This window comes from Ceratotherium simum, chromosome 12 (assembly GCF_057802395.1).
Source record: "Ceratotherium simum simum isolate JZ-2026a chromosome 12, ASM5780239v1, whole genome shotgun sequence".
Taxonomy (NCBI): Eukaryota; Metazoa; Chordata; class Mammalia; order Perissodactyla; family Rhinocerotidae; genus Ceratotherium; species Ceratotherium simum.
In genome coordinates, this window is record NC_141911.1 from 8,570,579 (window position 1) to 8,679,383 (window position 108,805).

The 108,805-nt window shown below is 44.7% G+C and overlaps 2 protein-coding genes across 4 annotated transcripts; one reads left to right on the forward strand and one right to left on the reverse strand.

Annotated features, from left to right (window-relative positions):
• Positions 1–48,009: 48,009 nt before the first annotated feature.
• Positions 48,010–61,487, forward strand: PNOC (prepronociceptin). Its single transcript, XM_087437226.1, has 3 exons — positions 48,010–48,153; positions 57,966–58,356; positions 61,402–61,487. Exons 1-3 carry the CDS (start codon positions 48,028–48,030, stop codon positions 61,485–61,487), a joined length of 603 nt encoding a protein of 200 aa, XP_087293352.1. The 5' UTR covers positions 48,010–48,027.
• Positions 61,488–63,484: 1,997 nt separating this feature from the next.
• ZNF395 (zinc finger protein 395) lies at positions 63,485–104,084 on the reverse strand. 3 transcript variants are annotated; one of them, XM_014789912.2, is made up of 10 exons: positions 104,043–104,084; positions 77,852–78,098; positions 76,148–76,380; positions 74,183–74,292; positions 71,377–71,612; positions 70,776–70,876; positions 69,721–70,003; positions 68,293–68,385; positions 67,310–67,413; positions 63,485–67,023 (listed from the first exon to the last, which is right to left on the reverse strand). In XM_014789912.2, exons 2-10 carry the CDS (start codon positions 78,083–78,085, stop codon positions 66,912–66,914), a joined length of 1,506 nt encoding a protein of 501 aa, XP_014645398.1. In that variant the 5' UTR covers positions 78,086–78,098; positions 104,043–104,084; the 3' UTR covers positions 63,485–66,911. The 3 variants fall into 3 exon arrangements, with proteins under 3 accessions (XP_014645398.1, XP_014645399.1, XP_087293500.1); XM_014789913.2 differs by lacking the exon at positions 104,043–104,084 and adding an exon at positions 103,767–103,832; XM_087437374.1 differs by lacking the exon at positions 104,043–104,084 and adding an exon at positions 103,604–103,708.
• Between the last annotated feature and the right edge of the window lie 4,721 nt (positions 104,085–108,805).

The following is a 108,805-nucleotide window of genomic DNA, read 5'->3' on the forward strand; positions in this document are numbered from 1 at the left end:
AGTATCATATGCATATATTTCAAATGTTATGCATAGGAAGGTTCATAGCAGTGCTCTGTAGTAGCCTATAACTGGAAACAATACTGATGTACACTGCAGTGGAAGAGATAAATAAATGGTGGAATACTTTATATGGAATACTATACAGCAGTGAACATCAACAGATAATTGCTATATGAATCAATGTGGATGAATGAATCCCCCAAACAAAATATTGAGCAAAAGAGGCCAAATACAAAATAATACATACTGTATAATTCTGTTTATATAAAGTTTAAAACATGCACAACTAATTCAAAGTATTAAAAGTCAGTTTAGTGGTTACCCTCGAGGGGTGTTATGCCTGGAAGGGAGTATGAGGGGACTTCTGAGATGCTGATAATGTTCCATTTGTTGATCTGTGAATTGGTTACGTGGAAATGTTTACTTTCTGAAAATTCATAGAACTATTCATTTGTTTGCATATGTGGTAGGTAGAGTTATGGTTTACTCAAAGATGTCCACATCCTAATCCCTGGAACCCGTGAATATATTACCTTACATGCAAAGACACTTTGCAGTTATGATTAAGTTAAGGATCCTGAAGTGGCAGACTGTCCTTGATTATCTGGGCGGCACACATGTAATTGTAGGATGTTTGTAGGAGAGGTAGTAGAGGTAGAGTCAGAGAAGGAGATGTGACAATGGAAGAAGAGTAAAGAGATTTGAAAATGCTATGCTGCTGGCTTTGAAGATAGAGGAAGGGGCCACGAGCCAAGGAATGCAGGAGGCTCTAGAAGCTGGAAAACGCAAGGATTGGATTCTCCCCTAGAGCCTCTAGAAGGAACCAGCCCTGCCAACACCTTTATTTTAGCGCCAAAAACCCCATTTCAGCCTTCGGATCTCCAGAACTGTAAGACAGTAAATTTGTGTATGGTAATTTGATACTCTAGCAATAGGAAACTAATACAGTGTACTCTCTGTGCATGTTATATTTCAACAGAAAGTTGAGAGAGAGAGAGAGGGTCTTTTCTGTTCTGCAGATTGTTGTCTGCATATGATGCATATGGAATCTAAAAAAACAAATTTATAGATACAGAAAACAGATTGGTGGTTGCCAGAGACGGGGCGGGGCGGGATGAAATGGGTGAAGGGGGGTCAAAGGTACAAACTTCCAGTTATAACATAAATAAGTCTTGGGGATGTAATGTACAGCACGGTGACTATAGTTAATAATACTGTATTGTATATTTGAAAGTTGCGAAGAGTAAACTTAGACCTAGAACTTAAAAGTTCTCATCTCAAGAAAAAAATTTGTAACTATATATGGTGACGGATGTTAACTAAGCCTATTGTGGTGATTATTTTATAATATAAACAAATCCTGAATCATTATGTCATACACTTGAAACTAATGTATTGTTATATGTCAATTATATCTCCACAAAAAAATAAAAATAAATTAATCAAACACTTTTAGTTATTTCCAGAAACAGAGTTAGAATAATCTAACTCACCTTAATTTGAAAATAGAAGTCCTTCCCCCAGAAACCCACATAACTCATCCCTTCATCTCCTTCAAGTCTCCGCTCAAATTTCACTTTACCAAGGAATCCTTCCGTGACTACCCTACTAAAAATAGCAAATGCTACCTCACATAGTTACTCTAACCTGCTTTGTTTTTCTCCCTGGCACTTATCACCACCTAATACCCTATATATAGTTTGTTGGCTTTTGTCTTCCTTCCCACCTCCTCCAACCAGAATTTTTCATGAGGGCAGGAAATTTTGCTCACTGCTGAATCCTCAGCACCTAGATCAGTACCTAGTATACAGCTGGCACTCAATAAACATTTTTCAAACGAGTGAATGAATGAATATCATCTTCTTTTAAGCTATTTAATTGGGTTTTCTATTACTTGCAGACGAAAGCATCCTAACAAATATACATGCACAGTGGTTCAAGTTAATGGAGGGCCAGAGCCACCCTACACAGGCAGGGCCAAGACCTCAGGATCTCAAGAACAGAGATTCGAGTCATCCTATTGAGCAACAAACCCAATCAACAGAGGTGCTGGCTGACGACAAAGAGAACAAGGAATGGGTGGTGCTGTAGAATGGAAGTCCTAATTATCAACCATGGCTTTGTGAGTAGTTTAGAGACAAGAACATCTCACCATATCTTCTTTCGTGATGTGTCGAACAACCGTTTATGTATTTTAACTAATTTTACCCCTGGTGTCCCTCTCCCTTTCCCTCATCACTCTATATAGGATGTATCAATAGGTGGTCTGCGAGAATGGGCTCTTATTCCAAGATCCTATAATGGAACTAGCTGTGGTAATTGACGGGCCTTTAGGGGAGGGATGGATACATTTTCTTTCGTGCTATGCCGCACAATGTGAGCGTGGAGCTCTTAAATTTACATTTAGAAATGTAGATACGGGAAGAAGGGTGTATGTATGTGACACTGGACAACCAAACTGGTGGACTCTGATGGACATTTATCCATCTCTTTGGCCAAGCATCATTTGAACTCCCCACCTTTACAGCTAACATTTATTGAGTACTTATCCTGCATCAGGCACTGTTTCAAACACTTTACCTAAATTAACTGATAGATAGAGTAACTCACAGCAACTCTACGAGATAGGTACTATAACTCTCCTCCTTTTACATATGAGGAAACTGAGTCACAGGGATGTTATATAATTTAACCAGTCATACAGTTGGTAAGCGACAGACTTTGAATTTGTATCCAGAGAGTTTGGCCCTGAAGTCCACACTCTTAACTACTACCCTATATTGTCCTCACTAGATTGACTATATTCAGAAAATTCCCCATCTTGTGATTTCTGGTGGAAGGCAAAACCCAACCGCCATTTTAGAAGCATTTAGAAAATTCCCAAAATTCACCTCCTCAGGCTCCCCTGCAGGTCAGTCATGGGCACAGAATCTAGACTCCTCCAATCTGAAGCACCTGCCCCAGACTTTGAGCCAGTGGGTAGTTATACAAAGAAGTAAAAACCACAGAGAATTGTCTGGAGGCAGTGGCGTTGCACTGAGATTGAGTTCCTGAGCCACATGGCAGTAGTGCTATTGCTCTGTCTAGTGTCAAAAAGTCAGTGGTGCTACCTACAGACGCAGTGTTTGATAGTAGAGTCAGCAATGATAGTCACAGAGAGATAGAACCAGGTCTACAGCAGTAATTTTGATCATGACTCCTGGCTGTGTACCCTCCGAGCCTAGTTTTCCAAGCCCTTCCTCCCCTGTGCTTCTGTGAGCTAACCAATATCATCTTTTTTTTCTTAAGAATGATTATCTTATTATTGAGTTTATTATTTTCTTTTCTTTTTTTATGGAGATATAATTGACATATAACATTGTATTAGTTTTAGGTGTACAACATAATGATTTGATATATGTATATATTGCAAAATGATCACCATAAGTTTAGTAAACATCCATCTCCTCACATAGCTGCAATTTTTTTTCTTGTGATGAGAACTTTTAAGATTTACTCCCTTAGCAATTTTCAGATACACAAAACAGTATTATTAGCTATAGTCACCATGCAGTACATTACGTCTCCAGGACTTATTTATCTTACAACTGGAAGTTTGTACCTTTTGACCCCCTTCACCCATATCATCCGCCCCTGACCCCCTGCATCTGGCAACCACCAATCTGTTCTCTGTATCTATGAGTTTAGAGTTTTGAGGGTTTTTTTTTCAGATTTCACATACAAGTGAGATCATACAGTATTTGTCTTGCTCTACCTGACTTATTTCACTTGGTGTAATGTCCTCGAGGTCCATCCACGTTGTCACAAATGGCAAGACTTCATTCTTTTTTATGGCTGAATAATATTGCATTATATATATAATATATATATTATATATATATTCCACATCTTCTTTATCCATTCATCTGTCAATGAATATTTAGGTTGTTTCAATGCCTTGACTATCATAAATAATGCTGCACTGAACATGGGAGTGCAGATATATTTTTGAGATAGTGACTTTGTTTTCTTCAGATAAATACCCAGAAATGGAATTGCTGGACCATATGGTAGTTCTATTTTTAATTTTTTGAGTAACTTCCATACTGTTTTCCATAGTGGCTGCACCAATTTACATTCCCACCAGTAGTGTACAAGGGTTCCCTTCCGAATATCCTTTTAATAAATGACTTTGCTACTAACATCAATCGGAGTCAATTACTGTTGTTTGCAATTAAGGACCTTGATATGAGTCCTTTTCTGAGGATGAGAGGTCCAGAAATATCTAGGGTCTAGGCACAACTGGGAGGTTGATGGCACAGTCATGCCAGAAGCCTATCAGTACTAGAATCACATAGGCTGTTGCGCCTCTTGGAAAGAGAACTTAAGCTCTATTCTCTGCTAGATTTCATCCGTACCTTGTATGGCATACTAATGGAATGGTCTCACTTAATCTTACGTTCATAAGGACTGAGGATCCTGTGATGGTTAATTTCATGAGTCAACTTCACTGGGTCACAGGGTGCACAGATATTTGTCTAAACACTATTCTGGGTGTGTCTGTGAGGGTGTTTGTGGACAAGATTAGCACCTGACTCAGTAGACTGAATAAAGCAGATTGCACTCCCCAGTGTAGGTAGGTCTCACACAATCACTGAGGGCCTGAATAGAACAAAAGGCTGAACAAGACAAACTTTGCTCTTTTTCCACCTGATGGTCTTTGAGCTGGGTCATCAATCTTCTCCTGACTTGAGACTTGGCCTGGAACTTACACCATTGGCTCTCCTGGTTCTCAAGCCTTCGGACTGCAGATCTTGGGACATAGCCTCCTAATCATGTGAGCCAATTCCTTATAATAAATTATATATATATATTTATATTTTTATATAGTTTGTATTATATATATATCCTATTTGTTCTGTTTCTCTGGAGAACACTAATACAGACCTTTTTGAGAGACAAATGATCCTAAAGGAATAAGGAAACGTATTTGACCCAGTAGGGAAAGGAAAGGCAATTCTTTAAGAAGAGCTGTTACATTAAACCAGGATTTCTCTGACTTTGGGCATCCACAGACTACTTAATGGGTCAACTTTTAGGTCATTTCTAACGAGAGTCATCATAATTTTAATACTAAAAATAAAAACATTTAAAATCTATACAGCTCATTTCAGTTCTATTGAAAGGAATGACAGTTTGAAATCTTTTCATTCTCTGGTTTGATGACATAGTTGTGTCACCAGATTCCACATCTAACTGGCTTCATCTGTTTCTAACTAATTATAGAATTCTAAGGCTCAATTATAAGTTATTGAGAGTTGGGCTCTGTCAGATAGTGCTAGATATTTGGGTTGAACAGGGACACGGAAATCATGGAGAGATGACTCACCGAAGACTTCTTTCAGCTCTCCATCAGATGCTAAGTCAATAAGCGTATCAGACTCAAAAGCTGGAGGAATGACTCCCAGCTTGGGAATTGGTACTGAATGGATTCCTAATCTACTCTTTGGAAAGTAGCTTTTCATGCTCCATTACAGCCCTTGAAGGTAATTTTAAAATATGCCCAATAATACATCATTGATTTCTTTCTCCCTGAGAAGAAAATCAGCAAGTGCTGGAGAAAAGACAAACTTTCTGCAACTGAGCTATTTGCACCATAGAGAAATTCTGGTCTCTTATCCTCAGTATTAAAATTCACGATCATTCAGCCCTGAGGCAGTAGGCTCAGGCTCTAAAGACAATAAACACATTGCTGAGATACACAGTTGAGCAAAACACTTGAAGTCTTGAAAATGGAGTTTATGACATTATCAGTGTCATGAAGAAATGTTTTCATTTCATTCCTGATTTCAAAACCCTTGAGAGCTGCTTTCTCTCTGACAGCTAGGGTCCTTCTGTGTGAAAAAAGTCCTGTACTAGGTGCCCATTTCTTGACATCGCACACTAAAAAGAAATGCCCCCCGTGGGTATAATTCAATTGGATTCACAGTTTTCACTATTTCTATTAACCTTGAATCAAGATCAGGATGTATTTGAAAATGTAGGCTGTATTAGTATTCAGGTACGGTGAGGCCAACAGATCAGGAGAAGATTTCCATTGAAAAGATAGACTGTTAGACAGATCCCAAGAGGTGAGGGCACACCACGCCATGGGGGAGGCCACATGAGGAAGCACCGGGGTTGGTCATGAGGCAGAGGGAGAACGTGAGAAACAAGGGCAGGAGCCTTTATTGTTGTTTCCATGGGAAGGAACAGGTGAGGCAAGGTAAAGTGGCTTAGCATTGGCTAGTTTGAATAATTTCAGCAGGCTCTGGGGCGTAGGGGCTGCCCCTAGTTGTCTGGTACCTGGTCCTGGAGTTGTTAGCACAGATGGAAAGTGGCCTGGAGTCTGATAGCCTGATAAAGAAGGTGGTTGGGAGTGTGGGCTCTGGATTGGTTGGTTTGCATAAGAAAGGCAATTCAGGTGATTTCCCTCTACTCTCGGATTTAGCTAACCCTGGGAGGGGCAGTCCCTCCAGGGTCAGCAAGGCCCCGGATGTCAAAGCATCAGAATATAGACAATAAAAGACATGATTAACACAGGATGCGTGGTGTTGGCCTCCAGTTGTTCTCAGTGAGTAGAGCAGTGTGTGGATTAACATCACAGAGCAACCTCTTTTCATTGCAGAGCAATGAATGCCCCTCCTTGCTTTATACACAGCTAGGTAGATTCAGAGAAGATCCTAACACCTGTTTTCCAGTCTACACCATCACTCATGAACTAATTAGCAATGAAATGAAAAATCTCTTCTGCAGCATATGCTTATTTAGTGATAAACAAGACAAAAAGTCTCTAAGCTCTTCTCCCTCATGTATGTATCACACGTATACCAAGAGCTATTTCATACTCTATGTCAGCAGTCTCCCTCAACCATACACAGTGGTTACTGCTCTTGCATATTGCCTGTGATATCCGACAGCATCGCTTTTTTAATAGCATCATTTTTTAAATGAACATTTCAATAACTTGTTATGCTTTCTCTCCAAACATATTTACAATCAGCTTTTGGCTGGTTTCACAAGCTTCTCTTCAGTAATGTAACTAATAACCTCCTTTTGCTATGAGGACTGCAATTCTGAATGATGCCTCTAGTTTTGGTCTCTTCTGCCTTTAACAACAAAATTAGTCAGTTGAAGGTTCGCTAATGAGGTCTCTGTGCTCCATTTACAAGAACTTTGATGGCTCTGTATCACTATTCAACAAAGTTTCATAGCAGACAACGTATTAGGGACTGGGGGAAAATGGATTACCTGTCCAACAAAATCCAATTTCTAATTTATTACCATACTTCTTATTTGCACTCCTCTTTCGACAAATTGTACAGTTTTACTGGTTACAGCACATAGAGTCACAATCTACATTTGAGTTGTAGCATTTACTTTATTGTTTTCACCTCTATTTTTATGCTTCAATGAACCATTTCCAAGCCGTCTATCCTTCTTTGTAAACTAGGGAAATATTACAACACATTTTAAGCTATAAATATTCCCTTAAATGTTGCTTTCACTGTTTCCAATAGGCTTTGATATAAAATGTTCTCCTGTTCTCCACTTCACTGGTTTTCTAGACATTACAATACAAAAGTAACTATAATGAATGCGAAATCCAACAAATGTAAATAACATGTAAATACATCAGCCTAGAAGAACTGAATTCTGTTCACTGAAATGTTACAGGAGATGGCATTGCAAAAATGCAATACATGCACGACCTTTGGGAAAATAAACAATAATGTAGCAAGATTTCAGTTGAAATTGTAATTGGGCTGATAAATCTGTAGCGTGCATGTGAATAATGTGACTCCATTGTTTTTTCTTTTGAAAATACCTGTGAATCACTTGATAGCTTAGCAGGGATCACAATCATCTATAGATCTGGGGCCCCTTTGATCTTCCAGATTACTAAATCAATCACGTTTGTTCCATTTTTTTCAGGTATTCTGTTCACCTTTTTAAATTTAGAAATAATTTTGTATTTCCAGAAACTTCTGTTTTGCTCTTTGACAACTTCTTTGCAATGTAGTCTAATATCTCTGTAAGATTTGTATAATTTTTTTAAAATCTCTCGTTTCTTCCTACATCTAAATCAGAACTCCCTAGTCTGGTTTTGTTTGCCTTCAAGCTACTGAGCCCCTTAATGACTTAGGGGCTTTCTTCGCCTACTTGCATCACTTAAAGCAAGTCAGGATGTTGGGCTTTTGCAGGTAGAGGGGAACTGGCTGCTTGGGAAGGAACTGCTTCTTCTGTAGGTCAGAGCCGAATGGCCTGGCACCTCTTGACTGAAGCACCTGGGGAGGCACCCAAGTTCTCGGGAACTACAAGAGGAATGGTCCTCTCTCAACCACACAGAAAGAGAACAGTTCAACACAGCGAGGACGTTCCCCTTGAGGAAGACCAGGACCGATGGAGCCAGCAGTCCACACCCTTTGGATCAGTGGGCTCTGCCTTAGACTTAGCCAGAAAGTTTGTCTTCCTCCCAGGTCCTAGGGTTTTGCCTTGGTATTGCAAATAATGGTGCACCAATGCAACCTGCTACCGGCCCATACCCACATTTGTCTCACACTCAAAGCTCCAGACGTGTTTCGGATTCCCCTCCAGGTTCCAGCACTTACTTACTGGTTGATGATCCCAGCAGAGAGAAAGGGGCAGGGGGTCATAAAAGTGCACTACAGCCAACGCCTTTCCAGAGTCCCCAGTATCCAGTCTATCTTCCATTGAATTCATCCTTCAAATGGTCTCCAGAGAGATTTATCTAAAACATGAAAACATCATACCCTGATGAGAACACTTCATGGTTCTCCAGTGGCCGAAGACAAAGTGCAAGATCCATGGTGCTGTTTACTAGTTTTATTCTACCACTCACAGATGCACATTTTACACCTCAATAGGATAGAACTGCTTGTAGTTCCAAAACTGTGGTTGCATACCTGTGCACTCTTGTGATGCTGCTACCTTCCACTTCCAAATTCTTTTTTATCTCAAGATTGGCTCAGGTGTCATTTCCTCCAAGAAGCTGTCCCTAAACCCACAGGTTGGGTTGAATATTCCTTATCAATACTCCCATAGCACTTTGTGAATGCCTCTCTCATAATGTTTACCACATATTATATTGAACTTCTGTTGTGTTGTCTCCCTCTAAGCTGTTAGCTCCTCAAGGTGAAAATAAATGTCTTATTTGTTTATGTATCCCCAGTGCCTGGCATCATACCAGCCACATGGCAAGTCCACAAAAATGGAAAATATGCCGTAGTTTCCAACTAAGCTAAAATTTCTACTCTTTTTACAATCCACCCACAAATATTCCATGATTACTACTATAGATTGAATGTTTGTATCCCCCCAAAAATTCATATATTTGAAACCTGATCCCCAGTGTGATGATATTAGGAGGTAGGTCCTTCGGGAGACAACTAGGTCATGAGGGTGGAGCCCTCGTGAGTCGAATTAGTGCCCTTATAAAAGAGACCCCACAGAACTCCCTTGCCCTTTCTGCCATCTGAAGATGCAGTGAGAAGATTGTCATCTACAAATCGGGTAGCCAGCTCTCACCAGACACCAAATCTGCTGGCTCCTTGATCTTGGACTTCCAGCCTCCAGAACAATGAGAAATAAATTTCTGTTGTGTATAAGCCACCCAGTCTATGGTGCTCTGTTATAGCAGCCCCAAAGGACTAAGAAAATTACTTAATGAATTAAATCAACGTATTTAATGTGCAATTCACATGATAAAGAATTTTCCATTATTTTACATGTAATATTGAATTTCAAGAGCCATTTGAGATTAGATTGTTACTCAGGTTTCTGTATATGGATATCTTTGGTAAAACAATACCACACTGCTTATCTGATACTTGAAACTCTTGTTCATCTAGACCAGAAGAATTCCTTCTTATTGCCAAGGTCACAAAACTCTATAACAACCATGTGAAGTAGGCTAATGTGTACCATCAGCAGTGAATGATCCTCATGCTGGCAGAAGACCCGGCTGCTTTGCCAGAAGGATTCTTTCAACTAGATCAGTGTCAGTTTCTCTCTGCATATTCCACTTTTTCCGGTCCATTACCGTGCATTCTTCTGGCAATCCCTTTTTATCTGGCCTGATTAACAACCACCACAACTGCCACATCACCACCATATGATTTCCTATAGGGTACTACACTGGCATCAGTTCTCATTCACTCACACTCAGGTGAAAACAGCTGGAAAAAAACTTTTGAAGAGAAGATCCATTCTTAAGTTTGAAGGAAAGGAGAGGAAAGAAGGGAGAGAGGGAAGGAGGAAGAAAGACAGAGGAGGGAAGGAAGGAAGGAAGAAAGGAAGGAAGGAAGGAAGGAAGGGAGGGAGGGAGGGAGGGAGGGAGGGAGGGAGAAAAGCCACATAGAGCAAATTTTAAAACTTAACCAAGAAGATAGATTTTATACCAGCACGACAAAGAGCCACATATGATCACCTAGTTTCCTAAAAGATGAGAGTTTGTCCTTAATCAGCAATATAGATACCACCACTGCAGGTCATTGTCAGAGAATATAACCTTGAACCACCTACTCTGGCTCTTTAGAAAGCCTTGCTAAGAAAAGTGATGTTTAAGAAGGGCCTAGGGTCATCCACTTCTAACTGCAATCCTACCTATTGTTCAGGTTAAACCACCAAAGGCTTCATACTTGACCCCCGTTAGCCTGAGCTACAGAATCATCTTCACTGAAGTGCACTTAGATGTTTTAACATCAACCTTTATTGAGCATCACTACAAGAGATGGTACATGAAATGTGATTCTGCTTTTGTTAAAAATCTTGTTATTAAGGAAATTATGCAGCTTTCCTGATAACAAGGACAACAACAATAACAACCCTGTGTAGAGGAAAGCCTGAGAAACTCACAAACCAGAAGAAACAAGGGAGACCAGACTACCAAATTCAATGTGGTACCCAGGACTGAATCTTGGAGCAGAAAAAGGATATTAGTGGGAAAACTGGTGAAATCCAAATAAAGTCTGGAGTTTAATTAATAGTTATGTACCAATGTTAATTCCTTAGTTTTGGTAAATGTACCATGGTTGTGTAGGATGTTAACATTAGGGGAAATTGAGTGAGGAGTCTGCAGGAACACTGTGCTACTTTGCAATTTTTTGTAAATCTAAAATTCTTCCAAAATAAAAAATTTATTTAGAAAAAAAGGCTTGCATGAGAAGCTTAGAGACAAGAAAAAACAAGAGTCTTGTATGCGTTCCTCTCTTTTAACAATAAATACCCATAACTTATTATCCTTTTCTTTTCACTTTTGCTGTTCAGATGCTCAGAGCCAAATTATACGCTGGATTACATCAACTTCATTAACTCTTAGACTTATCATATTTCTTTCTTCATTTTTCCTGATCCTAATTTCCCTTTTCTATTAGGAATAAAGCAAACCTTGCTGCATTTTTGCTGCTGTTGTCATAAACCACATCTAATCCTTTTAGGAAGGAGGCTCTGCATTAATTATAGACCTGAAAATTGTCCAATGGCAGGGAAGCAAGATTGTGAAAGCTCAGGAAGTCACGGGTCACAATGAACAGCTGAAGGAATTGGGCTCCTTTAAGCAGAAAGATGACTCAGGGGAGAAACGATGGTTGTCTTGAAATAACTGAAATATTGCCCTTGAGAAAGCAGGAAAGGCATTCTTTGTGTTGCACCAAAAGGCCAAATCCCAACCAAGGGGTGCATGTCGCTAGCGGAAGACTTCGACTCAGCATAAGGAAGAGCCAACAAAGCCAACCAACGGGGGAGTAATTAGCACCCCTGCCCCAGGGATACTTAAGGGGTATCTAGATTAGTTTAACAGGATCTCCTATTTTTAAAAATCCTATTAAAATGCAATAGGTCTGATTCAGTGGGTAGCAAGACTCTAGTCTCGACCACCTGTCAGGAATTGCTCAATGAAAAGGATAAACTAGAAGATCTTGAAAGTTTCTTCCAGCTGCATATTCTGAGATTATACACAAGTAGTTCATATGGCAGTTCTGGGACGTGGCATGAATAAACATATCAGTGGGTGATATTACTCTGTGTCGGGAGCTGTGGAGTGCATTTTGCAGCTATTATCTCTTTTAACCTCCTCAACAACTCTTTAAGCAGCCCCAACAGGCGAGTTTGTGCCCTCCCGGCCGTGCCTTTCCACAGTGTTCTTGTCCATGGTGGCAGTGTTCGTGAGCTGGCTGCAGTGCGAGCAGAGTCTAAGATAGTTACTTGTGTCATTTTGGAAAGAAGTATGGGTAACTGATCTAGTCAATAGCCCAGGTGGTCCAGTCAGTAAATGGCCATGGCCCTGGCAGTCAACTTCACAATGTGTTGAGAAGATGTCAAGTCTATCTGTTCAGGAAGGAAATCCCCTTGCCCTCAGCATCCCTAGCTTCAAGCAGAACTTCCTCTTCTCTCTATATTTTGGTGAAAGCTATATCATATATACTATGTGGCACCCACTAGCTGTGTGACCTTGGACCAGTCACTTAACTTCTGTCCACCCCTCACACTCTCCAGGGGGGGTCAGACAAATATTCCTGAGGACCCTTAGTTCTAATATTATAGAAGATAAATGGAGGTGAACTGATATTTTCAACAACATCCAAAAAGCAAATCACAAGCAAAGGATCATCTGAATGTTTTATCTTGAGGTTTAAACTTGTCTTTACAAAGTGCTTGTTTGCCAGTGATTTTATTTTTATCCTTAATGCCCCTTGAGAAGCAGTTATTGAGCTCCATTTTTAACATCTGCAAAATGGGGATACCCAATGATTCAGCCCTTCTGACCTGGTGAGTTACCGTGCTGAGTCTCAGCACAGTGAAAATGAAGCTCCTGTGAGAGCATGGGCTCCTGCTGCAGGAAAGGCACTGATGATATTAACTGTTATTACACCAAACAGAGGAACACATGGAAGGAGAATAGCATTGGCCCTACAGAGAATCAAAATCCCCTTTGGGGAAGGGATCCTGGTGCCCAAGAGTAGTAGCATGTAGGAAGAGAATAAATGATGCCCAAGGTTCAAGGCAGAGAGTAGTTACGGTTATAACAATTTGTCTCTGAGTGCTGAGGTACCGTGTGGCGTGTACCGATCAATCAGACACCATCCCTGCCCTCAATTACCAGCGGTTCACAGGGAAGACAGAAAAAGAACCAATAAACAAAGGAAACTAGATTACATGCAATAATAGTGCTACGGCAGCAGAGAAGAGAAAAAGATGGATTCTGCTCAGAGAAGTCTTGGTAAGCTTTTTGAACAAAGTGGCATCAGAACTAGGCCTTAGGGATGGTAATAGATCTACAGATAAGGTTATGGGGGGAAGGAGGAAAAAGGAGGGAGTTCTAACCAGAAGACAAGTTATAAATAAAGAGACAGAAGCAGCAAAATTAAAATTATGACTTTCTATAACATCAGGGGGAGAGAGGATACAGGACATAGAATAAAAAAGCAAGCTGAAGGGCTTAGAGCGTGCTAAGGAAATTGGCCACTCTTGGAGGGGTTCGGGGGATTTGGAGAGTTTTTCACCCAGAGGAGATTTTCATAGCTGTGTGCTAGTAAGACTGCTCCGGAAGCAGTGAAGGGGTCGTAGTCAGAAGGAGAAGAGTTGAGGCAGGAAGCCCCGGTAGGAAGCTCTTATAATATAGTTCAAGTTCACATTATTAAAGGGCTCAGTGAGGAGCAGGGCAGTGAAACTGGGCGTGGTGCACTGTGGAGCTCTCTGAGAGACTACCGGGGTGTGAGGTCCAGCTTTCTGGAAGGTATTTATGACATTAAGCAAGGGGGCATGTTTGGGTAGCACTTTAGAGTTTCCACACCACTTTCCCTTCCCTTCTCTCATATCTGGGCTACACCAGTCTCCCTCGGGGTGCCGCCCCCTACCATCCAGTCTCTTCCACACTGCGATCCCTTCCCAAGAGGCTACCAGAACCATGCTCCAAATGCATTTTCCCATTGGCTCAAGAACCTGAACTGGTTCCCAGTTCAATCTCTCAGATTCCAGGCAGAAAATGGAGAGGAAGGACTTCTCATGACTGACAGACATCCTATTTCATCTGCATCCTTTCCCTACTTGGGCCCTGCTGCCAACCAAGTTCCATTTTCTGGCTGAGTCCTGCCGCAGGTGTTTTCTTAGGTCATTTGCCCTACTCCCCTCCATCCATCTACATTCCTCACATTCTTCAAAATCCAGCCTGGAACTCACCTCTAAGGAACCTGGGATTAGCACACAGATGACCGTCATCAACTGGACACGTCCCCAGCTTGGGTCCACTATCCTCCTCTCGCCTTGGAAGACTGACAGCACTAGAAGTGGCCCCTCTGCCCAGAGGGACCCCTTCTCCTCTCCCCACCTGGCAGGAATCACAGCTCCCTGCACCTCTCCTCCACAGAATTCTGCATGCTGCAGAGGCTTCCACCTCCCCAAGTCCCGAATTTCCCCTTTATCTTCCACTGGTTCTCAGGGGCATCAGGGCGCTGAATGTTCTCAGAGGCCAACTAGGGCTCTCACCTCAACCTCACTTAAACCTGACTGCCTGGAGGACTCACAGGTCTCGGGATGACCTGCCCTCCTTCCTACCAGCAATCTGCCAGAACCAGGGAAGGTGTCAAGATTTCTTCAACTAGAGAAAAGAGGATGGATATTCAGCAACACAGAGAGAGATAAATACTGTAGATAACTGGATGAAGCGCTTGAAATCTCTCAGTGGTGCAGCCATCTTTTAATTACCTTGGGAACAGGAGATAAGAATAATGGAAAGCTACAGATAATCCATTAGTTGCAAAAAACCTTCCACATCAAATGTGCAATTTTAGGTTGATGCTTACAAGACACAAAAGAGGTCAGTGAAGGGTTTTCAGGAAGAAAGTAAAATCCAAAGAACAAGAAAGACACAAAAACATTCTCCATAGATGCTCAGTATGGCACAAGGCAGTTATTAACCACAACTCTACACACTCTTTCTCATTAGTGGAAAGGCTAAATCTTTCCCAAGTGTGACAAGTGGCATCCGATCACTCCCTAGGGATTCTCTGTTCTTTAGCCACTTAACAGTCACAATAAATTCTTCTGTAGTTCCATTTAAAACGCTATTCTCCGGGGGGTATTCTAGTTTACTTTGAACAGCCTGTGACAAACACCCCCAACCAAGAGCAAGAATGCTTCATTCAACCCACTCTCAGAGGAGAAAAGTCTGCCCAGCCCAGCTAACTTTGTGAGCCAGGAAGTGCCTTGGAGGCTGGCTTCAACTCTAACTCCACTCTCTCTTTTACAGGAGAGAGTGGTGAGTCCCAGGGAGAGGAAAAGACATGCCCAGGGTCACACAAGTGATTAGTAGCAGAATCTGCACCAGGTCTGGGTGCCTTAAATCTGAGACCACACCTAATTTAAAATAGAAATTTTCTACCAATTTTCTGTTCCGCCTGTAACAGCCTGGGGTGGAGATGCACCATGCAGACCCCCTTTAAGGAAGGACTGTGGCCCAGCTGTGGGAAGCATAGTCAGCACACAGCCACCAGCTCTCGGCTCCTTCAGGGTCTGCCTCAACCGTTAGAGTCTGTGCCACTTAAGGTCACACCCTTCCCTGGGCAGCCTGCATCCACTGACCGAGTGAGGCAGGTATAAAGGCCCAGCCATTTCCGTCCAACAGGGGCAACACTGATGGGCAATATTCACCCCAGAACTCCCCCCTGGGCTGGCCAGGGTTTTATTGGGCCTGCATCACACTGTGACTTCTTCCTCTATCCAATCTTGATTCCTTCCCCTTCCTTTCACAGATACTGATCCCTAACAAACGTCTTGCACCCCAGGCTCCTTCTCAGCATCTCCTTCTGGAGAACTCAATCTGCAAGCAGCCCCACCCCAGCCTATGCCATACCCACACTCAATTGGCAACCACCCTGCCCTTGATTTTGTTCATCTCTGACTTATCCACCCTAATTCTAGGCTTGAGCTATAGGTCACCAATTCACAGCAGTCTTTCTTTCCTCATCCTCTACCCAGCCTACGCCTTGTACCCTCAACTCTATTCTCTAGAATGTAGTCTTCCTGCCTCCACAACTGGTGATACAGCACAGCAGAAGAGATGTTAGGACAGCTGATATCTCCTCACAGGCCTCTGCCCTTCAACCCAAACCCGTCCTGGGGCCTCAGTTCACATGATATGAGCCAAGTTCCGGGAGCTGGTTGAGCAATTGCATGTAAGTGCGTAGATGCCCTCCTGCCTTATTCTGGGACATTTTGGATCCTTCCTATACTAATGGCTCTCTTTGCATTTACTTGTTTTGCTTAAAGAGATGGGAAGTTTAAAAATTAAGGCATGATTTGGTGGAAAAACATAAGACACTTGGGTGCCAATGAAGTTTGACCGTTGGTGAGTAGGGTGACCATATGTCCAGTTTACAGGTACAGTTCTGATTTATACCTATGATAACAGTATAATTAGTAGCACCACCCTTACAGCCCACGTGACTTTAGAGCAAGTCTGTCTGGCTGTCTATCCGTCTCCCCTGTCTTGGACCTGTTGAAAGAGAGAGACTCTCTGGGTGGTGAATGGAAAGAACACGGTCCCGGTTCAGACTCAGGTTTGAATGACTTCTGGGCCAGGCCCCAGCTCAGGGACTTTGGATGAGTTCCTTAGTCTCTTATTAATTTATCTGAAAAATGGAAGTAATGAAACACACTCAGCCTATTGTACATGGTTGTTGAGAATATCAAGTAAAATAATGGATATGAAGGTGTTTTAAAGCTATAAAGCCCTATTCAGGTGTCAAGTATGGACATAACGCCCAACACAATAAATATTTGCTGAATGAATGATTGATTGATTGGCAAGGGAGAGATCTTAGGTATAATTATTAACGATGTATGGCAGTGATAACCAGCATTATTTTTTAAACATCACTGGGCCTCTCATTAAGAGGTAGAATCTAATTCCCCTACCCTTGAATTGGGCTGGACATAGGGACTAAATACTAATAAAGAGAACACAGCAGAAGGGACACTGTGTAGCTCCCAAGTTTAGGTCATACAAGGTGCTTTAGCCTGGCTCTCTCTCTCGGGATGCTTAGTCTTCCATTCCAGCCGCCATGATGTGACGAAGCCCAGGCAACAATGGAGAGGCCAAGTGTAGGGTTTTCAGTCCTCAGCCCGAATTGAGATCCTAACAAACAAACAGCATCAACAGACAGTCTTTGAGGTGACTCCAGCTCCAGTCACTATCTGATCACAACCTCATGACAGGCCCCAACGAGAGCCTCCTCCTCAGCCCAGTCAACAATAAATGATTGTTTCGTTAAAAAAAAATAGTCTGTGAGGATGTGTTCTGAAAACAAGATGCTCCTCTCGGTGCATCCTGAGGATATAAGGAGGGCCACACTAGGTGTGACTCTGCCTAAGCAGCTGGAAATGCATGGCCCTGACAGCAGCCTGTAGGGGAGGGCTGCTCAATGCACTCAGTCTTCCTTAATAACCAATTATGACTGTCATCTCCACATTTATCTTAATCTTTGATATTACTTGTTCAGACACCAGCACTTCTTGGGATAATGGTTCCATAAGCTGCTTCCCTATGAAACTCTTCCAGAATTTGAAAAAAAATGTGTGTTCAATTTATCTACTTCACTCACCATTTCAGAACTGACAATCACATTCACTCTTAAACTTCACCTTTCCGGACTGAGAAGTCTAGTATTTTTCATCACATCCCCTAGTGCAAACCAGCGTGGTACCTAAAATATTCAAGGCTTGTGGAGGCGTGCAAATTCTCAATGAAATGGGGTTTAACTAAGTAGTTCATTTGTTAATATGTGTACGGTTTTAACTGGCTTTGAAGACAGCATGTGGGTTTTTAATTTGTGTAAAAGAATGTCATCCTTATTGAAGTACTTGAAAATAAATGCATAATGCTCTGAATTGAATGTTAAGATTCTTATGTATGATTTTTATTACACATTAAAAGCTAAATTTTTTCCTTGGGAATAAAGCTTCACAATCATAGTAGAAAAGAACCCGAAAAATGATTGCATACATCATGGCACCCCTGCTCAAAACCTTTCAGAGTTACTGTGCCTTGCCTTACAAAAGAGAGTCCACATTGCTCGCACAGATGGCGGCCATCATCAGACCTCCAACCTGATGCCCCTACCTCCCGACGAGATGTCAGCTGTGACAAATCTAATCTACACACTGACTCCCATATGCACAATGTGGTGTTGCCTCTCCCCGCTGGATCTGTCTGCCAACCCTGCCCCACACAGCTAGGGTGTCTGTCTGTCCTTATCCACTTGTCCAAATCCTTTTTTTTTTTTGAGTTCTAACTATTTATAAGGGTCAATATTTTGTGACTTTCTTCTTTCTTAGAGGTCTTCCAAAAACCAAAAAGAGAATTTACATATTTTTTAATTCAATAAATATCTAAAGGCAATGTGTCTAAAATACAATGCAGGATCTTAATGATCTTATTTTTCCTATGTCTTGAAATATGATACTGTTCCATTACCTGAAAATTGTTGTTACTCTTCGCTCCTCATCATTACTCATCGATTGTTCCCAACTATGCTAAAAAAAGACAAAAATAATTTTAAAATGGAATAATGATGACGTTGTCTAGAAAGAGGATGCAATAGTGAAGCAACCATCATCCTTCATTTTTCTTATTGCCAAAAGAAATACATCATTTTTCAAGAAGGTATAAAAGAAGGCAGTAGACACTATCTTTGCAGTCTGCTTTTAGCCTTCATTGAACACAAATGACAATTCAGAATTTTTCATTTTCTACCCTTAAAGGCAAAGAAAAGAAAATAGACAAAGGAAGACATTTCAAATTATTAGACAAACTAGAAGATGAAAAGAAAAGAGACAGACAACAGCACTCTAGACTCTAATAATGATGGTAAAATTTATTCTATAAGTGAAATCTCAGACTGCAAGTCCTCAGATGACAGTCTCCTAATGATTTTTCTCAAATTTAAGAATCAATGTGTGAACAACGTATTTTTAAGGACAAAAAGGGAGCATGGTATTTTCATCCAGTTAGTCAGTCATAGGAAGGACTTCTTCATGCAATAATTTGTGACAAAAACCGAGCCCACCCCATTTTGCTAAAAGGACACGTGGTAGCATTGTTTCATGTTTGATGATGTTTGTCCCTCAAAATTTACTTGATACAAAGAGGTTTGCTATGTTTGAATTCTTATTAAAATTTCTAATATAGTTGTTTTTCACTATCCCTTTATATTCACTTCTGTAAAGTATTCAAAGAATGACTTAAAATACAAAAGATGGGGGGCCACCCCAGTGGTGTAGTGGTTAAGTTCATGTGCTCTGCTTTGGCAGCCCAGAGTTAGTGGGTTCGGATCCCAGGTGCAGACCTACATACTGCTCATCAACCCATGCTGTGGCGGCGTCTCACATACAAAATAGAGGAGGATGGGCACAGATGTTAGCTCAGGGCCAATCTTCCTCACCAAAAAAAATAAAATACAAATAAGTAAGCCACTGGACCCTGATGGTGACTATTTTTCCTGGTGTCTTGAGAGTTCAGGTCCAGCTGGAGTTCCATCTACCTCCTGGAAACTTCCCTTCTGTTCCAGTCCACCCTGAACATTCCCTTCCCAGAATTACTGTTCCAAAAACCTCCACCATAACAATGGTTTGATATGGGTTATATATTTGCTTGGGTTCTTATCTAAATCAAATCATAAAGCTCTTTAGGGCAAAGATATTCAGTCAACAAACACTTGAGTGCTGTGACTGGTGCTGTAGTAGGCCACAGGGACACAATAGTAGGCAAATTAGACATGATTCTTGCCTTTGTGGCACTTCAGCTGTGGCAGTGCCAGAACGCAACCAAAGGAGAGTGCAGTGAAAAAAGCAATAGCCTCAGCGTGAGACAGACTAGATTTGACTTCTGGTGTCACCACTTTCTGTCTCCAGGAACTTGGGAAAGTTTCTTTGCCTCTCTGAACCTTGTTCTCTTTATCTGAAAAGTGGAGATCCTATTTCCTTCCTTGAACAGATGTGTATTAGTTTGCTCAGGCTGCCATAACAAAATACCACAGACTGGGTGGCTTAAACAACAGAAACTCATTTTCTCACAGTTCTGGAGCCTAAAAGTCCAAGATCAAGGTGCTTCAAGGCTGGTTTCTCCTGAGGCCTCTCTCCTTGGCTTGTAGATGGCCGCCTTCTCACTGTGTCTTCACGTGGCCTTTCCTCTGTGTGCGCATCCCTGGTGTCTCTTCCTCTTCTCATAGGGACACCAGTCCTGTTGGATTAGAGCCCCACCCTTATGACCTCTTTTAACCTTAATTACCTCCTTAAAGGCCCTATCTCCAAATACAGTCACATTGGGGGTCAGGGTTTCAACATATGAATTTTGGGAAGACAAAACTCAGTCCATAACAGGGTATTATGAGGGTTAGAGCATATACCATATGTAACATACATGATACACAGGGGACACTCAATTTAAAAGCATCTAATTATTATTAAATTCTTTTGATTCCCAGGTCAATACTTTTTTCAGGAAGTTTTTCAAATGAGTTAAAATAACACATCACTACTGTTATAGAATCTACTCCTTAGGTACGTTTATGACACTTTTTTCACATTCTTCATGCTAATCTGCACTTGTTTCTTTGTATGAGTCTTTCCCCTCATTCCTAAGTGAGAATATAAAGTCCTCAACAGTGGGAATTACGTCTTCCATTCATTTGCTACATTAGGGAATTTAATACTCTGCACAGTCAGCGCTTAATAAACGATGTGTCCTTGAACATGCCTGATACAATGGTACTCAGGACACACTTGGCGATTGACTGTATCAGGGTCATCAGGTTGTTTTCATGTACAGGATTATATGAAACAGGAGAGAAAGTGCCACATGTAGTGTCGGAAGAACTAGTTCAAATCTGGACCCTGCCACTTATGAGCATGTGACCTTGAGCATATTACTTAACCTGACACTCCTTTGAGCATTTGTAAAATGAGAATAATAGTATCCATTTTGCATGGTTGTTTTAAAGTCTAAATGAGATGATGTCTATGAAATCAGCTATCCTGGCACATAGTGGGAGCTCAGGAAATATAAGCTGAATTTATCAGAGTTTGTCTGAATATGGATATTTAGGGATGTGAGGACACCAAAAAATAAAACTTGTTCCCGCCAGCATTTTCATACAGGTAACACTGAGTTCAAATGAACATCAGAGGTAAATTTGAAGTGGAAAGATGGGATGGAGATGTCCCAAAATGGTAACATGAGGAAGTACTAGGCTCTTGCTCCAAGTCTTGGTGTCCTGGAGTATTAAACCTTCCAGATTTTTCCAGCACCCAAATGCATCCTCCTCCCCACCACCACAAACACACAGACACAGGCAGGAAGGTTTGTTCTATGGGGCCCTTACCCCACATTCCACCTCCCTCCATAGCCACTGGGGTCAAGGGCAAGGGGTAACAGATTCATGTTAAGCCGTTCACATTCTCTCTTTTGGTTGATTCCAGATCTGAGGCAAGGAAGTTGACTCTTGCACACACTGTGCCAGAAAACACAAAGTGTTCAGAGACGAATGGGGTCAGTTCAAGACACAGGAGCCAGCTTGAAGGACTCCTACTGGCCAAATTTGGGACAATTTGAGTATCAAAAAACAATAATCATAGTAAGTGTTTAGGATACATTGAGGTTGGTTGTTTTTTTTTTTTTTTTTAAGATATAAGTTCTATTGTGCTCCTAAAGAGAACAGGGGGAAATGAGAAGGAAAATGGGGGAAAGCTCTTCTTCGCAAGAATGCCATTAATAAAAGAGGAAGGACTGATAGAAAATCATCACTTTGCACGTCCCAACATAATAATTGATTCGGACAAAGATCATCAAAAAATATTGGATACAAAGTTATAGGGAAACAGAATATTCACAGAGTCTCAAAACTATCACCCCACAGATTTCATATTGATTTGAAAGGCAAAATATATCATTACAACAGAAAGATATGGTGGTTACTATATTAACCACCATTAAGTAATCAACCAGAAGTTGCCTCCTGTTGTGATGAAATAAGAAGTACACAATATCACCTAGGTGACTGTTTTACCAAAAAATATGTTTAATCTGAATCTAACCATGAAAAACACCAGACAAATTCAAAATGAAGCACGTTCTATAAGACAACTGGCCAGAATGCTTCAAAACAGTTCACATCAAGAAACATGGGGCCAGCCCGAGGCTTAGCGGTTAAGTGCTCGCGCTCTGCTACTGGCAGCGTGGGTTCAGATCCAGACGCGCACCGCTGCACCGCTTCTCCGGCCATGCTGAGGCCGCGTCCCACATACAGCAACTGGAAGGATGTGCAACTATGACATACAACTATCTACTGGGGTTTTGGGGGGAAAAAAAGGAGGATTGGCAATAGATGTTAGCTCAGAGCTGGTCTTCTTCAGCAAAAAGAGGAGGATTAGCATGGATGTTAGCTCAGGGCTGATCTTCCTCAGAAAAAAAAAAAAAAGGAAACATGAAAGAAGGCAGGGTGACTGTTCTAGATTTTAAAAGGACCAAAAAGATGCAATATAAAAACCTTGATGGTGGGCTGGCCTGGTGGTGCAAGTGGTTAAGTGCTCGCGCTCGCTGCGGCAGCCCTGGGGTCGCAGGTTCAGATCCCGGGCATGCACAGGCACACCGCTTGGCAAGCCATGCTGGGGAGGCGTCACATATAAAGTGGAGGAAGATGGGCACGGATGTTAGCCCAGGGCCAGTCTTCCTCAGCAAAAAGAGGAGGATTGGCAGATGTTAGCTCAGGGCTGATCTTCCTCACAAAAAAAACAACAAAACCTTGATAGGAGGCGTGATTTAAAAAATTATAAAGGAAAATTTGGGACACTTGGGAATTTTGAATATATACTGGATATTAGATAATATTATTGAATTGTGGTTAGTTTTCTTAGGTGTGATAAGGGTATAGCGGTTTGGAAGAAGAAGGTCTTTACCTTAGGAGATCATGCTGAAGAATTCAGAGAAGTGTCATGATATCTACTAACTTACTTTCAAATGATTCAGTCAAAAAACTGTGTGTGGGGGGGGAGAGAAAACACATAAACGTGGCAAAATGTTAACAACCGATGAGTCTGTTGAAAGGTTTATTGTTTTATTATTCCAACTTTTTTATGAGCTTGAAATTTTTCAGGATAAACTTAGGAGCAAATAATCTCTCTCCTGAGAATTTGCCGTTGGGGTTTAGAAATGTTAAGCCATTCTGGGTTGGTCACTCAAATCTAACAATTGAGGGGTTTTTTAAGAAAAAAACTTTTAAAAGGACAAGTAAACCCAGAAGTTGAGGGCAGCCATCTTCTACCACATGCTTGGAAGAGCAGAGAAAGCCAACCCAGACTGAGAGATGGAAGAAACAGACGCCCAGAAGGATGGAGAAAAGAAAGACCATGCAACCCCAACAGCAGACAAGACACAGAGACTGAGAAAGCGGCTCTTGTTTCTGAAGCTTTTGGTTCGTGGTCCCAGTTCCCCAAAAGCTAGCTGCATGCCTGCCGTTAGGAGATGTTTCTGTATCTAAAGTCGTCTTTATTGCTTAAACTAACCTGAGTGAGTCTTTTTTGCTACTTGCAACCAAGACATACGTGTGTGTGCGGTGGGAAGGAGGTGGTAGAATTCTATTTTAACTGAACATTTTTTTATTGTGGTAAAACATACATAACATAAATTTGACCATTTCAACCATTTTTAAGTGTATAATTCCGTGGCATTAAGTATCACTTTCAAAAGTTGAAAGAATTGAACAATAAGCCTTCCCTCAGATTCACCTTGTTGTGCAACTTCACCACCATCCATCTCCAGAACTTTTTCATCTTGCCAAACTGAAACTCCGTACCAATTACACAACTCTCCATTCTCCCCTCCTCCAGCTCCTGGCAACCACCATTCTACTTTCTACTGCTATGAGTTTGAACCCTCTAGGTACTTCATATAAGTGGAATCCTATAGTATTTGTCCTTTTGTGACTGGATTATTTCACTTAGCATAATGTCCTCAAGGTTCATCCATGTTGTAGCATGTTTCAGAATTTCCTTCCTTTTGAGGCTGAAGAATATTCCATTGTATGGATATATCACATTCTATTTATCCATTTATTGTTGATGGATTTAAGTTGTTTCCACCTTTTGGTGATTGGGAATAATGCTAGTATGAACGTGGTGGTAAAGTTTTAAAGATATATGCATAAAGAAAAGTTTGGTAGTCTATATAACCAAATATTAGTAGGAGTTATCTCTGAGAAATAGAATTAGAAATGAAAATTTTTTAGAGATTAATTTTTAGAGCAGTTTTAGGTTCACAGCAAAATTGAGAGGAAGGTACCGAGATTTCCTATAAAACCCTTGCCCCTACACATGCCTAGCCTCCCCCATTATCAACATCCCCCACCAGAGTAGTACATTTGTTGCAATTGATGAACCCACATTGACACATCATAATCACCCAAAGTCCATAGTTCACATTAAAGTTCACTCTTCGTGTTGTACGTTCTATGAGTTTGGACAAATGTATAATGACATGTATTCATCATTATAGTATCATACAGAGTATCTTCACTGCCCTATAAATCCTCTGTGCTCTGCATATTCATCCCTCCTCCTCCCCAACCCCTGGCAACCACTGGTCTTTTTACTGTCTGCATGGTTTTGCCTTTTCCAGAATGTCATATAGTTGGAATCATACAGTAAGTAGCCTTCCAGATTGGCTTCTTTCACTTAGTAATAGGCATTTAAGCTTCCTTCATGTCCTGTCATAGTTTGATAGCTCACTTTCTTTAGTGCTAAATAATCTGTATATCTTCTTGTGAGGTGTCTGTTACAGTCTTTGGCCCTTTTATTTATTTATTTATTTATTTATTTATTTATTTATTTATTTATTTATTTTGAGGAAGACTGGCCCTGCACTAACATCTAGTGCCAATCTTCCTCTTTTTTTCTTTTTTTCTCCCCAAAGCCCCAGTACATAGTTGTATATCATAGTTGTAGAGTTGTAGCTCTTTTATGTGGGAAGCCATCTCAGCACGGCTCAATGAGCGGTGAGTAGGTCCGTGCCCAGGATCCCCACCAGCAAACCCCAGGCCCCCGAAACAGAACACATGAACTTAACTGCTATGCCACTGGGCCGGCCCCTGGCCCATTTTTTAATCAGGATGTTTGTTTTCCTTTTTTTGTGTGTGTGAGGAAGATCAGCCCTGAGCTAACATCCATGCCAAGCCTCCTCTTTTTTTTTGCTGAGGAAGACTGGCCCTGAGCTAACATCCATCGCCAATCCTCCTCTTTTTTTTCCCTTTTTCTCCCCAAAGCCCCAGTAGATAGTTGTACATCGTAGTTGCACATCCTGCTAGTTGCTGTATGTGGGACACTGCCTCAGCATGGCTGGACAAACAGTGCCTCAGTGCGCGCCCAGGATCCCAACCCGGGCTGCCAGTAGCGTAGCGCACGCACTTAACCACTAAGCCATGGGGCCGGCCCCTGGGATGTTTGTTTTCTTATTGTTGAGTTTTAATAGTTCTTTGTATATCTTGGATAATAGTCCTTTATCAGATGTGTCTTTTGTAAATATTTTCTCCCTGTCTGTGGCTTGTCTTCTCATTCTCCTGACATTGTCTTTCGTAGAAAAGAAAATTTTAATGAAGTCCAGCTTATCAATTTTTTCTTTCATGGATTGTTCCTTTGGTGCCATATCTAAAAAGTCATTGCCACACTCAAGGTCATCTAAGTTTTCTCCTATGTTATCTTCTAGGAGTTTTATAGTTTTGCATTTTACATTTAGGTCTATGATGCATTTTTTTAATTGAGGTATAATTGACATAACATTATATTAGTTTCAGGTGTTCAACATAATGATTCGATATTTGTATATATTGCAAAATGATCACCACAATAAGTCCAGTTAACATCTGTCACCACACACAGTTACAAACTTTTTTTCTTGTGATGAGAACTTTCAAGATCCATTCGCCTACTACTTTCACATATGTCACCACGATGTACATTACATCCCATGACTGACTTATTTATAACTGGAAATTTGTACCTTGGACACCCTTCACTCCTCAGAAAACCAACAATCCATTCTCTATATCCATGAGCTCAGTTTTTTGTTTGTTTATTTTTTGTTTTTTAGATTCCACATATAAATGAGATCATATGGTATTTATATTTTTTCTGTCTGTTATTTCACTTAGCATAATGCCTTCAAGGTCCATCTATGTTGTCACAAATAGCAAGATTTCATTCTTTTTTATGGCTGAATAATATTTCGTTGTATATATACACCACATTTTCTTTATCCAGTCATCAACCAATGGACATTTAGGTTGTTTCCATGTCTTAGCTATTGTAAATAATACTGCAACGAACGTGGGGGTTCTATAACGGTTTTGAGTTAATTTCTGTGAAGAGTGTAAGGTCTATGTCTAGATTCTTTTTTGCATTTGGATGTCAAGTTGTCCCAGCACCGCTTTTTTAAAAGACTACCATTGCTCCACTGTGTTGCAGTTGACTATATCTATGTGCATATATGTATGCACCTACATCTATCTCCAGATGAATTTTTACTTTCATTTTTATGCTTTTTTGGTATAATCTAAATTTTTTTATTACAATGAGCATGCACTACTTGTATAATCAGAAGAAAAAGACTATTTTCATTTTGGGGGAAAATACCATTTTCTGTTCCATAAGTGGTCTTTCCATCTCTGGAAATTACTGGGATAATTGTTTGCATGATGAAACATTTATTCATTTAGCAAAAATTTCACTATGAGAGAATATTGTATTGCTTGCAAAGACTCTGGATATAACTTGAAGGTCCTCTCACTAACCTCTCCCCATTTTACTATATAAATATTACTGTAACAACATGAAATAACATTTTGAAAAGAAGGAAAAATTACCACATCAATAATTTCTTTCTTTCTTGTTTCCCACCAATGTGTCCATATCATTTTACCCAGTTGTGATCATCTGGCCTTCCTTTTACTTCTCTCTTCTGAATCTATTGTTCATTAATTTAAAACGCTCTGGAATCTATTCATATTTGGGGCATGTACTGCTTGGTGTTAATCCTAAATGCATTTTTCAAGCTTCAGGGCTACGGTGTGCTGAAGACAGGATCCTGTCTCATTCTTGTCTGTGTACCCAGCCCCCCAACACAGTGCCTGGCACTGAGGAGGCCCTCAGTCTGTGTTTGTCGAATGAATGAATGAACAAGAATATGTAGTTATGTTGGTGGGGGTGGGGGGGTGCTCTGTGTGTGTTTAGACTGTGCACACACACAAAGCTACAGAATGAAAATAAGAGTGTTTCCACCCCAACCCTGAGCCCTGACTCAGAGCCCTCTGGTGTCTTTTGTCTCCAAGCAGCAGGGAATCCAAGCAGAAAATTCACTATTAACGGTTCAATAAAACATTCAGGTCCTGGATGCAGCCCCATGGCAGCCCGGTGGCAGCCTGGAATACAGATGTGCTGCCTCAGGAGGGAGTCCCATTCTCATTTAATCTTATCTGTCATTAGGATAGGAGCCTGAACTCCTGGGGCCAGGCTTGGGTGCCTCTTTCACATTGGTGGGCAAAGCGACAGAAAAAGGCAGAGCAAAGTTTTGGCAAGTACCAGTTAGTCTCTGAAAAAGTTCCTCCCCTGGAAGACTGCACTCAGTTTTGTTATATATGACACAAGAGGTTAACCACCTACCTTTCCCAGGAAAACACAATTCCACTATCTTAACAGACCGTGTGGCTTCAGATTTTTTTAGGCGCTGTGCTAGTGTGATTCAGTGAGATACATTTTGCAAGTAATTCTAAAGGCACCAGCTCACATGGGTGCTGGGTAAAAGCTCTTTGATTGCAATGACAGTAGACAGAGCTGGGAGGACCGGCTGTGTGTGCGTGTGGCGGGCAGGGGCCCAGGGTGGGGAGAGGGTGTGAAGGAGGGGGGAGGTCACGACACCGTTCTTAGGAAACATCTTTAATTGATGCAGAAAAATTGGACTTGGAGATCCATTATTTTATTTTGCAAAGGACTAAAACAATTTTCTTCCTCAAAAAAAAAAAATCTGTTTTGTATTTTTCTCTTCCAGAACCACAAAAAAGCTATGGGAAGATAGTCATCTTGCGTGAACAACAACACAATTTCGTGAAATGGCATTCTATGAGCTTTAAGTCAGCAACCCTTCAGGGAGAGGGAGGAAGAAGGGACCCTTCTCTGTTAGGCACAGGCTCAGACTGTGGCTGGTTGTCAGGCCACTGACGGTGGTGGTGAAGGAGAGATGTGAGTTGATCTAGAAATAGGAAATGTCAAGAGATCAGGAGATTTTCATGTGACATTATTTGCTGAAAAAATAGAAAGCTTTCAGTGAGGTTACTTGACTATTTGTATATCTATTTCTAGCGGGATTTTGAGGCTGCAGTCATCCATACAGAACCAGCCAGAGAGAGACAAATGAGCACCTACACAGACACGCTCCTGCTTTCTCCAATCAATACGTATTGAGGGTCAGCCCTAGCTTAACACCCCCAAGAGACTGCCTCGAGCATATCACCCTCTGTGCAAAAATTTTCAATGTCTTCTGATTGCCGGAGTAGAGTACAAATTATTGAGGCCACCATTCAAGGCCTCCTACTGCCTGGCCCAGCCTGCATGTTCAGCCCCTCTCCTTCCACTCCCTCTGTTAAGGCTCCTCTGCTCCAGTGCACCTGGCCTGTTCACTGTCTCCCACCTTCCCCCATCTCCACCTATCTGGATCTCACCCATCCTTCAAGACCCGGCTCAAATCTTCCCTGATGGCCAAGCCTTTCCCACTGTCCCAGCCAGGGGGGATCCATCACTTTAAACGCCCACGTGTCTTTTGCTAACACCGTAACAGCCTTGTACATCCTTTTCAGTTCTTGCAGCTCATCATCCAAACCAGACTGTGAGCTCTTTGAAAGCAAGGATTCTTATTATATTTCATTGAATTCCGTGCCTATTAATATGTACCTTGCACGTGTCAACCAATATTTGGTGCTCAATCAATGCACGTGGGATTGATTGACTTCAGCGTGCTTGGCACTGTGCTTCCCTCAGGTGGTTTCCAGTCCTCTGCAGGCAAGATGTGAACCTGGCAGCAGACAGCAGGGGGCGCACTATGCAATGCAAACTGCAAATCTGAATATAAGCGACTGTCCAGAAAAGGAAAAGGCCAATTTTTAATTAGTTATAAGAGATGGTTGTACTTGAGATGGTCTTGAGAGATAATCACTATATTTTGTATTTGTGTGGTACCTTAGAGTTTTCAAAGCCTTTTTATTTACGTTAACTGAATTTACATTTACATTAACTGAATAAATACCATTGTTAGGTGTTACCACGCCCATTTTAAAGAATAAGAGTATAAGGTCCTGGAAGCAGGAGTGATTTGGCCAAAGTCACATGGCAAGTAAGGGGCTAAGCGGGGACTCAAACCCGGGACTCAAACTCAAACCCTCTTTAGGGTTCAAGTCCGAAGGGTAACGCAGTATACCCCACTACTTTCCAACTCGATCATTCTTCTCCTTTAAATTAGAATTTTGGAGCAAGGTATTGAATGAAGCAAAATGAAAATGTCATTTAAAAAAATATCAGGCAAGCAGCTGTATATGGATTAGATGGAAGAGAAAGAGAGAGAGGGAGAGCTGGGAGCTTTGACAAATGGCAATGAAGATGAACCGATTACACTTGATAACACGCTGAGTACAAAGGAGGGAAAGAGCGAGAAGGAAGATGACTCGGGTTAGAATACTGAGCGGCTGTGAGAATGTTATTGCCGACACTGGACATTTGGACAGGGGGTAGCTAAGGGGGATATGACAACATCCTTGTGGGCATTCAGGTGACATCTGAGTGAGAATCTCCTGAAGGCACTGGAAATATGGTACTGGAGTCACGGGGAGAATTGGGCTGGAGAGAGACCTAGGAGTCCCCCCAAGAGGTGGAGATGTGAAAGGAAATGAGCTCACATACGAACTTGTGTCTAATCCAGCAGACAGACAAGCTGAAGGGAGGTTTGCATCCAGAATGAGGAACATACATTTATTTACAGGACATTATGGAACATAAGGATTTTGGAGCCATCACTTGGAGCCTTAAGATATTGATCCCACAGAGAAAAACTGCACCATCGTACAAAACTTCTCAGGGACCGTGATCTGAAGCATCTGAAGTGGCTGGATGCCTTCTTATTCCAAGCACAGGATTTCTTAAGTTTCTGTGATTCAGGATACACCTCCCCGTGGTGATGGGATTCTGAAGACATAGCCACGAGATCTGCATGAGTGTTCCAGGAACACTGTGATGCATACAGCAAAGCAGGATGTACATTGTTGGCTTAGCGTCTGGGGTACCAATGCCTGGGTCTTGGGGGGCAGAGGGTAGAATGAATCCACCATGCACGTTAGTCACCCAGTGTTCCATAGTGACCTTTAGTTCCTTTTCTGGGGTTTTATCCCCATTTTTTGATGGGCACAGTATCATTTCCCCTTATAGGCTGAATTGTGCCCTCCCCCCACCAAAAAAATTTGAATGTTGAAGTCCTAACCCCCAGTACCTCAGAATGCGACTGTATTTGGAGATAGGGTCTTTACAGAGGTGATTAAGGTTAAACAAGGTTATTAGGGTGGGCCCTAATCCAATAGGACTGGTGTCCTTATAAGAAGAGGAGATTAAGACACACACACGCAGAGAGAGGGAAGACCATGTGAGGACACAGGGAGAAGACGGCCATCTGAAAGCCAAGGAGAGAGGCCTCAGGAGAAACCAACCCTTGATCTCAGACTTCCAGCCTCCCGAATTGTGAGAAAATAAATGTCTGTTGTTGAAGCCTCCCAGTCTGTGGGACTTGGTTATGGCAGCCCAAGAAACTAATGAAGCCCCTAATCCTTATATTTGCCCATATTGAAGCCCAGCTGCCACTTTTCTGCCCACTCAGAACCTGCAATGGAGCCTCAGCAGCTTAACATTTTTTTCAAAAAATAGGAGAACCATCATGTCATCTCTCCCTTCTCACTCAAACTTCTCTGTCACTCCCAGTCTGATTTACACTTAGCACCTGATTATGTGGTTTCTAACTCTCTAATTGTCTGAGCCGCTACAGTATATGCTGTCCTGGCCACCATTCACTAGCATCCATCTTGTCCCCCAGGCTAGCTTCTTGAGGGCAAGGCCAGGTCCCTTTTGCCTCACATCACCTCACACAGCACTCAGCTGGATACTCTGGGTAGTAAAATCTACACTTGCAAAAGCAATAATTGGCTATTTGCCTTGAAATTATATTTGCCTAACTCTTCATTTAAAACTTAGCTCCCGGCCGGCCCCATGGCTTAGCGGTTAAGTGTGCGCGCTCCGCTACTGGCGGCCCGGGTTCGGATCCCGGGCGCGCACCGACGCACCTCTTCTCCGGCCATGCTGAGGCCGCATCCCACATACAGCAACTAGAAGGATGTGCAGCTATGACATACAACTATCTACTGGGGCTTTGGGGGAAAAAAAAAGGAGGAGGATTGGCAATCGATGTTAGCTCAGAGCCGGTCTTCCTCAGCAAAAAGAGGAGGATTAGCACGGATGTTAGCTCAGGGCTGATCTTCCTCACACACACACACACACACACACACAAAAACTTAGCTTTTACCGAACACTAAAATTCAACTTTCCCCCAATAGTCCATAAAGCCCATCCATTTTTGGAAGCAAAGTTGCGGAGAAACACGTGTGTCTCTCTATTTCAAAAATCCATTTGTGTTCTGATTTAAGGTGTTCTAAAACGTGAAGAGGGATTGCCCTCTGAAAATAAGCAGCAGCTTTTCCTGCTGGGCCCCTGCTAGCGTGGTTACTAAGGAGACCAACTGGCTGTAGCTGCCACAATTAATCAGTAAATTCCGAGCAGCCAGATACTTGATGGTGAGATGCTCTTTACTTCGAGAGGGAAAATTGCTGGGTGGGTGGAGGATCGAGGACTTCAACGTGGGAGCCCACCTACAGCTGCCTTCTTCCCCTTGTACTCCCTCTACTGAAATGTTCTCGCGGCTGTTTTAAGAGCTTGGAAATCTGCCTCAAAACTTACCTGTCAGAACTGAATGGAGTCTAATTCTTGCAGCCACCCTGGCCTGGGCCTCTCTATTGCCAGAGGATGGCAGGCTGGCATGGGCAGAAGTGAACTTCCACTGCCTCATAATTGTCAGAAAGAAGACCTTTCCTCTCCAACGATGTTAATAAATGTATACGGCCAGTCAGAAGGGCAGAGGGCAGCTTGCCACTCTATGACCAGTGACCACACCTGAGGGAAGCCCATGTCCTCAAGGTGCCATGATTCAGTGGCAAAGTGTGGAGGAAAAAGCCTTTACATGATTGTGAGCACCACACCATTTGTACCCTTTCTAGTTCTCTCTTGTGTTCCCGAGAGACAAGGTTCTTATACCCCACACAACAGTGGCTGTAAACCCCCTCCCCGGGTTCATTCCTGCCTCCCCCTCCACGCGTTCCAAGAGACAGCCGACCACAACCTGAGGCCTCATTCAACGCAAAGAGAACTTCCAGGTCATTTGGTTCAACTCTCTCCTTTGGTAAATGAGGAAAGAAAGGTTCAGAGAAGTTAAGTGACTTTTCACTCTTGCTTTTTCTTTCCCTCCACTGCAAGGAAAGAAAAGCACTTGGCCACCAAACACCCTAGGAATTACTAGGTGCCCAAAGTAGGTATATCACTTAAGATGATTTTCTACTGCATAAACGGAAAACCCAAATAAGTGGCTTAAACAAAACATGGTAAAGTTCTCCATGGCTCCTCTGTATAGCCACCCCCTTTGTCCTGAGAAAAGTCACACCCAACCCGGCTCTGGACTGGCCGTGTGACTGCCTTAGCCAACAAACGCAGCAGAAGCCAGCTCCGAGCTTGGGCCTCACGGGGTGCCACCTGCTTCTGCTTGTTTCCCTGCCCGATTGTGCTTGCACCTCAGCCTTGCTCTGAGGCCACGCCAGACCAGCCTGCTGAAGACACCCGAGAGACACGGGAAGGGGAAACACATGGAGGAGAACCCGGGTAGCCCAGCTAGTAGCCAGCCAACCTCAGAATCCAACCTGCAGCTGACTGCAGATTCATGAGGGTGCCAAACCGAGACCAGAACTGCCCTGCTGACCCCAGACTACATTGCCAATTTGCGGGATCATGAGCCAAACAAATGGTTTGTTGTTTAAGCCTCTGGATTTGGTGTGGCTTGTTACACAGCAACAGCTAACTGAACCCTGACTTATATTTGAAATAAATATTTGAGTTTTTTCTCTTAAAAAAAAATTGGAGGTTGGAAATCCAGGATTGGTATGGCAGCCCCATAGTCATCTGGGACCCAGAATCCTTTTAGCATTATGTTGCATTGTCTTTAGTCCATAGCTTTCACTCTCAAAGTTGTTTCATGATCCAAGATAGCTGCTATAACTCCAGCCATCATATTTGTGTTCCAGGCAGGAAGGAAGAAGGACAAAGAAGAGGCCTCCTCTAGCTGAATTGGCTCCTTTTGAAAGAGCTTTCCTGAAAGCTCCACTGAATGACTAGCAGCTTGATTCTCACTGGCTACCCTTAGCTGCAAGGAAGACTGGGAAATGTAGCCTTTTAGTAGAGCACACTGCCACCCAGAATAAAATCAAGGGTACCGTTTAGTAAGGAAGAGCAGGGGAATGGCTATGGGGTAGGCAACCTGCAGTATCTGCCATAGCACACATGAAATTCAGGCCTGGGACCCCAGCATACATCAGGGTGCAAAACTGCCACCAGTCATGCTGATTTCTCACAGTTGGTAGTGGGAGCTTTGACCTGGAGTGACAAAGTGTTAATGTTCGAGCAGCAGAGACCTAAGTGAAAATCATGAGGGTGCCACTCTCCTGGGCCCTTTCGCTGTGAATACAGATGAAGGGAAGTTTTGTTCTTAGAACTTGTGGCTCTTAACCTGGGGCAGGTGTTTGCTTGCCTTCTTTTCCTTCTTTACACCTATTTTTTCATTGAGATATAATCCATATAACGAATATTTACTATTTTAAACCATACAATTCAGTGGTTTTTAGTATATTCACTGTGTTGTGCAACCATCAGCACTATCTAATTCCAGAACACTTCCATCACCTCAAAAAGAAACCCCATACCCATTAGCAGTCAGAGCAGATGCGTTCTTTAATCCTTCTCCGCCAGTGTCAGATCGATGAGAGAGCCAGTCTTGCCACGTGAGAGGGTGCCTGAGCTCCTGGGATGACATAGGCTCAACCCCTGGGATTCTGGGATATTTTTGCATCTTCTTGGGAGAGCAGAGGAGAAGGTCATGGCATGATTGGCAAGGAAAGGAGGATCAACAAGGACTGCAGAATCTAACATTCCTGCCTGGGCCGACCGTGAGCCCCCTCCCCACAGGGAGTGAACGAGGCTCCACCCTGAGTGGTGGGGGCATCTTCAGCAGCTTCCGAGACTCCAAGGCCGTCGGTGGTGACACCCTAAAGTACAGCAGCAGCTTTAAAAGCACTCTGTTGTGACTCGAGATGCTGACAGGGGAGTTTTAGATTCAGTTGGTATTGTTTAATGTGAAAAGGATGCAAGGGATGTGGAACTCACATTTATTAAAGTTCTCTCACGTGCCAAGTACAAACAGCATCTCGTTTTTCACTCACAACCATCCTGGGGGGTATTATACCCATTTCGGAGAAGGAGGACCTGAGCTTCCGAAAGAGAAGTAACTCGCTCTGACGGTAGAGTCAGAATTTCACACTCTTCATTCTGAGCCTAAAGTCTCAGCGTTTTCCATTGTGCCATGCTGTGGGCACCTATAAACGCCTCCTGACCTGGCCTACGGCAGGTGGAGCCACTCCCTTGACTGGCCTAGTTGTTGCTGCCTGTGGGGCAGTGACAGCAGGAGGGGGCTTGGTTTAGCTCAGCTCTGGGCTTCTCTCCGCCTGTGGGAGCTGGGAAGAGCTTCCCCTCCTTCTGCCTGCTTCCTATTCTTTACTCTTCAGGCAAAAAGGTTGCTCAAGGAGACTCCAGGATTGGGGTCTGCCTCATCACTGTCACCAGGAGTCTTTTTTTCTGACTGACTTGCCAGAGCTCCCCGTCAGTCCTCGCAGTGCCTCTGGAAACGAAGGGAAGGCAGCTGTGGGATCCTGGCTGAACAGAGTCCAGGTAAAGCAGGCTTGAGAATGGACTGATGGGGAGGGTGGGATGTCACAGGTCTGAGCACAGAGTCAGGGGGGCAGGAGCGGCCAGGAAGGATTGTAGGTTCTGCTGTTCTCCTGATTAAGGGGGTCAGTGTGTATGTGTCATCGAGGTGGGCAGGGAAGGGGAGGGCTGTGCGTGTGCTGGGGAGGATATATACGGTGGTGTGGCTGATACAACGGAACCGAGCCTCACATCCGAAGGAGCCAGATACTGACAGCTCTCAGGTAGGCAACTGCATGCGAACCCCAGCCCCAAGATGAACTGCTGGGAGCCTCAAGAAGGAGCAGGGCAGCCCAGGGCTCTCCCCTCAGCCTCTCTCCTTTGTCCAGTGGATGCTGCTGGCCTCCTGTGAGGCTATTTCTTCATTCTTCTTATTTTCAGTGCTCAGATCAGGAGTGGGGGGAGGATTGAGGTTTTTATCCTAAAGAGACATGCAGAAGAAAGTGGAGATGAGGAAAAGTTTTGATTGCACAGATGTGGCCCCTACTTTGTCACTGCTATCTGTTGAGAAAAGGCGGCTGTAGGAGTGAGGTAGGGGAGGGGCAGGCACTTGGGCGGGGGCGCTTGCCTTTCAGAGAACCCTCGGAAAGCCCCCCGGCACCGTGGTGAGTGATTTCTCCAGATCTGTGGCTGACTTCCTTTCTTTCCTTCCTGCATAGTGTGTTCAGGCTGGTTTTCAGTGTATGACTGAACTTGATTTGGATTTAGGATTTTAATCCTGAGGGAACCCTTCTCCCGTAGGCACCGAATAGAAATTGCTAATAATGATGTGGGGACACGGCGGACCCGGGGCATTGTGCTCTAGCAGCGCACTGCTGAACGTGGTCACTGTGTGTGAATTCCACGCAGATTTCTGCAGGGATGACCTTGGTCTCCCAGAGTTATTTGGAGGTCTCTTCTCTTTCTTTGCATCTTTCTCCTCCCGCCCATCTCTCCCACCTGAAGGTCTCTGTCCGGGTCCTGTGGAATACGTTCGGAAGTCATCCAAACTCACTCTCGCTTTTTCTCAGCCTCCGTTTCTTCCTCTTTCTCTCTTTGTGCATCTCTCTCCCTTCGTGTCTCACTTGCCCTCCCTCCATTACCCATCCCCTCCTCCCCACCATCTCACTCTGAACATGGGCAAGTTCTGGGGGAATTTCAAGTAAGGCAGGATGATTCGGGAAATGGACTATTTAAAGCAAGCTGCTTTGGACTTGAATACCCTGATCCTGGGCTTAAACATCTGTGTTTCGCTTCCTCAAGCAGCCCATAATTGCCCCAATTATAACCAATATCATTGTTCGGCAGACTAACAAAAGATGAGCTTTGCACGGCATTCACCAGCAAGCCTAAACCAGAGTTTTCAACATAGAGGGGAAAAGTAACTGCCTGGCTTCTTATCAAAACCTCCCAAAGAAATTGCTGCTCTTTCTCACTGCCTGTGGGTGGCTGCTGCACGCACACTTTTTTCGCATTTATAAAGTGTGGCAGGGAAATATTCGATACACTTCCACCAGTGCTGTGATACCTTTAACAAAAAGGATTAGTGTTCCCTTGGGCTTGCTGAGTCTTCTGTAGGGGAGGGTCCCTGGAAAGACACAACCTTAGTAAAAGGAGCAACTTCCACAGGTGCCATCGAGGGCGCTGCGGTGCAGCCTAGGGTCGGTTTTGGGGTACATTTCTGTTCTCCGCAGGGCAGCAGCCCCTGCTTTATCAGCTGAAGGCTGAGGGTACTCAGGGATTTAGAAAATGCAGGGGATTTTGCATTGTCAATGAAGGGAGTAATTGCAGGATTAGGCTCAAACCCGTGCTCCCTGGAGCCTATGACAGGAGCTGTCACAAAGCTAGTCCGTATTCAATCAATCAGGTATTTATCATCTACACTCCACCAGGCAGGGGAGGCATGCGGGGGCTCCGGCGGATTCAACAGAGGTGATAACAACAGCCCTTTACAATCGTACCACGATTTACATCTTAGCGCTTTCACAGCCATTATCACCCACCGCCCCCCCCCCCCCCGCCCCCGACAGCAGCCCTGGGAGGTGGTGTCATTATCTCCATGTTGCAGTCATCAAAGAGACTGAAGCTGAGAGGTTAAATAATTTGTTCAGGACTTGGCAGAGAGAGGACTGAGTCCCGGCTTCCCGGCCCCAGTCCCTCTCCCCCTTCCGCCCACTGGTGCTTACAAACTAATGGGGTGGGGGTGGGGCAACACAAACAGTGAAACAATTAGAGGACAATGCAAGCCTGGGTGTAATTAAGTCCTGCAGTGTGTGGTCCAGACAGCCATGCTGCAGGAACTCCGGGGAAGGAGCGCTTGCTCCGGAGATTCCAGGGATTCGAGCCAGGCAGAAAGGGAGGTAGAATTTGGATGGGTCAAGGGCTTTGAAGAGGGAGGGGGCAGTGAGGACAAAGGCACAAAAGGTGGGCAAAGGAATTAACCTTTGTTGAAACCTACTGTGTGCCAGGCAGTGAGCTAAACTTGTCTACATGGTGCTAACACACACACACCCACACACACACCCACACACACACACAAACACACACACACGGTAGGGATGTGAGGTTTAGGGTGAGTGTTCTACGCTTTTATCAACATGGTTCAGTGAGCCTCACCCCCCAGCCCCACAGCTCCCAGAGCCCATGAAGGAACCTTTGAAATCTACCTGTTCTGGTCTGGATGGAGCTACCATCAGATATCCTAGGGAGGGGATGGGCCCTTCTCAGAAAACAGGAGTCATCTGACAGCAGCTTGCAGTGGCTTGAATGGTTGGGAACTCATTAGGCAAACTGGATTTTCTAAACACTTTTATTTAAATGTCTATAGGTGCTCCCACTATCTAACATGAAGGTTTCCTTCTAACCACAAATTAGCTGTGAGATTTGGTGCACGCGAATTTTGGACCCAAGTCAATTTTCTGGGCATCTCCCTAGATAGGCTATGATCACGATCAGTCTTGACTTTCAGTATATCCTGTGGTTTTTCAAATCCTGGCTGCTGCCTCAGCATTGCAGAAATGCAGTATTGCCAGCTCTGAAGGGCCTGGCTTGGCGGGGAAAGTGTAGAGCTTGCCTCCGAGGAGTCCTGGGTCTCGTGAAAATGTCAATGGATCACACATACACCATACAGGGTTCTGCCTTCCACCACGGCTCAGAGCCAACCTCCACTCTTCTCACACTAGTCTGTGCACTTCCCCACCCCCACTCCCCATTCAGCTTTTCATTCATTCAGCCAAGAGATGTGTGTCGTGTTCCTAATAGGAGCGGCGCAGTGCTGAGTGCTGGGAAGACAGACGGTCAGACTGTCCTCGGCATCCTCAGAACTCACCGTCAGCATCGCTGGATGTTAGGGAGTCTAGGCCAGTGCTCTCCAGAAGGGGTGTGGGTGTGGGTGCCCGACAATCCACTGGCTTCAGGAAATTCAGCCTTTATTTTTTCTGTTGTTATCTTTCTTAATTTGCATTTTAATGGGTTTTATAATGTATATAACATAAATAAATAAATTGGGAATTTGTGCTGAAAACTGATGGCTGGAGGTATACAGTTAAAGTGTGAAGATTATTGGTCTAGATCCATTGCTCTTTTGCTTCTCTGTATTTTCTAATATTTTTGAAAAGAACATTGAGTGACTTATTTTTTTATTATAAACTTTTACTATAAAAGTTTTTAAAAATCCATTTTAATTATTCTGACAGGATATGTGGACTCGTGGGCTTTGATCAGAAGATCAAGGTTAAGAGTGATGCCCTTCAAACTCTGTGGCAGCCCCGATAGAACATGTATCTGTGGCCCTTCCGGGCCCTCTCCTGAGCCCCCAGCTGGGCTGTTCTCACGGCCTCTGCCCTGTGCTGTCCTGACGCTGCTTCCGCACAAAGCCCTCGTCTTCTCTCCCTCCTCCCTCCTTCCTTCTTGCTTCCCCTTACCAGGAGAGCACAAATACCAGGCCATTTATAAAATCAAAAATATTAACTATCTAATCCAATTGCCTCTTTTTGGAGAAGGAGAAACTGAGGCCCAGAGAAAGAAAGGGCCTTGCTCAAGATCCCACAGGTAACGAACGACAGAGCCAGAGCTGGAAGCCAGGACTCCTGTTTCCCTGCACAGGGCTCTTGCTCATTCATTGCTGCCCAGCACCAGGCCTCCCTAGTCTCTGTAGGGTGGGGAACTTGATTTGCCCTCCACCTCCTCTATGCCCGACCCCTCTTCCAGGTGGAAATTTAGAGCAGAAAAGGGACCTTTTTGAATGTAGGTGTATTAGTCAGAGGAAGAAAAGAAACTAAAGAGGCCTTCCTCAGTAATAGCTTGTGAACAAGTAACAGCTCTGTGTAGGAGTCTTGTCTGCAATGGGTAAAAGAAATGGGGTGTGTGGAAGACAATCCCCTGTGCTGGTGGGCAATGAAAAATTCCTCTGTGAACTGGGGAGAGGCAACAATAAAGAGGTTGCCATCAGAGGAGAGGGGGAGCCCAGAGCTCAGGACAAAAGGAGGTCCTTAGAATGAATTCACCTACGCAAGACAGACAGATCACTACAGAGGTCATTGAGAGCATGAACCTGGAAATCAGATGGCTTTGAGTCTCAGCTCTGCCACTCCAGGTTATTTCTCCTCTTCAAGCCTCAGTCTTCTCAACTGTGAAATGGGGATAATGGCACTTACCCCACAGGATGGATGCTTATAAAGCGGCTAGCACAGTGCCTGGCACATGGTACTCTAAATATAATAGTAATGGAGTTACTATTAAGTACAAATAAAGACCATCCCAATGAGATTCCACCAGAATTTGCCAACCTTTCTAAAGCAGAACCAGTGTATGGAGTTTACGGTTTCCCAGAACACACGATTTGGTGTCAAAATACCTGAGTTTGAGTCCTGTCTCTGCTATTTATAAGCTGGATGATCTCGGCAAGTTGCTCAACCTCTGTGAGCTTATGTTCATCTCAAAAAGGGGGATAATATTAACCCTAGATATAGGGTTGTATATGAATATAAAAATCTTTTGTAACCTGTAAAGAACAAAATCTACACATGTGGTTGATGAGAAGGATGGGGACGCATATGCTTCCAGCAGGAAGGCTGCCCCTCTTCCCTTTGCCACTAAAAGCACCAAAATTACAGGCTTTCTCGTAGGTCATAAGACAAAACTCAATTAACTTTTAGCTTCAGCTAAAGCTTCATACGTAATTCTCCAAACAGATAAGCGACTAATTATACTGCCCTTAGAAGCAAGATTGCATGCAAATAGATTGAGGCTGAAACACAGTAGTATTTTATCTTTATAAACAGTGAGGTACAATTAAATTTATGAGGTGTCATTACCAAAATAAAAGGTTAATTAAACATTTCTTTATTCAATACGAGATGTCCAGATTATAGAAGTGTTAGCTGAACTTGGTTCACCTAGTGAAATACAAGCCATAAAATTCAAACATATTCAGGGAAGTTTTATTTACTGATGGTCAGTATGGTACAATAAACAACAACAACAAAAACCTGTTGTTACCCCCATTTTGCAGTTGAGAAGACTGAAGCTCTCAGAGGTGAAATACTTACCCAAAGTCCCACAGGTACAAAGTGTAAAGATTAATCATAAATATAACTCATGAATTAACTAATTACTCACTTTCATCTTACTTGGCATTAACTTACAGACAGAGCTACAAAAAAACCACATAGGTGCTGTCAAGACATCTTAAAAATGAAAAACTTTTATTGAGTTTTCAATAAAGTTCAAAATCTAACTTAACCCAGAACACAGTTGTACTAGGTGTTGTGAGGAGTACCCAAAAGTATAAAATGTTGTCCCTTCTTAAGGATAATTACATCTATTTTGAGCTTTCATTTATATTAATCTCTAAATATCACAAACCACCTGTGATATAGGACTGTGCTGTCATTCCCATTTTAAGGATTCTTTGAACTGCAAAGGAGAATGAATAGCGTTGAGTATGGATGGTTTTTAAACAATAGGTGGGGTCACTTGTTAAAAGTGAGGGGTGGGATCTAGAGGGGTAGGGAGGTTGGAGACTAGAAGAGAGGTGTACCACGGACCAGCAGGGAGGGCCGGGCGAAGGTCAGGTAGATCTGACGAAGTTTCCCATAGCGCCAAACCGAAGAAGGCCCACACTTGACATGCAGGAAGGCTACCAAATGGAACATGTGCCAAACGCCCCAGGAGCTCGTTTTCTTTCTTCACCTCACCCTAAAAACCCATTTACCCAGAATTTGAGATAACAAATATCAGTCATTCCACCAAACACTTCCTGAATGTGCAAGTTGCCCCGGTTAATGCAGTTCATGAAAAACCTCAGCCAGAGAGCATTTCATTAACATCTGTCACAACATATCACCGCAGCCCATGCAAACACTATGGATTGCAATTTTGTATTAGGAAGGAAAGGAAACAGTCCCTTTTCTCCTCGCCTTCCCTTTCTTCTATGACATGCAGGCACTGCCATCATGTGGCCATAAAGAGTACAGCCATGCCATTCTGGACAAATTCTACAAAAATGTCTCCCGACTAGGAAGACTGAAATTTAGTAGAATAAGAAATGTAAAGGCAATTCTCAATTCCAAGAAAAGACATATTCATGTAGTCCTCAATTGAAGACTTTTGCTTATATGATGGCTGTTTGGAATTCAAGATACATTTTCTCTTCAAAAGAACCCGTAAGTGGTGATGAGCTTCCATAGCTTGACTACCAATACCCATTTAACCTGTACAAACTCAGCATATAACACTATTCCAACCATGCCTCACGGCCATTTGTAACATGAGGTTCCAGCTTAGGATGGCATCTTGCCTTGCTCTGGAACAAAACTAGTTCATATGCCTCTCCCCTCAAACTGAACAATTAGCTAATAGATGCTTTGTCAGTAACACAGGTCCTGAAGTGGCTCCTGTGCTGTGAGCATCCTGGGCCCCCAATGAGGCAGATGATCCTAGAAACTCCTCAAGTCGACACTTGCTAAGGAGAAGGAAGAGGGCTCCTGAGATACTCCACTGTCATTTATCAAACATTTTTTAGCATCTCCTAAGTGCCTGGCCCTGTGCTGGATGCTAGAAAGATAGAGGACCATAGAATATAATCTCTGCCCTTCAGGAAGTCACAGTCCAGCAGGAGAAATGGACACATAAGTCCAAGCTTACAGTGTAGCGTGGTAAGTGCCATGCAAGAGACAATGATAGTACTATAGCATGCAGGCTACATGCTGGGTTCTTGCTTTTCTATAGTACTTGTTTTGTGCCAGGTGCTATTTTAACTGCTTACCAACACTAACCCATTAATTGTCATATGAGATAGGTACACCATTATTGCCCCATTTTTATAGATTAGAAACTGAGACGTTGAGTTGCAGACCTGGGATGTGAACCCAGGCAGTCTGTAGTGATGAGCAGATGAGAAAACGCGAAATCACAACAACTCTGCGACATAGGTCTGTTGTGCCTGGTTGACAGACAGGCCTCTGAGGCTCACTTGCTTCCCACTATGATGTGCTGTGTTGTGGTGCCACAGAAACAGAGGAGATTCTTCTAACTCAGACCAGGGTTGGAGATGGCTTCCCAGAGGGGCTAAGTCTTGAGGTGTATATGAAGTATGAGTTGGAGACAAGTGTTCTGGGCAGAAGGAACAGCAAGTGCCAAGAAGGCATTTCACAAAGGACCCAATAGAGTTGGGAACAATATGTGATTCACTAGGACTAGGGGAGGTACAAGGGTGAGTGACTGGAGATGAAACTAGAGAAGTGGGCAGGAGCAGACCCAATGGGGGTTATAGAATTACTTTAAGTGTGAAGTGACATCATCCAATTTGGAGATGGCTTGGTGGGAGGCCAGACCATTAGGCAGACTAATTAGGAGGCTATCACAGTAACCAAGGCAGTAAATCTCAACTAAGGTACTGGCCCTCAAGATAGAGAAGAAAAACTGCATTGGAGATATACTCATTTGCATAGATACTTGTGTTCATTAGCCCAGGACATCCTATCACCTGTAGGGTAAAGCTCAAACTCTTTAGGATGCAAACCAGACCCTGTTCCTCTGGACTGAGCCTCTCTTTCGGCAGGGTGCTTCCCTCAGGGAGTGTGGGCAGGTGGCCCCAGCACAACAGCCTGCTCCCTATCCCCTCACAGGCTATGGTCCTGACTCTTCTATGCCTTTGAAAAGGCTGCTTCCTGGGTCTCTCAGACGCCCCTTTCTTTATTCTCTTGGCAAACTCTCAATCATCATTCAAAACCCATCTCAAATGTTGCCTCATTGACTTAACAAATATTGATTGAGCATCTCTTAGTCAACACCCTCTTGGTATGAAATGCTTGGATGATGCACAAAAAGAGCTGGGGTAGTTTCTCAACATGGCCATTGGGTGACTTCAACTGCAGCATCCCCTTCCTTCTCCTACTGCCTTGCTCCCTTTCACATCCATCTTCTACCAGTGCTTCTCAAACTTGAGCGTGTGTACGAATCACCTGAGGAACCTGCAAAAAGCGCAGATCTAGAATCAGTGGTTCTGGGGTAGGGCCTGAAAGTCTGCATTTCTAGCAAGATCCCAGGTGATGCTGAAGCTGGTGGTCGCAGACTGCATTTATTTTTTTTTATTTATTTATTTATTTTAATTTTTTGTTTATTGCAGTAACATTGGTTTATAACATTGTAAAAGTTTCAGGTGTACATCATTGTACTTCTATTTCTGCATAGATTACATCATGTTCACCACCAAAATACTAATTACAACCCATCACCACACACATGTACCGAATTATCCCTTTCACCCTCCTCCCTCCCCCCTTCCCCTCTGGTAACCACCAATCCAATCTCTGTCCCTATGTGTTTGTTTATTGTTGTTATTATCTACTACTTAATGAAGGAAATCATGCGGTATTTGACCTTCTCCCTCTGACTTATTTCACTTTGCATTATACCCTCAATGTCCATCCATGTTGTCACAAATGGCTGGATTTCATCGTTTCTTATGGCTGAGTAGTAGTCCATTGTGTATATATACCACAGCTTCTTTGTCCATCCGTCCCTTGATGGGCACCTAGGTTGCTTCGAAGTCTTGGCTATTGTGACTAACGCTGCAATGAACACAGGGGTGCATGTATCTTTACGCATTGGTGTTTTCAAGTTCTTTGGATAAATACCCAGCAGTGGAATAGCTGGGTCATATGGTAGTTCTATCCTTGATTTTTTGAGGAATCTCCATACTGTTTTCCATAGTGGCTGCACCAGTTTGCACTCCCACCAGCAGTGTATGAGAGTTCCCTTCTCTCCACATCCTCTCCAACACATGTTGTTTCCTGTCTTGTTAATTATAGCCATTCTGATGGGCGTGAGGTGATATCTCATTGTAGTTTTGATTTGCATTTCCCTGATAGTTAGTGATTTTGAACATCTTTTCATGTGTCTGTTGGCCATCTGTATATCTTCTTTGGAGAAATGTCTGTTCAGGTCTTTTGCCCATTTTTTAATTGGGTTGGTAGTTTTTTTGTTGTTGAGATGCATGAGTTCTTTATATATTTTGGAGATTAAGCCCTTATCAGATGTATGGTTTGCAAATATCTTCTCCCAATTGTTAGGTTGTCTTTTCGTTTTGTTGATGGTTTCCTTTGCTGTGCAGAAGCTTTTTAGTTTGATGTAGTCCCATTTGTTTATTTTTTCTATTGTTTCTCTTGCCCGGTCAGACATGGTGCTTGAGAAGATGTTGCTAAGACCGATGTCGAAGAGCATACTGCCTATGTTTTCTTCTAGAACTTTCATAGTTTCAGGTCTTACATTCAAGTCTTTAATCCATTTGGAGTTAATTTTTGTGTATGGTGTAAGGTAAGGGTCTCCTTTCATTTTTTTGCATGTGGCTATCCAGTTTTCCCAACACCATTTGTTGAAGAGACTTTCTTTTCCCCATTGTATGTTCTTGGCTTTTTTGTCAAAGATTAGCTGTCCACAGACTTGTGGGTTTATTTCTGGGCTTTCGATTCTATTCCATTGATCTGTGTGTCTGTTTTTGTGCCAGTACCATGCTGTTTTGGTTACGATAGCTTTGTAGTATATTTTGAAATCAGGGAGTGTGATACCTCCAGCTTTGTTCTTTTTTCTCAGGATTCCTTTAGCTATTCGGGGTCTTTTGTTGCTCCATATAAATTTTAGGATTCTTTGTTCTATTTCTGTGAAAAATGTTGTTGGAACTTTGATAGGGATTGCATTGAATCTATAGATGGCTTTAGGAAGTATGGACATCTTAACTATGTTAATTCTTCCAATCCAAGAGCACGGAATATCTTTCCATTTCTTTGTGTCTTCTTCAATTTCTTTCAGAAATGTTTTATAGTTTTCGGTGTACAGATCTTTCACCTCTTTGGTTAAGTTTATTCCTAGGTATTTTATTCTTTTTGTTGCAATTGTAAATGGGATGGTATTCTTAATTTCTCTTTCTGCTACTTCGTTGTTAGTGTATAGAAATGCAACTGATTTTTGTATGTTGATTTTGTATCCTGCAACTTTACCATATTCGTTTATTACTTCTAAAAGTTTTCTGGTGGATTCTTTAGGGTTTTCTATATATAAAATCATGTCATCTGCAAATAGTGACAGTTTCACTTCTTCCTTTCCAATTTGGATCCCTTTTATTTCTTTCTCTTGCCTGATTGCTCTGGCTAGGACTTCCAATACTATGTTAAATAGGAGTGGTGAGAGTGGGCATCCTTGTCTGGTTCCTGTTCTTAGAGGGATACTGTTCAGTTTTTCACCATTGAGGATGATATTAGCTGTGGGTTTCTCATATATGGTCTTTATTATGTTGAGGTACTTTCCTTCTATACCCATTTTATTCAGAGTTTTTATCATAAATGGATGCTGTATCTTGTCAAATGCTTTCTCTGCATCTATTGAGATGATCGTGTGATTTTTGTTCTTCATTTTATTAATGTGGTGTATCACGTTGATTGATTTGCGAATGTTAAACCATCCCTGCATACCTGGAATAAATCCCACTTGATCATGGTGTATAATCTTCTTAATGTATTGTTGTATGCGATTTGCTAGTATTTTGTTGAGGATTTTTGCATCAATGTTCATCAGTGATATTGGCCTATAATTTTCTTTTTTTGTGTTGTCCTTGTCTGGTTTTGTTATCAGGGTAATGTCAGCTTCGTAGAATGAGTTAGGGAGCTTCCCCCCCTCCTCAATTTTTTGGAAGAGTTTGAGAAGGATAGGCATTAAGTCTTCTTTGAATGTTTGGTAGAATTCACCAGGGAAGCCGTCTGGTCCTGGACTTTTATTTTTGGGGAGGTTTTTGATTACTGTTTCGATCTCCTTACTGGTGATTGGTCTATTCAAATTCTCTACTTCTTCTCGATCCAGTTTTGGAAGGTTGTATGATTCTAAGAATTTATGCATTTCTTCCAGATTGTCGAATTGGTTGGCATATAGCTTTTCATAGTATTCTCTTATAATCTTTTGTATTTCTGAGGTGTCTGTTGTAACCTCTCCTCTTTCATTTCTGATTTTACTTATTTGTGCCTTCTCTCTTTTTTTCTTGGTGAGTCTAGCTAAAGGTTTGTCAATTTTGTTGATCTTTTCAAAGAACCAGCTCTTGGTTTTATTAATTTTTTCTATTGTTTTTTTGGTCTCTATTTCATTTATTTCGCAGACTGCATTTAAATAGCAAAGGCTTCTACGTTTTTTCAATATAGTCTGGTGAAAAGGCAATTATTTTTGTTTTCCTACACTGAACTCTTTATTACGGTAAAATTTACATACAGTGAAATGCACAGAATTTATATGTACAATTCAATGGTTTTTGGCAAATGTATACACCCCCGTGACCTAAAGCTCAAACAAGAACATTCACAACATTTCTAGAAAGTACCCTTGTTCCCCTTTCCACTTAATCCTCCCAGTAAAGATGGTTCTACAGGGACCCTAAATGATGCAGTCCAAGGAAATAGCTTTCTGATTCAGGAGGCTTGATCACAGGATCAGTTTAAAGAGGAACAGGAAAAACTGCACATCTTTCAGGCAATCCTACATAAAGAATAGAAACTACTGATATAACTAATAATCATTGGAGCTATCATCTTAGAATAGTATCTTTGTTCATTTTTCAATAAATAACTTCACATGCCTGGTCCTGTTTTTCACAGAATAGCAAGGTGAACATAGCATTGGCCCTGTGCTCAGGAAGCGGGATCATGTCTAGCGGGGAAATGGACAAGGAACCTGGCAGAAGCTTCCTGGAAGAGCAGATTCTGAGACATTGGGCATTCCTGGCCAGGGCTGGGCAGGATGACATGAGGTACACGAGTCACTCATAAATCACACATTTGACACATCTCACTCTTGCAAAACTTCCCTTGCAGATCTCATCTCATCTTTGCAACAGCCCTGTGACAAGCCAGGGACCACTATTCCCCTTTTACAGCTAGGAGAATTCAGGCTTGGAGAGGTTGTCTTAAGGTCACACACTGGTAAGCTGCAAAGTGAGGCCTTTAGCTCCCTGGAAGTGCTCATGCACATTGAGGCCAGCTGGGTGGCAGCAATCACAGAGATGCTCTCCCCAGGAGCCCAGACACCAGCTCCTGCATGAACGTTAGTCCTGGCTGACAGGAGCGGGCCACCTGTGCCCTTGACAATCCACTTCCTCCTGGGAGGTAAACCTCAGGCCCTGGCGCTGTGCCCTCCAAAGAGTATCTTTCTTGCATCACCTGTGTGAGAGTCTCCAGCCCCTACTGGCCCCCACAGAATGGCTGTTCTAATTGCCACCCACCCTCACTTGTGTTTTAGCAACTGGCTCCCAGCTCCTGCACCATGAAAATCCTGCTTTGTGACCTTCTGCTGCTCAGCCTCTTTTCCAGCGTGTCCAGCAGCTGTCAGAAGGACTGCCTGACCTGCAGAGAGAAGCTCCACCCAGCTCTTGACAGCTTCAACTTTGAGGTAGGTCCGGGAACGTCCCTGTCTTCTCCTCCCTCTCTCCCCCAGAGCAGATCCAGAATGAGAAACTAAGGCCTCACCTAGAGGTCACGTGATTCACCCGGTGTCACCTGATCGGTAGGAAACAGATGTGGACTTGAGCATCCTCTGAACGCAAACCCTGTCATCTTTCCACTTTGCCACATGCAAATAAAGACCTGCCCATGCTGCCATTTTGTTCCCACTATTAAAATAATGCATACTCATTTCAGAGAATTTGGCAAATTCACAGAAGTATAAAAAAAGAAAATTAAAATCACTTTTAATCTCACCAGAGAAAGAATCCTAGTTTTTTCACTTGCTATATTATATTAGGATAATTCTCCTGTGTTATTAAACATTATTTTAAGTAATTTCTTTCTATGAATACAGTATAATTTGTTTAACCACTCCCCTCCCGTTGAGTATGTACATTGCCCTCCATTTTTGATATTATAGATAATTCTGCAATAAATACCTAAATGCCTTCTTATATTTCAAATTTTGAAGTTGAGGTGCAAATCCAACATCAAATTTCTTTTCAGTAAATAAGCTGCTTTCTCAACTGCTTTCATTTCAGTCTAAGTAGTTATTCTTCGCCTATCAAATCCAACAATTATTTTTTCTTTATAGTCCAATAACCTTCTTTCAAAAGATGCCATGTTTCAAACTCCTCAACCTTTAAAAACAACCAAAAGTAACTACTGTTCCTTAAGGCAAGTGTACAAATATAGAAACCACGTTGGGCTAATGTGCTAACGATGAGCAGACACAGCCCTGACAGACCCAAACACCAAGCTCTTTCTGCGCTGGCTCTGTGGTCTTCCAGCCTGTTTTCTGCACAGTAATGACTGCCACATCATGAAGAGCATCCCCAGATAACCCATCCAAAGTGTATCTGTCCCTCTCATTCATCCATAGTGGTTCTTCCAAGCATCTTCTATGTGCTGAGCACTGGGCTAGGCCAGGGATCCAAAGATGAGCAGATGGATGGAGTTTGCAACTAGTGGGAGAGAGGAACCCACAATCCCTCTGCAAGAGAGTAATTACTGGGTGCTGGGGCAGCACAGGTAGTGGATCCCAACCTAGTCTAGAGGGGCAGAGGGGGCTTTTGGAGGAACTGAAGTCCCTAAGGAGACCTAAAGATGAGTGGGAGTGAAGAGGCATGCCCCCGGTGCCCCAGGCAGTGGAGAGAGGCATGGAGGGGGAGCACATGTGCAAATGCCTACAGGAGGGAGAGGAGCAGCGTTTAAGGAACTGAGAAAAGCTGAGTTTGGCTAAAGTACAGAAGGCCCTCACGCCTTTTCTGTGCAGCCCAAAGAAGTTTAAAAGTTCATCCAAAAAAACACTTTCCTTGGCCTTAGTAAACAGAGCAGACAACTAGTTTACATATAAACCAGTGAAGGAGTTGATTAAGCAAAAATATCACCATCACCACACTGTTAAGGTTCTCAGGTTGCAGCCTAGAGAAGACTGAAGGTTATGTACAATTCCTGAATCACTAGCTTTAACTGTAACTCTTTATCTCCCATTCAAAAAAGCATTAGGACTGAAACAGATATTTGTACACTCATGTCCATAGCAGCATTATTCACAATCTTCAAAAGGTGGAAACAACCCAAGTGTCCATCAATAATGAATGAATAAATAAACTGTGGTATGTATATACAGTGGAATATTATTCGGCCTTAAAAAGGAAGGAAATTCTGACATGTGTAACAAGATGGATGAACCTTGAAGACATTATGCTAAGTGAAATAAGCCAGTCACAGAAGGACAAATATTGTATGATTCCACTTATATGAGATTCCTAGAGTAGTCAAATTCATAGACAGAAAGTAGAATGGTGGTTGCCAAGGGCTGGGGGTTAGGGGAAATGGGGAGTTATTGTTTAATGAGAGTTTCAGTTCGGGAAGATAGAAAAGCCCAGAGATGGATGGTGGTGATGGTTGTGCGACAATGTGAATGTACTTAAACCACTGAACTGTACACTTAAAAATGGTTAAAATGGTAAATTTGATGTTACTTGTATTTTACAATAAAAAAGCATTAAGAACTTAACTGTAAGGATAACCCTGAGTCTGCTCTAATGTATTTTTACAAAGTAAATCATTCATGGATTTATGTGATCTCTTTGAAACAATTACCCCTGATTGTGAAGCACTAGTGGCCTTCCCAACTCCTTGGACATCATGACCTTGGGTTGCCTTGTACTGTGAAGATGGAGGCCAACAAGTACAAATTCTGTCCAGTCTCCTTACCGCCATCTCAGGGTCTGTCTTCATTCTCCCCACCTGCCTCCTGTCTGTGCTCCTGCCCCTTCTTCCTTCTCCTTCCCTTGTACCATTGATTTTCCTGCTGAGCCTTCTCCTTTTTGCCCTCTCCCACTTGCTCTTTCCTTCCTTTCATTGTCATGTTTGAAAGATTGCGACTTTGACCCCCTCGTTGCTCTCTTGGAAGTCACCAGCAACTCTTAACCACCGAATCCAGGGGCCAATTTGCAGGCTTCCTCCTCCCGCCCCTCTCTTGGTGAACTTGCCTGGCTCTCTCTCCCATTCTGACTCTTCTTTTTCTGCCTCCTGTTGGGCTCCTGTTCCTCCCCCCACCCTCTAAACATAAGTGATCACCAAGATTCCCTGCTTCTAACCTCCATGTACTCTCTCCCTCTGAGATGCCATAACAGTATCCCAGGACCTCGGCTCTCCCCAGGCAGCACGGAACTCCCAAAGGTCCACTCCTCCCTTCCTCTCTGCTAGGCTCAAGCCACTTTCCACACTTCCCAGGAAATCCCGCCTTCCCTTCCTGGCCTTCCCTCTGCTCCAGGAACTAGCCCTGCCATCTTGTGCATGCCTCTCCCTCTTCCCTCGGCCAATAAATCCTACTCATGCTTCAAAACCCAGATTAAGTGTCACCTCTTACGAGAACACTTTGCTGATTCTCTGCCTGCCCCAGTAGAGCCAGCCCCTCCCTTCTTGGTGCTCTGACAGTACTTGCATTTGTGAGTCCATCTCTCACCACAAGGGGCGAGATTCTTTTTCTGCTGGTTCATGTAGCACCGTGTGTGGCACAGGGCAGTACTCAGTAAACATGTCCTGTGGAAATTGTAAAATTGCAAGACCTGTAGTTTCCTTATAATAGGTATGTACATCCACGGCAGACGCTGTAGGGTTTTTACATTCGTGTCTTTCGAAGTCAGTAAAGAATTTGCAGCATGTTTCCATTTCTCCGGAGCATCTTAAATCTCTGGGGTCCAGGCAACACTATGAGTTACTTCTTTGAAACAAGTTAGAAAATGGCCAGTTATAGACTCACGGTGAGGAATAAACCCTCCACAGTGCCTGCTGACCCCCAGAGGACCTGGCTACCTGGTTGTTTGGTTTCTAGTTTGTATTCACTTTTAACCTATTTTTAGAAGTTTTATGAAAGGCCTAAAATGTAGGCAACCGCATCTCATTTCTGAGTCTTGCAACCCTTGAGTATGTGCACTCTATGAATGACGGCGGGGGAATCAGATATTTCAGCAAAGGTCACCTTCCCAATCCCTCCACCAAATTATGTAATCCTGAGCTATTCCCAGGACCCTCTGGACCCTTGGCTTCATCAAGAATTTCTTTATTTCTCACTCCAGGTCGATGGTACAAGTATAACTAGCTTTTTGTTAGACTGTAATTTTGGTCAGTAAATGACTCACACACCCAAACCCATTGCAATGTCCTGGGCTTTCAACTAAATGTGAATGGTATTTGCCCCACCAGCTTAAGTAGAAAAAACTGGATTCACCAAGTTGTTTTAGGGACCAAGAAGGTAACCCCCCAAGAAAGATCTGGGGAAATTTATTTAAAACTTCTAAAAACTCTATTAATAGCAAAAGAACTACCTTCTGGTCATGCTTTCTATCGTCATTACACGAAAACTCAGTTGATTTGTAGTGGAAGTCCCTTACATGTTTTCCTTTTGCACTATTCATCTGCTGGCCTATTAGTGCTAGCCCTCAGATATTCTGGCAGAACCTCCTAAAGCACACAGCTCCCAAATGTCTCTTGGTCAGAAGTGGTTTCATTCTTTAGTAGCAGAAACTTGAAAATCTCAACAAGCTTCTTCTTTTCCTTCCAAAGGACTCATGTGCCTGTTTCCCTAATCTTTGATCCCAGACATCCAAATGGCCCTTTGCTCAGTTTCCCCACAAGCCCAGCTTTACAGATCAATTTGGCACCAATCTGAGACTTCCAGATGCTCATCCGCACTCTGGCTTAATATAGCAACGTCATCAGTGTGGGCTGTGAAAATGTGTTCAGCTCACTTAACAGACCATTAACCCATCTCTGGAAAGAGGCTGGTGGGTCCCTCAGACCAGAGGGTTAGGCATTAAGCTCATATGCCCATCTGGTGCTACAAACGCTCTTGTGAATTTGGATTCCTCATATTTGCCCAAAACTTTCTCCTAAATCGAGTTGAGATGATTTTGTTAGTACCTAATTCATCTGACAGTATGTCGAGTCTCAGCACGGGCTATGCATCTGGTTTGATCACAGAATTACATTTTCTCAGATTGACACACAATCTAATTACCATCTGGGCTTAGAAACCCAGGGGCTCACAGAAGATCTAATAGCCTCTAGGTTTAACAACTTCCACCTGTTCCTATAACTTGACGGAGCAGAACAACTCAACAAGCATTTAGGGGATCCTATTCTGCAAGGATTGGACCAACTGTGCTCATAGGTCCATTTCACTTCCAAAATTCTACACTTCTTACTGGCTTTCCCTGCTTTCTTGCTTTCCCCTTGACTCTGTAGAGTAGGGTTTCTCAGACTCATGACTATGGACACTTTTGGCTGCATAATTGTTATGTGGGCTAGCCTGTTCATTGCACGGTGTTTACCAACATCCCTGGCCTCTACTCACTAGATTGCAGTAGCATCCCCCAGGCTCAACCATGTGACAGCCAAAAATGTCTCCAGACATTGCCGAATGTCCCCTAGGGGGCAAAATTGCCCCCAGTTGAGACCTGCTGCTGTAGAGTAATAACCCAATAGGATTATTATCTAAAAGAACATACTACAAATGGGTTCTACCCAGTTTTCTTCAAAGTGATTTAGGAGAAGGCTAAATACAGACCCAAGTGACCGTTTCTCTTAAGGAGTCTCTGACTACCATGTTCTATGATGGCTTCTTCCTCCTCAGAGCAAGTTCCAAAGCAGGATCCCTCAAAGTGTTGTCCAGCCTCAGAATCACCTGGGGAGCTTGCTAACAACGCAAATTCCTGGACCCCACCCTTGGCTTGCTGACTCAGACTCTCCAGGGGTATAGGTTAAGAATTTGCATTCTAACAAACTTCAGCAGTGATTCTTAAAGAACGCTCAAGTTTGCAGCTACCATTGTTCAAAAGTCCACCCTCTTCATCTACGGAAGTTGCCCATCATTCTTTCAGCCCAGTGATGTTGTGGGTGTGAAAAAGTGGTTTCTCTATGTTTCTCTGCTGAGTTGGCACTGATGATGTGTTAGGTTACTTCTGCCAGCGTCTCTGAGGAAATCTAAATGGAAAAGACTTGCTCAGAAAACCACACCTTGAGTATCAGTAGGTGCCAAAATCACCACCTCTGGCTAGCAGGTGGGTTTGGCCAAGGGTGCTGCTTGGAAACCTTACCAGTGAAGGCGAGTGGCACTCCCAGTGGATACTGTCTCTTTCTCTTCTCTGGTCCAGCGGAAAATAAGCAATTTTCCCATCAGGACCTTTTGTCTCGTAGGATCCTTATTCTCCCATAAATTTCTATCAATTCATATTGCAAGCACATAGAGGTCATTGAGTAGGAGATGCCCTGGGTTGGACTTGAGACCTTTGAGTTCTTATTCAGGTGATACTGTTATCTAATAGTGTAGTTTTGGACATGCTACTGAACCTCATTGTAACATACAGACATGGACTACATCAGTGGTTTACAAACCTAGGCAAATTTCAGAATTACCTGAGCTTTGTAAAAATAAGTTTTAAACCCTGGTTCTATTCCTCACAGATTTAAGCAGGTTTTGAAATTCTGTGTTTTTTAAAGTCCTGCAGGTGATCTGGTTTCACACCCAGGTATAGGACCCATTGGACCAGGTGTTTCCTAAGGTCCCTCCTAGCACTAGCATTCTATGCAATGCTTTGCTGATGCACAAGAGTTGGGGCCGATTCCCAGTGTGGCCATTGGGTGACTTCAGCTACAGATCCTGTTCTTTTTCCTGCTGATTCTCTCCATTTCTCATCCTCACTAGGGGCTCCACTTCGTATTCCAGGTATCAGATGCCTGGAATACATACAGACTCTCCCTACAGCACAGCTTACAGCCAAGTAAGGAGGTCCTTAGCCTGGAGTCCACGGATGCCTGTCCATGGAAAGGGTTTAGATCTATGAACCCTCTAAAATTGTATGCAAATTTGACATGAGTGTGCATTTACTTGGTGAAAGGGTGAGTCCATAGCTTTCTTTAGATTCTCAAAAGAGTTGATGACCCAGAAAAGGTTAGAAACTCTGGTCTGATGGGACAGACAAGTAATCAGGTAAACAGAGAGTTGCACCGGGTGACAAGTACGACATCAGAAGCCTATACCAAGTGCGGGAGGAATTCAAGTTGCGGTTGCAACGAGCTGAAACTCCTGTTCTTCCGGTGATTCTCTTTCTCATCCTTTGTGTTTTTTAAAAAAATTGCCTTTTTCACTCCTATCTAAGCATAACATAACTTCTTGATTAATTCAGCTCTGGTCAACGAACCTCTGTTGAAACCCTACTATTTACTGGATGGAGAATATTCCTATAAAGGATCTTAGCATGAGTAAGATGTGGTCCCTAACTTGTCATATTCTGCCTTGTGAGGTATTACAATTATATTAACCATATAAATTTCCATAAGAGCAATACAAAGCTCTGTGGCATCACAGAGGCAGAAGAGAGCAATTCTGGCCAGGAAGCTAGAAGAAGGTGTCATAGAGGAATGGCTCTGGAGCTTGGCTGGCCCCAAAGGATGGACAGAAGGAGGTCATTCCATCAGAAGGAATAGAGTGAGAAAAGGCATGGTGGGGCTGGGAGTGGGGGCAGTGGTGAGGAGGAATCAGAAATAAGACTGAAAGATGGGCTAAGACTGGATGTTGGAGGGACTTGAATGCTCCACTGAGGAGTCTGGAGTTGTTTTATGGACAAAGACAAAATATTGGACAGTTGTAGGCAAGTAATGATGTGATTAGATCTATTCTTCAGGAAAACTATTCTGCCAGGGGTATAAAGTGGATTAGTGCAGCAAAGATCAGAGACTGGGAGATCAGTTGGGAAGCCACTGCACCCTAAGAGGTACTTAGGCAGAGGGATGGAAAGGAGGGGGCAGACTTACATACTGATTGGATGGCGGAATGGGGGTCGGGAGAAGGGAGACATTGAAGATTCGCCCAGCTATTCTAAACCAGAGTCAACTGGGGAATAAGGTGCCATTCAGAGAGAGACACAGAGAGACTGAGCAGAAGGGCAGACTTGGGGTGGGGAAAGTATATCAGATAAGAATTAAATTCACTAGTAACAGAAACCTAAAGTAACAGCGGCTTAAATACGACAGATTTGATTCCTCATAAAAAAAGTTGGAAGGTGGGCAGTGCAGGGCTGGAATAGCAGCTCCACCCCATCACCAATGTCCCAGACTCCTTCTCTTTCTGCTTCACCTGTAAACGGCCGCCATCCTCGTATGGCTCCCACCCTCTGAGTCACCTCATGGTTTCAGGATGGCCAATTGAGCACCAGCCACATTCTAAGCAGGAGGCTGGAGGAAGGGGAAGAAGAAGGAAAAAGGATGTTCTTCCCAGCTAAGTCAGCCCCCTAGTTTCCTGGGAGTCCCACCTGGTCACTCCCATTTATATGTGTTTGGCCACCTCTGGGTACAAAGGAGGTTCTGAAACATACATGCGGCCTTCAGGAAGAAAACAAGTGTTCTGTTAGTAAGGAAGAGGGGAGAGGAGTATGGAATGGGCAATTGGCAGCCTCTGCCCCCAAAAGGAAGGTGGACTTCATTCTTAACAAATTTCACTTAAAGTGCTGGTCAGACATTTTGATGGAGATTCCAGACAGAGACCAGAGTCTGAAGTTCAGGAGATATCAGGTGCTGGGCATATAGACCTGGGATGCCTTGAAAAAAGTGATGACCAAAATCACAGAAATGAACAAAGGCACCAAGGGGCTGACTGTAAGGAGAGATGAGAAGAACTTTAAAGACAGAATCTCAGGAACACAGGAGGAAGGAGCACAAACAGTCTGAGAGGTGAGTGCAATATCAGAAAGACAACTTTCGGGAGAGTGTTGTCCATGTTGCCAAACGCTGCAGGGTCAAGGAGAATGCGGGCAAGACCATTAGATCTGGTTACTGGGAAGTCACTGGTTGTCCTCAAGAAGGCAAAGTTAGTGGAGTGGATGAGGGTGGGAAGTAGATTTCAAGGAGTTGAGGAGAAAGTGGAACATGTTGAGACAGAGGCCTAAGTTTACACCACATCTTGGAGAAGCTTGGCAGTGACAAAAGGGGGTCAGGGTTGGGGGTGGCAAACGCTTACAGGAGAAGTAGGATTGAGGGAGACATTTTTTAGGGTTTGTTGGAACAGCCTGTGAGGTCTGATTTAAGCTACCTGCACATCTCACTCTTTGGTTAGGGATCAGGTTGGAAACCTTGCCCATAGAGGCATCTGTGCCACCCTGAACACCTGGGTGAGTACTTTTGACCCCCAGATAGGGGCTATGGGGCACACACACCAGTCTTCTGATGTCCCACACCTTTCCAGACACATAGCAGCAACTCTTGGTGCCCTGCAAGCCAGGCAAGAGTTCCAAGGTTTGATAAAACACTCTGCAGCTTTCTGCCGACCATGATGGCAAGGTCAGGTTGAAATGGGATTTTCATCCGGCTGAGGTCAGAAACACAGAGAGAAGCATTTGGGGTGAAGCCAAAATAGCAAACAGGAAGAAAAAGTGGAGTCAGAGGCTTCCAGGAGACCCAGAGACAAGAATGTGGGAGGCTGGGGCCAAGGTCAGGACCAGTCAGGAGCGGGTGGAGAAACATCATGTTCAGGCTGGTGGTCTAGACGAGAAGTAGGAGACACCCAGAGACGCAGAGCAGTATCAGAAGTTCCCAGGGGCCTGGTGGTCTACTGGATTGCATCTGATGGTCCCTCTTCCCCACCTGGAACCAGATTGCCCAACCTGCCTACATCCCAAAGGGTCTTGACCCTCATTTTCTATAAATTCATAATGATGAATAGTGTTTAGGGGGTGAAAAACTAACAACACCAAGGTTGATCTTTACCTGGTGACCTTAAAACAACCATGCAAATTTAACTACACGCTTTGACATCCCCAATTTCTTAAATGAATCTGACCTCCCCCAAGCCTGATAAAAGAACAAAATAAAATCCATCCTTATGGGTGACCATCATGAGCTGTGCTTGGCTCCAAAAAGGCTATAACTGGATGCAGTTTTGGTGCACTCATTCTGCATTAACTTGCTATGTCACCTGGGGTAGGTTTAACCTCACCTCTCTGAAGAAACCCTGGGTTTCTTCATTTGTGAAATGACGGAGCTGGGCCAGATTTTTCTGTTTCTTTCCAACTCTGAAATTCTATGAACCTAAGGAACTACCTGTAAAACTGCTGCATGGTACTTGATGAAGAGATGCTTCAGAAGCACTTGCATTGGTACAGATATAGATGATAGAGGAACTTGATCTTCTCATTGCCTTGGACTCATAGAAGTCGCTGGTCCTTCTCCTTCCTCCCACCTCTGTCTTTGCAGGTGTGCATCCTCAAGTGTGAAGCGAAGGTTTTGGCCAGCCCTTTCTGGACTCCATGCACCAACGTCATGGGCAGGGGATCCAGGCAACTCAGCTCTGCTGACTCAGAGCATGTGGCGGCTGCTCTTTACCAGCCAAGAGCCTCCGAGATACATCTGAAGCGAATGCCCCGTATCAGGAGCCTGTTCCAAGTGCAGAAAGGGACAGAGCCTGGCATGGATGAGGCTGGAGAGATGGAGCAGAAGCAGCTACAGAAGAGGTTCGGGGGCTTCACTGGGGCCCGGAAGTCGGCCCGGAAGTTGGCCAACCAGAAGCGGTTCAGTGAATTTATGAGGCAGTACCTGGTCCTGAGTATGCAGTCCAGCCAGCGCCGGCGCACCCTGCACCAGAATGGTAATGCGTAGCCGGAAGGGGAGCCCCTCCCAGCTGCACCGTCAACTTCAACCCATGAGTGAGTTGGGCACAAATGAGCTGGGGCCAAGAAGAAACCTCTTATACCCACTGTCTTAGCCTTCCTCCCGGGCCTGGAAGCACATTAGCCCCCAAACATATACATATATCCCACACCACCTCAAGGTGTTCAGCCCCTGGGAGGCCTGGGGTGTAAATTCACCTCCCTGCTTCATGCCCACCCTTTCTCTAGGGAGCAAAGATTTTCCTAGGATTGCTCCTTGAGGCTGACCACCGCCATTTGGAGATTGGTTACTATGGGGATAATAGTAGTATGTTAAGATAACTAATTCCTGGGCCGGCCCCGTGGCTTAGCGGTTAAGTGCGCGCGCTCTGATGCTGGCGGCCCGGGTTCGGATCCCGGGAGCGCCCCGAGGCACCACCTCTCCGTCCAACGCGAGGCCGAGTCCCACGTACAGCAACTAGAAGGATGTGAACCTATGACGTACAACTATCTACTGGGGCTTTGGGGGGAAAAAACTGAATAAATAAAATCTTTAAAAAAAAAAAAAAAAAAGATAACTAATTCCTTTATAGCTCTCCAGGAGCTTAGTTACTATGGGGACAGTTAAGTGGACCAATCATCCTATCTGGTTGCCATAGCAATCATTCAGCTCACCTTTCCTCAGAGACTATCTCTAAGAACCAACAGCTGGACCCACTCTTATCCATTGGCCAAGAGTCTGATTTCCATGGCTGTGATATTACTAGTTCACCTTCAAAGACAGTTTAGCTATCCTCCCCGCTCCCTCCTATATCTCAAGGTGACTGGAGTCCATGGAAACCACCAAACTTTCCCACTCTCCTCCAGTCAAGAAGTTCTTATTAGGACCAGGAGTCACACTTTCTGCTTTTCTTTCTTCCCCTCGTCATTTGTCCATCCTACCACCTTGCCAGAGATGGACTGATTCCTTTTGGTCGATGGCATCATCACTGAGCAAGGCTTTGAGAATTTAGCCCAACTGACCTAGTAGCTTTTAGAACAGGGACTAAGGGATTATCATCCTTCCTCACCTTTTGCTTCTTTCCAGGTGGCATTTTTGTTTTGTTTTTGTTTGTTTGCTTGCTTGCCCTATTCCTCTGTCCTTTCTGGTCTGTTCTTACTCTCACGGGCATGCTTATTCATATACCTATAATACATTTCAGATAGTAAACCTCCAAGACCCTAACTTAATCCCCAGTCATTACAAACTCAACTTCCCTCAGCCCATCAACCTATACGTAACTTTGAGGGGCACAGGGAACTAGTACAGTGGAATGTTCTAAAAATCTAAGAAAATCCCAACCATCGAGCATATGTGCTTAATTCATATATGGGAATATGATTATCTGCAGAGTCTCATACCTCTCCTTAAACAGTCCAGAAACTTGCTCTAACAGAAAGAACTAATCAGTTGGTCAAGAACATTCCCAAAACATTACCCAAGTGGGGCTTTTCCCTGACTCAGAGGCATAAGAGAAAAAAGTCTGCATGTGCTGTTTTATTTTGTTTCCCATATGTCAAAGGTAGTCAGATGATTAATAATCTTCCTTCAAAGTATATTAACACATGTGTTAATCTTTGGCACCCACACTGCAGCATGGAGGAGGCCCATGTAGCTCTTTGCAGGTAGGTCAGCTTGTTTGCAAAAGCCCCACTGCCAAATACGGACATATGTATTAAGCTGTGAGGAGAAGGCAGCCGTTCTTATTTTAGCAGAATGACTAATCTACGAAGGCCCTGAATTAACCTACACTGTTTTTGAAGTCATGCTCTTGGATCCTTAACAAGCATTCTATTTCCTCCTAAGCCATATCTGCACAGCACCCAAAAGTAAATCTTTCAGAACTAACACGGGATTAAATTCTTTCGAATCTTAAAGACATTCTGCTTGAAAGTGGCTCTTCAGGAACATTGAAGCTCATGTCTAATTCTGAACCGCAACCATTTTCTTTACCTAAAGATAGTTTAAAATCAGTCACATTAGCAGCAATCAATTTATTTTTTAAAGAAACGTTTTCAGCCCCTATTCAGGCAATTGGTTTTTCTAATTTTCTATTAAGCTTCCAACTGAAACACACTGAAACAAAACTGGTAACTAGTTTCTGTCTGCTCCTTTCCTCAAGACGGGAAGTTCTTGATGGAAACGCTGCAAACATTAACCAGCTCATTTGGATATTATTGATTGCCCTCCTTTCTTCTTCTGCAACTATCTCTATTTCTTCTCTCCACATACGGATATGAATTTATGAGTCCCTAACAGGCGGCTTAAATCTTGTTTTTACTGACCTACACAAGCCCCTACCAGCCCTACACTTGTTTGAGATTTCTCCATCCTGGGGGACTCCTGTTGCCAGAGCTGATGTGGACTTCTGAGACAGCCAATATCAATGTATACTTAGCAGGGTGGAGGAAACAGGGCTACTACCACCGGAATGGGATAAAAAACCCTATTCAGGAAGTGTAACGTGTCTTGGGAAGGAGGGACGTTGGGGGGCAGGACTATTCCTAGACTGAACTGTGAAAAGGGCACACTGGTGTCTGTACCTTTTGTCCCTACACTGCTGTCCTCTATTATGCTGCCCCAGGGCCTGACCCTTCTAGACGGTGGAAAGTGAGCAGATCCAGGGTGAGAAATTAGTGACATCAGGCTTAAAGAGCACTTGCAATATGAGGACGCTGGTTAGCCTCAAGAAATTAATTACTGCGTGTGGGTTCCAAACACCTGGGACAAGAGAACTATTTCTGGGCAGGGGACCTATCCTATGCCTTTCAAGGCCCAGCCCACAGACCACCCCCTTTACCCTCCTACTCTTGCCAATGGACTCAACGCCAGGAAGAGCAGATGTGTAGAGGAGTTAGGGAACCCTTCTTGCTGCTTCAGGGCTATTTATTTGGTTGGTAGCTTTTCTTTGCCTCCTTTCCATCACTCAGTCACTAGGGCCAACAGGACTGAAGGGTCAGGAAAACTATCAGGTTTGCCATTTTAATCATTTCTCTCTCCTCAGGTGTCCGGGTCATCCCCAAAACAGCATGTCTCCAGCCCCAGACCTGCCGGCTGGGGACCAGGATTCCCTCTTCCCCAAGGCACTGAGGCAGGCTTTGCCTCCAGGTCTCCTCTCCCAGGGCGCAGAACCTTCTCGTCTGGTTGTCTTCCCCCCCATGGCATGTTTCACGACACCCCTGTTGCTACATCAGAGTGTATTTTTGTAATTCCTCCAGCTAACATTTAAACGGCCCCACCTTTCCTTCTCACCTGCCTCTTCCCTCTTCTAGGGGTGGGTTAAAGGAACAGGACATCAAGCCTGGGGCTTTGACTTGTCACTGCCATAACTTGTTTGTAAAAGAGCTGTTCTTTTTGACTGATTGTTTTAAACAGATATTTCTCCATTAAACTTCTACTGAGCAAATAGTTAATAAATTGTGAAGTAACTGAGAAGCACAGACTCCAAACACACCATCAGAGCTGCCTCTCTCAAGGCAGAGGCAAAACGCGCGTGGCTCTGCTTTATATAAAGTATGACAAGGCAACACCCCATCTACACTGTGTCCACAGATCCAAGTGGGGGGAGTTGATGCCCACAGCTGTGCGAATGGACGGGCAGCATAGAGGGTGCAGGGTTCTCAGAACCTTCCTGTGCACGTCAACAGCACGGCCAGCAGGTTGCTGGGCCCCACTCCTGGTTTCTAACTCAGTAGAAATTTACATTTTTAACAAATTCCAGGTGATGCTGATCCTGCTGGCTTGGGAACACTGGATTGGGTCCCAATTAACACGAACCATGTTAAAGTGTCTAACTATCGGAGTTCAGCCAAGAAACATCTGGCACACCCAAACAGAGTAACTGAGGACAGTCAATCATCTACAAAGTAGACGGGGCTACAAGAAATCAGTAAGGGATGGTGAAGCACTCTGTGGGGGGCGAGGGAGCCCTGGTAAGGGGGTGTTACTGGAATCCAGGGAGAACTGGAGCTCCCTGGAGCTCTCAGTAGGGAAACACAGCCATTCACACACTGTGCAGGGTAGGAAAGGCCAGTTGACACAATACCCCAACTTCTCTCTCCTCTCAGCCCTTCAAACACCAGCTTGGTGTCTCCTGTTGGTCAAACCCAACTGAAAGCCAGAAAGTTTGAGGGTCCTCGGATTAAGCCGGAAGGCCCAGGGCTGCAAACGGAGAATGTCCAGCTCAAAGGGAGTTACCTGATTTGAGGGGGCTTGGGCAAACTGCAGTAGAGCAGTGAAGTCTCTCCGGGACTTTCTTAGAGAGATGCAGGTGGGGCAAGGACAAAGGGAAAGTGGAGGAGGAAGCCCTCTGTTCTGCCCCAAGGCGAGGAACAAGGCCAAAGGCAGCCTCCCACACCCGCTTTCCAGGCTGCCGAGCTCGACCAACTCCTGCCGAGGTCAAGTCCCGGGGTCTGCTCAGAGCAGCATCACCCTCACCGTCAGGCGCTCTTAGTGGTCCCTAAACCTGTGCCCAGAGACGCCTGATGGTCCCAACACTAAAGGGTGGATGTTGCTTTCTGCTTCCAACACCCTTCCCACCTAGGCCAGCTTTTAATTAGCCATTTGGGCCAGCACAATACATAGAATCGATGAATTCAGGGAGTGGCCTGTGTTGGTCCCTAGGGTCAGAACACATTCCGTAAGTCGAGTGTGACTTATTTTCTCCTAGGTCACTTGCCCACTCCCCAACAAACCCAGGAATATGGCCAAGAACATGCTCCCAATTGTCAATATAAGCAGTATAGAAAATAGTTACTGCCTGGATTACAATCCTTATGCCATTATTTCCCAGTTTATGACCTTGGGCAAGTTATTTAACCTCTGTGCCTCACTATCCCTTCTGTAAAATGGAAATAATAACAGTATTCCTTCATAGGGTGATTCAGGTGATCCGTGTAAGCACTGGTTATTCAGGTGATCCGTATAAGCACATGGAGCTTACCTGCTCCATGGTGATGTCACCTACTGTTATTATAAGCAAATGAATGTGCCCACAGTGTGACATGCTATCATTTGTTTAACACCAAGGACAATGATAATCTTATCCTTTGCAGGGGGAAGGGGCAGAGCAACAGGCACACATTAAATCAGACAATGTACCATTTTATTCCTTATAAAATATATTTCATATTGTTGCTGTAAAAACATTACATTTCACATTTTTTAAAAAATTTTTTTAACAGTAAAAATAATACTTGGAAGACAGCTGGGAGAAAAGGCGCCAATAAGACAAAATTCACAGATGGGATTTACTCCCTCTTCTCTGTTTTTTTTTTGCCCCTAGTAAAGTCAGAACCTGGGAGGACCAGAAAGTAACAGGACAGATTTCTTCAAACAAATCAGAGCTTCCAAATCTAAATTAATAATGTCCTCCAAGGAGTCAAGCTATAGGCTTACTATCACAATGTGGACATTGCTCAAAATGCTCTCTGAAATTACAAAATTGCTTTCACAGCCAGCTTAAAAGTCACATAACTAAATCCAAGTTATTTTACTCGCTGGTCAGTCCTTGTGCTTTGCACCTGTGACCTCACCGGGTCACAGACATTACTCGCTGGACTTGCTCTTGCTGAATGAGCGTGGGTGCAGGCTTAGCATCATTAAGGCTGTTCAAAGCAGGCACCACCGACTCCGAAGGTAATTCCAAGAAATCTTTTCAATGAGGGTAACATCACTGGAATAGTTTCCCAAGATAACTGCTTTGTAAATCAGTCCTGTTAGTTTCATATGTACACCTGTGGCATCTTACCTTCTAGCAGATTCTGCTGCCCAGGTGGGCTGGGAAGTAGGGAGAGAGACAGAGATGAAGAAAACAGGCGTGATGGCTGGATCAGCTCACAAACCACCCCACCGTCCAAGAAGAAACAGATGGGGAACCCCAAGGACAGACCACCTGTCAAGAACCAACACAACAGCCACGAGATGGAGGAGCGGCAGGAGCACGGCCAGGGGAGGCCACCACCACCAGGAGGGAGAGGCACAGATGTAGACAGGGACAGCTGCACCAAAACAACAATAAAACCACCTCAGTTTCCAAACTGTTTCATCAATTTCTTCTTTCTCTCTCGCTTTTCTGCCCTGTGTACCAATAACACGAAAAGCCCACCTCACTTTGAGAAAATCTTTTTATACATCCAGTTACATCTACACGATCCAAACTGAGGGGAAAAATTAACACAGCTTTTCTAAGGGCCAGACTCAGCAAGAGTGCTGATTGAGAAGGGAAGGGAAGACACGGCTGGGCAGAGTCCCCGAGTCTCACACGCTCCCTCCCCTCCCCATAAGACCTGAAGATGGACGACGTGGCAAGTGAGCAGAGTCAAGACAAGCAACAACCTGCTGTCAGCTTTTAATTCTCAGGAAGGTTGAAGGGACAGGAAGAAGAACCCTGGGCCACCTCTTGCTGGTCTGGCTTCCAGCTTTACCAAGGGACAGATTCCACATATTTTTTTACTAAGTTATAAAAATATACCCCACCACCACCAAAGACACCATGCATAAGAGTGTCTTACCCTCTGTCACCAAACCCAGGTCACTAACACCCTTCACAGCATCAGGCCCCTAGTAGGTTTGCAGGTTTTCTAATACTCAACGAGCCTCGGATTGAAAAGCATCTGCACCTTTCCCACGTGAAGTGGCCAAAGGAGCTTCAATAGCCAGGCATTTCCACCCAGGACCAAGAGGACGGCCTTGATTAGAGCCAAGGGGTGGACGCTGCTGCCCGGTCCCCCCGAAACAGGTGGCGTGGTGGGATTCCCTGAGCCCCTGACATCTGGGACGTAGGTCCAGAACCGATACCCAAGACAGCCGGGCACTGGGTGGTCACGTTCAAGCAGGCCCTGAGGGTCCCCAAACAAGTCACACTTAGAAATAAGGCGAGGTTCCCACACAAAACTGTGCCCTCCCTTCAGGACTCAGCACGCCCAGGCTTTCTTAATCATTGGTTAACATGGCATAAACCCCCCGCATCTCCCTCCTTCTCATCAAGAACAGCTTTGCTTATTTACCTTCCAAGCAATGCAGTTCAGGCTGCTCTCAATTCCTGAGGTCTCCAGAAACACCAATGGCTGCAACACCAGGAGCTGCTAACCCAAGCCCAGCTCCTCCTCACGGGACCTCCTTAGGACTAGTCAACCTTCCCCATCCCACCTTCAGGCAAGCAACAGTGCCCAGCAGGTCTCTGGGAAGGTTACACCCATCAGACTGACCCTCCTCATTACCCGGACTGGACCAATACTGGTAAAAAAAAAAAAAAGTCGAGAACCCTCTTGCATTACCTGAAGAGTCCTGTCCTATTTGTCACCTTAGGAAGAAGATCAGATTGCCCCCAAAAAGGCAGGTGAGCCAATGGAACAATCGGGGACCTGTCAACTCCCTCTCCCTCGTGGGGCCACGCTGCCATTTACCTTTCCATCGTTTCTCTTCCCTCTCCCTCCCCCGTGCCAGCCCCACCTGCAGCCTTGGGAGGGAAATGGGAAAATCCCTGGTGAAACCAGGGACAAAGGAACTTCCTACAAGGTCTCTCATCCAAATAAAAGGGAACTTTAATCAGATAAAGGCTTCTGAATACACCATAAAAGAAAATAAAGTGTTCTAGAGGTGTCATTTCCATAACTGGAGGGAGGGAACGTCAATGCCCTTGGGGAACAGCAGAGAGCTTTCACAGATACTAAACCCTCTAGTTTTTCCTCAAGGAAAGAGGAAAGGATGGTCAAGGTAGTGTTTAACTGCCACATTTCAAAAAGTGAATTCTGACTAGCCTTTTGGCTCAGCTATTTGGGGGACAGTCTTTAAAAACCTATTAGTCTGGGCTTTGAGAAGAAGCCATACAATATTTGTTGGGATGCAACCCAACGTCTTGGGAAACCCAGATTCAAATAGTCGTCACCAAGAAAGGCTTCTCCTTTTACTTTCATGGAAGCTGCTCGGTGGGGACAAGCTCTCCCTTCTCCCAGATTCAGGTGGAGAAGAGGGGCCGGCTGCACCTTAAAAAGCGCCCAGATACCCCTCACTCTGCCCACCCCATCCATGGCAGGTCCTGCTCTCTGAGTCACCAGCCAGAAACTCTTTTTAAAAAATAAAGTAAATTCAGCTTGCTCACAGTCCTTTCTGGAAGAGTTGAGAAAGCAAAGAATTCACCAACTCAGCAGGAAACAGAATGAGCTGTTCCTTCTTTTGATGCGTACAAACTAATCCCCTAGAGAGCTGGGATGTGGGAAAGGGGAGTAATTAATTCTTTGGTCTCTGGTTCGCTGCAGAATACCCTTGGTCAGTTTTGGCTCTCTCCTATTTTAGGGGGAAAAAATATTTTCCTTTCTTTTTTTAAAAAATGAAATGTTCCCACAAGGGAGGGAAAAATGTTTTAAGTATTAAACCTTAGCCAATAGAGCCCAAACTCCCAAGGCCCGCTCTTTATCTTTCAGGTTTCTGCTGAGGGCTTGTGGCACGTCTGCCTTTTGTCATCTGGCTGCCGGTCAGGGCCAGGAGCAAAGAGGACGAGCAAGCTGGACAGGTTCAGTCCAGGAAGCGTTGGCAGGCCTTCTTCCAGCGGCAGGCTGTGCACCACTGGTCCCGGTGCTCAATGCCATACACTTTGCGGCACTTCTTAGCCTCCCCGCGGGCTTTCCTGCCAGAAGAGAGCAATGAGGGTTCAGTCACGTGCTGGTGGCTAGAGCTGGAGAGTGGCCCGGCACGATGCTGTGCAAACAAGCAGACGTTGGAAGGGGTGGGAGCCAAAGGGCCAGAAGACTGAAAGCCTCCCCCAGCATCCAGTGTGTCCTCCCGCTGGGCTCCCCCGGGGGACTAACCCCTAACACTGGAAACTAGGGTCCGGTGGACTCGGAGGCCACACTTGCAGTATAGATGGCGGGTACAGAAGCCAGAAGGGAGGCCATGGGAGCGGACAGTCTCACCTGGCGCTGCTCTGGGCCCGGGGTGGAGATGTGACAATCAGGTGAGATTTCATCGCAGGTGGTGGCTGCTGGGGCTCGCTGAAGCTTAGCGACCGGCTCCGAACCTGGGCACGGGAGAGGGGCCGTAAGCACTGCCATGAGCATGAGGGCAGTAGTGAGAGGTGAGAGAAGCATCCTACAGGACAGTCGGCCACAACTGCCAAGCCCCTCCTTGTGCCAGGACGCCAGGACGCCCTCTCTGGAAGGATATCGCAGGGAGAGGTGAGCAGGGGCCAGGGAGGGAAGGGAGGGTGGAGAGTGAGGAGCAGGCCTCTAAGCCACGCTCGTGATAGAGCAGGGGCCACAGAAAACGGAGCCACTTGACCTGGCCACCTCGTGGGCTGCTCTCTGCAGATTTAGATGGAGTCACCATACGTGGAACAAAAGGAGGGACTGCACTCCCTCAATGGTACCTCTGGGTATTTAGGTTTTACAAAGTGTGAAATCTTCCTGTAGGAGATATTTAAGACTAGAAGCCACTGTGTGTGGTTCAAAATGACTTCCAAATTACTCTAGTTCGAGGCAAATAACCTAAGGCACTGGTCCACAGTGGCCTCGAGATTTCTGATCTACCCCACACAGCCCCCACAAGCTCCTATCTTCTTCCCTGCTCACCCTCTTCCTCTCCAGATTTCCCACATTCTCTCCCTTCTTCTCTGCTCAGCGTTTAAACCTTAACACGCACCCACAGACACCCAGAGCTAAATAGGGCACTGACCCTGGCCTCGCCTCATGATTTTCTTGGCAATAAACTTGCTTGATCTAGGTACTTCTTCCTCCTAAGAGGAGCTGTGACCAGCTGGGGAGTGCTGGGCAAAGGCGAGAGTGCATGGAGATCTTCAAGACGTTTGGGTGCTGGAGACAAGTGCGGAGAGACAGAAGAGCCCTCGGCTTGTTCCAGGGCCCCCAGAAGTGCTGACAGGCTCGGACACAGGCACACTCACCGGAGAGAGGGAGGAGGCCGTGGAGGGGGCGGCAGCCCAGCTAATACTGGTATAGATGTGTGGCGAGACAGGGATCTGAAAGGATGGCAGGGCCTGCAGGAGAAAAGAGTGTCAGCCTAGGTTCCAGCTCAGGAAGCTCTCAGAGTCCACCCATTGTCCCTGCAACTTCACAGTCCCCAGCAGAAGGTGTGTCTCTGACTGGAAGATGCTGGGACATACCAGAGTGCTCTTCCCAAAAGAAATATCAGATACCCAATTCTTTGAAAGAGTATCCTTGGTCCCAGGCTCCAATCTTTTTTTGAAACCCTTCTCTCAGAGCTAGTTTACATACCAGCCTCGTGACTTAATCATCACGACAGATTAACTTCATGGCTGGATCATCTACCAAGAACACACTACAGGCAGTTCCCCAAATGAGTCCAGAAGCCATCTGAGCACAGGTGGTATTGCTGCACTAAGGGTATGGTATCCCCAGGCAACTACTTGGAAGTAGCAACACTCTCCTGGATGTTTGGGTTTAGGTCTATTTGTAAAAACACAGCCGTACTCTCCAGGCCCCATCTCACAGGGTCAGCCACCCACCTGAAGGGCCACCTGAAGTTGGCCAAACATGAAACAGCTAAGCAACCACTCATTCTAGTGAGAAGGAGAGCTGGCTCATTTTGTAAAGCCTTTCTGATTGAAAGCACTGCTTTTTAATTACTAACTTGCAAATCAGCCTAGAGTCTGATAAAACCACGTTGCAGGCATAAAAGGATTTTAAGAAAAACTGGCACACAGCGAGCTGTGCATTCACCTTCCGCATGCAGTGAAGACCATCCTAAATGTCACCCCCTCTGTGACAACGTTACCAACCACGTGGACACAACACCTTGGTCTTTCTTGTACCCACAACAATTTCTCATGCCTCTAGTAAGGTACTTTATTATAATTAATCATAGTTACATATTCATTTCTCTCTCCAGCTAAACCATGCACTTCACAAGGTCAGGGCCTATGTCTTATTCTGTCTGAAAAGCTTAGCCCGACGCTTGACATCCATTCCAAAAATGTGATTGTTTATTAATGTAACATAATTCTAGGAACTAGGGATTTGCTCTGGGAAGCCCAAATACACTACTCCGTCCCCTTTTATCACTGGAGATGTAACAATTCCCCAGTCCAAATCTATCAAATCTATCAACCTGGTTACTCAGATTCAGCCCCAGATTTCTAGGAACCACTCATGAGAGCCACCGATGCAGAACTCTGGAATTCTCACATTTATTGAATGTGAAGTCATTTTCCTTTTCTTCCTTGTAGAAGTTAGAGATGAGCAATTTAGCTAAAGGGCTCAGGCTTCAATCACGGTGGTCAGTGGCCTGTGATGAGACACTGAATGTCCTCACGGCCACAAGGCTGAGTTCCCAGCGTGCCCCAGCCCCGTACCTGGTACGCATGGTCAGCCTGAATGTGCCAGAAGGAGCCAGGAGCTGACTTGCTGAGAGCACCAGAGGGCAGGTAAGACTCCAGGCCAGGGTGTTCCGGGCCTGAGGCCTGGGCTCTGGGAGGAGGTGGTGGAAGAATGGCAAGGGGTGAGCTGCTCACGCTGGGGGGGGAAGCTGGGTCAGCTGTGGTGGTGCCAACAGCAGCAGTAGCTTCCTCCTTCATCTGCACCTCTGTGTAGTAGAAATCCTCCTCCCGCTTGAACTGGTCAGAGTCCACAGTGTCCCTGTGTGGGAGGGAGATGCGGTGACAATCAGGGACAAGTTACCTGAGTTCAAACACAGGGGAAACCGAGGCACAAGAGGGAGTACTTGCTCAGGGCCACCCCGCAAGTCAGGGAAGGAGCCCATGAGAACACCCAGGAGTCCAGCTTCTGATGCGGTGTCGCAGCAGATTACGTGCTGGCACAGCAATGGGAACTGCTTTTCCTGGCACCGAAGGCTTCTCCTCTCACAGAACATGTGTGCATCTCTCCTCCTGCAGGAGTTGTGTGACTCCGAGCTCTGCCACGGGTCCTCTCTGGGCCCCAGCTCCTTGCGCTCACACTCTCCTCTCAAGGGAAAGGGGTGTGAGTCAGATCCCTCTGCCACGAGCAGCCCTGGCTCCAGGGGGTCAGTGCTAATGGAGCCCCGGCTCCCTGAGGGGAAGCAGAAGTGGAGCTCACAACAGGGTCTCACCAAATTACCCTATTTCTACTGAGAACCAGAACATTTTGCTTCCTGCAGTGAAGCAAGAAGACGCATCTACAAGATGGATGGAGCTCCCTTCCCATGAACAGCATCAACCTTCACCACGATGGGAGGGTCCTTCCTTCCCAACAAAGATCTCTTTCCAGTGGGCTATTATGCTGGGCCCCAGGGACCAGGGATAGGCAGCACGTGGTGTTCTCAGCAAGCCATTCTCTCGGAAGCATCCCAGGACGCAGGTCACGGGGAGTCAGCAGGCTGGAGGAACACCTGCCTGGTACCCTCGGCAGCGGCCCGGGGCTCCACACCTACCCCAGGTGGAGGGCTTTCACGTGTCGTTTGATGCCCACGATTGAGCGCAGAACTTTGCCACAGTTGGGCCACAGGCATTTGTACATCACCTTCACAGAGTTCTAGGGGGAAGGAAGATGGGTAATTGGGGCATGTTCCTCTCACTCATCCCCCCTCTCATCCTCACCCAGTGGGGACTTCCACTGTCTTCAAACAGAACCCAACAAAAGGCCCTAGGGAAGGTGTCCTCTGGGGCCAGAGAAACTGACAAGCAGGGGCAGAGAGCCTGGACCCGGGAGACGGTCCTGGTGGCCAGCGGCAGTGCCTGGCGCTGTGGGAAGACCCCACTGGAGGCCTCTCGTGCACAGGCCTCTGTAGGAGTGCAGGAAAGAAGGCAGAGACTGGGGCAGAGGTGACAAGGAAAAGGAAGTGGCATTAAAGGGGAGAATAGGCTCCTAGGACTATCATGAGATCAGAAGCAGCAAAGGGAAACTGCAACGGGATGGAGCCCAGGAACACCTAGGACCTGTGGGGGCCCTCCCCTCCACGGCTGGCCAGCTGGCTGGTCCTCACTGACGTCAGTGCCTCCTGCCCAAGTTCACGCTCACACCACACCATGTACCTTTCTTTTGCGTGGAGCTGGTTCATCCAAGAGGAAAGCATCCTGATCGGTCTCAAATCCATTATCAGTTTGGGGAGAACCAAAGGCGTCCCCCAAATACTTGGGGCTGGCCTGGGGGTGGGGGGGCGAGGGGGTGGAAATGCCGCTGCTCCCGCTCCAGTGCCCGCTGGTGGTGCTGCTGCCGCTGTCAGACACATCCCCACTCTCCTTCCACGGGTCACAGGCCGCGCGGGAAGCTGGCCGGAGAGAAGACAGGGGACGCTCATGGGCCTGTCCCAGGGCAGGGGGTCTGGCACAGCCAGCCCAGGTGGGAGACCACGAAATTCTAGTTTGGAGTCTGAGTTCCTGAATCCAATTCGTGGCTCTGGCCCTGGCTCTGCCTGGTTTGGCCACTGCAGGGACAAGGGAGACACCTTCCCTTTCCAAGCTGCGGTACAATGAGGAGTGGGTCCATTCATTGCCTTGCTCTGCTCTGGAGAACACTTCCTACCACAGCTTGATACTCATCGACCAAGCAATGCATAATGCAACTTCATTTTGTGTATTATTAACAGAAAGAGAACCTAATTAAAATGTATTTCTCACCTTATATGTTAAAAAAAAAAAAACAGAGGAGAGTAGGGAGGGGGTAGGGGAGAGGGGCCTCTAGGCCTAACAGGTGGGTGAGAGCTGCACACAGCACTCTGGGGTCCTCGCTACAGGGACCCCTTGGGAAGCTTTCCCCACAGCAGAGCAAGAGGGAAAGGCCAAGTTAAGAGCTTGTGGACCGGCTTTCTTGAAAAATGCCTTTCGATAATTTAAACCCAGGCAAATTTATCAAAACCTCCGTGCGAAAAGAAACCATTCGGCTCTTACAGGAGAGGCAGCATTTACCAGGGTGAGCTGCAGCCCAGGTGGCTCCCGCTTTTATCCAGAAGTAACATATTTGAAGAGGGAAAGACAAGCCCTGAGAGCAATTCAGACTAATCACAAGACAGGAAGCCAGCGCCCGACGTGGCCCTGAATCCGCTGCCCCGCTCCCAGCGTCTTAACGGGAAGAAGATCACAGTGAGACGTGTGAGATCTTCAGTGTTTAAACTGCCTGTCTTCAGGCTGCTTTAGGCCCAACCCAGACTCTTCCGTGCCTAGGACACGGAACGCTACATCTAGCAAGAGCAGGGCTCGGGAGATAGAGGGCAGGTCAAACTGCGGGCAAACCCTACAACACAGCAGCCTTCCAGAGAGGAACCATGTAAACGGCCCAAAGGCTGCAAGCGGCAAATTGGCACACAAAGAAAGAAAAATATAAAACAAAGCAAAAAGTTAGTATCATAAGTTAATCTACAAGTTATAAGATGAACATAAATTACTCTACCTTAGATCATAAGATTTTCTAGGGCAGGGGCAATAGATATTCTACACCACGAAAACAAAGTGCTCCTCTGCAAATGCACAGCAATGAGAGATTACAGTGAACTTTTAAGAAATATGCAGAGGCCGGCCCGGTGGTGTAGTGGTTAAGTTCACGCGCTCTGCTTCAGCGGCCCAGGGTTCGTGGGTTCAGATCCCTGGTGTGGACCTCCACACCGCTCATCAAGCCATGCTGTGGGGGGACTTAAGATCATAGCATATTATCAGTTAGATGCATATTATGTTGGTGAACATGTATGTTTGTGTTATCCATACACACATACACACACAACCTGATGGGAATTGGAGTCAACGATTTTCTTTCCCTTTATGTCACTTTCCTGGATCTTCCTTCTGTTGACCAACCTCCTGAATCTCCTAAACTTGTAGAATTTCCTGAGAACTTAAAATCGACTCCTTTCCTCCCCATTTTGCTTGTGTAGCTCCCAAGCACTAACAGAGCAGGTGTGCAATGCTGTGCTTCACAACCAGGTGCCATCAGACCACAGTGACTACTCCAGCAGCCTGGTCATTGACTACGGCTTTGAGTGAAATAAGTAAGTTTGCTTTATCGCTCCTTTAAGTTTACTTTCTATCTAGGGAGATGACTTATGAGGGATACTTGTAAAGGCCACCTTCCTCCTGTATGTGCTCCGAGCTAACTCCATATTTTCCTACAAACTTTTAAGTAGCTTCCAATTCAGTTAGATCTCACCAATGAAAGTTATTCCCTGGGAGTAAGTCAGGCCAGTCCTATAATGAATTTCAAAAAGAACTTCAGGTTCACTACCAGTCTCATCAAACTAGTAACATCCAGCAACGCTTCTTCCTCCCATATTACTGATAATGTATTTTGAGGTCGCACTAAAGAATTTTTCTTTTAGTTCATAAATTTGCTTTGAAGTCATACTGTCAGTTTGTATTAAGCATTTAGATTTACTTTAGACTTCAGCTCATTTATTTCAGGTCCTGGGCCTGTAGGCCCACACTAATTCACAAGGCTGAATGAGGCACATGGAATGGGGGCATGGATTTTCTGAGGCCACTAGAGGACCATTTAGTAAGTTTCTGCCTTTGTGAACTAAATATTCCTCTACTGGCCTTGCTCAAGCCCCCATTGAAGTACCTCATTCACTTACTCCCACAGAAGAACTTACTCAATTGGCCAGTGTGGCTCAGTCCCATGCTTAATCATCTTCACAATGCACCAGGAAACTTCTCCCCAGATGAGGAAACTGAGGAAAAAGAATGGAAGCATCTAATTCAACGTCACTCAGCCAGTCTGAGGCGCAAGTGAGAAGAGACTCTAGAAACCCTGTTGCTAAGCTGGTGACTGTGGCAATTAACTGCTCCAAGCAGAGGAAGTCAGCCACGAGCCTCTGCCGCACCCAGAACCCACAGGGGCCCCCTTCCTCACCAGAGAAGTTGGCCTCGGCACCAGGAGGACTCTGCACGACTGGGCTGCAGGACAGGGACGTCAGCACCATGGCCGCCATCATCTCATCCATTTCCACTGCATCCGACTTCCTAGATTCAAATGGGTGAGTGCCAAAGGCTGCTTCCCGACACGGCTTGTCACATCATCATCTTACACTTGTGGACTGTCTCCTCCACGCCCCCACTACAATCAACCAATGTGTGCTCAAGCAATATGAGTTAAATAAAGCATGACGGCTTCTCCTCGTTCTTCATGAAAAACACTCATTCTGAATTATGTTTATAATATCAGTCAACTCCAAAGTAAGCAGGATGGTCTTCATCTCACTGCTGACATCCTGAAGCAGCTCCATTCTCCCCTGAATTCCCTTCCTAACTCTAACTTTGCAGTTCAAAATGGAAAATTTTATTTGGGGGAAAGAGAGAAGAGTCAAAGCAATGAAATAAAGCATGGGCATGGAAGACGCCCACTGGAATTCGAAAGGATACTAAAATTACCTTCCTTTCCCCATCTTACATTTAAATTTAAGAGGGAAAAGTTACACTAACCAACTCCTTTCCCCTCCTCCCAAGAAAAATGATGAGGTATTCTGATAGCTTCCGAATGTCAACAGAGCCTATTACATAAGCCAATGAGCAAGTAAGCCAGAAACACTAAAATAAACGTCCCAATGCAAACATCAATGCTTTATACAGCAGAGTTCTATAAAATTTCACATGCAATTTTTTAAAAAATCCATATAAAGTTACCTTATTTGGAAGTAAAATTAGCATGAACTTATAGACAGCTCTAAAGTATGAAAAGTTAGTCTGAAATAAATTTCTAGATGGCTCATCTACTTCAAAGGATTGTATTCATTCATTCTTTACAATTCAGACCAACTAAAATATGTGACTGGGTTTGAAGCAGCTAAACCAAGTCTAGCAATATATTAAACATATCAGCATCCCCTTCTTTGTATGATCTTTGTATTTTTATATTCATAGAATAGCAAAACAAATTCTTTGCCAGCATTCCACTGAATTCACAATCACAAATATCGTTACTCTGGTCTGGTCTCGAGACACTGGGTGTACTGTCAATAACAGTAGTACCCACAGAGAAACAGAACGGAGCTTCACTTCTTGCACACCTTGTATATAAGACAACCTCCACTGGCAGCTTTTCTTTTTAATCTTGAAAGATCAACATACATAGAGTATATAAGATAAAAATTAGTATATATTCTAATAAATATATATTCTAGTAAAATCGTGTCATAAAATTCTAAAGCAAAATATCTAGCCTTCATTCAACATCAATGGTTTTGAATATCTAAGCCAGGGGTCAGCAATCTATGGGCTGTGGGCAGGCATGGCCTGTCGCCTACTTTTGTATGGCTTGCGAGCTAAGAATGGTTTTACAATTTTTAAACGGTTTTAAAAATCAAAAGAAAAATATTTTTCTTGACATGTGATACAGGACAATTATATAAAATTAGAAGTTGAGCATCCATAAGGTTTACTGGAGCACAACATGCTCATTTGTTAACACACTGTCTGTGGCTGCTTTCACCACAGCAGAGCTGAGCAGCTGTAACAGAGGCTGCTTGGCCACAAAGCCTCACATTATTTACTATCTGGCCCATTGAGAACGAGTTTGCTGACTTCTAATCTAAGCCATTTTTTCCCTGTCTCGTGTCATGAAAAACTGAGAACAAATTTTAGTTTAAGCATAAAGGGGGGAAAAATAGCCTTTAACCAAACCAAAGATATACCACCCATAACAGAATTTGGGGAGAAAGGATACCATTCTGGGTTTTTTTACAAGACGCCCTCTCTGTATCCCATCTGTCCAACATCTTGAGAACTAGGACTTCCACATTCTTCCCCATCACAAGGCATCCCACTACCCCATACCTCACCACCCTTATGTCCTTCAGAGCCCAGCTTCTCCCACACAAACCTCTTTGGGACGTCAATGTTCCTGGAGACAGGCCTGTAGGCTGGCGTCTGGGCCCCCTGCTCCAGAGGTGGTGCCTGAGGAACGGGGCCCTGCAGCTCGGCCAGCCACACCTCCTCCGCTTTGCAGCAGATCTGTAACTTCTGATCCAACAGCCAGACAGTCACCTTACCCTCTGCCCAACTGTGCTGTTCCACTAGTCCTGTACATTCTTGGCCCTCATACCACACATAAACCTGGGGAGAGAACAATAGCAACCAGTGGTCAGCACTTGATAGTTCTCACCCCATATGCCCCAAGTTCTGAAGCCAGGACCCACCTGCCACAAAAGGCATTCTCTGACTCATCGTCAATTCAAGCAGATGCTTCCAGGCACCTGCTTCCCACCTGAGCACCCAGACTAGCCACACTGGATTGGTTCTTCCCAAAACAGATCCTTATAAACTCTCTAGACAGAGAAAGTGAACATGTCCATTTCTGGGATTTTTCTCTGAGCTTGGAATCTGTATGTGATTGAAGTTGTTATCATCTTAAAACAGACTGTTATAACTATAAGATGTTTTCTACAAGCGTCATGGTAACCACAAAGGAAAAAAACCTCTAGTAGATATACAAAAGATAAAGAGGAAGGAATCAAAGCATATGACTACAAAAAAATAATCAACAAATCACAAAGGAAGACAGCAAGAGAGGAAAAAAGGAACAAAGAAACTACAAAACAGTCAGAAAACAATTAACAAAATAGCAACAGTAAGGCCTTACTTATCAATAATTACATTACATTAATTATATTACATTAATGTAATTGTATAATTACATTAAATGTAAATGGATTAATTTCTCCCATCAAATGAATTTGGAATCTGTATCCAACCCTCTGATTTCTTGCCCTGCCTTGCCTTTGAAGTCCTGTTTATCCGCTGGTTCCTAACTACTGCCTTGAATTGCCTTACATCTGACACCAAAAAATTGCATTTTTCCCTTCAGAGAATTCTCAGTCTACCTGGGGACAACATAGCAGAGGTGGAGAAGTAGGGTGACTTCTATCAGGGGTACCCAGTAGTTGGTAGGTCGTCTTAACTAATGGGAAGAGAGGCCTAAATAGCACAAGCCTTGGCAGGGAGATAGAAGGTAGAGTCTCTATTTATTGGCCCTTGAGAAGGCAAGGGGAGACACAAGCCCATCCACCTGGATCTAGTGATAATACCAGGCACAGGTGATGATGGGGCCCTGCTACAAGGGGAGAGAACACTGGAAAAGGAAATCCAAATGGCATTCTGACTAAACAAACATCTTTGTCTCTTGAAAATGTCTCAAGGTAGTTCAAAGACACAATCTTATCTGTCTCTTATACCTGAGATTCTTCCCCTTGTTTTTGTAAAGTTGCAAACTGAGGCAGATTAAGAGAAACTGAGCTCTGGCCATGCTTTGAACTGAGGTTCTGAGTAGGCCTATGCCCAGAATGTCAGATGTCAGGTCTTTCCAGCTTTTCCTCCACACAGCACTGGCATGCAGGAGCCTGGGATCTGCTAATGATGGCTCATTTTCTCAGGAAGGCTGCTGTCCAAGGGCCCACATGGCTGCAAGGAAAAGGTCTGTGCGCAAACTGGTGCCCAGAGGGTTTCTGGCCTGTCACTTGGGGCACAGCTGGCCCGCCAGCCCCAAGCCCGAGAAGATCAAACATCATCCACTCAGGGACCAACCTACCTTCTGGCCAGGCTGAAAGGCCACCTGCTGGATGCCTGAGGTGCTGGGAGCCTTAAAGACTTCCTTGGGCTGCTCCTGGCAGGAAGTGTCCTTAGAGGCGAGGAAGGGATGGGGAGCAGCCCCCTCCAGCAGCTCCGCCTGAGCCTCCGAGGGTGGGGCAGTCCCGGGTGGCCCCAACACCCGGGCTCCCAGGAGGGACCGCTTACCAAGGCGCCGGGACAGCACACTGGCCATGCTGCTGCCTTTCCTGGGGAGGCAAAGGGGATACGGAGTCCTTTATCCATTATCAGGAGGAACCAGGAAGCCCTACATGCAGCAGGAGCCCGTGAGCATCCATTAAAATGGATGAAATATTTCAAAGTAACTTTTACAATTTTTTTCTTTTTACAAAAGTAATACCCACACCCCTATGTTCACTGCAACATTATTCACCATTGCCAAGAAGTGGAAGCAACCTAAGTGCCCCTCGACTGACGACTGGATCAAGAAAAATGTGGTATATATATACAATGGAATACTACTCAGCCATAAAAAAAGACAAAATCATCCCATTTGCAACAACATGGATGGGCCTGGAGGGTATTATGTTAATTCACGTAAGCCAGAAGGCGAAAGACAAACACTGTATGATCTCACTCATATATGGAATATAAACCAACACATGGGCATAGAAAACTGTATTGTGGTTGCCAGGGGCAATGGGGGTGGGGGGGTGGGCACAAGGGGTGAAGGGAGTCATATATATGGTGATGGACAAAAACGTACAACCCAAAATTTCACAATGTTAAAAACTATTAAAATGTAAATAAAAAAAAAAAAGTAATACCCAATTCTAGTAGGACATTTAGAAAATACCGATAAACACAAAGAAAAACAAATCACTCAAAAAGCTGCCTCCCAAAGATACCCACTTTCCCTACATAGTACTCCATGCTTTCTTCTATACGTGTATTTACATACCTTCACTCCTATTAAAACAGCATCATAGTTTGGTAAACTGAATTGTCACTTGGTATCTTGTGTAGGTTTTACTATATCATTAAATGTTACTGTATAAAAACACTTTTAGAAGCCACACAGTATTTTCTTAGGCGGACACATCATCACTAAGTTAACAGACCCTTTATTATTGTACCTAAAGGCTATATCCAGTGTTGTGCTGTTTAAACTGCTCTGCCCACAGGGAGCATCTCTGAGCTTAACCTCAGCACACAAACACCAACGACCACTTCCTAGGTCAAGTTCCTCGATGTGATATTGCTAAGTCAAACATGAGGACATCTGTGGGATACCCACAGATTCTCAAGCTCAACTGGCTTCAAAGCTGCAAAGAGCCACCATGAGCCATGCTGCCTCTCCTCTCCTCGTCTCACACCTGAGGAAACTAACGCCGAGAGCTTAAGCAACTTGTCCACAGCAATGAGGGGAGTCGGTGCCACGGCCTGAATGAGATCTGGTCTCCTGACTCCAAATCTAGGTCTCTGAGCTGCCCGCACACCACCTCCAACAGCACCCGGGGTCAGGCCACTAACGCACTCAAGGGTGATGGAAACGTAGGACCACAGCCCTGACTTGAACAAGAAAGACCATTCCAGGCCTCAGTGCATTCATCCCATGATGAACAGGAGCTGTTCTGAAAATGGCATACACCATTCCAGCATGCTCTGAGGTGTCAGTGCACCCCCATCTGTCACACTCCAGAAAGCAGGGAACTGGGTAGGGCTATCCTTGCATTGTTACAGAGGGGAAGAGCTAGGGAGATCAAAACTAGAAACCTTGGGGGGCCGGCCTGGTGGCATAGTGGTTGGGTTCGCATGCTCCGCTTCAGCGGCCTGGGGTTCACAGGTTTGGATCCCAGGCACAGATCTGTGCACTGCTCATCAAGCCATCCTGTGGCAGCATCCCATATACAAAATGGAGGAAGACAGACAAAGATGTTAGCTCAGGGCCAATCTTCCTCAAGCAAAAAGAGGAAGATTGGCAACAGATGTGAGCTCAGGGCGAATCTTCCTCACCAAAAAAAAAAAGAGGAAAAAAAAAAAAAACTAGAAACCTTGGTGTGATGCTTCATTAGTCAAAATCCTCCTGCCTGTGAGGAGGGTCCTAACCACCCTGGCATTCAATGAGCCCCAGGGCTAGGTGGGGCCATCAGAGGTCCTTTGGACCACCCCTTCACCTTCAGAAACCTACACCACTCCAGAAAAGAGGAACTCTATCTTACAGGTCCCTCAGTGATCTAAATCAGTCAACAAGCTTGCTCTTGGGAAATCCCTCCGCTAACCTACAGCCTCCCTGCCAACTGAGATGCAGGGAAAACACAGATCTGTCCTCAGGCCGCAAGGTCAGTCCCCACTCAGAGCCTGTTTCCTCATCTATAAATCACAACGTTAATACTCCCCTCACCAGCACCTTGGAGCAGCAAATGAGAATGGCAGTGCCTGTAGAAGCTCTTCACAACCCATAAAGTGTGACAGAAATGCAAGGTAGCATCATCATGAGGAAGTCCAATCTAGTTCCAGCCTCAGTGGAAATGAACATTTTGGGCACAGCCTTCTAAATAACTCTGTATTAGACTTCACCGTTTGTATTCTTAAAAAGATGATGAACGGTCCCTTGTTTTCCCCATTAGGTAATAAGATCTAACTCCCAGGTCATTGGGAGGGCTCACCTCTGAATACCTCCTCTACATGCAGAGACAGTATACTCATGCCTAACACTTAGGAGTTTCCTATGTGCTAGACTCTGTTCTAAGTGCTGCACTGGCATTCTGTCCTTCCACGGGTATCATCAGCATTCATCCTTGTTCTGCTCTCAAAAAATCAAAAGCTCAGAGAGATTAAGAGACTTGACCAGGGTCAAAGCTGGTAAAAGGCCACAGCAGGGACCCCAGGACCTGCTACCTTCAAAGTCGGTGTTTCTTAGGACTACAGCATGCTCCCCCTCCTCCTTCCAGATACGCTCTGCCTGGGACTCATGACCTATGGCCTCTACCTCCCCGTTCCTCATCTCCTCTGACTCCACTGACTTCCATCTCTGCCATGTATGTCATGAACCGCCTTCACAAGGTACTGCCCAACCTCCCAAGAGTCAAGCTTTGTGCTCACAACCCCCAAACGCACCCTCCTTGTCCCCAGCCTGCTAGCTACCCTTCTCACCAGCTTCTTTCTTGCCAACTCCTCTCTGAGAAGTGACTTCCACTGGTCGTCTAACAACAGGCCAGAACTCGGCAGCCCCTCCACCACCACAAACCTGAATCCTCTGCTCACGTACAGGGTCACGGGCTGCTTCCCTAGCAGGGGCCCGGCTGCTCCCAGGCCTGGGTCTGCTGGTGGAAGGGGAGGAATCAGACCCAGCACTTTGGAGACTCACCCCGCCTTCCTTCTCCAGAGTGCTCGTGTTCCTCAGCCATCCTGTAATGCATCTCCTCGGGGACCCCTAGCACACTTCTAATCTCTGCTGTTCCAGGTCCTCTGTTCCCACCTACTCATTTATTCAGTTAGTATTTACTTGAGCAATTGATAAATCACATCCATTGGTGCTGTGGCAGGTATAAAAATACTAGGATTTTCATGGACTGCAATACCAGTGCTATTTGCCCACCTGGAATGCCCACCAGGCTAACTCCACCCCAGTCTATTAAGCTTGGCATGTCAAGAGACTGTTCAAGCCACATTTCTCCTCCCTCCCACCCCGCTTCCCCTGGCCGCACTCACACCAGAAGAAAACTATCACCACAGCTATGGGTTCACACTTTCTTTGAACAGATCCGTAAACCGTCTTTACTTTTTACCCTTGTCCAAAAGTACCTCAGGGCTCTGTTTGGGTCTCATGTCATCTCCACCTCTCCCAAACCCTAGCCTATTTCCCAACCGTTTCAGCAAATTATGCTAAGCAAACATCTCCACAATAACAAGAGAGAAATGGGAAAGATACGTTTAAAAGAAAATAATAAAGTTGCAAATACTGAGGAAAATATTTACAAGTGTTTTACTCAGAACTTCAAGGGCTAGAATCAGATGGCATGGTATCTCCACCACAAATCCCCTAGAAAGCAAAGAAAAGGCAGGAAAAAGGTTGGAGTCATAGCATCCTACAGTGTTCCTGCTATCTGGTGATTCGATATCCAGCAACACTATTGGAAAGCTTTATAAGAATAAAAAGGAAGAAAAATGTAGGGAGGAAATTCTTTACCACTACAAAAAAAAATGTATATATAAGCTAACTCGGTTTTAAAAATTCAGTCACCTACCTTCATCCTTGAAGTCTCAAGCCAGAAACAAGAACCCCTGACTCGCAGTTTAATTTCCTCGAGCTCCTAAGAGCCAGAGGTGGAGCCGCACTGCCACTGAGAGACATCAGATGGCAGCACCCATCCAGAGAAAGAAACAGCCCTCTTCTCGACCAAAAAACATGGCGGCCACCCCCACTCTCCTCAGCAGGATGTTTGAGGTTTCTACCACTAAAAATGAACACAGGGTAGCATTTCCAAAATTCCTGGCTTCCAATCTCCAGACGGAGCCTGAAATATTTGGCTAACAGACTCGGACGATGTTTTTGAAACCTTTTTCCTTCTTTCTTTTTTAATTTAAAGAATATTTTTTATTTCATTTGTGAAGCCTGCTGGATTTGCACAAAGTTGGGGAACCAGCCCTCTTCCGGCTTGTTCCCACGTGCATTTCCTTTCCTTCTCTGGCCTTTCTCCTTTAACTGGCCTGCATTCCACACTGAAATACATTTTATTATTTGCTTTATTTTTAGGACACCCAAATCTTAATTTTTAAAAGCAGAAGAGAAAGAAGGAAGGGAAACTGCCTTTATTAAGCGCCTAATCGGCACTAGCTTTCAAAAATTATATCTAATTTAATTCTCAGAACTACTTGAGAGAAACACACCATCTTTGCTTTCTGATAAGGAAACTGAGCCCCAAGGAGGTTCAAATGCTGAGGCTACACAAATAGGAAGCTAAGCCCTGGGCATTGAACCCCTGTCTGTCTGGTGTCAAAGGTCACAATCCTGCCATTATTCCAGTGGATATGGAATCTCTCAAAATAAAACACTCAGTTAAGCTGCTTGTTATCTATATAGTATTCTTTTTCCTACGTCTGAACTGTAATAGGAAAAAACTTCCCGATCCTGTCTCGACTTTCATTTCCTCGTGCACTTTCTTTCCTTGAAAATCTCTTCTCCACCTGTATCTTAGTCTCCTACCTAAGGAAGTCAATGTTTATAAAGGTCAATGTTTTAGTCGGACCTTGTTAAAGCAACAGTCCAAGTCACTGTTAATCATTTCGTGGCTTGGGAAGACCTGTATACACATATTGCCCTCTGACAGGGCACAAAGAGAATGTAATCAATCTCAAAAGTTAAGGAAAATTTTAGCCAAGTTTATACTGAGGATTGATAGCATGGAAGAGAAAAACACAAATCTAGACTAAATGTAAGCTGGGCAGCATCACCAGGCGTCCATCAGCACACTCATTATGATATGATGGACATGGCTCTCTAGACAACACAATCGACAGAGTCTTTCAGGGATTCATAAGTGAATTAAGAGACCTACAGAAGTCTGCCATGCAGGCGGCTGGGGGAGCCAAGCTACCTGGGGACCCTAGAGTGACTTTCCATGATTGCCTATTACTTTACAGCTCAGTAAAGGGCAAGGGTCCCACCCTTCCTCCTAGCATGCTTCTATCAATTTAACTGTAACTTCCTTCAAACCTCTTTTCTCTGATCTCTCCTTCTATTCACTCCCCTACTGGTTTCTTTCTTGAGAGCTATCAATGATCTATATAAATCAGCCATCCCCTAATTTGCCATATGGTTCTGGTGCAGCAAAGAAAAATCAGGAAACATCTATTTCAGGGTAACAATAACAGTGTTTCAACATGTAGCCAAATACTGCTTTATGATGTTACATTCTCTACTTACGGAATTCCTTGACTGAAACATAAACTTATGCAAAAATCTTTCCTGCTGATGCACAGTTTTAAGACGATCCTGAGCCCTCTGGTTCTTCTCACCTCTACCACTGTCACCAATAGGAGGGGTTGGCTACCCTAGAATATGTATTTGGGTCAATGTCCAAAAGGAGTTAGCCCTTTTCCAGGCTCAGCAAACATATTCTGATGTGCTAATAGCCCTTAATGAGGACATCTGCCATCAGTTAAATAACTGGAACAGACAGACTAAGAAAACAAACCCTCGCTGTGGTTCTGAGTTGCAATTTCTATTTGACATGTGACTGGTGCCGGACAACCACGTCTCAGCACACGCACGTGTGTGCACAGGCTCATGCACAATGGTTGCTCTCTCTACCACCCAGGGACACTGCAGCAAGCCATGACATCACCTAGTGGCACTTCTAGGACACAGGTCATAAGTCACAGTGATTCATTACACAACTAATGGTTTTTGTTTTGTTCTGTTTGTAAGTTGTAGAGAGTGAGGCTTGGAGTAAGACTCCCATTTGCTAAACCTCGGGTGCTTGCTACCTCTGTATGAACAATTTATGGATCAAGGGGAAGGACATCAACTCTCTGCCAAGAGTTCCAGGTTCTCTACTAAACCTCAGCTTTCTATTTTATGATCTCCACTGGTTTGAGAATGATGGCTTGAGTTTTTAGTTCTTTGGCTAATATTTTGCACATGATTTTAATCTTTTATCAGAAAGTTGCCTTTTTTTTTTTTTTTTGGTGAGGAAAATTAGCCCTGAGCTAACATCCGTTGCAAATCCTCCTCTTTTTGCTGAGGAAGATTGGCCCTGGGCTAACATCTGTGCCCATCTTCCTCTACTTTATATGGGAAGCCTCCACAGCATGGCTTGGTAAGTGATGCGTAGGTCCGCACCCGGATCCTATCCCGCAAACCCTGGGCTGGCAAAGCGGAGCTGGAGCGTGTGAACTTAAACACTACTCCTCCAGGCCGGCCCCCAGAAAGTTGCTATTTTTTTTCTCTTAAATCTGTCAAATTTTAACTTAATTTTTTTCAGTGTGATGTTCTAAGCTCATCCAAAGGTCAAAATGTTGCAGCAAACCACATCTCTTATTTTACAACAGCACTCAATGGAGACTAGGATTCCCAAACAATTCATTTTTCAGCAATTCTTAGCCAGAAACGATCACTGTCGAGAGATGCCACGTGCATTTGCAGCATATCTACAATTATATGCAAATGTTTGTGGTCCTCTTAGCTTGCAGGTCACCATTTGAACCCCGTCAAAAGCAAGCTGTCATACCCCACCATCACCAGCCAAATGCTGCCTGGTGGTTCTCAACCCTTATTTCTTCCTAGGGTGCCTTCTTCAGGAGAAGTAAAAAAATACTCACTTCACTGAGCATATATTGACTTCTTCTTCCCAGAGGACTCTCTGCCCAGCCTGGCTTTGAATAGAAACCTCTCTGAAAGTAGCCAAGGGCCTGAGCTAAAACCTCTAAGTCTCTCAAGTTATTTATCAGGCACTGATAAACTATTTTTAAAATATGTGGTATGCATTTTAGATTTTTACAATACAAGCTGAAGATACACAGCAGTGAGCATATCAGTGATTGATTCAATACCATCATTTCTAAATCAGCTGTTCAGAGAAGGACCATTTGGATTCTCAGGGCATTCTAATTATTATCTTTTTCTGAAGATTTTTAAAAACCAGATTACACCACATCAATGTATAATAGTTTAGACTACCAATAAAATTAAAATGATAGACTCAGGATTGACGGGGACCTTAAATGTTGCCCATCCCCCATGCGGGGCTGGAATCCTCTCCACAGCATCCCCCATAAGTGAGCATCCAGCCTTCCCATTATTGTGAGTAATAGAATAATGGAAGGGAAAATAAGGGCCCCAAATAGCAGTGCTATTTTCATACTCCAGCAGATGGGCCATAGAAACACGTCATCTGATCTGGTTACACTGAATTTTCTCCAGCAAATAATAAATGACCCTGATCAACAAACACTTTTGCTATCTGACTGCACAACAGTCATTCAATCAAGTAAAAGAGACGGTTCTGTTTGCTCTGCTGGCAGGGAGGACAGCGTTTTCACAGCTCTACTCAGGAACAAATTACACTTCCCCTGCCTTCACACCTAGCTCCCCATTGCTTTCAAAACCACCAGCGCTTGTTGGTTGCTCCATCGTGCACACACGACTCTGTATGAAACAAGACAATTCTCAGCACAGTACGTGGCACCTAGTTAGGGCTCAGGACTCTGTAACTATTTCTACTAGTATTAACAGGACTGCATCTCCCTTGGACTGTAAGCCCTTTGAGGGGAGAGACCATATCTCTTATCCCATCAGATTTATCATTTTAAATAGATGATATTCCCACGTGTGAGGACAGCCCCAGATTCAAAAATAATGGGTTATAAGAAATACTTGCTGCTTGCTTGCCCTAAAATGAAGGCAGAGGTACCAAAAGCAAGACTAGAGTTTTAAATAGTGTTCAAACTTGGTTTTAAGACAGTAGTGTTTTCTTGAAAACAGGGAGAGAATACCTATATAATGAAGTAGGTATAAGTAAAATTGTGTGTATAAATGTGCCATGAGGTGGAAAGGTTATCTAGCACTGTTTCTGAACATGCGGGGCGGGGGGGGGGGGGACGGTGAGCACGTATGCACGGGTATACCTGTGGGTGCGTGCACTGTGGTTAAACCGGATTTGAACTGTGCTAAAACTACGTGAGAGTTCCCGAAGGCGGCAGGGAGATGGACAACTGCTGACTTGGCATTTCACTCAGAGCTGCCGGAAGGAGCTGAGTATCTCCAGGAGAACCAGCAGCTCTCTCTAGTAGTTTTCAGAGCAAGCTTCTAAGAGACTGCTCAAACCACCGACGAATGCCTGAACAGCACTGAGTCCACACTCACTTGAATACACACATTTGGGGGCTTCTTTTTTGTCCTGACCGCCCAGCAACTCAAGAAAACATAGAGCGACAATATAATCCTCATTTTACAGCTCCAAAAACTGAGGTACCTCAAGAAGGTCCCTTATTTGCCCAAGCTAGCAAGCTGCGGCGTTTGCAGCTGTCCTGGCCCCTCCCTGGTCCAGTTCTCTCTTCTCCACAAGTGAAGACCCAGCAGAGGACAGGGTCTCAGGATGGGGGCTCAGGATGGAGGGCTCTGGAGTTCACAGCCCTGATGCCTTACGTTGCCTTGTCTGACCCTCACTATGCTGTGACAAAGAAAGTGGGAGTTTCATTGGGAAGAAGGGATCTATTAGAGGCACTTATAAGAATGAAATGCACAAGACAGCAACACAAGAACCACCCCAAAAATATAAACACGGAGGTGAGAACTTGAAAAACCTAACAACCCAAGGTCCATGAGCAAAAGACCCTTAGTGGTGCACACACCAGAAAGGGAAGCCTGCACAGGAATGATGCCCGAGGTGCCAATCCTGAGACCAACAAAAAGGCTCCCTTATGTTCTCACTCCTTTAAGAAGGCTAACTGGCCAATGAGAACAGGTCTGTCTGGCCAGAAGGGAGGTACCAGGCTTCCGAAGATCAACTTTTAATCCAACTTTTCCCTTTATTCTGACTCCTTAATTAATTATACATGTTTTCTGTTTCAGGATGGGGGGCAACTCCTCACCCTGTCACTCTATCACCCTCTCCTGACAGATTCTGCTCTGCTCTCCCAGGATGGGAGCATTTCTCCCAAAACCAACCGGAATGCTTCTGATGCCCCAGGAGTGCTGTGGGTGAGGGGAAAAGGGCTGGATACCACCGAGGAGCTAAAACCGGCGCATCAAAATGGACACCCAGCATGTGCCAGAGAAGCTAAGCCAAGGCACACTGCAGAGGGCGCTTCTCCTGGGAAAGAGCAGACAGCAGCCAGAGTCGTAGGCCTGTCACCTCAATCTGTGTGACTTGTGACAATTAACCACCATCTCAGAGCCTCAATTTCCTGCCTCACCTGTGAAAAATGAGAACAGTGCCCAGCATCTGGAAGGAACTTAACAGATGTGTTTCCTTCCCCTGTGCCCCTATCTTAGGTGCTAGATAGCTAAATAACACAACAGGCCACTCTGAATGCTTAGTAGCCACTGTCAAGCTGGCATCTGGGAATTGAGGTTATAAAAGGATATTCAACCAGAACCAGTAATACAACCACTGACTCTAAAGGAAATCAAGAAGTTGACCACGGGTGAGCTACTAATTAATTGCAATCACAACAAAACTGATTTCAGCAAGATAGGGGAACCGAGAAATCCAACGTATTCCACTTAGAGGCCTGCTGGCCACAGTGAACCAACCCCACGGCTCAGTCCTTAGAGCTCAACACCATGCCGGCCAGCTTTGCCCCTGCAGCCCAAAGCCAGGGCCTGGCTGCTGCCCGTCCCCCACGTGACCTGGCTGCTCACCTTGTTCTGAGCAGACAGGTCCCGATCCTGCTCTCCTCCCCCAGCAGAAGCCCAGTCTTGGTGCCCCGCCCAGAGCATTCAAGGCCCGCCGCCAAGCCTCCCCGAAGCAGAGCTTGACCGGCCTCTGTGAGCAGCCTGTAGTGCCTACCTCCCAAACCTGTGCCCCACATGCAGATGCTTGGGTCCGGTTCCAGCTGTCCCAGATCCGGATCCAGCCCACACCAGTGCAGACCCACATGGGAAACAATTCAGCACCAACTCACCAGAAACCCAGGGAAAGGGGCACCACAGAACAAAAACATCAGCATTTTAAAAAATCTGCTGATATTGAACACATGTGCCAGGCTCTTGCCGATGAACTGAACAGAATGATTGAGAAGCCCAAGCTTCAGACCCCACCCTTAAAGAACTTTCGGCCCAGGGGCCGGCCCCGTGGCACAAGCGGTTAAGTGCGCTCGCTCCGCTGCGGTGGCCCGGGGTTCGCTGGTTCGGATCCCAGGCGCACACCGATGCACCGCTTGGCAAGCCATGCTGTGGCGGGGTCCCACATAAAGCGGAGGAAGACGTGCACGGATGTTAGCCCAGGACCAGTCTTCCTAAGCAAAAAAAGAGGAGGATTGGCAGATGTTAGCACAGGGCTGATCTTCCTCACAAAAAAAAAAAAACTTTCGGCCCAATTGAGCTCCCACCTGGAGCACACAGCCAGCACTTGTTTATAAAAGCAATTAATATGCTCCAGAGCCACATTCATATATTGTGCTGTATAGTTAGATGAATGAAACAGAATTGGCTCCTTTCAGGAACATGCAAAAAACATGCAGCAATCTGACACCGAAGCCTGATAAAAAGATGGTTTTTAGGATTAAGCTCATAAAGTTAGACAAATGTGCATGCCAAAATTTTAAGTGTTTGACATGTTAAATAAGTCAAAAAAAAGTTATGAATCTAAAAAAAAAATCTGAATGAGTGAAGGGTGAGGGAGATATGTTTCCCCACGAAAACAGAAAGCCAGCATAAGTGAAGAGACTTGGTGGTGAAGGGACACCATAAAGAAAGATCATTTAAATCCATAGTGAAAAATGAGCACGGCGGGTGGGTAGGGAGGGGGGGTTGCCCAAGGCACAACCCACTAAGGAAGTCCCTTTCTCTGGAGGAGGCCATTTAAGGAATCTTCATGCCCCAATAATTGTGGGGCTGAGGATGAGTTCAAAGACAAAATAGAGATGGAGAAACAAGCTAAATGAGGGGTCACCTCAGTCCTAGCTCAGGATATCAGGGTGTCCACTCTCCGATGTTTTTCCTGAAATGGACAGAGTTGCAGCACTGATCAGAGAGTGTTCACTGGTGAGGATTCTCCAAGCCAAAGTGACAAAATAAATGTGGATCAATCACAGAGACCAGATGGCCCAAGCTCTCGAGTTCTGAGAGAAGTGAAGGATGAAATCAGCACTTAGCAGGCCAAGACACCCAGGCCATGGCCACATGGTGCTGGTGGGCCCCTGCCTGCCTGGAGGATGATGGGGGAGGCTGACACCGCATCAAATCTCGCCCCTGAATCAGGCAGGCAGGTAGACTGTAGTTAGTTCAGGGTCAGCAGAAGACTAGAATCTTTTGAGGGAAAAGGCAGTGGGATATTCACAAGCAATAAAATCACATCTAACTACTTTATTAGAACTGTTACAGAGTAAACAGGCAAGAGAAAAATAGGAAATAAAACAGGAAAATAGACTGATGTTCCTTCGAGAATGTTCTAATAGGCACCATTTATCAAAGACTTAACGTGCCAGTCACTGGCTAAGCATTTCATAGACTGTACCTCATTTCATCCTCATTTCACAGTGATCCCGTGAGAAAAGCACCATCATCTCCTCCATTTTACAGATGAGGAAACTAAGACTTGGGGAGGCTGAGTAACGTTCCCAAGGCCACAGGGCTAGAAAGTGACAGAACTAAGATGTGAGCTCAAATATGTCTGATTCCAAAAGCTATGCTCTTTCTATTATATTATACAGGAAAATTATGCATCAAGTAAAGGAGTAAGGGACTGGACTGGATGACTTCTTACAGGCTCCTGGCTAGTAACAGCTTGAGTCCCCGAGAAGTGAACGTGGTGGTGGTGGTTTGGCATGGAAGGGGGAAATGCAATGGGCATTATGATAGCAAAGTATCAAGCACGGAGCTCCCCCAGGAGCAGGGTGACAATTATCCTCATTTAACACTTCTTCAAATATCCCAAAGAGAATGCACAGTGAAACAGGGTTGCAGACGAGCTCTAACTTCCCAATTCTGTGACCTTGGGCAAATTAAGTGGCCTCTCTGTGCCTCCATTTCCTCACTCGTAAAATGAGAAAAACGCTGGCTCCTACTCCAAAGGATAATTTGGGGCTTTGACGAGGCAATGCAATTCTTTTCAACAGTGCCTTGGTTTTTAAGAGTCATAAAGCTCCTCTTCCTAGAGACTGCTGATTCCCCAGGTCTGAGAGAAGAGCCCAGGAGAGAAGGAAAACACACACCTTGAGTACTGAGCACCGTGCCTGGCACAGAGCTCTCAATAAATGCGAGCCTAAAAAACGCACTGAACTCTGGGTAGGGAGGAGCCAGACTCACGGGAAGATTACAGGGAAGACTCTGTGCAAGTAGAAGAAAAAGCAGCCAGTAAATTAAATCGACAGGGGCGGTTATACGCTTCAGAAACAAAAAAAAATTGAAACCATGTAAGAGCTCTGTATCAACAGTTAGAAGCCAGTAAAGGCTCCTCCTCTTCACCGTAGTTCGGACTGTCAGCCTACTCTGGTGAGAAAGGCCAACAAACAAAACAAATTATTTTGTCCAGCAAAAGTACTAAAAACAAAAAAAACCACACTGCCCACCCACCGCCCATAAAATTGGAGAATCGTCCACACTGGGAACACTGGTTGCTGCCCATCAAGAAAGATGACTTGTAAAACCAGAGGACAGTCACCTAACTGGGCTGTGTGGTGGGAGGGCGCGCTGTGAAGGCCGGAAAGATCAAGGCCAGGAGGGCCCTGAGAGAATCCACCAAACGGGAGGGAAGTTGGGGTGCCACCTTTGTCACTAAATCCTGAAATGCAGAAAAGGGAGCACTTGCTAACACTTGCGGGAGACCCGAGAAGGAGACCCTGAAGACCCCAAAAGAAAACAATATAAATGCATTATTGGGTTTGGAGAACTGGTTGAAGGCAACAGTGGGGCTCGCCGGGGGTCAGAACCAGAACTGTTTTCATTAACATCTGCATGAGGGATCTGAAGGTGAATGCATGTGAAATAATTCAGGCTGCAAAAGGGCTCTGCCTCTCACCAGCTAGCTGACCAGTGTCTTTTGCCCTTCAAGAGACACAGCTAAGCCCTCCCTTGCCACACCGGCTCCTGAAGGCATGGGTTTGGCCTGACGCGATGAATTTTCATGTTTTCTAGGAGTTCTCAGAGATCTAGAGATGATGGCAAGAAGTGTACACACACCATCCTTCTCCAAATAAAATGAAACATGTTAATAAAAGTAACATGACAGTGTTCCAGATTTTTTTTTTCTTCTTGAGAACGCTAAAATGCTTCCAAGCGCCTCACCCTTGGCTTAAGCACTGAAGCCACACTTTGTATTCTGAACAAGTATGGAAAAGAATCTCAGATGCATTCAATGCCTCCACTTAGGAAATGAAGTGGGTTTAGAATTGACCACCCAGAGTCCACAATGTGCTGCTCATCCATCCTGTGATTCTTCTCCACACAACCAAGACCAACGTGCAGGCCCAAGTCCTCGGGGGGGACCAGACAGAATAAACCAGGGGGCCCAAAGGAGCCCTTCCAGCCAACAAGCACTGGCTCATGAGGTGTACACACCTAGCACACTCTAAATCCTGCCCTACTCTTAGAAGACAACTGCTTCATGTCTGAGTACATTTCAAGTATGCCCTGGCCTACACTAAGTCTAAGCTGGGAACTGACTTGTACTGGGTCTCTATTAAGATATAAAATTAAAGTACCTTATTACCCAGCAATTCCCCTTTCTCAGTACGTACCCTAGAGAAACACTCATATGTTGCTACAAGGAGGCATGTGCAGCCATGTTTATCGTAACAGCATTTGTAACAGTGGAGGATTTGGAAATAACTTAAATGTCCCTCAATTAGGGGAGGGCTTCTAATTCTAAGGAAGAACCATGCAGGGATTAAACAGAATCAAGAAGACCTATCATATATTGACAGGAAATAATCACCAAGATATACTGTTGGGGGGAGGGGAGCAACAGCACAATACCTGCAGTGCAGTGCACTTAACTTCTTTCAAGTTCTATAGGTATAAATGTAAGTATGTAAACCATTTGAAAAATACCAACAAACTCGTAACAGAGGTTAACCTCTGCGCAAGGACCGGGATTAAGAGTGGTTGTCAAAGAAGATTTTGTTTGCTCTGGAAAGTCTACATTTTTTATCCCTACAGAGAATGTGTTCATGTACTACTTGTGAAATGAAAATTTCATTTAACAGTTTAATTTTTTAAAAAAGCAAGAAAGAAATGGACTCCGTTCAATACATTTCAGTAATGTGTTTGAGGGCAATTTCTACCCAAAACTGACACGTGCTTCCCAGGAGGCTGAGAGCTCAGCAGTGGAAAGCAGTGGGCTTTGCAACACAGATCTTGTTTCAACATTACAAGCCCCACTTGTAACTGTGGATTGTTAAATTTATATGCTATTTCAAGGAAGAGGCAGAGAAAAATAGAAAGTATGTCAGGGGGCTTCTGGGTAATCCAAAGGGATGTCCTAGGAGCAATTCCAGTTCTTCTAGCTGAGCATCGCAGCTCTCCAACACAACAAACTAACACTCACACACACACACACACACACACGCTCACCAATGGTAGCCCTTGCCCAATCACACTTATTCCACACCAAGCCTAGCTGTCTGTGCCTCAGACTTTTCCATCTGGGAATCAGGATTCCTAACATAAACCCATATCCTGTGGGCTAATGAGAAGGAAGAATCTGAACACCACATTAGATAAGCTCCAAAAAATTATTTACTCACTGGGGCCACCGAACCATACAGAACGCTGATTTTTAAACACACACACACACACACACACACACCTCCACCTCTTCAAAGCATTACGTATAAAGTGCTTAGAAACACAAATTTCTAACATTAAGAACCTAGCAGACAAAACTAGCCTAGGGAGATAGAAATCAGAGCTGTGGTCCTTCTGGGTGGGGGAGGGTTATCTGGAAATGGTCACAAGGAACACTTCTGAGGTGATGGAAATGTTCAGTCTCAAAATGCATTTGTCAAAACTGATTAAACAGCACACTTAAGATCTGAGCATTCCACTGTATGCAAATGATACCTCAATCAAAAAAAACTCAGTTTCTCTGCTGGCTGCTGCAGAACTTTGAGCTGTCCTATCAGACATCTGAAATCTCTGTTGTGCTATGTAAAGAGCACAAGTACCATGGCGACAGTCACCATAAAAATAGATAACAAGATTAAAATGGATAGAGGACACACGAATTTAAGAACGGCACACCACGAGCAATTCATTTTCAGCAGCAGAAGAAAAATAGAAGGAGGAGAGGGAGTTTTTCATTCCCCCTGCACTTTGAAAAACAGCCACTGACTGGGGTTGTTTTTACTGAAAGTTTTAAGGCTTCCCAATACTCAATGGACAAAAAAGGCTGAGAACTGTCATTTCTTATATTTTGCTCCAAAAAAAGCATATGATAATCCAAGTTTTCCCCATACCCACTACACATGGCCCAGGGAACCGATTCATAGCAATTCAACCAGCACAAATGATGTGCCATATACTGTGTGAGGCTCAGATGATACTGAGATCAAGGAGACCTGGGCCCTTTATCATTAAGTGCACGAAGATTTCCAACTTTAGTTCTAAATAACCAAGTTCCGCCTATGTTTTTTACGTATATCTAAAACTGTCATTTCCTAGGTCGTGCACCCTCAAATTGCTTTACTCCATGTGAAGAGATGGCACTTTCTTGCCAAATACTGATTTTTCAAATGCCAAAATATGAGCATGAATTACAGAGACAGAAGTCATCTTGTGATATTCCCCAGAGGAGCTGAACCTCTATTCTCTCACTAAGAAACTTTTGCTATGTGAGCTGGCCCTAGCCATGCCCCAACACAAAAAATTAATCCAAAAATACCAGGAAGAAAATCTAAAAATTTTAAATAATCAGAGTGTTCTAAATTAACCATATAGTTAAGTAAAATTTAGGCAAAATTAAACTAAATCAAATTTTCTACATGTAAGCTATAAATAATAAAAATGCAAAAATGAAAAATTTTTAACCCAAACCACAAACTTATTGTCTGATATAAACTAAATATATGCATTCTGGAAAATCCCAGAAGCTTCTTTAATTTTATCCATCCCTTGTTCTCTTTGTCGCTAAACCTACAGAGCAATCACAAGGCTCAGTCTCATCCCTGGTGTCAGAATGGCATTTAATGTGCTATACCTGGTGACATAAATCTGCAGTGTGGCAAACGAAACAGGAAGGAAATGGCCAAGGGCACTCCTGGGTCCTCCACAGCCAAGCAGAGGACCCAGCATTCAATTAAAGGGCCCCACTTGATTTATTCATTATACTGAATAGAACTGGCCAATCAACATATTAGTCTTCTTCTATAAGTCAATCTATTTTATTTATTATTATTTGCCATTTCCATCCCACCCCCACCTTCTTGCGTTCCCTAAAGACCAAATTCAATTTTCAGCAACCCCGGGGCCACAAACTGAGTCCTGACCTGCCTTGGAATAGTTCTCTTCTCTTCACCCTTTCTGAAATGACACCAGAAGGGTTTCTCAAAAATGTTGGGACCCATTTATAAACATTTTTTAAAAAGCTACATGATGATGTTGACTCAAATATTATGCAACTAGAGATATGTCCCCTATTCCATGTTATCTTTCAGCTTTGACAAGTCACATAATAACCTGACCCTAAGAATCGGAAAGAACTTTGGAGATGAGCCTAATTCCTGTCCTTCTCTTCTACAGCATCCCTAATCAACAGCATTCAGCCCAACCTGACTACCTCCAACAATGGAAGCTCACCACTCCATGGGCAGACATTTCCCACGTCTAAAAAAATCCTTTTTCATATTGAACTGAAATCTGTTCTCCCAGTCCTTAGGGTTAAAAGGGACCTTAAAGCCCATTACACTTCAGTGTAATCATTCTACAGATGAAGAATCACATAATGTAACCATTCTACAGATAAGGAATCTGAAGCTAGAGCGGATAAGGCAATTGTTCCACTCATTGGTCATATTCTGACACCAGGAGCAAAAATGAAGAAGTCTACTCTTTCCTATACCTGATAACTATGAAAATATTTGAAAGCACTATTGTGTACCCACCCCATGAGTGTACTCCAGTCACTCTGGATCCTCAATCATCTGAGTCTCCTACCTGTGGATCAAGTCTTGCTTGTTCAAATCTCTTTTAAATCATGGCCCCTCAAATAGTCCAAATGTCACATGACCGGCAGAGGTCATTAAAACTAGATCCTGTGATCGGATCACTGAATTTCTGATCCAGTTATGAACTGGATTTGATTTTTTGAAAGCATCATTCCAGTTAGGGCTCACATTAAACTCATAAACAACAGAAAAATCCCAAGACTTTTTTCCCACATGACCTGCCCCCTCAGCGTGTCTGAAGTACCACCGGCTTACACTGTGCTTGTTTGTTCACCTGTCGGCACCCCCCTTTCAATCAGATCAACTTCAGGTCACAGACTGATTCTTCTTTTGTGACTCCAGTGCCTAATTCAGTGCTTGACACATTGCAGGTAGGTACTCAAAATGAGTCACTGAACGAACCATCGACCTTTACCCCATCCTGTCCTTGAATAATAAAATGTTTTTAAAATACCAGTGTTCAAGAGAATGAGAAGACAAACCACCGACTGGGAGAAAATATTTGCTAATGATACATCTGATAAAGCCTATTATCCAAAATATACAAAGAACTCTTAAAATTCAACAATAAGAAAACAAACAACTTGATTAAAAAATGGGCCAAACACCTTAACAGACACCTCACCAAAGAAGACATACAGAAGGCAAAAAAGCACATAAGAAGATGTCATTAGGGAAATGCAAATTAAAACGAGATACCACTGCACACCCATTAGAACGGCCAAAATCCAGAACTGTGACAACACCAAATGCTGGCGAAGATGTGGAGCAACAGGAACTCTCATTCATTGCTGATGGGAACGCAAAATTATCCAGCCACTTTGGAAGACAGTTTGGCAGCTTCTCATACTCCTATCATATGATCCAACAATCGTGCTCCTTGGTATTCACCCAAAGAGGCTGAAAACTTATGTCCACACAAAAACACGTACACAGATGTTTTAACAGCTTTATTCATAATAATTGCCAAAATTTGGAAGCAACTAAGATGTCCTTCAGTAGGTGAATGGATAGTAGGTGAGGATAAAAAAACTGTACATCCAGACAATGGAATATTATTATTCAGTGCTAAAAAGAAATGAGCTATCAAGACATGAAAACGTGGAGGATTACTAAATGAAAGAAGCCAATCTGAAAAGACTACATACTACATGATTCCAACTATATAACATTGTAGAAAGGCAAAACTGTGGGGGCAGTAAAAAGATCAGTGGTTGCCAAGGGTTGGAAGGGGAGAGGGACGAATAGGCAGAGCATAGAGGATTTTAGGGCAGTGAAAGTCCTCTATGTGATACTATAACAATGGATACATGTCATTACATATTAGTCCAAATTCATAGAACGTACACCACCAAGAGAGAACCCTAACGTAAACTATGAACTTTGGGTGATAATAATGTGTCAATGTTGGTTTATCAGATGTAACAAAAATACCACTCTGGTGGGGAATGTTGACAGAGCGGGAGGCTATGCATGTGTAGGGGCAGAAGGTATATGGGAAATCTTTGTACCTTCCTCTCAATTTTGCTGTGAACCTACAACTGCTCTAAAAAATAAAGTATATCTTAAAATATATATAGTTGTATTTTTCCCACTGTAAAATATGTACATGTTATAGAAAATACACATAATAAATTAAAAATGTAAAAAAAGAAATCACTCATTTAGATCCATCTAGAAGCAACCAGTATTTTGGTAGTAGAATTATTAGTATATTTCCTTCCAGTCATTTTCTATGTACTTTGTTTTTTTAAGACTTGAGATTATACTGTAAATGCACCTTAAGTTTTAGCAGAAACATTTTTCCATGTTACTTTAAAATTACTCCTAAACATTATTTTTAACGGCTTCATAATATTCCATTATAAAGACACGTTCATTAGAATCACTTATGGACTACTTCCAGCCCACTCACACCATTGGATATTTAGGTTGTTTCCAATTTTTCACTATAGATTAAAAAAAAAATGAATAATCACTGTGCATAAAACATCTACGTTTTGTGTGTGTGTGTGTGTGAGGAAGATCAACTCTGAGCTAACATTCAATGCCAATCCTCCTCTTCTTGCAGAGGAAGACTGGCCCTGGGCTAACATCCATGCCCATCTTCCTCACTTTATATTGGATGCCACCACAGCATGGCTTGCCAAGCAGTGTGTCAGTGCGCGCCCGGGATGTGAACCTGCGAACCCTCGGGCCGCCGAAGCAGAGCGCGAGCACTTAACCACTGCTACGCCACCTGGCAGGCCCAAACATCTACATTTTGGATATGGTCTCAGCTATATCCCCAGAAGTGGAATTATCAGACTATATGAACATCTCGATACATTACAATTCAAATTTTAAAAACTAAAAACTAAATCAGACTTTACATTTATCCCTATTGAATTTCTTTTTTTATTTGGGCCTTCATTCTACATGATTTTATCTTGATCATCTGCTTGATTCATCTACTAAATAAGCAATCCCTCCCACCTCTGTGCCATCAGCAAAGCTGACAAACATACCTTCTGTATCTCCATCCACAACACTGGAAACAATGCTCACCAGCTCAACGCCAAGAACAGAACCCTATGGCACTCATTTCCAGACCCCCTTCTAGGCTGACTCAGTGCCACTAATTAACAGTTTTTGCCTATGACTGTCAAATTAAATTAATAACACCATCCAGCCTACATTCTACCACTTATTTAATATGGACCATCGTATCTTAAGAAACTGTTACTTTACTAAAGCCAGAGTGTACCATAGCTGCTGCATCATTTCTCTGATCTAGTAACCGAACCATCACATAAAACAGGAAACGGGTTTAATCTGATACGATTTGACTGACTTCTGGTTATCCTTGCATCCTATAGCCACCCATTCTTAAGCAAAAGGCACTTCCGTTTCAACTTTTTTTTAATATTACAAAAGCACTATTTTTAAATAATTGGACTGTGCAACCTGTAAAAAGCAGGGTGACTATTTTCAGTCCCTCCCACCTGTAGCTCACCGGGGAAGCACTCTGAATCGTGGGTGGTCATGGACCCCCCCCCCAGGGTAAACCAAACTGTCTCTAGACCACAAAGACCTGAACTTTTTCACTTCGGCTGCTCCCAAAATCAGCCTAGTTTTCCAAGAATCATTTTCGTTAACACCTGAGCTTAAACAAGTTATACCATGGTCATTATGAATCCTGGATTAAGAATCTCTGGATCCTGGAGGCCTACCTGCTGGGGCCATCCTAGAAGTAAAGAAATAAGAGAAAAAATGACGGCCTCCTCCTTGTTGTTCCTTTATTATCGACTCACAGAACCTAACCTCCTGAGAATCTAATGTCATATGGCATTTGCCAGTCATGACTCACATCTCACCAAGTGATTACTCCGACATCGTTCTCAGAGGATACATGCCAGGAGCCACCATCTAACCATGCCGTCCAAAAGTGGAAAATGAAGAGGCTTGAGAGATCTTGGGGTCACTACAAATTGGCGTCATTATAGAGAACAGAGCCCAGACTCCTCTAACCAGTGCCATTCCAATCATCAGAAAAATATTTCAAAGTCCCAGCCAGCAGCAACTCAGAAAGTGCTGTTGACTTGCCTAAAACAAATCATTTGCACACAAATATCTCAGATTCCATAATGTCATACTCCCACCCAGACAGTAATCCCAAATTCCCTAGCGTGGCATGCAAGTCTCTTGAAAACTGAGGTCACAAACCCAAAGCCCTCCAGGACTAAGCAGGGAACGTAAAGCAACTGGACTGCGGCAAGAGAGAGCACAGGGACTACGACAACTGGAGACTACAAGGCCTGTCTCCCGTCCACAGGGGGAGCCACCAGTCAGCTCTAGAGGCCCAACTGGTCTGATTCTTAAGAGTCCCAAATCCAGAGGTTTTCTGGATTGTTCCCAGTTTTTTAAAACCTTTGAGTAGTCCAAATTATAACATGTCTGTAAGCTGAAAACACTCTTTGGGCCACCCGTGGATAAGCCCCACACTATATTTCGACCCAAACCTACATTTTCAACCTGATTTCTCCCTACTCCCTAACAAGAACCCTCTGTTCTTCACTCCTACACATACTGTGTACATCCCTAACTACAAGCCTTTGCTCACGTTACATCCCCTCCCACCTATGCAGCACCATGAGACACCCCAAAAGGCTCATCCCCACATCTTCTTCCCTATTCCAAACAGTTTTTCCAAGCCACTACAGCACAGGTTGCTTGCCCCTCCTCTGACCCTACGAGTACTTATTTTTCATTTTGGCATTTAATCATCGTGCCTTGTTCCTTAATCACTGGTATATCTTATTTCTCCAACTAGTTTATAAACTTTTAACCTCTTCCTCATGCTTCCTTCCACCTTCAGCACTAGGAAAGGTGGCTCTGCACATGAGCAGCTTAATAAATACTAGATGTGAAAATTCTCTATAACTGTTTTTCAAACTGTGGATTATGATCCACTACAGAGTGGTTAAACCAACTTAGCGGGAGATAATAAGCATTTTTAAGGGAAAAATAATAGAAAATAAAAGTATCAGACAAGATTGCACCAAGCAAAGGGAGGTAGTACTTGATGAACTTAGATTTTTACATACATGATTGAGTGTACTAGGTCGTGATGTGCATTTTCTTTTTTTTTTTTTTAAAGATTTTATTTATTTATTTTTTTCCCCCCAAAGCCCCAGTAGATAGTTGTATGTCATAGCTGCACATCCTTCTAGTTGCTGTATGTGGGACGCGGCCTCAACATGGCCGGAGAAGAGGTGCGTCGGTGCGCGCCCGGGATCCGAACCCGGGCCGCCAGCAGCGGAGCGCACGCACTTAACCGCTAAGCCACGGGGCCGGCCCTATTTCTTAATGTCAGTTATGGTTGAAACAGTGCAGAAAACACTGCTCTGTAAAGAGTAAATTAGCTCAACCACTGCTCCCTGCAAATTTTTTTTTTGACAGTCATATACTCCCTATAAAGGAAAAACATCCAATGGACGCCTCTCCCAGAAAGTCAGCTTCCCCTGCTAGTTCACTAATTCTGCATCTCAAAGAAACAGGGAGGCTAAGGAACTGCAATTACATTCTTCGCTCATTCTGCAACTTTTTGCAATCATCCTTCAAATTCACCAGCCCTCAGATGTTGCAAGTTGAGGCTTGAGGAATTTGTTCAGCAAACCACCCTAAGTCACCCTTGCAACAATAAAAGCAGAATTCAGAGCTCAGGAAAAACTGCACTAGCTCCCCTCTGCCGGCGGGCCGCTGGATCCCTGGGAACTGGCAGTGGTGTGGGTGAGGACTGACCCGGCCCTGGGAAAGGCAGTATCCCCAGGCCCAAAATTTCCTCCTTGCTCCTTTAGATCATCTTGCTGCGCCCCCATCTTGTTGCTTCCCCACACACACCTATGAAGGGACACCAAGACTAGCTTGAAGATCTCACTGGAAAGCAAAATTCAACTTGTTTCAAAGCCCAGCAGTTTACATGTTTAGCAAATTCCATTCTAATTCCCTCCAATCCCAGCCTCATGGTTAGAAGAATAAGTGTCCCGCCCTCCTTGGAGTCTCAATTCCCTAGAGTCACTCTGCCAACTTCAGGTTCAGTACCAGGTGATGTCATTTTAATGGCAATACAAAACAGAGCCTTGCAATTCAGACCCTCAGTCCCACTCAGTAGCATCCTCTACTGCCTCTCTGTGACGAAGAAGATGTCACATTTATCCTCAGGAGTGCCTTCCCTCTCCCGGCTTTGGCAGCCCTTCCCACACTACACACTCTGGTTTCCCACCAATCTCAGAGCGCGGCTGCTTACACAGGACACCTATGTCTGGATGTCTCGGCAAACACAAGAAACTTCTCTGCAGCCTGAGCGTCAACTACTTCTCTCCAAAACACACATTTCCGATTTCTCCAGTTACCAACTACAGCAGCTCCAAGGCCCTGGCATGTAATCAATTTCCACAAAGAATTAATTTCCATTCATCTCCTCCTTTCACCCTGCCCCTGTCAACAGATTATTTCAACCGTAATGCTTCTAAAACCCACCCTCTTTTCCACGTCCAGTTATCCCAGCCCAAACCCTGGACACTCCACAACTGTAATAGCCTACTAACAGATTTGTCTCCTAACATTACTTTTTAAAATGTTTCCAATTAACATTTCATTACATCACAGACCTTTCACGTCTCCCCAGTACACACAAGGTAAAGTGCAATTCCCCATTCTGAATTTCTAGGACTTCCACAATCTCAACCATTGTTCATCTCCATCTTTATCTCCTACTGTTCAGGAAATGTTTCCTGGTCTGGCCAAGGCCATCTCCTTGTCTCTCTGGAAGGCCACGTTCATTCGCACCTCAAGGCCCATCTCAAGGGTGTCATCCTCCAGGAATACAGTCCTAGGAATTCCTGCCCATAGCTCCCTTCTCTGAACAATGAGAGCACCTTCTCCCCACCTCGCATTTTGACAGTTAATTGTGCACTATCTTGACGTTTTATTTCACATTCTCAAGTCTTTCTTCTCCTCCATGAGATTTCAAACCCTGGAGGAAATCATCTCATACATCTTTTGTATCCTCCCTCACTGAGACAACTGTTTGAACCTCCTCTCCTCTGGTAGTCCCTTTGTGACCTCTCGCACCTGTTACTTCTTCCTCTCTTGCTTTGGGGCCTTTGCCAGTGAGCTATTCTCCATATGCATCACTTATTACAGAACTCGGTACTCTAAATCCATTCCCAAAGGCTAACCTTTCCTTTGATATTCCCCTAGCCCCCCAGCATTTACAGTAATTTAGGCAGCCACAATACATTAATTTGAACTTGAGCTCTCAAATCACTTCCACCTGGTCAGTAGGCTGTCTGAGGCCTTAGATTTCGTTTGTGCCTCTTATCATCTCCAGAGAGCCCGGCATGGTGCTGAGAACATAGAAGAACCTCAAAAGTACCTGTGGAGTTGAACTTAATTGCTATGCTTCCTTGTGTCTCACGTTCCTCGAGACTCCGAACCTCTGTTCACACAACACCTAGGAAGGTGTCAAAAAGGGCTTCGATACCTGTTGATCACTCACTTTCAAGCAAACTGCACCAGATACACTTTTCTAAAAAGAAGCGTGTAAAGAACATAGCGGTGGCCTGTAGGTAACCCCTGCGCCTGAAGGCCTGGCATGCTGGGACCGCCAGCCTGGTGAAAGTGCTCCACATCCACCAGAATATTGGCCAGCACCGCCTCAGCCTGGCAGGTGGGCTTCTTTCGATTTCTGAGTCAATCCTAAAGTGAAGGTACTGAGCCCTGAACTGCAAAGCAGGGAAGAAAATGCTGCCTTTGAAATTGTTTGCACATGACAAACTCCCTGTCCATCCCCCCCACCCCCCGCCTCCCTCGGGCACCCCACATGCCCACGGTGCCAGCTCCAAAGAGGGCCAGGGGCCACCAGTGAGGAGAGGCAGGGTGAAACCGCGCGGAAGGAAGTGGGGGCGGACAGAAGAGGACAGAAGGGCAGGGGCCGGCCTCCGAGGTGGAGGGTGTGTCGCGGCGCGCGTCCCGGAGCCCGGCATTCGCTCGCTCGGTGGAGCGGGCAGGAACGCGCGGGGCGCCGGGAGGGCTGGGCTGGCAGCCCAGCCGGAAAGGGTCAGGGAGGGGGCAGGTCAATCTCCGTCGGAGAGGCGACTCCGGACAAGCGCTCAAAGTTGGGGAGGGGGTTCCTTCTCCAGCGCCGGCGGCGAGCGAAATAAACAAGGCGGCGCACGGAGAGCAGGCGGCCACCCCCCACCCAGCCGGCGCGGGCACTGCCGCAGCGCCCCGCGTCCCGACCGGCCGCTGCCCCGGCCGCGCCGGCCTCCCGGGCCCTCAGGCCGCCGGCCCGGCCCCCGCGGGCGTGCGGAGCGTGGGAAGTTCCCGGGCCGCCCCCGTCCCGGGCTGCAGCGCCGCGAGAACCCGCGCAGCTCACCTCGCCCCGCCACGAGCAGCAGCGCGGGCCGGGCAGCTCCCGCTCGGACAGCTCCGCTCGGCTCGGGGCTGCAGCTGCTGCGGCCCCAGCCCGCCCACCCGGCGCGGCCCACCGCCCCGCTCCGCTCCGGCCACCCGCCCGCCGAGGCTGCGTTCGCGCCCACCTGGCCGGCCTGCCCTCCCTCTCCGGGACACTGCGCTCACGTACGCGGCTGCGGCCACAACCCGGCCCGGATTCCCCGCCCGGGAAGGGAGCGGAGGAGCGCGCCAGCCAGCCAGCGAATGAGCGAGATCGGGGACACACACCCCGCCGCCGCCCTCCCCCCAGCCCCGGTCTCCAGCCACAGGCGCCGCGCGGGCACGCGGCGTGCGCGCCTCACGCCGGCCACGCGCGCCCGCGCCCTCCACACACCACCCCCCAGCGCGCCCCGCATACACACCCCCGGCGCGCGTAGACAGTGGGCGTTCAATAAGTGCCCCAGCCACTTCTCGCGCACATGCGCACTTGAACCTGACCGAATTGTGACACACCCCCACCCCCACCCCCACCCCCAAATCGGAACCGACGGCCGCAGCCCCGAAGCAAACTTCAGTGTTTGCCTTTTTTCACTGAACCGCAAACCGAGCCAAAGTTTCTTGCTGTTGTTTTCCCAGTCCTGGCTCTGAGACAGGCTTCTCCGAGAGAGGCCGAGCTCGCCCCAGGGCGGGAAAAGAAGCCAGAAAGCTCCCTCCAGGCGCCACGGACCCGAGCTTAGCGGGGGCGATAGAGACCCAGGCCGCGCAGCGAGACCCGCCCGCAGCGGGAGCGAAAGCGCGCGCGCGAAGGAGCCTTAGAACCAACCTTTCCATTTTGCTTTGAGTTAATGTTTTCTTCTCCATTTTATGACATTTTACTGGTTTGTAGTTGCAAAGTGAGGCGTTATTTACTGTTTCTGGAATGGGAGAAAGTTAACTATTAGCTTTCAGCCCTTATGTAAACAATACCGGTTGCTTTTGGCACCGTTAGGCTTTGGCTTCTGTATAATTTGTAACAAGAATTGAAGCTGTCCATTGTGTTGCTCTATGTTTTTCAGAGATAAGAGAAAAGCCACAGGTAGTGAAGGGCCCCAGTGTCTATATGTATGTTCATATATATTCATATTCAAATAACTATAATGACTAGAAGAGTCATTACTCTAAAAAGTTTTAAAATATTTTTAGCATGCTTGTTGAATCTGCAGTTCACCTTCATTTTGAGGTACGCTGTTTTTCTTGCCGAGAGGCAGTGGGGAGTGTGCTGGAAAGGACTAAAGGCTTTGCCGCCAGACCAGCCTGGCTTGCAGTCCTGATTTAACTGCTGAACAAACTTTATGATCTTCAGCAGGTTCTTTTATCTTTCTGAACCTTAGCTTTTTTATCTGTAAGATGAAATAAAAAAACATAGTTATAGTGCCTAGACCAAATAAGCAGTAAAATTTCCCTTCCCCCATCTCCCACTATTTGTTAAATAAGAAAAATATCTAAAGAGAACCAAAATTCCTATCTATCATTGGTTCTCAATTGGGAGCAATTTTTGCTCCCAGGAGACATTTGGCAATCTCTGGAGACATGTTGTCACAACTGGAGGGGTGGGGGGGAGGTGGCTACCAGCATTTAGTGAGAATAGGCCAAGGATGCTGCTAAACATCCCGCAAAGCACAGGACAGCCCGCCCAACAGAGAATTACCTGGTCTAAAATGTCAATAGTGCCACTGTTGAGAAATCCTGCTATAGGATAATTCGCCAAAGATTGGTTCTACTTTTTAACTGTCATTTTCAAGGAAACATTCTTGTTTTGCATCAATACGCAAAGCCATCCTTTAACATGAAAACACAGATTCAAATGTTCCATTTCATTATTAAAGGAATATTTTAGTTAATTAACAATAACATGTGTTCCTTCATAAGGTATCTTATTCTATATTATGTATTACTACAGTTCATAAATAGCTTTATGTTGTTTCTCTTTTTCCTCCAACAATGGGCATTTACTCACTTCTGTATATTCATCTCTCTGCTACGTTCCTCACCTCTCCTGAAATTTATAATATAGTGTCTGCCCCCAGGCAACATACAACCTAGTTGGAAGTTGGTTAATGCACATGCCACAATTAAGGAACAATACAAGATAGCATATAATTAAGCTTTAATTGCAGCACCCAGTCTAAGGTGGCTCAGAGGAGAGGGAAATGAGTTCAGGTAGCAACAACGCAGTGCTGCTATGTCGCTGAGGTGTGCAGTAAATATTTGTTGGATACAATGAAATAGTGAAAGTTTTTTACAGGAGGTGGGACTTGAGCTAGTAAATAACAACTCTATGACAATATTTAAACTGCTAGATTTCGTAAATGGATGTTGGTGCCTGGCTGTGAGTTTATTTTTCTTAAAACATCTAGTTCAAACTTGTTACCAGACCTATGTATTTCCTAAAATGATTGATTGAATAAAACTGAAACAATCATTCATTGACAAGTATATGAGGGCCTGCTGTGTGCAAAGTGAACCAAAAGAGTTTCTCCATTTGAACAGAATCCACAGCTTGTTCTGTCTGAGACTGTGTCTTGAGAACACAGACCGTCAAAAGGCATGTGCTCTCTCACAGCATGTATGGCACGCATATGCCTTTTGACTACAGGTATGTACTTGCACAGTATGCATTCCAGAGTTTTGCACATTCACACAGACTCAGAGAGAACTTCCCATCACAAACATCCATTCCCAAACACACACCCAGCACTCAGAACCTGCACACAGGATCCAGGCCCTGTCCAAACACACTGCACAGCACACCCATTACACAAAGCAAGATGTACCTAGAAAGACTATAACTTGTTGCTTTCCAATCTTGGCTTCCCCGACCCCTCATGACTAGAGCTGGCCCTTCTGGAGGCTGGCCCATCCTCGAATTGCCCTTCACCTTGCTTCCTCTCACACCCTGGCCCCCTATTGAAAGGTAGGCATCTTGTACCTCTTTTCCATCAAAGTAATGAGTTTTTGGAGAGCATCTCCCATTAGCTGAGGTTAAGCAAAGCAGACCCAGGCCCTGCTTCATGTTATGGACACATTTATAGGTGATGTTTTAGGGCAGTATGGGTCTGAGATTGCCGCTATCCCCAATCCTCTGATGTCACTGCTTCCAGGCTTGCCTCCCTCCAATCCCCTCTTCACACTGGCCACCTTCCTCTGCTCAAAGCTCCTCAAAGGCTTCCTGTAGCTTTCATAATAAAGTCCCAGCATTGCTCATTAAGATCCTTCATGGTGTGGCTCCTAATTACCTCTCCAGCCACTACTTGCCTCTCTCTGCTTTTACCCCCACTCTGCACTCTAGACATGCTAAACTCAACTTTTGTCCTTTGCCTAAAATAGACTTTTTCTTTGCTTGATACATGCTCTTTTCTCTGCCTAGAACACTCTCCACCCCTCTCTCTCACCTCTTTACCTGGCTATCCCTACTCATCCTTCAGGAGTCAGCTTAGATAGCACTTTCTCTGCCCTCCAAGTCTGGATTAGGTGCCTCCCCTTTATGTCCAGTTGCACCCTTATATGTACCCCTGTGCACTGTACTGAAATCTCCATTCTCTTGTCTGAATCCCCTACAACACTAGACATTCTATGAGGACAAGGAGCAGGTGTTGTTCTCCACTGAATACCTGACATTTGGCACAGTGCCTGGCATACAATAGGCAGTTGATAAACTTGGGTTAATAATGACTTGCTAGGGCCGGCCCCGTGGCTTAGCAGTTAAGTGCGCGCGCTCCGCTGCTGGCGGCCCGGGTTCGGATCCCGGGTGCGCACCGACACACCGCTTCTCCCGCCATGCTGAGGCCGCGTCCCACATACAGCAACTAGAAGGATGTGCAGCTATGACATACAGCTATCTACTGGGGCTTTGGGGGAAAAAAAATAAATAAATAAAATTATTTTAAAAAAATGAATTGCTAGTTGGACTTGGAGGACAGAGTGTAGCTTTTTCATCCATGGGCCACGCAATCTGTGGTTCAAAGCATGCCTCTGATGCTCAGTTGATTCCAGGGCTGGTGAAGATGTTCTAACCATGTATTTAGAACAAGATGAGGCTTGTGGAATGAACTGAGTCCTCAGTTTCCACCAGAGCCTAATTTTATACCTAACCTGGCTTTCTAAACTCCAGATTCCTGTCACCAATAACCTACTTGACATCTTTACTTGGATTTTAAATCAGATCTTAAATGTACCATGTCCAAAACCAGACTTCTGATTTCCCTCCAAAATTTGTCTCCCCATCTCAGTAAATGGCAATTACATTGTTCTAGTTGCTCGGGAACAAACAAACAAAATTGAAGTCATCCTTAACTCCTTTCTTTTTCTCATACTCCACATCCAATCCACCAGAAAATCCTGTTAGTTATAGCTATAAAATATATCTAGAATCCAGTTGTATCCCTCCATATGTCCCTCCATTCCGGTGCTTCCCTAGACCGACCAGCATCTCTCTGACCTGGACTTCCACGATAGGCTCCTAACTGGTCTCCTTGCTTTTTCTGTTGCCTGCCTACACTCTATTCAACACCACGGCAGCCAGAGTGATCCTAAGTCATATCATATCATTGTTCTGCTCAAAACCTTCCATCACTTCCCATCTCCCTCTCTACAAGGCGCTACACAGTATTGCCTCCAGTCAACTCTCCAGCCCCATCACCCACCACTCTTCCCTGGCTCACCCAGCACCAGCCACTGTGGCCCCCTTCCTGTTCCTTAGACCCAATTCCAACTTAGCCATTCCAAGGCTGTTCCTTTGAGCTGGCATGATTGTCCTCCAGCTATCCACACAACTAGCTCCACCACTTGATTCAGGTCCCTGCTCAAATGCACCCTTATGAGAAAGACATTCCCTCACTAACCTATCTAAAATAGCCCCACCCAACCATCCCTTGGCCCTGCTTTATTTTTCTTCTTAGCACTTATCACCACCTGACAGCCTGTTTCCATCCACTCAACTATAAGTTCAAGGATAGTAGAGACTATATGTTTGTTTATTGCTATATCCCCAGCTTCTAGAACAGTGTCTAGCATATAGTATGCATCCAAGAAATAATCATGAATCAAGAGCCTGGTTAGACTACCAAAAAGTTACCCCTGAATCAGGTCCCTATCCACTGCTTTAGTCCCAACTAGTCCCTCCAGAATTTCTCTCTCCTACAGTAGG

What these genes read in the sequence shown, in the direction of transcription:
- ZNF395 (XM_014789912.2), bottom strand. Translation starts at nt 78,085, where the DNA reads ATGGCCAGTGTGCTGTCCCGGCGCCTTGGTAAGCGGTCCCTCCTGGGA. An exon ending in CAGCTCCACGCAAAAGAAAG is followed by an intron (nt 70,877 to 71,376) that starts GTACATGGTGTG and finishes CCTTCCCCCTAG; the next exon opens with AACTCTGTGAAGGTGATGTA. An exon ending in CGGCCTCCTCCCTCTCTCCG is followed by an intron (nt 67,414 to 68,292) that starts GTGAGTGTGCCT and finishes TCCCGTGCCCAG; the next exon opens with GTTCGGAGCCGGTCGCTAAG.
- PNOC (XM_087437226.1), top strand. Translation starts at nt 48,028, where the DNA reads ATGAAAATCCTGCTTTGTGACCTTCTGCTGCTCAGCCTCTTTTCCAGC. An exon ending in TTGACAGCTTCAACTTTGAG is followed by an intron (nt 48,154 to 57,965) that starts GTAGGTCCGGGA and finishes CTGTCTTTGCAG; the next exon opens with GTGTGCATCCTCAAGTGTGA. An exon ending in GCGCACCCTGCACCAGAATG is followed by an intron (nt 58,357 to 61,401) that starts GTAATGCGTAGC and finishes CTCTCTCCTCAG; the next exon opens with GTGTCCGGGTCATCCCCAAA.